Source organism: Danio rerio, chromosome 8 (genome assembly GCF_052040795.2).
Source record: "Danio rerio strain M-AB ecotype USA chromosome 8, GRCz13ab, whole genome shotgun sequence".
NCBI classification, from domain to species: domain Eukaryota; kingdom Metazoa; phylum Chordata; class Actinopteri; order Cypriniformes; family Danionidae; genus Danio; species Danio rerio.
Window position 1 is genome coordinate 54,995,001 of NC_141028.1, and position 110,794 is coordinate 55,105,794.

Sequence of the window (110,794 nt, forward strand, 5' to 3'; positions counted from 1 at the left end):
GATATAACTGTTGTGCTTTCTAATGGTAGCATATTTGATATAGCATCATTATATTATATTAGAACAGAACTTATTTAAAGTATATACAGTGGAAGTCAGAATTATTAGCCCCCCTTTGAATTTTTTCTTATTTTTTAAATATTTCCTAAATGATGTTTAACAGGGCAAGGGAATTTTCACAGTATGCCTGATAATATTTTTTTCTTCTGGAGAAAGTCTTGTTTGTTTTATTTCGGCTAGAGTAAAAGCAGCTTTACATTTTTTAAAAGCCATTTTAAGGTCAAAATTATTAGCCCCTTTAAGCTATATTTTTTTCGATAGTCTACAGAACAAACCATCGTTGTACAATAATTTGCCTAATTACCCTAACCTGCCTAGTTAACCTAATTAACCTAGTTAAGCCTTTAAATGTCACTTTAAGCTGTATAGAAGTGTCTTAAAAAGTATCTAGTCAAATATTATTTACAGTCATCATGGCAAAGATCAAATAAATCAGTTATTAGAAATGAGTTATTAAAACAATTATGTTTAGAAATGTGCTGAAAAAATAATCTCTCTAATAAACAGAAATTGGGGACAAAATAAACAGGGAGTATAATAACTCAGGGGGGCTAATAATTCTGACTTCAACTGTACATAGCCTGTGCAAAAGTCTTAGATTTGTTGTTTTAGTAGCGGTAAAATGACCACATATAGTTTTCTCAGTTCCCACCTAATCATTGAAATCATATTTGTAGACAGTAGACAGTATACTGTATACGGCAAATCACTGACAGTCATGTACTGGCCCCCACAGTGTCCAGACCTGAATATTATAGAGGCAGTATGCAGTTGTCTTTTAGTTTTTTTTTACTTTTTATTTGTATCTTTGTTCAATCTTATCTAAAACACCAGAGCTACTAGGGGTCTAAGACTTTTGCTGGATACTTTGTCATTGTTTAAATATTTAGTTGAAGTCAGAAATATTATCCCCTCACAATTTTTTCTTATGTTTTAAATATTACCCAAACGATGTTAAACAGATTCAGGAGATTTTTACAGTGTGTCTGATAATATTTGTTCTTCTGAAAAACATTTTTTTTGTTTTATTTCGGCTAGAATAAAAGCAGTTTTTAAATTTTTTTTTACCATTTTAAGGTCATTTTAAAGTCATCCCCTTTAAGCTATATTTTTTCTGATAGTCTACAGAACAAAAATCATTATACAATAACTTGTCTAATTATCCTAACTTGCCTAGCTAACCTAATTAACCTAGTTAAGCCTTTAAATGTCACTTTAAGCTGTATAGAAGTGTCTTGCAAAATATCTAGTCAAATATTATTTACTGTCATCATGACAAAGATGAAATAAATCAGTAATTAGAAATGAGTTATTAAAACTATTATGATTATAAATGTGTTGGAAAAAAAATATTTTCTCCGTTAAACAGAAATTGGGGGAAAATTAAACAGGGGGGCTAATAATTCTGACTTCAACTGTACATGTCAGTGGATAAATATTAACAAACTATCAAAATGATTCTTCAAATAAAACTGATAAATGTTGTCAGCAACTTTAATAATATAACGGGGGTATATTTTTGTTAACTAAACAGAAGGTATTAATGTTTTATTATTGTTTTTGCAATTTATTTATTTTAATTTAAAGGGTTAATTCACTCAAAAATGAAAATTATGTCATTAATTACCCTCATTTTGTTCTAAACCCCTGAGATCTTCATTCCTCTTCAGAATGCAAATTAAAATATATTAAAGAAAATCCAAGAGCTCTCTCATCCTACATAGACAGCAGTGCTTTCAAATAAATCCTAAGAAACATCCTCAAAGCAGACCATGTGCTTTCATGGGTTTAATCAGCATATTACTAAGCTACGAGAATGCTTTTGTTTGCAAATAAAAAATGATTTTATTTAAGAGTTGTTCTCCTCAGTGTCAGTATAGCGCGCACATTCACATATCATACACTGAAAATGATATGTGAACCCACCTGTGACTTATTACCTTGCATGTGCCTGTACCTTGCTTCAAACATTGGAAGTTGTATGCGGACATTCAGGGCATATACATTAGTGTACAGTGCTCACAAGCCCATGCCCTGTACCAAGGGTGCCCAAACTCTGTCCTGAGGGCCAGTGTCCTGGAGAGTTTAGCTCCAACCCTAATCAAACACATCTGAATCGGCTAACCAAACTCTTACTAGATGAACTTACTGGCAGGCAGGTCTGTTGAAGCAAGTTGGAGCTAAATTAAGGATAGCAGCCCTCCAGAACTGAGTTCGGGCACCCCTGTCCTATAAAGTAGTTATTAATTTTTATGTGTGCACAAAGGTATTAAATAGCTTGATAATATCCAGATTGAACTGGAAACACTTTTTGGTACCTTACTGGATTTTGAATGAGTCAAATCTTTTGCTGTCTTTGGAGGGTCAGAGAGCCCTCAGATTTCATCTAAAGTATCTTAATTTGTGTACTGAAAATGAACAAAGGTCTTAATAAGGTCTTTTATTAGGTAATTAATAACAGAACATTTATTTTTGGCTGAACTAACTTTTAATAACTTTGAAAAATACTCGTGAAGGGCATTGAGGAAGAGTAGCTTCCCAATCTCATGTAGGTGATCCTATTAGTCCTCTCATAGATTCATATTGCCTACCCTTCTTTCTGTTATCCGATTGCAGGCTCGAGCAGTCAGTGGTATAAAAGGACTCTTTCACAGAAACCCAAAGCAAGCATCTCTCGACAGCCATGCTGCTGCTCTGCTCAACCGTAAGAGTACCTTCGGTGCTCACCTCCTGCGCCGCACAGCCAGTGCCCCCACCAAGGGCCAACCCAAAGTCAAGAGGGGCTTCCCCGAGATCTCCATTGACACAAAAGATTGCAGCTCGGACGGCGCCAGCGAGGAGCGGGAATCTGAAGAGGGGCCTCTTGTCCACCACAATGGAGATACTGCGTCTGCAAAGTCATGGGGTCAAGGCACCAACGGGCAGCTTCACCCTGATGACAGAAAAGGTAAGAGTTCTTTCGTTCATCCTGAGCCCCATGCTCACCGAAACAGGGGCGTCATGAGTGAACCTCTGAAGCGAGCCAACAAGTTGCGTCTCCAGGATCCACTAGATGAAAAGCCAGGTGTGTTTGCACGTGTTGCTATAAACAGCACTGGGAAGATTGGGATGACTTCCAATTGCATAAAATGTGTAATTGGCACCAAGGAGAGTCCCATTTTAGATAGGAAGATTACCCAGACCTCTACTCCTCCTCTTAGACCTCAAAGGGTATCTCGGTCTCCAACAACTTCAAGACAAGTTCAACCAGAACCCATTCTCAAACCACAAGCCTTGGCCCAACCTGATTTAAAGTCCAAACCAGAGCCTCAGATTCTTCTAAAGCCCGTACCTTTACCAAGATCAAGAGCAAAGGCCAGACAAACATTGGCTGCCCAGCCTCTTCCACCCCCCGAGAACCTCAATACCAGAAATGCACGCTCATGTAGTGTTCCACGCAGACTCTTCCAGTCCCCATCCACCCCGCCTCCTCCAGTTCCAGACACTAAAACAAGCCTTTTCCAGCAATGCCCTGCTCCACCCAACTACGGCAGCAACTGCAACATGACCAGACCTGTAAACGAAGTCGCCAGATTATCTGACAGCGACTCCAGCAGTTGCGACAGTTTGGCCAGTCTCGATCTCCCCACCGTCTTCCCATCACGAGGAATGGAGAACCGGAAGAGGGCCGCGGGGACACTGCAGCGCGAGATGAACGCCCTGTTTGCCCAGAAAATGGAGGAGATCCGAAGTAAATCCCCCTTGTTTTTCGATGGTAAGGTGTTTGTAGTTAGACAAATCTTCACTTGTAGAAAGCCCCAGTGCTTCAGTAGGATAGATTCTAGTAGTCCGTGATGGAACCCAGTAAACACCTTGTGGATGATCTCATTGGGATCTTTGGGATGTCACGAAGAAGATCCTGATGTCGTAGAGAATCCTCAATATTATGTAACTGCTGATTTAGTTTGCTCACCATCTCACCTTACTTCCTGTTTCCTTCAGTTAATATTCTGAAACTTAAATTGCATTTAAATGGAGCTGCATGATGACTTTGAAGGTGTTTGTCAATGTTTCTTTGTGTTTTTGACTTTATTGACTTGCAAAATTATTGTAAATCTAAGTTTTGCAAACAACATATGAGCCATAAGTAGTGTTTACTGTAAAACATCTCAGCAATGTTTTAAATTGCTGTGCTCAGATTTGCCTAGATATAAAAGTGTAGGAATATTTAAATTACCTCTAGTAATATGCAAATTAAAATTGAGCTACGAAAATGTTCCATGGTTTTGAAAAATCTGAAAACATAAGGACATTTTAAAACTATAAAGTAAAATAATTTAAAGGTGCTGTATGTAAGTTTTTGCCTCTTCTAAAGCATAAAAATGCCATAATAAATTTGCAAATATTTAAAAAACATGCTCAGAGAACATACTTGTTTATCTGAAAAACAATGCTAAAGTCAGATATTCTGCTTTGAAAATGTGCGTTAAGTGCCAGAATGTCTGTCTTCGACTTGGTGCGTTCGACTTAAACCATGGCTGCAGCAGGTGATTCACTGCAAAAAATGCTTTTCTTACGTAGATTTTTTGTCTTGTTTCTAGCCTAAATATCTCACAATTATTAAATCAAGAAGAATTTTCTAGACAAGCAAAACATATTGTCTGGTTTTCAGCAATAATATGCCAAAATTAAGTGAGTTTTTCTTTTAAACAAGCAAAATAATCTGCCAATGGGGTAAGCTAAATAATCTCGTTTTTCCTTTTGACATAAGATTAATTTGCTTACCCCATTGGCAGATTATTTTTCTAGTTGATTCATTTCTAGCTTTCATTTCATGCCAAATAAGATTTTCTCCAGAAGAAAACGAAATGAAAATAAAGTAGTATAAAAAATCATTACAAAACTGTCACAGGAGGGCTAATAAATTCGCCATCAACTGTATAGATCAAATATGTTTTTAGTGTATGTGTAAAGAAGTAACTCAAATGTAATGTACACTAGGTTTTGAGAACATTACTGGTTCAATGTTTTGTTATATAAGTTGCCGTCACAAGACCAAGAGGGTCACAGGACTCTTATGTAAGTAGTTAGAATGTGTCCCAAGTGCTTTAGCGAGCAGACACAAACCAGATGTTCGACCACTGGAACATTCTGGAAATCATTGGTTGGGAACATTGACTAGCTGTTGTTCTACTGCTGTTTTTGGGAAGTGGGAATTCATCATATGACTTATGAACGAGAGCTGCATTTTTCTGTTCCTTAAGGTACCATAGATTCTCAGCTCCTTGTGTGCTAACCTTCTTAGTCCTCACCGTTTAGATCTTTAAACATTAACCTTCCTACGCTGACACGCTTTATTGTCTCTATAAATCCATATCAGATCAAAGCTGGAGTGATTTTCCTGATGTACTGCACCATCTCCTTCCTCTTTACACAAAGTCCTTCTGTTTCACTCTGCATTTCTCCTGTTAAAATGCTTGTTTGTTCCTTCCTTCTTGCATGCTTTCTGTCCTTAGTGCAAAACTGAGGGGCTGACCAATTACCAGGTAAAACGATTTATTAGCATTTTGCTTAAGCTTGTCTTTTCTTTTGCTTTAAATGTATTTCTTTTTTCATAATGATATGCTATATACACAAAAGTCTTGTCGCCTATTCAAGTTTTAGGATTATAACTTGACTTCTAGTTGATCATTTAGTATCAGAAGTGGCTTATATGATAGGCAAAGGCCTCTAGATTTCGCTTATTTTACCAGAATAAAATATGATCATGGATTTATTTTTAATTACTTAATGAGGACAGTAAGGTCTAACTTTGCTTAGACAGAAGTCTTGTCACTGAACAGAAATAATATACAGTATAGAATATAAAGTCATGGAAACTGAATTAATATTATATATGACTCTCATGAGCTTGGACGACTGCATCCATCCATCTATGCAATGACTCAAATAACTCATTAATAAAGTCATCTGGAATGGCAAAGAATGTGTTCATGCAGGACTCCCAGAGTTCATTAACATCCTTTGGATTCACCTTCTTCACCTTCCGCCTCCTCCTTCATCTAACACCAGACATGCTCAATAATGTTCATGTCTGGTGGCTGGGCTGGCCAGTCCTGGAGCACCTTAACCATTGCTTTTAGGAAATTTGATGTAATGTAATAGGCAGCACAAATGTATTGATTTCTCAGGCTGTTGATGTTGCCATCCACTCTGCAGATCTCTTGCACGCCCCACATACTGAATGTAACCCCAAACCATGACTTTTCCTTCACCAAACTTGACGGATTTCTATGAGAATGTTGGGTCCATGCAGGTTCCAGTAGGTCTTCTGCAGTATTTGTGAAGATTGGAATACAGTTCAACAGATGATTCATCGACTTTCTGCCACTTTTCCAAACGATCAACTAGAAAGCAAGTTATTATTTATTGCTCTTACAGCTGAGATCAACAACAAGACTTTTTTAACAGGCAGTGTATTCATTATACAATGATTTATAATATGAATTACATGGTAGTGTGCGTTCTTTATACCCGTTACACAGCTTCATATAAATTAAGTATCACTAAAACTTTACTAAACATGCGAGAGTAACAGTAGCAGTTTGAAGTTGGACGTGTCAGTATTATTTTGGTCATATTTACCAATGTGGTCTGTTCCAAAGTCCTAATGCTATTGAGTGCTACTTGAGGAAAGATTTTGGTTATTAATTATGCTCATTTTATCTGGCAGGTGACAAAATGAGCATTAAATACGCTAGAAAGACCTAAATTTGATCGTTTTGGTGTTACATGGTGATTTACTCAAGAACTCAAGTCAAGTATTAAAAGTAATGTTTTTTTTTTTTATTTATTTAATTTTTCTTGTATATTATTGTGTGTTTCATTTACATGAACTTTTGTGTTTACCATTCAGTTTGATAAGATTTTTTCAAACTATTCTAATATATTTTGTAATTAAATGCACGTCTTCCAATGCTAAAGTTTGGTAAGCATGTTACATACTTGCAGCCTATCTGTGTCATGTTTGGTTTTGATCAACTGTGCTTAAAGCTGAAGTGTGTGTTTCTATGATGAAAGTTCAATATTGAGAGAGCTTTAAGCCACTTAATAGTGTATATACTGTAGGTCTAGCAAAAAATATTCAGACACAACTAGTGTTGTATAAATACAATGGAAAGTTAGTCACTGTTCACTAACCCTCGAGTTGTTAAAAAGATGTATGAGTTTCTTTCTTCTGTTTAACACAAAAGATGACGTTTTGAAAACGTCGTAAATTCGACAGTTGTCAGTTTCCATTGTAGGAAAACCTACCATGAAAACCAATTGCTCTCATCAATTGTTGAGATTATAGCATGCTTCAGAAATCATTGTGTTTTGTGTAAGATAATCAGACTGGTTTGGAACAAGTGTAGAGGGAAGTAAATGATGACCGAATTTTCTGATTTTAGCTGAACAGTCTCATAATCTATGATCAATGTGGTAAATAACTAGCAATGAAGATAATGTGTTACTCTAATTACACACTTCACCTTTTTGTTTTGCGAAATGTGCTGTATGTCAAAATATATTATTTCATTCATGTGCAAAATGAACTTGCTGTATGTTGTTGGCTTTGTTCGGCATTTATGATACAGTTTATGTAGTCTTAAGCCACGTTCACTAAAATTTGCCATGCAAAATTCAAGATGATGCAACACTGATAAAACCATCCATATTTTAAATATCTATACAGAGATGTCATGTTTCTATTTGTCGCTCGTGATGCTAAATCGTTTGTCAGAGTTGACCAAACTTGGTGTTTGTAAAGCAGCGACATGTCGAAACTTATTGCATGAGCTTACGTTTCCAGTCTAACATAATAGTCTAGTCCAGTGTTTCCCAACACTAACCACTAACTAAGCACACTAACAGTACATATTTTGAATGTCTCCCTTAGCTGACACATTCATTTCAGGTTTTGGAGTCTCTTCCAATGTTCTGAGAGTTGATTTACATGTGTTTGAATAGGGAGAGGTTGAAAATGCGTATTGTTGGTGTGCCTTCAAGAACAGGGTTGGGAAACATTGGTGTAGTCAACGGGATGAAAAGTGCAGTGTGACCGTGGCAATTTTGTGTGTTTTAATTGTTACTAAACTATCCGAATGTAGCTGATTTTCCTGCTTGTCGTGTATTTTCAGAAAATTCTGAAGTGCAGAGTCCAACTCCATCTCTGAACGCCTCATGTCTGGAATCCATCACTGAGAACTTTCAGGAGAACAGCCCTTCGACCTCAACGCAAAGTCCTGTGGATACCTCACCGCATTGTCCCTTGTCCTCACCATCCACAGCAATAACGGCATCTTCCAACGGGGAAAATCTCAGCCCTGTGAAAAATAACGAGGACATCCTGAAATCATTTGCACTAACCCAATCTACGAGTGGTAAGGATTCTGGGAACAGTCCTGTAAACTCATCAATTTCCACTAATTACCTTGACATTGGATGCGACACGCCAACTTTTCCCACTTTCCATCGGGCGGATGGAGAGGTTGCACAAGAGACAGTCATCAATCAAACAGGACTGACTCTAGAGATAGATGCTGGGAAGGAACCAACTGCCATTCAGAGCTCTCAGAGGATTCAGGCATTGAAGGCAGTGTTTGACAGAGACATTGGACGAAGCATGCAAACAGGACTGAGGACCCCTGTGAGAAGGTCCAAAAGTGAAGGACAAATGAAAAAGGCAGACGGCCCTTCGGTGGTGCCAGAAGTTTGTACTGACGCAACTTTAAACGACAGGCTCTGGAGCAAACTTGACCCCAGCAGCCATCGGGATAGTGTGTCATCGTCTTCCAGCATTTCGTCCAATGACACTGTGATTGATCTGTCCTTGCCCAACCTTTCCAGGAAAAGCCTTACCTGTCTTAGCGCAGCCCGGGATTATTCAGACAAGCAGGCTTCGTTGACCAACAACCATCGGTCGGTCATTGCAGGATGTGGAGTCTCGCTTGTCAGCAAGAGCAAGTCCAACCCCAACCTGCGGGATGGCGAGATGTGCAATACAGATGACGATTTGCAACCCAGACCTCTGGTAGCCGATAAAGACCCCATCCGACCCATGCAAAGGCGACACACGTGGAGCAGGTTGTACGTTGAAGGCCTAAAGCAGTCATCGACACTTGCTGCTTCTGCAGCCTCCAAGAAGTCAACTACCCTTTCAGCAAAAGACATCGACTCAAAGTCCAAAAGTCTGGGAGATCTCACTTCAGACGATATCATCTGTAACTTCGAGAGCAAGTATCGCAGCATTAGCCGCAGTTTCATCGTGAGGCCAAGTCGCCAACATGGGAAAACTCTGAGGAAACCCCAAAATGATTTCACTGAGCAGCTGAAGAGGCTCACTGACGTGGAACCCCTTACCAGCAAGGACTTTGCTCAGTGCCGGGCTGACTCAGAAGCAGGACAGGAAGAAGAGGAGATGCCTCCTTTACGGAGGAGTTCATCACGGAGCCAGAGCCGCGTGAGATACATCGCTAACCGTGCCAGGCAGGCCCAGGAAAGGCAACGGCTACAAAGCATAACCCGGATGTCTGGGAGCCCCATCGAAGAGCGTGGGAACCCTGAAGGAGCTTGTAGTGTACCCCATAGTCCTTGCACTTGCCTGGATCTTTTAAGCCAGCTTCCACCAGGACCACCCCAACAAAGCCCACTGAGCCCGGACAATGAGGTCTTCTTTATGCTCAGGCTGTAAAAGGATGAGTGTGTTGAGCGAACAAAACAAAAGATGGCCTCCCTCCACCTATCACAAGGATACTTCAGTGGACATCTTTCGCTTACGTGCACCTACTGTATTACACCTTCCATTTTAGATTGATTTATTTTGTTTCGTACTTCGGATCGTGTTTAATGAGCTGTTAAAAGGGATGAAAAGCTAAGCTTTACATTTTAACTTGGATGCAACGGTTTGCTAGTTTGTACAAACTATTTGTAAATGTGCATGTGTTTGTTGAAAAAAAAAGCCAAAGGAGAACATCTTAAGATTTTTAGTGTATAAAACAGATACATGGTTGCGAATAGAAATTATTATGAAACTAAAACATTTTAAAACTACTGTAGATTATGCCTGTGGCATCTGTGATACTGGATTTTCGTTTTTAAGATGCAGCCTAGTGCAGCAATAGATTTAAATATAAATGAGTAAGCACTACTAATACACAAATATTCTCTTAATAAAATGTTTATTAGTCTGCAGCCAAATACAAATGCATTTTGTCTGTGTTGTTAATGATATGAGAGCACATTTTGTAACCAAGCATGACGTGTGTCACGTTAATTTATTGTCCCTTGAAACTATTTTTAAGTAGTAAGATTAATGACTGCGTTCTCTTTGTTTATAATTTAGTAAAATGACCTCTTTCAGTTTGTTCTTGAGATCAATTATTTACTACTGAAGTGTAGCTCTAAAATACAGTACATATAAATGAAATAAAAAATGCATATCTTCACTTTATGTACAGTAGCTTACCATTTGAAATGGTGTTATATGTTGGTTCTGTGCTCGGTCTACTGTATTTTATGTTTGAAAAGTTTGATTTAGAAATGTACAGTCTAGCTGTGATGTTGGGTAGATGTTGTTCAATGTTATTGTCCTAAGTACTAATACTACTACTTTTATTACTTTTTTAAAGAATGCTACTCAATTAAAGAAATAAATTTGTACCAATTAAAATATCTGCTTTCTTACTGTATTTTGGGATCTGAATTTAACAAATATTACTTTTACTTTCCATGCTGTGCAGATATGGGCCAAAATAAATTGTTGATTTGTTATTTTATTAATAGTAGTAAAACTTGATTTTCCCATACAATTTTTGTTTGTTAAAAGTAGACAAAATGAAAATGTTGCTGCATAAATTATTTGAAGTAACATTTTTTTTGTAATAGTAAAAGGTTTGTATATATATATATATATATATATATATATATATATATATATATATATATATATATATATATATATGTGTGTGTGTGTGTGTGTGTGTGTGTGTGTGTGTATATATGCATTGTGTGCATTGTGTCTGACATTGCATCGCTGAGTGATGCAATCTCAGCTTGTATCATAAAGACTTCATCCAGATACTATTCTGTTCTGATGTCAGCTGCAGATGTGAATGAATGGTGGAAGAAAGTAGTTCCTAATTCAAAAGGATTTTAGACTTTCTGTGTTTGATTTTCTTTTTTATGTACAAGATTGTGCCGCCGAACTGTTGTATAAACGCAAAATCACACAAGTAGCAGTGTGCTGTGGCTGTATATCAGCTCTGGTGGGGCACTATATATGTATGTATATATGTATGTATGTATGTATGTATGTGTGTGTATGTATATATATATATGTATGTATATATATATATATATATGTATGTATATATATATATGTATGTATATATATATATATATATATATATATATGTGTGTGTATATATATATATATGTATATATATATGTATATATATATATATATATATATATATATATATATATATATATATATATATATATATATATATATGTGTGTGTGTGTATATATATATATATGTATATATATATATATATGTGTGTATATATATATATATGTATATATATATATATGTGTGTATATATATATATATGTGTGTGTGTGTGTGTGTGTGTGTGTGTGTGTGTGTGTGTGTGTGTGTGTGTGTGTATATATGCATTGTGTGCATTGTGTCTGACATTGCATCGCTGAGTGATGCAATCTCAGCTTGTATCATAAAGACTTCATCCAGATACTATTCTGTTCTGATGTCAGCTGCAGATGTGAATGAATGGTGGAAGAAAGTAGTTCCTAATTCAAAAGGATTTTAGACTTTCTGTGTTTGATTTTCTTTTTTATGTACAAGATTGTGCCGCCGAACTGTTGTATAAACGCAAAATCACACAAGTAGCAGTGTGCTGTGGCTGTATATCAGCTCTGGTGGGGCACTATATATGTATGTATATATGTATGTATGTATGTATGTATGTGTGTGTATGTATATATATATATGTATGTATATATATATATATATATGTATGTATATATATATATGTATGTATATATATATATATATATATATATATATATATATATATGTGTGTGTATATATATATATATATGTGTGTGTATATATATATATATGTATATATATATGTATATATATATATATATATATATATATATATATATATATATATATATATATATATATGTGTGTGTGTGTATATATATATATATGTATATATATATATATGTGTGTATATATATATATGTATATATATATATATGTGTGTATATATATATATATGTGTGTGTGTGTGTGTGTGTGTGTGTGTGTGTGTGTGTGTGTGTGTGTGTGTGTGTATATATGCATTGTGTGCATTGTGTCTGACATTGCATCGCTGAGTGATGCAATCTCAGCTTGTATCATAAAGACTTCATCCAGATACTATTCTGTTCTGATGTCAGCTGCAGATGTGAATGAATGGTGGAAGAAAGTAGTTCCTAATTCAAAAGGATTTTAGACTTTCTGTGTTTGATTTTCTTTTTTATGTACAAGATTGTGCCGCCGAACTGTTGTATAAACGCAAAATCACACAAGTAGCAGTGTGCTGTGGCTGTATATCAGCTCTGGTGGGGCACTATATATGTATGTATATATGTATGTATGTATGTATGTATGTGTGTGTATGTATATATATATATGTATGTATATATATATATATATATGTATATATATATATATGTATGTATATATATATATATATATATATATATATATATATATATATATAATTTTTTGTTTTCTGGGGTCACCACAGCAGAATGAACCCCCAACTTATTCAGCATTTTTTATGCAGTGGATGGCCTTCCAGCTGCAACCCATCACTGGGAAACATCCATACACACTTATTCACACACATACATAATGGACAGTTTAGCTTAACCAATTCCCCTATAGCGCATGTCTTTGGATTGTGGGGGAAACCGGAGCACCAGGAGGAAACCCACGCAAACACGGGGAGGACATGCAAACTCCACACAGAAATGCCAACTGACCCAGCTGGAACTCCAACCAGCGACGTTCTTGCTATGAGGCGATCGTGCTATCCACTGCACCACCACACCGCCCTATATACAGTATGTATACCATATATCATATGGCTCTTTAAAAAAAATACATTTGCCAAAAAATATCTAAAATGGCTCTTTGCTGAAAAAAGGGGTTTTGAAATATGGATTTAACCAGAAATGTCCACATTTAAGTGTTATGCTACTGTTTCTAAAGTCTTTACCAATTCAGAAAGCATTTGGACAGAGTATTCAATTCAATTCAGCTTTATTGGTATAGCGCTTTTACAATGTAGATTGTGTCAAAGCAGCTTCACATAAATGGTCATAGTAACTGGAACAGTGTGGTTCAGGTTTTAGTGTTTAAGTTCAGTTCAGAGTAGCTCCTCCCCTTTTAAAAAAGAACAACCAATAGTATTTGATTTATATTACAGGTCTGCCAGTCAGAGTAGCCTGCTTTGCTAACATATAGGGCTCTATTTAAATGATCAAAGTGCAAAGTCTAAAGTGCATGGCGTAAAAAAAGCATTAAGAGTGTGTCTGAATCTACTTTTGCTATTTTAAGGATGGAAAAATACGGTTTGGATGCCAGTGCATGGTCTAACAGGGTTGAGTTTATTATTATAATTAATTATGGGTGTGTTTTGAGTATAATGTGCATTAAACCAATCAGAGTCTCATCTCACATTCCCTCTAAAGCTGCGGTCACATTAGAGTTTGAGCAAGCCTTATTCTGTCGTGTGGTACTGCGAAAAGGGGCGGGATTAAACAAGCTTATTAGACATTATTAAAAGCAAGCGATTGCTCCATGTTTTAAATTTCTGTTCAGAGAGGTCATGATTTGATCATAATTTGATCCTCGATTGTTCTCACGCAGTCAAGTGATGCAAATTCGCAGGTCAGAGTTCACCAAGCTTGAACTTTGCACCGCAGCAACCTGCAAAACTTGACGCATAACCCCATGTTTTCGGTCTGACGCATTCGTGTGCGTATGAATGGAAGTCTATAGAAGGAAAAGCCTAGTGTGACCGCAGCTTAAGGGTCAGTTGCGTAGTGCCATGGCGCATTTGCTATTTACATTGCAGACTTTGTAAGTGAAAAAACTTAACGCTTCACTATTGAGATAAACAGACCATCTGCAGCACAAGGATGAAGAATGAGCCTCCTCCATTTGGCCTCAACTTTCTCTTTACTTTTACTCTTTACTGTAATCCTTTACTTTCGTGGATAAGGAAATGCACTCCACTGAAGACATGCATCAGCCTACATAATTAATTCTGTTTGTTAAGCAAAAAGATTTGTTTTAAAACTATTTCTAAATTCAGTTCTCAGTGTGCTCAAAAACCAAAAAAGGGAGTTATATCCAAACACACGTCTCCTTCCTATGCCCCAGATGCTGATTCAAACTCCTCCAAAACCCGACAGGTGGACAAATCTAAACTTGTTTTTATTAAAACAAATATAAGTATGCCAATAATAAATTATAATGATAATAATAATATACAAATCTAAGTAGTAATAAATAAACTGGAAAAAGCCCCTGAGATGATGACATGAAGGCAGTGGTTTTTATAGTCATTCATGAATTTTTTTTTTCGGCTTAGTCCCTTTATTAATCTGGGGTCGCCATGTTTTTATATTTATGTAGAAAATGATCATTTTTTGTAACATTTTAATCCAAGATATTTGTGTATTGCTGTACATCCTGTGAGTATTGAGCAATGTGTAAGCGTGTAAGGCACACAACTAACGCACTCTGCGCTAGACTTTAGACCAGCGCTCAGCTAGTCTATTGTCTATTTTAGTTCCTCAAAATAGCAGCGCTCCAACAATGCGCCTTAACACACCTCCTTTCTAGACCAGAACACCCATGAGTCCACCAATCAGATCGGCACTTTTGTTCACGTGCACGGAGCTGCTGAAGTTACAGTGAACAGCACTTGGGGGCGCTCAAGCACAAAACTGTCAATGCGAGCGCACATTGAAGAAGATGCCCGGAGGCGATTTGAATGTAGAGCTGCTTATTGCTCTTGTGAACAATAATCATTTCTTCATTGCTAGAACTGGAGCTGCTGCTTGAACCATCCATGCTAGTTCGAGTCACCAGTAACTTTAACAACAAACGTGTGAACTTCCTCTACTCCTCTTCTTCTGCGTTATAAGCGGGTGTCAGAAGCTTAAACTTGTGTAGCGCCATCTAACGTCAAAAGAGTGATTTTGCATACTCTTCAGCTTGACGTTAGTAAAAAGCGCTTGGATTTGAATACTGAAAAACATCTCCTAAAACGCTGACGATAAACGCAAACGAAAAGCGTCCCGGTGTGTAGGAGCCTTTAAACTTTGTTTTGCTAATGTTTGATGCTCTTTTTGGAGGAGTGCTCTGATTGCGGTAGCAAGTATATAGCAATTACAGAACATGCTAACTGATTATGTAGTACTCATAACCTACCAAAACGAATATTGTGTTCATTTTTAAACACTGAAAAGAATGGGTTATGATCACTGATGCAAGTGAATACTATATACCCATACAAGACATGGAAGAAATAATTCCCATTGTTGAAACATACAAGATGTAGAATTTGCCATTCAAGGCTTACAAACTCATATTTATTGAAAGCGGAAGAAAATACTATTTTTAGTTTAATTTTTATTATACTGTATCTTGAGTATAAAACACATTTAAAAAGAATGTATATTTTTAAATGATATTAGGGAACATTTTATTATGAAAATGTTTTTAATAAAGGCATCCTCTGGAGGAACTTAAGAATGTTGATCAAATTGAATGATCTAATTTGACTTTTAATCCAGTGTTTAATCATTTGTATGTTTTTTTTTTCTGTACAATGCGTGATTATTAAGAAAAAGTTAATATTGTAATTTATAAATTGAAAACTTATTACAAGAGTTGCCATGAATGCTGCTGATATGGGATTAAAACAAACAAGCAAGCAAATGAATAAATAAACAAGTACACAAACAAATAAATACATATACAAGAACATGTTCTTATACAAATTGAAGAGCTTTAACACGTGCTTTAAAAAAGCTCCTTTGCATATCTGTAGATTCTTCAGAAGGATCCCAACATCAGCATCCTGAATCACGTAGAAGGATTATATATGTTTTAGCCCCCTGTTTATTTTTACCCCATTTTCTGTTCTGTACAGCTTAAAGTAACATTTAAAGGCTTAACTAGGTTAATTAGGCTAACTAGGCGGGTTAGGGTAAGTTATTGTATTATGATGGTATGTTCTGTAGACTATTGAAAAAATACATAGCGTAAAGGGGCTAATAATTTTGACCCTATATGTTTTTCAAAAAATTAAAAACTGCTTTTATTCTATCCGAAATAAAACAAATAAGACTTTCTCCAGAAGAAAAAATATTATCTGACAGACTGTTAAAATTCTCTTGCTCAGTTAAACATCATTTAGGAGATATTTTAAAAAGAATAAAGCATTCAAAGGAGGGCTAATAATTCAGACTTCAACTGTAAATGTGTATTCACATTTACTTTTGTAGATTTTTTGGCTGTTTTTACAGGCTCGCGTATTGCTTTCAAACCAACCATCTACTCCCCAAAACCCTTCTATAGTAGGGTTTGGCTTAACTGAAAGCATCTGGAGGAAACCCACACTAACACAGGAAGAACATGCAAATTCCATATAGAACGGTTCAGTTGGGGATTGAAAAGGGGCCTTCAAACGGGGCACACCATGGTTTTTGTTCTATTGACTTCCATTTATACTCCTGTGAAACGCAAGCTTGTGTGAAGCTGCTTTGCATTTCATTGCATTCCAAAGTTCATGTCTGATGAACTCTGCCCTGCGCGATTCATATCACGTAAAAGTGTGCGATTAATCAAAGGCTGATACATCACGATGTGACCTCTTGGCTGAATTAAAAGAACAAAACACTTCAGGTCTGATCTGCAGGATTACGTCATTGGAAAGATGTGAAGTAGACTGCTTTTTTGAAGTTGGTTTTACTCTTTGGATGTGGTATTTTGTTTAACTGTGATTCTTTAAAGATGCAGAGTGTGATGTCGTGCAACCAGCCTTCTTGAAATTTAAAGGAACACTACATTTTTAAAAAAGAGACTCCTTTTACAACCCTCCTTAACACATGAATTTGACAATTTTTTGATAAATTCAGTCAATCTCCAAGTCTAGCAGGAGCACTTTTAGCTAAAGTCACTTTAAGGCAAGTCATTTTACTCTGCAGCCGTCTTTGAAACACCTCTCGGGTAGTACCTTAGCTGGCAAAATTCATGTGACTTAAATCCTCATGGAATGATGGCACTTGGGCAATCCGCTCCTGTTTGCTAGATCTGGGCTACAATTAGGCCATAGTAATACCACTGTTGGAATATCTAGCCAATTCCATGCATGTTCAATAAGAAAAGGTCTGGAGATGGTTCTCTTCAATGCCAAAAATATTAGTAATTTATTAGATACAAATGAATAATTCGATGACAGAGCTCTGGGTTACGTTACCCCAATGCAATACAAAAATTACATTCAAGAGGTTCGCAACTAACATACATTTCCTGACTCCAGCATATATACACAACTGATCTTAACAGGTGGAATTTTGGTGTAACGTCACTTGTCAGTCATTGTTCAGTCCTCCATTGGCCGCACCTTCGACATACTTCCTCTTTTTCTACGAATTCTCTGCACAACAACAAAGCATACATCTTTCTGTGTTCTGTGTTCAGTTTTAACACCTCTCTTCAGACAGGAAGTTTCTGCTGAGCTGAATTTAATTTTGGACCCGCATCTATCTACTTCCGCAAAAATGCTAATTAGTATGCACAGCACTCACACACAACATTAGAAATTCAGTTAATATATGACCCTTACATGACCAATACAAATAATTGTTTGATTAAAAGAAAAAGAGACAAAAATAATAAAAAAAATTATTCTTATTATCCAACACCACATATCAGCCAGATTTCAACCACATAAACCAGAACTGACCCTATTCTGGTCCAGAGTTTGCTTTTATTTTGGCCCAGATCTGGCCCGCACCGTATACTTAAATCTGGCTCACATGCCGCATAGAATGATGGGACTTGGGCAGTCCACTCCTGTTTACCAGATCTGGGCCACAATTAAGCCATAGCAACACCATAAATCAGCCATAACTCAAAATAATAAACCAGAACTGACCCTATTCTGGGCCACAGTTTACTTTTTATTCTCGCCCAGATCTGGTCTATACCAGATACTTGCATCTGGCCCACATACTGCATAGAATGATGGCACTTGGGCGGTACACTCCTGTTTGCCAGATCTGGGCCACATTTGCCATATCTCCTCTGGGCTACTTTAAGCTCACAGCCACATCCGCGAAAGCTTACTATGACGAATATTTGCCAAAAGTGGCCCGCATATTTTTTTAAAGATAACTGGGCCACTTTTGGCAAATCTTCTCTGGGCCACTATAGACTCACATCAACATTAGCCAGAGCTTACTGTGCCTAATATTTGCCAATAGTGGCCCACATATGTTGTAAGATAACTGGGCCACATTTGCCCTATCTTCACTGGGCAACTTTAGGCTCAAAGCCACATTAGCCAGAGCTGACTGTGCCAAATATTTACCAAAAGTGGCCCATATATGTTTTAAAATAACTGGGCCACATTTGCCATATCTTCTCTGGGCCAATTCAAGCTCACAGCCATGTTAGCCAGAACTTACTACGCCGAATATTTACCAAAAGTGGCCTGTATATTTTTAAGGATAACTGGGCCACTTTTGGCAAATCTTCTCTGGACCACTATAGGCTCACAGCCACATTAGCCAGAGCTTACTGTGCCAAATATTTGCCAAAAGTGACCCACATATGTCTTAACATAACTGGGCCACATTTGCCATATCTTCTCCGGGAAACTTTAGGCTCAAAGCCACATTAGCCACAGCTTACTGTGTCAAATATTTGCTAAAAGTTGCCCATATATGTTTTAAAATAACTGAGCCACATTTGCCATATCTTCTCTGGGCCAATTCAAGCTCACAGCCATGTTAGCCAGAACTTACTACGCCGAATATTTACCATAAGTGGCCTGTATATTTTTTAGGATAACTGGGCCACTTTTGGCAAATCTTCTCTGGACCACTATAGGCTCACAGCCACATTAGCCAGAGCTTACTGTGCCAAATATTTGCCAAAAGTGACCCACATATGTCTTAACATAACTGGGCCACATTTGCCATATCTTCTCCGGGAAACTTTAGGCTCAAAGCCACATTAGCCGCAGCTTACTGTGTCAAATATTTGCTAAAAGTGGCCCATATGTGTTTTAAAATAACTGGGCCACATTTGCCATATCTTCTCTGGGCCACTTTAGGCTCACAGCCACATTAGCCATAGCTTACTGTGCCGTAAGTATATTTGACAAAAGTGTATTTGACAAAAGTGGCCCACATATGCACCTAAACATGTCAGACACATTGGGTTTAGACCCAGATTACTCTTAAATGACTATGCCAACTGTGGCCCACATTTGGCTGTCATTTGGGCCAAATTTACCCTTTTTCCACATGGGCCACATTAGGGTGACATACAGATCACATTTGGCCAAATCTTTCACTTTAATGGCCCATATATGGATTAGAATCTTTGGCCCCCTTTTTCCATTGTACAGGTAGGCCACTTCGGGCTCACATTAATTTTATCTGGTCTGGATGGATACCACCAGTGCCGCATAACTGCCTAAAGTGGCCCACATCTGTATGCTATATGGGTATGCTCGAGCATTCTGTCTGAATGGGAAAACATCATATTCTCCAAAACTGTTAGCCAAGCTTAAGATTACATTACATATTTGGAATTGCCAATCAAATTAAACAACATCTATGAGTTTTATAAGTATGTTTCGAATAAGTATGTTTTGAGCCAAGCAAAAGAGATTTTGAGATTAATATTTTTGAGATTAACATCTTGAACTGCATCTCAATCATCACAAATACTGCAGAAATCCTATTGGAACCCACATGGACCCAAGACTCTGGGAGTCCTGCAAGAGTGCTTTCTTTGCCATTCCAGATGACTTTATAAATAAGTGATTTGAGTCATTGCAGAGATGTATGGATGCAGTCATCCAAGCTCGAGGGAGTCATACACAATATTAATTATTTCTCCACTGCACCATGACTTTATATTCTATACTGTACATTATTTATATTAAGTGACAAGACTTTTGTCAAAGCAAAGTCAGACCTTACTGTCCTAATTAAAAATCAAGGCATGATCATATTTTATTTTGGTAAAATAAGCGTAATCTAGAGGCCTTTGCCTTTTGTAGAAGCCACTTCTGACACCAAATGATCAACTAGAAGTCAAATTCCTTAAATTAATGTTTATTAATGTTCCTTAAACCTGAATAGGCGACAAGACTTTTGTCAGGCCATGTATTGATAAGTTCAAGCCTAACCTTTTTATACATTTGACTTGCTCTGCTCATTAAAATTGAGTTCTTTACTTTCTGTTCATCGCACTGACACATCAGCAGTGTATTTGTTCATACATCACTTATATAATTCAACTAATTAGATTCCGTTTAGTGCGGGAACATGGATATGACATAAAGAAAACAAAAAAGAGCTCCGTCTAAAGACGCTGCCCTATGCTGTAATTCTGGCCTCTACCAACCTCTTTAGCCATGCACAAAGCCCTCCTGTTGAGGAAAAAAAAATGTCTCCGAAGAAAACAGTAGATGTCCAATTACTTTACAGACCAAAACACAATTAAAAGATCTTCAGTTCGTTGCATTCCTTTGTTAACTTCCAAGCTGCCGGTTTGTACTGGAAACGGTTATGAAGCAAGATGTTTTAACCCTTGATGAGTTCAAACACACTATAACCTATTCATCATCGCTGATGACTGACATGTGGGAAGAAGTTCAGTCATGCCGAGGGCCATGGTTACCACGGCTACGATGGCTGGGGAGAAGTACCATAGACGAATCCTTCAGAAAAAAAAAAAACGGCTTGGGATTTACATGACTCTTTGAGTGACAGAGACTGTAGCCTGTTGTCTCTCCAACAAAAGTTTACTTCATTAGGATTCCAGCAGCAAGGACATTCACTTTTTTTTGTCACGGCGGTTTAATTTCACTTCAGTTTTCAAGCGGCTTCATAGTGCCGATTTAGCCATGTCCGTAATGGAGCCATGCTGAAGAAAGTGTAAACCCCCCAATCCACCATGCCAGGGAGGTTATAAATTAGGTTGGAGCTATAAAGAAAGCCAAACAATAAAATCCAGCTCTCCATTGACTTTTCTCTTTGAGCATCTTGCAGATCATAACTTCTGCGTGCCCTTTGTACCCAACGGCTCTACGACTCATTCTTCGCTGGATCACATGCTTGTTATTCTTTGTGCAGATTTCAGTTCCCCTCATCTAGCTCTCGCCTATACCCATAAATCCTTGTAGATTTGTTGTGGTCAGACCAAAAGCCCCCCTCTTTAGCCCCCAAGAACATCCCCTGTTCTCTTATTGGCTGTTTTGAGAGTCTCTAGTGTATGTGTAAGCTTTATAAATTGAGGTGCCTCATGGGTTGAACAATAATAAGAGGGTGACTACAGTTTTCGGGTAAGCTTGGCTCGTGTTTATGCTCATTTTTATGAATAGAGCTTTTCCTTTTTGGGGTTATTATCTGTGGATTGTTTGTGTTGTACTATAAAAATTGTAATGTAAAACTCATCAATGTAAATAAATGTCATCATTCCTGTCCAGGTTACTGGCGGTAAAATGTCTCCATTAGGACTCATCTTGGTTTCCTCAGCACTTCTGGCTGGTCTCTGCACTGCAGGTAATGTAATTGCATACATATATCTGGTGAATGCGTGGTTATTAAAAAAATTAAGCTTTCTATCTGTTTTATGTTATGTAGTTATGGTATGAACCGCATTATGAGACTTCATTTCTGATCTGTTGGCTTTTGATGTTGGAAATTCAGTTGTAGGGTTCAAAAAGTGTAACTTTTATTGACATTTTATTAGTTTAAAACGATATATCTTATAATAAATTATGTAAAGAGAATTATCAGGAAAAGTAATGGCAGTTTATTACAGGATTTTGTATTATTGTACTGTGATTTACAAATACAAATACAGACAAAATATCACCTCAAGTGATCAAAAAATGTCAACAAAAGTCACTTTTTCAAACTTTTTAACATCAAAATTTCCTGGAGGTGTGATCAAGATCCCATAATGCAATTTAAAAGCATAAATAAATAGGAACAAAAAAACATGAATCACACAATACAGAAAACTGATCATTTACAGACATTTCATACAGCACAGATTTCTTTTTGCTGTTAATTTCTGATATTTTGCTACAAACTGAAAAATATGTAGCCATTTTGTTTTTCACATCTTGTTTTTGGCTCGCCAACTGTTTTTGTTTAGCTTAATTATGCTTATAAAAGCATAATCTGTACAATAGTAACCTATTATAATGAGTATTGCTTATTTTTCAAAGCCATGGTGTCATATGGCCATCTGCATCTATTATAACTATGACTAAATTCATTAAGCTCCATCTCCATAATCAGCATTAGTTCTTCAAAGCTGTAAAAGGCAGCTGAGAGGTTTATAAGTTGTTTTGACTTTAGAATAATAGCTGATTAGCATAGCATCATTAGCCCCTGCTGGTTGGTGTTGTAACTACACCCCTGGCTTTCTATGTGTACGCTATTCAATCTAGCTGTGAGTCCACATGAGGCAATATAGCATAATAGCATGTTTAGCTAACAATCTTTCATTTTAAATTTTTATACAGTATTTTTTCCTTCAAACATAAGACTTTAAAGACATCAGCGTCTGTTATCATCGTTCAGTAAAATTCACTAGATTTATATTTGTTGCTAGCATTTGCGAATTTGTGGCTAGCGCTCCCCAAATGTTCTAAAATGTATTTATTTATTGTCACAGAGTGATAATATGAGCAAAATTTATGGTTAGGGCGGCGTATAGACAGTTTGAAGACTTTTACATCTGAAATCGTGAATCTCAAAACTTTTACACATAATTAAATGAGAAAAACAAACATGAATCACACGATACAGAAAACTGATCATTTACAGACATTTTATACAGCACAGTTTTTGTTTTTGCTTTTATTTTTTTGATAATTTGCTGCAAACTGAAAAATATGTAGCCATTTTGTTTAGTCACATCTTGTTTTGGCTCGCCAAGTGTTTGTGTGTAGCTTAATAATGCTTTAAAAGCATAATCTGGACAATAGTAGCCTATTATGATGAGCATTGCTTATCTTTTAAAGCAGTTACCATGAGGTCATATGACCATCTGTATCTTCTATAACTGTGACTAAATTCATAGCTAATCTCCATCTCCAAACATAATCAGCATTAGTTTTTCAAAGCTGTAAAGGGCAGCTGAGAGGTTTATAAATTGCTTTGACTGTAGAATAATAGTTTGTTAGCATAGCATAATTAGCTCCTGCTGGTTGGTGTTGTAACTACACCCCTGGCTTTTTATATGTATGCTATTCAATCTAGCTGTGTATCCTCATGAAGCAGTATAGCATTATAGCATGTTTAGCTAACAAATTTAATCTTTCATTTTAAATTGTTATACAGTATTTTTTCCTTCAAATATAAGACTTAAAAACATCAGCGTCTGTTATCATCGTTTAGTAAAATTTACAAGACTTATATTTGCTGCTAGCATTTGCGTATTTGTGGCTAGCACTCCCCAATTTTCTAAAATGTATTTATTTATTGTCACAGAGTGTTAATACGAGCAAAATTTATGGTTAGGGCAGCGTAAAGACGGTTTAAAGAATTTTATGACACTTTATACAAATGAAATCGTGAATCTCAAAACTTTTACACCAAAATAAATGTGAAAAACAAACTAAATACAGAAAACGGATCATTTACAGACATTTCACACAGCGCAGTTTTGTTTTTGTTTATAATTTCTGATATTATGCTGCAAGCTGAAAAGTATGTAGTCAATTTGTTTTGTCACATCTTGTTTTGGCTCGCCAAGTGTTTGTGTGTCGCTTAATAAAGCTTATAAAAGCACAATCTGGACAATAGTAGCCTATTGTGTGTATTTAGAGTATTGCTTATAATCAGTTTCATTCAAAGCTGCTACCGTGAGGTCATTTGACCAGCTGTAACTTCTATAACTATGACTAAATTCATAGTTAATCTCCATCTCAGTCAATGACATCATATAATCAGCATTAGTTCTCCAAAGCTGTACAGGGCAGCTGGGATGTTTATAAGTTGTTTTGACTGTAGAATAGAAGTTAGAAGCAAATACTGCTAATATTACTTCATTTTATTCTGTTAATATAGTTTTTCTCTTCAAATATAAGACCTTTAAATAATAAGGGTCTGTTATCATCATTTAGTAAAATTAACAAGATTCATAATTGCTGCTAGCATTTAGGTATTAGTGGCTAGAACCCTCCAAATGCACTGAAATGTATTTATTTATTGTCATCGAGTGTTAATATGAGCAAAGTTTATGGTTATGGTGGTTTTGGGTCAGTCTGAGGGCTTTTCGCTGCTGAAAAAACAGCTTAATTCAGTGTGAGCAAATATAGCAGTGTTGCACTGCAAATATAGCAGTGTCGTTTCAACTCTAACAGAGTTCAAATCAAATCTGAATGTGTCCATATGTGAAATCATATTGTCCATATTTTATATATGAGTTAGGTCCATAAATGAGTTGTATTAACATGATAGAGTTACAAATAACTCTGGTCTACACTACTAGGAGTTGATGGTTTCCTGACTCCAGTGTTAAGAGTGAAAATGCAACTCTTTAACAGAGTTTTACTCCTGTCTACCTAACCTTGTAAACAATACAATAGCCGTGATTAATAGTCAAAATAACTTACATAAGTCAGGTCTCCAAGAATGACATTAAAATATCCCAATTGTAATTATATTATGAATCATTTTCTTAACAAAACATGTTCAGGCAGCATTACAAATTTACACTTTTTAAGATTTTAAAAGACTGTAAAAGTGGCCCGACTTTTGTGTTTCATTAAGCTTTTTGGTCAAATTAATTCCTGGATGCTGGAAATAACACCATCAAGTGTTGTTTACTTGTAACACCTTGATTCTACACTAGATCAGCACAGCTTCAAACTCTGATTGTGTTCATTTATCAAAATATAACTCTATAATGTCAACACTACTCTAAAATCCTTTAGCACTAAGAATTTAACACTGATAGATTTGCTGTGCCTGTTCACTGGTTTTAGTTGGTCAGCCAGGCTGGGGTGCGTTTCCCAAACAACCACATAACTCACAGCCAAACTATTATAGTACGGTGGAACATTTGGGACTAGAACAATGTAGTGACAAGCGTTTCCCAAAACCCTTCTGTTGCAGATCCATCGTTTGAACCACGTTAGTTATAATGTAAAACGTCTACAGTGGTGCTCTAAACGAGGTGGTAACAACTTCTTTAGAGAAGAACGCCATAATTTCTTTATGGAAATTCTATTGTTTTACACGCACACGTAAAAAATCCAATGCTAGTTTTGGTAAAAAAATTAACTTAATTTCTATATTGATTGAAATATGTAAATAGCGCATAAAGAGTCTGTGTTTCCTTTACAAATATTATTAAGAATATGACATATTCTATTGTAAAACATAAAATCACTTACAAAAGCTAAAGTGTATTCTAATATCATATATAAATCATATAAATAAATAAATAATGAGACGATTAATTAAAAAATGAAATTTAGTATTAGTTATTAGGAAATTTAAAAAACATACTTTAATGATAATATTAATGATGATGACGATTATTATTATTCATTCATTCATTCCTTTTCTTTTCGACTTAGTCCCCTTAAAAATCGGGGGTCGCAACAGCGGAATGAACCACCAACTTATCTAGCACATGTTTTATCCAGCGGATGCCCTTCCAGCTGCAACCCATCACTGGGAAAACTATTATTATTATTTTTATTTTTTTTATTTTTTTATCATTAAGTAGAATATTGCTTATTTTATTTTTATTTTTTTGAAAATTTGACTCATACAAACCACTGCAGAAATGTTTTAGCCAGCAGGCCCATGCCATATACAGTACATATATGTTCTAATTGAATAGGGCATAGGGGGGATAACTGGGAATAGAACACAGCCAGGAACTGTTTTTAGCTACAGATCCAGAGGTAGTTGCAAGCGTACAAGTTTGCGACGCAGTTTGCGAACGTTCGTTGGAACGATGGATTTGGGAAATACCAAATCAACAAACTGTTTGTAATGACTTAACTTGCAACCATGATTGGCTAACGATGGTTTTCGGAAATGCACCCCTGGTTTTAGAGGGGTTTTGGCCATTTCCAGTCTGATCTTAGTTGGTCAGGCTGGGAAATGGCCTGATAAAACCAACCTGACCAGTCTAGTTTAAGCTGAACAGCTGGTTTTGGTTTGTCTCCCAGTTTGGCTAGGCTGGTAAAGCTGCTTTTAGCTTGTCATTTCAGCTTTAATAGGAAAAAATTGTTAAAAACGAAACTCTATTTACCAGAATATAAACAATAGGTAGCAATAGAAATAAACGACTAGGCCAATAATTATTTTCAGAAAGCTTTTGCCCTTTTGCAATCTAAATTTTAGAATTTGGTAGTTACATTTCCTGTTTTTAGGCCATGTTTTGCTTAGAAATTACTTAAAAATGTATGTAAAAAATCTAATCGATTTTACTTTACGAATTTAGCTTTTATTTTTGAATAATTTAAAGAAGAGAAAATATTGGTTTAATCCAACTTGGTTAAAATTAGCATTTTAAAAATTCACAATCAGTTTCTGTTACAATATCAATAATTAAACCAATAATTTTGGTCAAAATTTGTTAATTATTTTAAGAGCAGTTCGCAGTTACTTATTTTAAATGGCTAATTTTAAATGATCCAATTTGATTAATTAATACTCAATCCATATTTGTTGAATTAAATAATAACATTGCTTGTAATCTGTTACCTCAATTTTATAAAGTAGATATAGGATATATATATATATATATAGGATATATATAGGATATATATTTTTACAGTGTACTTCAATTTGTAAAAACTAATAAGCAAACTTCCCAACACAAATCGATTAGTTAGCTTAATTTCTTTTACAAATGTAAGTGGATTGAACATTAAACAACTAATTTGTCCCAAAAAACTCTCAAGAATTGTGTTGATTCAGTTTATCTTAACGAAGTAGCTTAAACAAGCAGCAAAAATACATTTTTGATCTGTTACACAAGGACACAAATAATGGCCGAGTTGTTTGCCTGTTTTATTTACACTGTTACTAATTTTGTTAACATTTTTTTCCTCTACTGAAAGTGCTTTTGACTACAGTCATGTTTCTGTATATATATATTGGTGTTGAGTGTAATAATTTGAATCAGTTCATGTGATGTTTATGACCAGGATTTTTTAATGGAGTGAGACCGACAAAGCCTATGTAACTAGACCATCCATGGACGTGCTGTCTGATGCGTAAACAAAGCAGGATGTAGATAGAGCCAATATTAGTCTGACAGGGCATGTTTCAGTCTAAAGCATGGCACTGCGCTGGCACCGTCTCATGACATCCCGCCGCTCATGGAGCAGTCTGCATTTAAAGCGCAGAACACTGCTGCTATTCACTGTAATGACTGTGATTAATCAATTAGCCACTGCGAACCAAGCAGCCGCTAATGCGGGGCAGCCCATGACATGACTTCAGTTCTGATGGCATGTGCGGTTTTCATGGTCTGAATGGAAGGATGAGGAGTGTCAGTGATATGCGTTGACACTGATGGAGGCCTGCTGGGTGTCACACGGATGAAGGTTTCTCACAGTCTGGCCAAAAACTGGCAGGACTCAAGATTACTCAAACAGTTTAACACTAGAAAGCTTGTCCGGTCGTTATATTTAACCCTCTCAAGGCAGGCGTTGCTGATTTGCAACAGTTAAAAAGACTCAGAAGTACCACTGCAGGACTTGGTTGTCCATTGCCCTGCTGAAAAATCCAGCTTAAACCAGCCTTGGCTTGGTTTTCGAGGGGTTTTGGCCATTTGCAGGCTGTAGTCCAGCCATTTCCAGCCTGATCTTAGCTGGTCAGGCTGGAAAATGACCAGCTAAATCCAGCTAAAACCAGCTTGACCAGCCTGGTTTAAGCTGGACATAGCTGGTTTTGGCTGGGCTCCCAGTCTGGCTAGGCTGGTCAAGCTGGTTTTAGCTGGTCATCTCCCAGCCTGACCAGCTAAGACCAGGCTGGAAATGACTGGAAACCAGCCTGGAAATGGCCAAAACCCCTCTAAAACCAGCCTGGCTGACCAGCTAAAACCAGCCAACCAGCCTAGGCTGGTTTAAGCTGTTTTTTTTCAGTAGGGTAGCAACAAACAGTTACAAAAGACAAAAAAAAGCTATTTACAAAAGAGAAAAACTGTTATTTGGAGTACCACATGACAAAGTGACTTGGAAACAGACCTACTCAATGAGGATTTGAGATATTGGATTTGGATCCCAAATTGTTTTTGTTGTTGTTCTGCCACTGAAAAGCAATTTGTTACATTGCTTGAAAAGCTGTATTTAAAAAGTTATTGTTCATATCATATTCAGTCGTCAGTGTCTTATTTCCACACTGGGCCAATCTTGCAAATTTGCAACATCCCAGAACACCTTGCATGTGAAGGTCTCTCTAAAAGAAAAAGTCAGGATTCTATTGTACTACCCCATATGATAATTTTCCCCAAATATCCGATTTTTCCTGTTTCTAAAACTTAATTTGAGCCAACTCCTTTAGATCTGAATTAGGTTTTAAGTTCTAAAAGTCTATGTGAAATGGAGATTTCATTATAAAAGTTGAGGGCGGGGCTTTATTTTTGCTCGTTATTCCCTTGTAGCAAACTAACAGTAATAGGGGTGTGGTTAAGTATATATGGCTGAAGCTGTCAAACTGACGTCAACACAAAAGAACCGTCATGCCAGACATTGAAGCAAATCATCAGAATTTGATTGAAGATTATAAAAATTACTTTTTTCTCTGTGGATTAACTTAATTAATTGATTTCACATGATTCCCCCCTTTGACTTTTTTTCTTGTTTAAATATTTCCCAAATTATGTTTAACAGAGCATTTTCACAGTATGTCTGATAATATTTTTTCTTCTGGATAAAGTCTTATTTGCTTTATTTTGGCTAGAATAAAAGCATTTTTTTAAACACCGTTTTAAGGACAAAATAATTAGCCCCTTTAAGCTTTATGTTTTTCAGTAGTTCACAGAACAAACCATCATTATTACAATAACTTGCCTAATTACCCTAACCTGCCTAGTTAACCTAATAAACCTAGTTAAGCCTTTAAATGTCACTTTAAGCTGTGCAGAAGTGTCTTGAAAAGGATCTAATAAAATGTTATTTACTGTCATCATGGCAAAGATAAAATAAGTCAGTTATTAGAGATGAGTTATTAAAACTATTATGTCTAGAAATGTGTTGAAAAAATCTGCTCTCCGTTAAATAAAAATTGGGGGAAAAAATAAACAGGGGGGCTAATAATTGAGGGGAATTAATAATAGACTGATTTCATGTAGCTGACTTTTTTAAACGTGAAATCGAGGCAGCGGTGGGAAGAAACCCGGAAGTATCGCTGAGAGTCACGGAACGTTGTGTACCTGGCTGTATATCTTATCAGGGAAGAGAAAGTGACACACATTTATAATTTCACCTCCTCCCGAGTGACCCGAAGGTCCGTTCTGAATGAATGGTAAAAAAATAATAGAGTCATGTCAAAATAGGCATATCAAATCTGATTTTCAGCTAACTTAAGGGAAATTACACTAGTTAGCTAATGTTTCCTTTCCCAAACACATGTTTTAGATGCCATTCATCAAAATCGAGTCAATGAACTTATTCTTTCACTATATTAGACTTGTTACGATACTGAATTCAAAGAAAAACCGTCAATTTCCCGTTAACATTTAAGGCACTGTTGATGGCTTTCTTAAAACAACGCTGATTTGCCATTGGGTTCACATGCTCAACAGAAATGACTGTGATTGGCTGAGAAGATCATCAGTTCACCCTCCACAGTTTACCGAGTACAAACACTGACGAGCGATCTGCTTGATGACTCTTCACGGCTGCTTAGGGCTCCAGTGTCCATGTATCTGTGTTTGCACTTGGTAAACTGATGAGCACTGGTGAATACTATGGTAAACCAGCGCTGATTATGAACACGCTCAGCGGCGCTTGAATGTCAGCAGGAAATGGACATTTTTAAAACTTCAGTAGCGGGACAACACTATTACAGACGACACGAGGGTGTGCTACAGAGGACTGCAGTGTTTAATAACTCACCGGGTTACATAGGCTGAAGCAGGAAAGCGTCCCCATGATGTTCAGCTGCTGCCATGAACTGAAGCCTAGGAGGACACTTGAGCATATTACTCTTACAGATATTAAGATGTTGTATGGTGCTTAATTGCTTTTAATTGTTTAAATTAAACTGAACTGAATGATATTAAAGTGATGTTTACACCATTTCTGCATTTTGAAATCGCGGCAACAGCTGGAGGTTTGTAGTCCAGAGCATGTTACTGCAATGTTTACAGTGCTGATCCTATATTTCTGGGTTTCTGTCCACCGCAGCCTCGCTTTGGTTCTTCAAAATGGCGGCCGCATGAAATAAGCTTATTCTGACTTAACTGTATGCTGAGTTCAGACTGCACGATTTTCAAAGTAGTCACATCACAGATGTTTTGACATCGCATGGTACGGCTAGCAGCAAACCTCCTTCGATTACGCCAGAATGACAGTATAGACTTTTTGGCCTTGAAAACAGCAACTTTTAATTTTCTGTTCTTCTTAGTACGAAATGTAACAACAGAAGAGTTAAGCTTTAAATTAACTTATTTTTGAATACTTAAACCAAGATTCTAATGGTCTACTCTGATTCAGTGATTTATGCTAAGCTAAGCTAAGACGAACGTGCTCGCGCCAGATCCAGAGATCAGCTAATGGATTTTTAAAAATGCTAAAACTCAACTGATTAACTCTAGTTGACTTTTAAACTCTAGTTGAGCCTATTTCCAACAAAGTAGAGTGTTAATAAAGAACACGAAATAGCATGTACTATATTTTACAAATTCTTAAGAAACAGGGATGGATTATACTGTATTATGAAAGTAACCATGATTGGGGGTTATTTTTGATTCAAAAGCAACTCTTTGCTTCATGATTACAGACCAACATTCATGCATCTCAGCATGTCTGCTAGTTTATGTGACTGGTCTGCATTAAAAACAGGATCAAGTGAAGCAACTTCCAAGTGGACTCAGATGCGGCAGCCAGACAAGAGGGGCACTTTCCCATCATTTTGTAAGCGCTTTCTTTAGAGACTTACTGGAACGTTTTCAAACTCTCACCGCATCCGTTCCGCTGCAGGAGGCACTGCTCACTCAAAAAGCGAGCTTTTGTTTATTTCCAATGCTTTTCTTTTAAGTCTCGTTTGGTCAAAGTAAGATTAGTGGCCATGAGGCGGCCATTTCTCCATAGTGGTGTAGCACAAGTGGGATATTGTCCGCATCTTCTAAATTTGGGAATATTAGTGGTTGTTTGAAGAAGGGTGCAAAGTACATCCCAGCATGACAGAATGCTTCATTAGGAACCAGGAATGCTGTCCAAGTGTGCTGCCCTTGTCAAAAAAAAAAAAAAAAAAAGACAAGACGAGTGTTTTTTTTGGTCCTGCTTTTACTAACTTATTGGTAAATTGGATTACCTTGGAACTGCCAATTAGGGAATAATCATATTGCGTAATAAAAATCAGGAACAATTAGGGGTGTTTACTTAGTCATGCATCACTTTTACTACAGCACATACCAATACAAAACTTTTGAACATCTGAATATATTTATATATATATATCACACACATACACTACGGACTATATAGCCTATACCCAATTCACCTATACCACACATTTTTGGACTTGGACAAGGAGAACATGCAAGCTCCACACAGAAATGTCAACTGACCCAGCTGAGACTCGAACCAGTGACCTTGTTGCTCTGAGGCGAACATGCTTTTTTTAAAAACTTTTCTAAAAAGTGTAAAATAGTGGTTTCCTTATGAGATCAGGCTTGATTTACACTTAAAGGTGCAGTAAGTAGGATTGATTCCACCTAGTGGTGTAACTAGATATCGCAGTCCAAATTCAATAGGCCCCAACTCCTCCAACTTGATGCTCAAGCAGGTTGCCAGATTGAATATAAACGTTTGCTTTTTTAATATTTGCATTGTTTGCAAATTAAAAATGACCTCATGTGGATTTTTAAATAGCCCTGAATCTGTGTCTCATTTTGAAGCCTGCTACTGTTCTCCAGAGTTCGCACTTTCGGATACGACCACATTTACTGAAGTAGCCTTCAGCCCAAAAGAAAATAGGTCATATTTTCCACTAAGGCCAACTGGGGGGCCAAAATCAACTCAATCTTATGGCAATTCGTAACTTTTAGATTTAGTGGCTAATACGTAATTATTCGTACGATCTAATTCGTACAATTTAATACGATTTGCTCATCCCCCAACGACGGTTGGGTTAAGGGGTGGGGTTAGGTGCCACGCCTCCTTTTTAAAATCGTACAATTTCATACGACTGAACTTGTGAATTAGCCACTAAACTGGCAAAACGTAAAATACTTACGTTTTCTCGTGAGAACAGGCTGGCCAAAATATAACTGGACAAACTTGGAGTGAGTAGAGTTACACTGATCAAAACAAAGTCAGACATTCTACCATGGAAATCGCTTTTTTAAAAAGGAGAGTAAGTGACCGTTCTATAGTTTTTTCAGATAAATAACTATGTAGTATGTTACGCAAATATCTGCACACATATTATTGTTATGCTTTAAAAGAGTTGAAAGCATAGTTAAAGTCAGAATTATTAGCCCCCCCCCGTTTATTTTTCCCCCAGTTTCTGTTTAATAGAGAGATTTTTTTAACACATTTCTAAACATGATAGTTTTAATAACTAATTTCTAATAACTGATTTATTTTATCTTTGCCATTTCACTAGATATTTTTCAAGACACTTCTATACACCTTAAAGGGACATTTAAAGGCTTAACCAGGTTAATTAGGTTAACTAGGCAGGTTAGGGTAATTAGGCAAGTTATTGTATAGCGATGGTTTGTTCTGTAGACTATCGAAAAAAATAGCTTAAAGGGGCTAATAGTTTTGTCCTTAAAATGGTGTTTAAAAAATTTAAAACTGCTTTTATTCTAGCCGAAATAAAACAAATAAGACTTTCTCCAGAAGAAAAAATATTATCAGACATACTGTGAAAATTTCCTTGCTCTGTTAAACATCATTTGGGAAATATTTAGAAAAGAAAGAAAAAATTCAAGGGGGGGGCGCTAATAATTCTGACTTCAACTGTACACACAACACCTTTAATATTAGTATTAAACATAATGACTTCTCACGTCATGCGACATGTTGAGGGTTGGTGTGATATTTGTTTTTGTGTGTCATCAAATTAGGGATGTTCATGTGGTGATAAAATAGCCAAGAGAATTCCGATGTTTGAAGCAACCACCATGTGTACCTTAACAAGGCCTTAGTAAGCCTTAGATTCCCGCCAAACAGCATTTAACGATTAGTAACTAGATGTTGTTTTGTTTTTTAGGACCACAGCCATTGAAGGTTACAACCATCAAGGTGGGTAAACTATAACACAATTTGTACTAAAATCATATTAAAATAAGAAATAATGTTTTAATTTGACACTTATTCACAAATTCCTTGCAGGAGGAACCATATGCAATGTCTAAAGGCTCTGAGTTGGAGGGCTTCTGCATTGACATGCTGTCAGCTATTTCTAATAAATTAGGTTTTAAGTATGATGTTCATCTCGTGAAGGACGGCCGATATGGCAAAACAGACGACAGTGGCAACTGGAACGGAATGATTGGAGAAGTTGTCAGAGGAGTGAGTATCATAATTTGATTTGCAGAATTAAAAAAGGCAGTTGTTTGACATGAATAAGAATATTAAACAGTTGTGCAAATAAATTACAAATATGTATTATCTTGTTACTGTTGGAATTTCAAGCCAATTCCATGCGTGTTCAATAAGAAAAGGTCTGGAGAGGGTTTTCTTCAATGCCAAAAATATTAGTATTTTATTAGATACAAATGAATAATTCGATGACAGAGCTCTGGGTTACGTTACACCAACACAATACAAGAATTACATTCAAGAGGTTCGCAACTAACATACATTTCCAGACTCCAGCACATATACACAACTCATATTAATAGGTGGAGTCTTGGTTTAACGTCACTTATCAGTCATTCTGCAGTCTTTTGGCTCTTGTACCCCCAGACATACTTCCTCTTTCTGCAACCCTTCAGTGCATACCAGAACTGATCAATTACGTGCATCTTTAATATATTTCACAACTTCTACAAGCATCATGACAACTTGTGACATGTCTAGACTGCAGTTCTGGAACAAAGGCCCTCATCCTCAATTTATTCTTAGGCCGTACTCACACTAAGTACAGTTGCCTAGAACCGGGCCAAAGCATGCTTGTCCCCCCTCATGTCTCCCCCGACAGCCCGCACTCTCACCACAATCGGGCTTCGGCACGCTTACGTCATCGCTGCTGCGCTGTTCAGTGAGAAGCGCTGTCACTCAGCAGCACAGTAGAGATTGCTCTAGTTATATCGTTTCAGTCGTTTGATATGCATTGATATGATATTTTGGCGCTCATAAACAATCATAAAGCCCTCGTGCTGCAGGAATGAGGAGGTCTGCTGAAGGTGCGCAGCTATCGTGCAGTGAGGAGTTTGCGTATTTAATAAACTGCGGCAGTTTGCGTTTACTGTACAGCAGTGGTTTTCAAAGTCTAAGACAGTGGGCCTCCCTTTTGACACAACTTATCCATTGGCGCCCCCCTCCTCCCAAACATGCACACACACATACATATATATATATATATATATATATATATATATATATATATATATATATATATATATATATATATATATATATACACAGTATATATAAAGACACAGACAGATGTCAGACTGTTAACTCACTTTTATCATCATTTGCATGAAAGTGCAATTATTTACAGAGTAATAACAATTATTTTAATATAACGTTTTTAAAACTAGGATGATGGTTCAATATGAATAGAACAGATCCAAGAACTGTTCATCCCAGTCAAAACAGTCGAAGTTTAGCGGGTCTCGTGCTGTCATTAGCCAAAATATCTTGACAAACCACACTTAAAGGTCGTGGTTCATCAGCTGGTCCTGTCCACGTAAATCCTAAACTCAAATGCTGATCATCATATCGTCGTCTTTTGGGTTTAAGCCCTGAACTTGAAGGCTTTGAATCGGGGGGTCTCAGAAACCGATCCATTGTATTAGCAGGCATAATTAGCAGGCATATAGCTACCTGTATTGGCAGGCCAAACAGAAGCGAATTCACAGCTATGGCCTTCTGGGTAAAAAAAGGTTTTCTTATTTTTGACGTATTATTTTTTTTAGCTTTGTTTAATTAAAACGTTTAAATATAATAAAAAATACATATAATAATTAAACTTAATAATTATATTTTTATTATATAATATTTTTCCCGCGCCTCCCCTGACATGCTCTGGCGGCCCCCAGGGGAGGCACGCCTTACACTTTGAAAACCCCTACTGTACAGTAAGAATGAATAATAAATCCATATGAAACAGTGCCTTAAAAGTCACGTGTCGCTTTCCGTTTCGGGCTTTGGCGCGTTTTGCACTCACACTACAAGTGTACCGCGCCAAAGCCCAAGTGAACCGCGCTCAGCCCCACCTCTTCCAACTGGGCCAGGGCCGGCCAAGTGAACCGTGCTTGAGCCCGATTCAGCGGACTCACACTTCTTGAACGATCCGGGAAACGGGCCTGGGCATGGTATGGATGGCATAGTGTGAGTAGGCCCTTAATCTGCTTTTTCCACTTGTCAGCAGTTCTTCCAAAAAGTATGCAGCACAGTAAAAAAGAGGAAGTGTGTCTGGTCACTATTTGATCTCATACATAAGTGAAAGATTAATTAATCTGTTGTTAGTCTAAACATTTTTCTAATAACAAATAAAGACACAAAAGTAATACAAATAAATTCCTTTTTTCCCACATTACCCTGTGTTTTTTTTCTCCCTCTCTATCTGAATCTACCTATAACTCTCTCATGTTTGCCTTCTTCAGTTTACAACAATGTAGGTTATTAACATTTAGTTTTTCTACATTTAGTAGATGTTATATACACTGTAAACTAAGGTAACTCTAACTATTTGAGGTAACCGATTGTAGCAAACCATTTAGGTTCAAAAAGTAATCCTGATGCGCACTATGAATTTAATCCATTTGAGTAAATGATGCAATTTGAGCACAGTAAAACCCAATAAATGAAGAGAACTCAAACCAACTAAGTACTGTAAAACCTAATAAGTTAAGTCAACTAAAACCGTTTGAGAAAACCGATTGCAACAAAGCATTTGAGTTAAAAAAGAAATAAGACTTAGTCTGTATGAGTACTGTGAAATTACTCCATTTAAGTTGAAGGAATGGGGTATTTAATTAACTCATTACCTTCAACACTGAGTTCAAAACTCTTTTCAAATGAGTAGCATTAACTTTCAGTACATTTTGAGTTAACTACACTAATTTCATTTCATAAAGTTGACTGTTGAATTGGTTTCTACAGGAAGCAGATATCGCTGTGGCGCCGCTTACTCTTACAGCCCAGCGTGAGGCAGTTGTGGACATGTCCAAACCCTTTATGCAAACAGGCCTTAGTTTCATCATGAGGAAAGACTTGGGTTCTGATGACTCCCAGTTCCTGAGTCTTCTTAAACTGTTCTCCACTGAGATGTGGATGGGAGTTCTGGTTGCCTACCTGTTGACCTCCATTTGTATCTTCTTGGTGTCACGGTAAGTGTGAAAGAGAGTAGTGCCAGCCTGATCTCATGAGGAAACGTAACTATTTTACGTTTTGTCAGTTTAGTGGCTAACTCAGAAACGTACGACTGTCATTAAGGGATTAGCATTCATACTAAATTCTACAAATGAGATCGTTTGAATTCATACGAATTAGCCACTAACAAAAATTTACGAATTGCCGTAAGATGTCGGTTGAAGTGCAGGATTCCCCAATACTGTTCCTGGAGATCTACCTTCCTGCAGAGTTTAGCTGCAACCATGATCAAACACACCTTACAAAGTACACCTTTAGATCCTTTGTAGTTGGTTTAATACAGGGGTGTTCAAGCTCGGTTCTGGAGGGCCGATGTCCTGGAGAGTTTATCTCCAACTTGCTTCAACACACCTGACAGGACGTTTCTGGTATATCTAGTAAGTGCTTGATTAGCTGTTCAGGTGTGTTTAATTAGGGTTGGAGCTTAACACTCCTCGACACCGGCCCTCCAGGACCGAGTTTGGACACCCGTGATTTAATTGATCAGGGTTGAAGCTGAACAATGCATTAAGGTAGAGCTCCAGGAACAGGATGGGAAGCCTTCAGTTCCTGGAGGGCCGCAGCTCTGCACAGTTTAGTTCCAACCCTAATTAAACACACTTGACCAAACTAATTTAGGCTTGTTAGAAACCTACAGGTAAAGCAGTGGACACAATACTTTTTTCGGCCCATAGACTTTCATTTATACGCATGCGAATGTGGCAGACAGGAAACGCAAGCTCGTGCGAAGTTTAAAATTAAAAGACCTTTGAAACATGATTGTGTGAAATCCATAAAAGATCAAAACCTGACCTCTCTGTACAGAAATTTTAAATATGAAGCAATCGCTTGCTTTTTTTATGTCTAATTGTCTTGTTTAATCCCGCCCCTTTTTCGCAGTGCCGTACGACAACATTTTGCAAGCACAAACTCGAGCGTGACTGCGGCTTTAGTTGGTCTAGTTGTGTTTGATCAGGGCGGAACTCTGTAGGAAGGTAGAGCTCCAGGAACAGGATTAGGCACCTTCAGTTCCTGGAGGGTTGCAGCTCTGCACAGTTTAGTTCCAACTATAATTAAACACATTTGATCAAACTAATCGAGTCCTTCGGGCTTGTTTAAAAGCTACAGGTAAAGTCCCTGTTACACAACACTTTTCGCCCCCTAGACTTCCATTCATACGCATGCGAATGTGGCAGAACGGAAACGCAACTTGTGCAAAAAGTTTCACATGTCGTTGTGCTGCAAAGTTCAAGCTTGGTGAACTAACCTGCGAAATTGCATCACGTGATTGCGTGAAATCATAGAAGATCAAAACATGACCTCTCTGTATAGAAATTTTAAATATGGAACAATCACTTGCTTTTTTTTACATCTAATTATCTTGTTTAATTCCTTCCCTTTACGCAGTGCCATATGACAACATTTTGCAAGCACAAACTCTAGCAGGACTGCAGCTTTAGTTGGTTTAGTTGGGTTTGATCAGGGTTGGAGCTGAATTCTGCAGGAAGGTAGAGCTCCAGGAACAGGATTAGGCACCTTCAGTTCCTGGAGGGCCGCAGCTCTGTACAAATTAGTTTCAGCTCTAATTAAACACACTTGATCAAACTAATCGAGTCAGGCTTGTTTGAAAGCTACCGGCAAATACCCTGTCACACTACACTTTTCGCCCCACTAGACTTCTATTCACATGCATGCGAATGTTGCAGATTGAAAACGCGACTTGTGCAAAAAGTTTCACATGTGGTTGTGTTGCAAAGTTCAAGCTTGGTGAACTATGACCTGCAAAATAGCATCATGTAATTACGTGAGTTCAATAGAAGATAAAACGTGACCTCTCTGCACAGAAATTTCAAATATGGAACAATCGCTCACTTTTTTAATGTCTAACCATCGTGTTTAATCCTGCCCCTTTTCGCAGTGCCTTATGACAGAATTCCGCACGCACAAACTCTAGTGTGAGCTTTAGTTGTTTTTCATCAGGGTTGGAGCTGAACTCTGCAGTAAGGTGGATCTCCAGGAACACGACTGTGGACCCTCAGTTCCTGGAGGGCCGCAGCTCTGCACAGTTTACTTCCAACCCTAATTATTTGAAGTTTATTTATAAAGTAGGTTAATATGCCACAGTCATCTTCGTTTTGAAGAATCTCCCCTTCCACCCCTACTTCTCCTCCTTCCTAGATGGGTGGCACGATGGCCCAATGGTTAGCACTGCTGCCTCACAGTCCAAAAATATGCATCTTAAGTCAATTGACTAATCCAAATCAACACTATAGACGTGCACCTTGTAAGTAGTTATCTCTTAAGAGCAATCACAATCTGTTCATTAGCAACTACAGTAGGGGGGGTTCTCGAGTTCTACCTTAGCTCAAACTTCCCTCTTGCCTTGCAATGGGAGGGAGCCCCGGGCTCGATGATCTTTTGAGCTAAGGGCTCTCTCCTGGGACAACATGCTAAACAAGTTTCATAATCAATCATCAGCTAAGTGTGAACTCTTGAAACACACTTGATCATACTATTCGAGTCCTTCAGGCTTGTTTGAATCCTACGGGAAAGTGTGTTAAAGCAGGATTGGAACTAAACTGAGCTGCGGCCCTCCAGGAACTGAGTCTGAAACCCCTGAGCTATGGTTATTATTTAAAACAATTAAATACCCCAAAAATGGCAAAATCATGACTTAAGTTCTGTTTTCCAGGATCAGCCCCTGTGAGTGGGAGCAACCAGAGAAAGACAACAATTCCTTCACGCTCTCACACAGTTTTTGGTATACTGTTGGAGCACTGACACTTCAAGGTAGCGTAGCTTGGATAAGTATGGTTATACCATTATAACATCTCATTTTAGGTTGTTTTAAGCTGTGTTTTCTTGGATTTGTTTATCAAGTTATGTGTTTAAATGCCAGGCTATAGAAATTGCTGTTAAGTGAATTGGGTATCACTTCATTTTGATGGGCCATTTTAACACATTTAGTTGATTTTAAGTTACATTGCAACTACATGCCAACTCATTATAGTTCTCAATGTCTCATTCCCTACCAATCGACTTTGAAGTCGTTCAGTAAGAAAACAGAGTACTAGCAAGAGCAATATGCATACATGTAGGGTAAGATGGCGTCATGCATCAAATTATTTCGGCAGAGACAGTGGCCATAGAGTTGTGGCTATCAGGACACAACATGGTATCTGTTCCCTACATTAAGAAATGAGCAACCCGGGCTCATTGTGGAAACGTAGCCCCACGGACGTTTCTGCGGACCGCGAAATACGTCCCGGGAGGTACATATTCGAGCGGTTTTTGTTTTCGCAGATCCGCGAGAGACCGCTGTGCGCGCTTTTTCGCGTCTCGAGCTCCTCTCGGGAGCGCGCGCCTGCGCTGTTCTCGCGTGAAAAGCCGCCGGAGGCCGCTGTGGAACGACCATCCGTCCGACTGGCTGGCTGAACGACCGAACGATCGGCCGACCTGGCTGCCCTCCTCTTCCTCCTCCTCCTACTCCTTCCCTAAACCCAAGTGACGGTTTGCAAAAGCCGTCCAGGAAAAAAAAAAAGCAAAAGCCCTCGTCTTTGATTTCGGCCGCGTTTTCGTATCTCGCCGTCAGCCGTCGATTGCGAAGAGGAGGAGCGGAGTGGCGCCACACCGCCCCGCAGCGTTCGCTCGAGAGAAACTAAACCTCCGTGTACCTCTGGCCACGTAAATCGCGGTCTCCAGAAACGTCCGCGGGGCTACGTTTCCAGAATGAGCTTGGGTTGGAAATGAGAGTTACATTAGTAACCAAGACATTTCCTTTCTGTTGTCCACTATAACATTGTGTTTTATTGACATTAGGGGTTCCTTGTCCAGACAAATGCACAGACCAAAACATTACTATCCAAACCCTGACAAGTCTGTAATTTCAACTAAGGTATCAAGGAGTTTTTATTCTGGGGGTGATGGAAGCTGCAGATCACTTCTAATCAATAGGGAGGTAGATGTGGAGTTGCAAATAGAATGGCTCTACCAAGGATGCACTATATTAGAAAAGATAGACACTTCAAATGTGTTGTGTTACCCAGCTTGCAGGTCTGCAATAGTCTGCTTGAGAAACATGGTGCGCCAAAGCTAAAGGGAAGGAAACACTCTTAGTGGATTAGGTAGCACTCCATACCTGGGGAAAAAGAGCAAGATTTGTATGGTAAGGTGATGACACTAACTAGGCATGGTCATTGGTAAATGCACCACCATGATAAAAGTCCATCTCCATCTCGGGAAAACGGATGCTTTGCACAGGAGTGATCTTGCACTTTTCCCAGTCGACCCAATGTCCAAAATGGTTGAGGTGATGGAGCACTCATCTCTCTTTGCTTGCACAACTGATCATTTCCTTCAGTGCCTTCTGGTAGCCCTACAACTCGTATATTTTGGCACTTCGAGCTAGGTCCTTAATGTTGGTCTGGAAGGGCATCCGTGGCGTAAAACATACGCTGGATAAGTTGACCATTCATTCTGCTGTGTCGACCCCAGATTAATAAAGGGACTAAGGCGAAAAGAAAATAAATGAGTAAATGAAATTCCAAAAGTAAAAATCCTGCAATGAAAGACAGTGAGCTAATTAACAATTAACAATAATGTTGATTGATTCATAAATAATAAAGCCAATAATAAAAACAAATAATAAAAAGTATATATATATATATATATATATATATATATATATATATATATATATATATATATATATATATATATAAATTTAATAATATGCTTTTGTTTTAAATTTAATAAATAACATACTTTTATTTGCTCTAATTAAATTTATATTTGTGCTACCAAAACCTGAAGAGTGCCCATCCGAGGGCTGCCAGGGATTTAGAAATTTTGCAAGCTCTGGAGTGTCTAAGAGTTTCCCAGCACTGAGAGTTCAAAATTTAACGTACTCTCAGTGCTGTGTTGCTTCTAGAAGGGCATCCACTACATAAAAAACATTTGCCAGAGTAATTAGGGGTTAGTAATTAGCAACCCCTGATAAATCAGGGACTAAGGAAAGTGAGAGTGAGAATCAAGTCATGAAAGTATGCAATACATCCTTTACATAAAGTGCTGCCAACCGGTTTTCAAAAAAGACACTAGAGAATGAGTTTCTTCAGTGGAAGCAGGGACCTTGAGTACTATGAAGTATGGACTGTAGGGGATCAGCTTGATTGCGTCCTACACCAAAACGACTGCAAACCCCAATAATTCCATCACTACATAACACGATAATAGGCAACAGAAAGGAAACAATGTACTGCATACATCCCTGCCAATAACAAACAATACAAAACACAAGCTCTTCGGTTAAACATTTTCCAGTCAATCTTCCATTCCCACAAGACAACATTTTGTTCCATCAGTTGATATGATAGTCTTGTAGGCGAATGGGTAGTAATGTCAGTTAAAATCTCATTTGAAGTTTGCTATAAATTTTGCCATAGGTGCTGGACCCCACCCCAAGGCTCTTTCAGGACGTGTCATTACCTCCATCTGGTGGATTTTTTCACTGGTGCTGCTTGCGTGTTACTTCGCCAACCTCAGTTTATGGCTGCACTCAGACAACCAGCAGCTGTCAATCAAGACCTTTGAAGACCTTGCTAATCAAAATGTCATAGAGTACGGTACCATTAAAGACTCCTCATCTTTCAATTTCTTCAAGGTAAGACACAGTATTTATAAGTGGAATTAACAGAATATATTCTTGTAAATATGTTTTTAATGAATAGCACAATGCAGAAACACATTTAATTACCCTAATATTGTATAAGACCGCAATAATAAAGTGACGAAACGTTTAATATTCTCTCAGCCATTGGTTTTTAAAAATATCTAGTGAATTTTAAGCTTCAGATAGTACACTGTAAATTTAATCTAGGCTATATTAATTGAGTAGTTTAACTGGTCTCCTCCAGTGATGTGATTTGCTTTATATTAATATTTTAGGCGTGCATATACAGTACATATTTACACAAGGATCGTCACCTAAAGCACATTAACATCAACCGGCAGCTAGCTCTCTGCAAATCTCACATGGTTGCCCACTGAAGCTAAGCAGGGTTGTGCGCGGTCAGTACCTGGATGGGAGACCACATGGGAAAGCTAGGTTGGTGCCGGAAGTGGTGTTAGTGAGGCCAGCAGGGGGCACCCAACCTCCAGTCTGTGTGGGTGTGTGGGGACTCTATACTGCTCAGTGAGCGCTGTCTTTCGGATGAGGCATTAAACCGAGGTCCTGACTCTCTGTGGTCGTTAAAATTCCTAGGGTGTCCTTCGAAAAAGAGTAGGGGTGTTAACCCGGGCATCCTGGCCAAATTTGCCCACTGGCCTCTGTCTATCATGGCCCCTTAACCCTCCCCAAGTCATAATTGGCTTCATCACTTCATCCTTCTCTCCACCAATCAGCTGGTGTGTAGTGTGCGGTCTGGCGCAAAATGGCTGCCGTCGCGTGCTGCACAATGATGGTGGATGATGAGGTTCTCCCTATATGTAAAGCGCTCTGAGTGCCCAGAAAAGCGCTATATAAATGTAAGGAATTATTAATAATTATTAAATATGTTCTCCTCTCCAGAGTCTCTTCAGAAAACGTGCTTGATATATTTATTTGAAGAATTGGTCCCATTTTATATTGTGCCGCTTATACCTGTGAACTCACACAGTAAGATATGAAAGTAGTATGTAACTATAGTGTATGTAAACACTGGTACATAGCATTTACTTGTGTAATACTGGTGTAACTACACACATGTAACAACACACTGAATAATACGTGTAAGTTCAAATTGCAATGTCTCCACGACATTGGGGGACAACTTCAATCTGACGTCATGTTGGCGTCTTGTGTCTGCTGGGTGTTTAAGGCCATTTCGGTTACCATACAGTAAACATCCTTTATCTTCTCATCAGTGACATGCATCTAAACAGTCTCTGGGTCATTGTGTGTAAAGATTTTAGACATCATCTTGACACTTTTAATGCTTCCAAACAGCTTGCTGCATTTACAACCCTGTTCCTGGAGAGCCACCTTCCTGCAGATTTCAGTTGCTACCCATATCAAACACACCTGAACCAATTAATTCGGACCTGAACACCATGTGATAATTGCAGGCAGGTGTGTTTGATATGGGTAGCAACTGAAATCTGCTGGAAGGTGGCTCTCCAGGAACGGGGTTGGCCACCCCTGCTCTAGATAGTTCATTGTGATGCTATTTACCTCTTTACTTCTTTGTGCGATTTGATTGGACAGGAATCACAGGACTGGTTTTTCATATCTGCATAGACAAGAAAAAAAAAAGTAGTGGCTGCAGGTTGAAGGAAATTAGTGGAGTAAAAGTACCGATACAGCACTAAAAATGTACTCAAGGGAATGTAAAAGTGCACTTTTTACTACTTAGTAAACTACAATTCCTAAGAAAAACTACTCAATTACAGTAATTTGAGTATTAGTAAGTTGTTACTAATAATAATAAATGATACTTCTGTAATCTAAGCATGAATTTTGATTTATTCAATGTTCACCCTTACAACTTTACGCATTGTTTGAAGATCAATCGTTCAACCATGTGTTTCTATATTCTCTCTCTTTTGACCAGAACTCCAACAACCCCACATACCACAGAATCTACGAGCACATCAAGGAAGCCCAGAGTTATTCGCTCAATGCGGCTGAAGGTTTCCGCAGGGCTCAGAAAGGCAACTATGCTTTCATTGGCGAATCTGTGTCCCTGGACCTGGCAGTGGCGAGATACTGTAACCTCACACGTGCCCCTGAAATCATTGGCATGAGGGGGTACAGCATTGCTGCTCCATTAGGTATACTTTCTATTCCATTACAATTATAATTTTCATCCATGAAACATCAATCTCATTGGGCCTCATTCATTAAATATGTCATATAATGGCCAGTTTCTACTGAGTGGTACTGAGTGGCCAAAAGGGTACCAATGGTACAACAAAAGGTTTCAGTCAACGTAATTGTCACTCGAGAAACTGTCTACAGTAAAGCTGTACGGGTCGTTTACATATCATATGAAAAGCACTTCCCACAAAACAGATGCTTTATACACTTAAATACTTGTGTACAAATGTTCATTACTAAGCTTTTTATGAACAGTGATTGGATTATAACTGCAGATGAATGATGCAAAATAGCCTACTGTAACATCTGTGATTATATAAAATAAAGAAAGAAAGAAATGCAACATATATGAACACATACAGACCCTTACAGTCTCTGATATTTTACCAATTACAGATAATCTACACACAGCATACATTTAGTCCTTATTTGGGTTCAAAAACAACACAAAATATGGCACACAGTCAGTGAAAACCTCCTTCTCCTTAGTTTTTTCGCACCTTTACTCTCGCGTTTGTAAGAAGCACTTCAATAATCACTTTGCATGTTATTATCATGAGCTCAAAAAGTTTGGTCTTTCAAATATAGACTTGCACATGAGCGATCGCGAGCTCCCTGAAGAAAGTAAAACCACTCTCAGGCCTTGTAAAACAACAACAGGACACAGCAGATTTTGTTCTTCTTGGCTTTGTGTGTGTTCATCAAGACAACGACAAGGTCTGTTTGAGTTTAGGTTGACCATGGCTCGTTATTGTATGTATAGTTAAAGTCAGAATTATTAGACCCCCTGAATTATTAGAACCCCTGTTAATTTTTTTCCTCAATTTCTGTTCAACAGAGAGAAGATTTCTTCAACACATTTCTAAACATAATAGTTTTAAGAACTCACCACTAATAACTGATTTGTTTTATCTTTGTCATGATGACAGTAAATAATATTTTACTAGATGTTTTTCAAGGCACTTCTATGAAGCTTAAAGTGACTTTTAAAGGCTTAACTAGGTGTATTAGGTTAACTAGGCAAGTTATGATAATTAGGCAAGTTATTGTATAATGATGGTTTGCTCTTTAGACTATCGAAAAAAAGTTAGCTAAAAGGGGCTAATAATTTTGTCCTTAAAATGGTGTTTAAAAAAATAATAACTGCTTTTATTCTAGACGAAATAAAACTAATAAGACTTTCTCCAGAAGAAAAAACATTATCAGACATGCTGTGAAAATGTCCTTGCTCTGTTAAATATAATATGGGAAATATAAAAAAAGCAACAAAAATTCAAAGGGGGGCTAATAATTCTGACTTCAACTGTATATATTGTAACGTGTACTGTCCTGGCTGTGTGTTTAAAAATGGCGGTATCTTTGTTTTCATTCTTCTGCTTGTGTATGCGCGAGACCGCGAGTGATGTACAGGGCACAGGGCACAGGGCAGATTCTGCTCTTCTTCTTGGCTTTGTGGCTGTTCATGAAGACAACGACGTATATCTGTAAACCAATAGCGTTCAGCTGAGCGTCTAGTCCAAAAAGTAGTACCACTCAATGGAAACAGGCCACCTGGGTACTTTTTGCAATGCATACATTATGTACAGTTAAAGTCAGAATTATTTGCCCCCCTTTGATTTTTTTTTTGATTTTTTAAATATTTCCCAAACAATGTTTAACAGAGCAAGGAATTTTTCACAGTATGTCTGATAATATTTTTTCTTCTGGACAAATCTAATTTGTTTTATTTCGGCTAAAATAAAAGCAGTTTTTAATTTTTAAACACCATTTTAAGGTCAAAATTATTAACCCCTTTTAGCTATATTTGTCTGATAGTCTGCAGAGCAAACCATCATTACACAATAACTTGCCTAATTACCCTAACCTGCCTAGTTAACCTAATAAAGTAAAGCCTTTAAATGTCACTTTAAGCTGTATAGAATTGTCTTGAAGAATATCTAGTCAAATATTATTAACTGTCATCATGGCAAAGATATAATAAATCAGTGATTAGAGATGAGTTATTAAAACTATTATGTTAAGAAATGTAATAATAATGCTGACTTTTACTGTACATCTCGACTTGTGAAAGTCTTCCTTCTTGTTTATATCGAAGTTGTTCACAATACTTATCCATCCACAGAATTTGTAATGTAGTAAAACGTGTAAATATTTAGCTGTGGTTTGCGCTTCTGCCTTTGGATGTGTCTGGGATAAAGCAGCTGCACGAATGGTAAAGCTTTAGATAAAAGGGAAATCATCAACAAAGCCTGACCCCTTCTATCTTTACAAATACAAGCGCAGTCGCAGAGGTCATTGCTGATTAATGATGTCGGAATTTACCGGTATTTCGGAATGGATGTGTGAACGGTCTTTTCCTAAAAAATTCAGTGACGTCCTCGCCTGTGTGAACAGCGCTTTTTTTTTTAAGTCGTTCCGTAAATTTTTCGGATATTTACCAGTAACACTGTGTGAAAGGGGTTAAAAAGAACAGGTTTTAAAGGTTTTACAGGTTTTACACCACATTTATGCATAAGGTATACATTCTTTCATACAAATACTTTCGTGAATCCAACAGTTTACGTCAGAACTGCTACACATAAATTACAGAGCAATTTGTTCTGCTTGTGTCTCATGAATGAGGCCCATTGTTTAAACATAAGACCATGATTTAATCTCCCATCATAAATCCCTGTAGTATGTAAACAACCTAGTACATGAATATTTTACTATGCTCGTAGTTATTAAATGGGTGATGCTGTCAATCTGACCGTGTATGTGTGTGTGTGTGTGCGCCCTCAGGCTCCCCTTTGATAAAGAACCTAAGTGTTGCTATTCTCCGTCTGAGTGAGTCTGGCGAACTGGATTACTTTCGCAGTAAGTGGTGGGCTAGCAGCTGTGTGGCTAAAGACAGCAAAGGTGCTCCACTAAAGCCTGCAAGTCTCAAGGGAGTCTTCTTACTACTGGCATTCGGTCTGGGACTGGGAATTTTCCTGGCTTTGATGGAACTAGCTGCCAAATCACGCAAAGTCGCTAACAGTGAGCAGGTGAGTGCATTTTTTTTTTGGAGGTTTGTCATCTAGATGGATGACTGTCCATTTGTCATTGACACAAAATGATGCTTAATAGATTAAAAATAGAATCAAATATATTCCATTCTTTGTTTTCAACATTATCAAATGCAATCAACTGTGCAAGCCAGGACTTTGTTCAGTTTTACCCTTTATTGAAAATAGACTTTTTTTAGTAAAGCGCTAATGGTCTAATCCGATTGAATGATTTATGCTAAGCTAAGCTAAAATTTCGCCTGCCAGATCCAGAGATTGACTGAATGGATTAAAAAATGGTAAAACTCTACTTTTTTAACTTTTAGTGACTTGTAAAATAAGCCTATTTCCAAAAAACTGGAGTGTTTCTTTAAATAGTGTAAAATACTTTGCACTGATTTGTATCTTAAATAATAATATTAGTCATAAAAATAATAGACAACCTAAATATACATTTTGAACTCCCCTACAATGGTCCGTACCATTGTCAAAGCATGTCAAAATATATATTTTTTTGAAAACCTGTTGTTTGTATCTACATTTGGCCTAATATAAAGTAGAATTAATATGTATACAATGCATAATGTGACTTTTGTATATGCTTATCATTAAGGAATATAAATATGGGTCATTTTTGAGACTTTTGCTGCTAAAAATATCCTTTAAAGAGCCCCTATTTTGCATTATAAAAGGTCATATTTTGGTTTTGGGGGTTTTCCAACAACAGGCTGATATGCATACAAGATCAAAAAACACTTTCATTGTCTTATTATATGCATTTATATTTACCTAATTATACCAACGACTCCCATATGATTCGTTCAGCGATTCATTTGTTCCCAAATCCCTCCTTAGCGCAATGCTAATCTGCGCAGTTTGAACCGATGACATGTCTGTTGCGATTGGTCGGCTGTGTTCAGCACGAGATGGAGAGAAATGCCCACCATGGCTATGAAGTAGCACACAGAGTATGTGAGAGCCCAATGTAGGAATGCAATAAAGCAATGCAGTTAAACACCAGCATATTACTCTACTCCTAAACATAACCTCAAGCGATACCAACGACACACATTCAGTATGCCACACATACACAGGCAAAAGTTGAACTATTTTGAAAATTGACCTCGCAATTTGTGTATGAACAGCTGATGTCGAAGGCAAACAGCAGAGGATCACGAGTTCAGAAAGGCATTTAAATCTCTAATGGTAAAAGCACTCAATGTAGTTTTGGACGGTATATGTAAATAGCCCCATGAGAGATACAGTATAAGCCCTGATCTGTAATAGATAGGTGATTACAAGCTGCGCTGGGCGATTACAAATAATACACAATTAAACAAATATTGTGCAACTACACAAAACGAAAGCAACAACTTTAATTACACTTACATGTTATGATCCGGAGGAAGAAGAAACTGGTCCTGTAACAGTTACTGTCAAAGTGCCTGTCAAAGTCTGACAAAGTCCCATACACAATAATCTCTGCTGCTCCTTCCTTTAATAGCAAAAGGCTGGCTCACTCTTAAAGGGAAATGAGAGATGAGACACTTATTGATTTATTCTCAAAACACACAGATAACTCGTTAAGAAAATAAGCACAACCTTGTTAGACCAGGATCTAAACCTGTTGGCGCCCTACACTTTAGACTTTGCGCCTACGGTATAACGTTAAAATTGAGTCCTTTAAGTCTGTAAAATTAAAATAATGTTCAAAAAACACATTTAAAAGTAGCTGAATCAACGCAATTCTTGAGTTGTTTAGGGGGGACAACTCAACTGTGTTATGTTTAATCCACTTCAAGAGTTCCTACTCAAGCCGCCTTTCCACTGCACACGACATTTGGACACGACTGTCGGAATACGCCCCCTTGTGGCAGCCGCACAGTATTTTTAGTGTTGTCGTGCACCGTGGGGGAGAAACTGATTCACACGGTGTCCGAAATAAAGGAGTGTGTAGGAGCCATACATTGTATCTTGGCTATTGGCCACAAGGTGTCAGTAGGAGACTATATAACTGTGGCTTCACTGCATGGAGTAAGACAGTGTTGGTAGGAAGCACAAAAGCTGCGTCCCAAATGGCACACTATACACTATGCACTCATGCACTATGTACTTATGCACTTACACACTCAACAGGAAAGTATATGTATGTAGTGTTGTCCCAAATGGAGCACTAATGTTTTTTTACTAAGCGGAAATTCAAACCGTTTCCCTGATGACGTTTAACGGTTGCCAAATCATTGAAATAAATGACCAAACTATCAAATAAAACCTGCCGTGAGTATTGCCGCATTCACCATCGGGAGGCGCTATAATCACTCTCGTAGGAGAATTTTGCTTTCACCATCCAAAATAAATAAAGTTATTCAACATGTGCGTCCGATAGCTCCGCCCCTTCCGCTACGTAAGCAAACCTGCGGTCGTTGAGTGCGTGAAGTGTCCATCATTTCACTCTTTATTTTAGCGGCTGAATGAGTGCATCATCCGGGTAATTGAAGTGCTCTTATTATTTTTAGTGTTTTCAGTGTGAACGCACTACTTACACTATTTATACTACAAAATGGCGTAGAATAGTGCATAAGTATGCGATTTGGGACGCAGCTACAGTTTTTGACCGTATCGTCTTGACACGTAACTGAACGTATCGTCACGTCTCATCTCGTAATTGAGTGTAATTCAACGTAACTCAAGGTAACAGAGAAGTGTGCATATAGATTAAGGAAAGGGCCAAAGTAATTCTGTTGATTGGAAGTTGATTGGAAAATAAAGACGTTTTTATTTGCATCTATTTGCCTACGGATTCTAACTTTTACGCGTTAAAAACTTGCTCACTCTACCAAAAATAGCGGCATTGGAAAGCCGCTATAGAGTGCAAAAGCAAGAGCCTTTATTCTCTGTGCGTTTACATGGTTAAATGAATGAAAGAATACTAGAAACTCATAGACCGCTAAAATATTGGAGGGAATGTGGAGACAACATTAAAATATATATTTTTATTACTTTCTTACTTACATTTCTGAACAGAAAAGTTTTTTTTTTTTATATAGACTTTTTTAGATTCAAAAAATAACCAAATAAACTCCTATTTCTCATCTCGCGCGCAAGGATCTGCTTGGACAAAACTGGAATACATCATATCCGGTCGGCAGGTCGTGTACAGTCTATTCGCAGGAGTTCAAATATTTCAACGGATCCGCAGCTAAATTCGGATCCGAATTTTACGCATACGGAGATGATCGGAACTCCACGCAGCTCCCGGACTGCTCTCCATTGGAAATGAATGACTTCCGGTCTGTCGCTTGTCGTTTATCGTGTGCAGTGAAAAGGTGGCTTTAGATATGCTCAGCATTTATAGCAGGTTTGGCCTGCTGTCCCGGAAGTAAACCCTGAGCTCGGAGATATTTGAGCCCAGGGCTCCCGCCAGGTCAATAAGCATATCAGGGAATCCGAGATCAGGTAGGTCTCGATAGCTCCCCCTTAAGAAAAGGGAGGAAAAGGAGAAGATAGGGTGGAAGGAGGGATTCCTCCAAAACGAAGATTAAGCAATTAGGAGAAAGTGATCCATTTATGGGCGAGGCAGTGGCGCAGTAGGTAGTGCTGTCGCCTCACAGCAAGTGGGTCGCTGGTTCGAACCTCGGCTCAGTTGGCGTTTCTGTGTGGAGTTTGCATGTTCTCCCTGCCTTCGCAAGGGTTTCCTCCGGGTGCTCTGTTTTTTCCCCACAGTCCAAAGACAAGGTGAATTGGGAAGGCTAAATTGTCCGTAGTGTATGAGTGTCTGTGTGAATGTGTGTGTGGATGTTTCCCAGAGATGGGTTGCGGCTGGAAGGACATCCGCTGAGTAAAAAACTTGCTGGATAAGTAGGCGGTTCATTCCGCTGTGGCGACCCCAGATTAATAAAGGGACTAAGCCGACAAGAAAATGAATGAATGAATGATCCATTTATAGTAGGCTTGGATCAATCTGATTGGATTATTACTGATTACGGATGAGTGGCCAGCAGCGCTCGGTCATATCACGTGCTCCTCTTGAAATTAGTTTATGAAGCTTCACTTAAATTTGTCAAACCAAATTAGTTAACTTAATGGATTTGTGTTAAAACAACATGAAGGAATTGTGTGAAACCCAGCATTTCTTTACAGCCTATCTGCAATTTATTACTAGGCTTTTGTACCATGATTTACAACGCCAACCCAAGAAATATATCTCTTCAAACTATTAAACATCTTTTTTGAAGGTCTCATTATGCAATGTTTACTAGAAAATGGATCAGTAAAGTGAGCACTTGAGGCACTATTACTCAGGTTTTGATGCTGTAAATGACCTCCTCTCTCACAGAAATCCTGCTGTTCGGTGATGTCTGCTGAGCTCAGTCAGCGCTTCAGAGGTGGCGAAGTGGCAACACCAGAATCCTCTGAGAAAAACAAAGCCTAAACATCATTAAAGCACTGACACGTATGCATTTCATCGCTTAAAGTTCATCATGTCCAAATCCGTTTTATATGCTACTAACTCTACCGAGTGGGTGAGGGTCATGAAACCATTGCATTTGTTGTGTACACTTTGAAATTTAAGCATCGCTTAAAGAGGATTTAGTCAGGTTTTCTCAACAGATCTACTGTGCATTAGTCTTTACAGTGATGCATTTTATTGGCAGAATAGCCAAATGTATTTTTTTATTTTATTTATTTCGGTATTAATCATGACATATTTTTGGTTTGGTGGTTCACTCCGCTGTGGCGACTCCTGATAAATAAGGGATTAAGCCTAAGGAAAATAAATAAATGAATGAATATTTTTGGTTTCATGACACTCACCTTGATAATATTGTCATAGTTTATCTACAGAATGAATTTGTTTCTTTTATTGCGTCTTATTGCATTAAACAAGTCTAAGTTTTAGTTTTATTTTGGTTTACATAAAGAGATGGAGGACACCTCAGTTTAATAATGTCATGTTACACTCTTTTATTGCAATATTACTCACACTGCAGTTAAGTTTTTCCTTAACATTTTGACAATCCCCAAGATTCTGTCCATGTCCTAACATCCAACCTTTTTTAATGTGTGTATACAGTATGCATGTAAGAGAAAATTGCAGATAAGTTCAAATGTTTTCTTTTACTCCTATAATACAAAATGATGCATGATGTTTTCCATGAATATGTACACTGTGAAGAATCATTCCCGTTTTTTTATGTCATTGTTTTATTTTAGAGACTTTTTTTCTTAACGAAATAAAAAGATGAACTATGCTGTTTGCATATGTAATATATGCCTTATGTATTCATTTCTACACATTAATGATTGCATTTTTAATAACGCAGACCAAATCTTTGTGACTAAATATTTCTGCATGATATTTTTTTAACCCTTATTGCTCAAATTTGTTAGCCTTTTGTTATGTTCGGGGCTGTTTTTGCCCCATTGACTTCCAGTATAACAAGATTTTTTGATTGCAAAGCCTTGACATCATATTCCTTCACTATTGGTGGTTTTTCTTGTTGAGAATGTTGTGGAAAAAAGAGTTGTGGAAAAGTCAAACTTTTCAAAAAAGTTTCAAAAAAGTCTGAGATCTCCGAAGTCTTTAGACGAAGCAGTTTATTGTTACAGCATCAGTAACAACAGAGACGGGTCGTTCGAGTGTCTCCTGAACATAGGCTTGCACACAGTTTAAATACATTTCTGTGCCTTAATACTCCACCCAAATTTACCAGCCTGATCTCACGAGAAAACGTAAGTATTTTACGTTTTGCCAGTTTAGTGGCTAATTCGTACGAATTCGTACGAGTTCAGTCGTACGAAATAGTACGATTTTAAAGAGGAGGCGTGGCACCTGACCCCACCCCTAACCCCAACCGTCATTGGGGGATAAGCAAATCGTACTAAATTGTACGAATTAGATCGTACGAATTCATACGAATTAGCCACTAAATGAAAAAGTTACCAATTGCCGTGAGATTGTGTTGAAATTTACACATTACACACCTCCATCAGCTTCTCCGCTAATGGGATCTTAAATCTCTCAGGTGCCCGCCACCAATAGAATCTCAGGGTCTTTCAGGGGTCTTACCTATGTTCAGTTAAGGTCTTTCCTTCCTGCTTCAAAAGCAATGACTCAGCCAAAAAACAATGCTCAACAATATATCTTGTTCACTGTCCACTGAGCTGTCAACTGTAAGTTCAGCTGAAGTTCATAGGTACTCATAATTTTTTAGATGTCAGTACAAGTGAATGTGGGCGCACGTGCAGGTGTGCTTTATCATGTTACAGAACAGAACGCAGGTGTCCTTTTAGCCTTGCTTCCATAAATCAGCCCTCATTGTGACATTAATGCTGCTCTTCTAATTTATCTTCTCATCTCTGACTGCATTTACACAGAATGACTTTTTTATTTACCAAAGCACACATACCTGAAAATAATGCCACAGGTATGGGTAATAATATAATAGATAATAATACTGAAATCACTCAAATAAGCACATAAATGAGAGTAATACATTCATCAGAAATTCATCAAGACACAATAAATTCCCTAACAAGAAGAGGTTAAATTTCAGTTTTACCGTTGATGATACCATTGATTAACCTTTAACTCTTTAGACAGGCCTGTGCAAAAACATTTCGGGCTTTTCTATGGAGTTCAATGAAGGAAAACAGCAGATATTGTGTGTGTGTGTGTGTGTGTGTGTGTGTGTGTGTGTGTGTGTGTGTGTGTGTGTGTGTGTGTGTGTGTGTGTGTGTGTGTGTGTGTGTGTGTGTGTGTGTGCGCATAAATACACTTACTATGTTTATGTTATGAGAGCTGAGGTGCTATTTTTGATTTTTTCAGACATATAAAGGCAAGTACACAAAGATCTCACTCATACACACACACACAGGCACAAACACTATACTCCATATAAAGTTGGAAACTAAGCTTTTTTTGCACTGCAACTGATGATCAACAGCAAAAATGACTAATTGTATCTCTTTCTAACTGAGAAAACTGACAACATTTAAGAATGCATGATTATTCTGTGTTATGGCTTTGCAATCAAAATACAGTGCATTCGGAAAGTATTCATAGCACTTCACTTTTTCCACATTTTTTTTTATTTTATACCCTTACTCCAAAATTTCCTCAGAATTCTACACACAATACCCCATAATGACAATGTGAATAAAGCTTTTTTAAATTGTTGCAAATTTATTAAAAATAAAAAATTGAAAAATCACACGTACATAAGTGTTCACAGCCTTTGCTCAATACTTTGTTGATGCACCTTTGGCAGCAATTACAGCCTCAAGTCTTTTTGAATTTGATGCTTGGTACACCTGCCTTTGGGAATTTTTGCCCATTCCTCTTTGCAGTACCTTTCAAGTTCTATCGGGTTGGATGCGAAGTTATGGTGTACAGCCATTTTCAGATCTATCCAGAGATGTTCAATAGGATTTAGGTCTGGGCTCTGGCTGGGCCACTCAAGGACATTCAGCGAGTTGTTGTGAAGCCACTTAATTGATATTTTGGCGGTGTGCTTTGGGTCATTGTCCTGCTGGAAGATGAACCGTCGCCCCAGTCTGAGGTCGAGAGCACTCTGAAGCAGGTTTTCATTTAGGATGTGTCTGTGCATTGCTGCATTCATCTTTCCCTCTATCCTGACTAGTCTTCCAGCTCCTGAGTCTTTCAGGTAACGTGTCTTAGCTCACTGCTTCAACCTTTCGCTTTGAAGCGTGTACTTAGTAATTTTAGCAAAACTTCAGATACTGTTGGTTGGTTCTTGTTTGTTGTGCACCTTTTTTATAACAACACAGATCACTCTGCCTATTCATGCCAGTGTCCTGCGGAAAAAGTGATTGACAGGTGCTAATTTGTGTGTCTTTATTTATTTATGATTTGGTTATGGGTAAAACAAAAAACATGCTGGTCAAGTAATTGAAATGGTAGGCTACAAATAATTAATTTGTTTTGAACTAAATAATTATTCATAAATAATGAATTTACTGCTGCCTATGATGATGATGCCATCGTCCATCGCGATGTTTCACATTAGACATCGTACGATGCCAAATTGGTCGACATCACCCAACCCCACACTCCAACGAAATGGTAAGGTTTATAATCTGATTAATACATATTAAACCCCTTTAACATTATTAAATGCTGAATCACTGATATGTGTTGGCTTTCACAAAGTCACACTTCTGAAGTTCAATTTCAAACGGTTTATTTTCACGATCTGAGGTGAACTATCTGCTGCTGCTGTCAGTAGTTTGCCAATAAATGTCACTTAAAATGGCATTCAAACTCACAGTATTAGCATTTAACACTGAATAAAGTACATCAGGTGTAACTGTGGTGATTACCCTACCAAAAAAAAACTGCTTAAACCAGCCTAGGCTGGTTGGCTGGTTTTAGCTGGTCGACCAGGCTGGTTTTAGAGGGGTTTTGGCCACTTCCAGGCTGGTTTCCAGTCATTTCCAGCCTGGTCGTAGCTGGTCAGGCTGGGAGATGACCAGCTAAAACCAGCTTGACCAGCCTAGCCAGGATGGGAGCCCAGCCAAAACCAGCTATGTCCAACTTACACCAGGCTGGTCAAGCTGGTTTTAGCTGGATTTAGCTGGTCATTTTACAGCCAGACCAGCTAAAACCAGGCTAGAAATGGCTGGAAACCAGCCTGGAAATGGCCAAAACCCTCTAAAACCAGGCCGGTCAACCAGCTAAAACCAGCCAACCAGCCTAGGCTGGTTTAAGCTGGATGTTTCAGCAGGGTACTGTCAGTTTATCCTGTTGTTCAGCAGCAAGAAATAGAAGCCGTTTCTAAAAATTTCAGGTGTTTTTTACAACAAAAACTTTTTACAATATTCCTTCTATCGTGTATCGTTGTATTTATTTAGAGCATTACTCATATCAGCCTTGAATCAGCCTTTAGGCTCAATAGTCAGGCTCACTCCTGTTTTGCTGAGTTTAGACTGCATGATTTTAGCCCTGATTTTGACTCGCCGACAGGTTTCGAGAAATCGGCAACAAATGGCTGAAATCACGATCGAAACGGTGCTCGTTCACGTGAGTAACAGTCAATCACAGTATGAACTACCAAGGACGTGAAATGAGAGAATTGCTGATGAGTCACCGATGCCCGTGAGATATTTGGCATGCTAAATATCTGGAGCTGTCTGCGATTAAGATCATGCCGTGTGAAATGTTTTCTGATTGAAAATAACATTGCCGATTACCTACAGCCAACCAGAGGGCAGCATTCACTAGTACGGGTACCTGCAGGCCAGCGGGAGGCTGGGGGAGAAGTTAAAAGCGCTCACATTCAGTTTACTCAGATCCAAGAAATGGAGAAAAAACTATTGTAAATTTGGCAGGGTCACTGTGTCTGTTTGACATGTCATCTGCTCAATATCACAACCGGGTCCGAAAGTTAAAAAAAAAAGCAGAGGAGAGATTGTTAATTCTCTTTAAAAGCAACACAAGTTTCCAAAGCTAAAGCCTTCTTTTTTTATTATAGCGAAAGATATATTACTTGACCTTGCGTTGTTTGCATGTCACTTCTTGCGTTTGTTTGGTTGTGAGATGTAGTTTGGACAAAGTTGTCCGTGAATCTTCCAATTTTAATGTCATGCAGTGTGAACTCTCCTGTCGCCGATCCATCCTACAGTGTAAACACAGCAGCGACAGAACGCTTCCCCAGATAGTCATGCAGTGTGAAAACATCCATGACACGACTACTTTGAATATCATGCAGTCTGAACTCGCCATTAGTGTTGTCAATCTGGTAACCTGGGCTTGTGTGTGTTTTGAACCAGATGTGCAATACCTAGTTCAACCACTAGGTGTCAAAATTACATTTCATTTCATTTTCTTGTCGGCTTAGTCCCTTTATTAATCCGGGGTCGCCACAGCTGAATGAACCGCCAACCTATCCAGCAAGTTTTTACGCAGCGGATGCCCTTCCAGCCGCAACCCATCTCTGGGAAACATCTACACACGCATTCACACACACACTCATACACTACGGACAATTTAGCCTACCCAATTCACCTGTACCGCATGTCTTTGGACTGTGGGGGAAACCGGAGCACCCGGAGGAAACCCACGTAAACGCAGGGAAAACATGCAAACTCCACAGATAAATGCCAACTGAGCGGAGGCTCGACCCAGCGACCTTCTTGCTCTGAGGCGGCAGCACTATACTGTGCTACACAACACTATACTATACTGCTTCACCCGTCAAAATTACATACTGCACCTTTAAACTTTGAATTTGAGGAAATATTTGTATTGTTGTTATCTTACTAAGACACTTTCTGGCCAATAAAACACTGACAGTGCTACCTAGAAGTCTGTTTTGTTCTGATTCACCTATTTTTGTGTGGTCTTTTGCTTAAATTAGATTTATATAAAAAGGAAGACGCAATGGTGTTGATGGCTACGCTATGCCTTTCCATGTACTGAAATCTTTTATTCAACTATACCTAGGTATATCCAGATTTCTATTTTATGGCACCTTTATAAGGTTAGTGAGAGAACAATTCAGATCATGCACTAATATTCACCCGTTTGTTTTGTTTCGGTCCTATGTTCATTTTCATTTAGAGTCCTCTTTCTGCTTCAGTCTCTTGCAGCGTTTCTCAATATTTTGCATCATACATTCCTCCTGTTTTAAAAAGAGACAAAGTAAGTCATTAAAGAGTGGATGGAATGATGTTATCAGCACATTACAGCACAGCTTTATGGGCACAGGGCTGCAAGCGTGATTGCACACGCTTTGAATCTGAAGTAAAAGGATTTATCTTAGTCTCAACCATCCACAAAATCGTTTCCCACGCTGAAATAAATCACTGTTTTCTTGGGAAATTTGCATGCCACTTTTTGAGTAATGGCATGTTTGTGCCAGGCTCTCGTAGCGGGCTTTTTCACAGCTCTTCATTTGGTCGAGTGGGTCACCTTTCCTCTGCTCTTTGCTATTGAATTCTGCAGCTCTTTCACAGTGAACGTTGGCCTCTCTGTGGCTTCTCCCACAAATCTTCTTGTTCGAGCGCGAGAGAGCTGTGAGATGGTGTTTTCTAGGCCAGTGGTGCCATGACAAGGACATCTCAGCACTCTGGTATTGTTAAATTGATGAGGGATCCTATTTGAATGACCACTGGGTTTATTATTTATTCATTTACTATTTATTAATTTTATGGCAAATTACAGTAAAAATATATAAGAGACAATTATATTTATATATAAAGTATACACTGTTAACAATTTCATGTAGAATCTACAGTGACTTACGGTAAATGAATTACAGCAAAAGTGCTTTATTTACATTTACAGCACCATTTATCTTGCTGTACAGTGCACCTCAAAAGTATTCATAGGCAATGTATAGGAAGGCAATAGAATAAAAAAAGTGTCTTAGGTCTAGACTTAAAAAATAGTTTTTTTGTTTTTAAACAGAGCATTACAGTAATCCAGCCTAGAAGTCATAAAAGCATGAACTAGCTTTTCTGCATCTGAGATGGATAGCATACTTCGTAACTTAGCGATATCACTCAGATGAAAATAAGCTTTTTTTTGTAATTTGCATTTTGAAAACCTAATTATTAGATACTTTAATTATGATAATCTGAATAATGAAGTTTTGTTATTAATGTATTTATTTTGTCCATATATTATTTAGTCTTATGTCACAAAAAGCACCTTCTTTCATCTGAGAAATGTCGCTAAGTTATGAATTATGCTATCCATCTCAGATGCAGAAAAGCTAGTTCATGCTTTTATGACTTCTAGGCTGGATTACTGTAATGCTCTGTTTGCTGGCTGCCCAGCATCCTCTTAATAAACTTCATCTAGTACAAAATGCAGCTGCCAGTGTTCTTACCAGGTCTAGAAAATATGATCACATCACCCCAATTGTATCCTCCTTACACTGGCTGCATGTTAAGTTTCATATTGATTTTAAAATATTACTTCTCACCTATAAAGCTTTAAATAATCTAGCTCCTGTGTATCTAACCAACCTTCTGTCTCGCTATAGTCCAACCCGCTTTTTAAAATCTCAAAACTCAGGGCTTCTGGTAGTACCTCGAATAGCAAAGTCGAGTAAAAGAGGTCGAGCCTTCTCATTTATGGCTCCTAACCTCTGGAATAGCTATCCTAACCACCTGTAGGACACACTTGTGTTACACTCTAAGCCCGGATAAGCTGAGTTTACTTAAAATATAAGAGGAAACAGGTTGCCCTAAAAAATTAAGTAACGTATACTTAAAAGCTTGAGTAAGCGCTACTTAAAAGATAAGAGTTGTTCTGATATGCATTATGAGTTGAATAGACTTAATGCTTTTAATTAGTGTCAATTAACTCCATTTATCTTTTTAAATGCATTAAAATACACACAAAAGTAATACACAGGGTTGTTTTTATTCAAATTACCTTTCAAAATACAGCAAAACGATGCAAATGCTGTGCAATACAACTTAAAAATCAGTTCGCCTACTTCTCTCTTAAGCGCATCTTGTCAAACAAGAGAGTAACATTGACCGTATAGTTTTAAATGCTCACAAAATATGTTGTTAATACCCCAGAGAACATGAAAGCTTGTTTTGACATCTAGACTTGAGCGATAGTTCACCCAAAAAATGAAAAATTAACTCACCCTCAAGTTAAATGAGCACAAGTTAACTTGAGGGTTATCTGTTTTCTGGTATTTACAAACAGCCAAAAATATAAACTGGATAAAATGTTTACAGTCTACTCACCGGAAGTCTGAAATCACCTGCTACTGCAAACGCGAGAAAATGGCGTTGCCTGATTTGAACAATAAGTCAGGTTGGGGGCAGAGGGTGTGATCAATCAAAAACTTTTAAAACATTAGTCTTTTGTACTTAAAGTTATTCATACAATAAACTTTGTCTACAAAAAAGTAGAATTCACTTAAAATGTTATAGTAATGAACCAAATATTAAATTATTTAAGTACTTTGCACTTAAACTGTATAATTAGACGTGAAATCCGGGCTAACAGTGTAGAAACTCTCATTCTTTACATGTTTGTTTCTATGTTTGTTTATTTAACTGCTATGTTTATTTATAACTGCATTTTTGCATCTCATTTAAATACACTATGAACAGCAGATACGCTATTTTTTTTTCTCTATTTCCACCTGGGAATACTCATTCGAGGTCCCTAGATACTATGAAGTGCCATTGATGCAATCCAAGACCTGTGAAGAGATGATCTCAAGGTTTCCATAATCCTGGACCAGACCATATCCTGAGCAGATGCCAACCCAAGCTCATTCTGAAAACGTAATCCGCGGACGTTTCTGGAGACAGCGGAAAACGTCCCGGGAGGTATGTACGGCCGCGTTTATTTTTTTCAAGCGAACGCTGCGGGGGGCGGTGTAACGCCGTTCCCTTTCGCGTTTGCCGGCCGACCACTTACCTCCTTGTGGAGGGCTTCCCCGCTGCAACCCGTTTGTCCACTCAGCTCAGCGTGTACGTCGGCAGGCTCGAGATGCAGAGAGGAGTCGACCACGGCGACCGGTTTCGAGTCCGGGGAAGAGCGGTTCCAGCAATCAGGTAAGACAAAAACCGAATCCCAAAAATTAAGTGAACGAGTTTTGTAACAGGGTGAGAATGCGGTGATATCCGAAAACGCGGTAGGAAAAAAAAAAATCAGGGCTTTTATTTTTTGGACGCTTTTTTAAACTGTTGCTCGGGTTTAGGGAAGTGAGCGGGCGGGCGAGTCGATCGGTAAAATTGGTTGGGTTCAGGGAAGGAGGAGGGCGGGTCGGCCGATTGGCCGGTCGCGCAGTCAATCATCCGGTCAGTTGGACAGCGGCCTCTGGCGGGTTCACGCGAGAACAGCGCGGGCGCGAACCTCACTCGCGAGAGACGTCTGAGACGCGAAAAAGCACACAACAGCGGCCTCTTGCGGATTCGCAAAAACTGCAGCCGTACGTACCCGCCGGGACGTATTCCGCGGTCTCCAGAAACGTCTGCGGGACTACGTTTCCACAATGAGCCCGGGTTGGCAGATGCTGTGGCAGTCATGGAGGAATAAAGTGCATGAGATTGATTAAAGACCACGGTGACAAACGAGTCCCCGCATTGATCCTGTGGGCCAGCCTCATGACTTGCCAGTGACCTACTCACACCTCCAGCTTCTCCCGATTCTGGCACCTATAATGCAGCTCCACACATGAAGTTTGGCCTGAAGATTAATGGTCGTGCCCAGCAGACATCTCAAAGTTTTTTTTTCTTTCACTTTGTTAATTGGTGAAGTTTGTTTTCCTTACCACTGGCTTGTTCGGATTGGGACTTGTGGAGATGTTCTTTGTGGATTTTCTCTACAGTGCTTGAATTTTCAGCAGTGAAATTAAAACCACACTGAAGTAAACTAAACTGAACTTCAACTCTGAAATCTGTACTTTAGTAGAACTATGTTAAGCTGCTTTGACACAATCTATACTGTAAAAAGAGCTATAGAAATAAACATGAACTGAATTAAGTTTTATATTCATAAGCGTAAATTTTCCAACAAAAAACCCTGTTTTACTTGGTTTTTATAAGGAACTAAAAAATTACTGTTGTACTATTCATCATAGTGCTAATAAAAATGCCATTAAAACTTTTTATTTATGCTCTATTTCCAAACTTTTCGATTAATGTTAAGGTCCTGCTTGTTTGTAATTGTAAGAATTTTATTTAATGATTTATACTCCTCCTGTTTTTTGTGCTTGTTTTGTTTCTTAATTTTTTGTACTGTTATTATGATTTACCCTCTACCCCCCTGGCATTATATCGATTGTTCTGTTGTCATGCATCTGTTGTTCAAAGCGTAAAAAAGACAGAAGGGCTAATAATTTTGTAAATTCAGGAAATGGGATATAGTTTAAGAAGATTTCCCTCATTTTGCATCCACCCAGTTCTCAAACCAAAGTTAAACCCTTGATGGTAACATTATATTTTAGCATAATAACACAAGGCAGGAGATGATTTTCAGGAGTATAAGTAAACAATGCATTTTGTGGTTAGGGCGCTGTAATATAGGAAATTTGTGAGGATGACACACCACTAAACCTATTATTAGAATGAACTTAGAATGACCCTATAATTTGAGAAAAAAAACAATACTTTGTGTATTTATAAATCATATTTTATGAAAAATATTTTTATAAATAACCTGATGAATGACTAATTATGATAGAGACTTACTGCCACCTGTTGGCGTTTTTGTGTCCTAGTTTTTAAACCTATCCATGACAGTTTCCAGTTCAAAAAAGCTGTGGATACTCATCAATATAGCATAGTTTCTGTGACTCTGTACAACAATAATTATTATTTTTAAATTAGGCTTAGGGGAAAGTTTAGGGTTGGTGTAAGGAGAGGTGTTAATAAAATACAATTTAATAGGCAATTTAATAAATAATTTGAATAAAACTCAGTATACATGCAATTACTGCTTTTACATTACTATATGCGTTTAGAATTAAGGGATAACTTCTGGCCGCAGCTGTATCCATTCTAGCAACAACCCCCAAAAAGCTCAGTTGTTTTTTTCCAATGCAGCCCACAACCTGGTTTAAACCTCAATATTAAATATTAATATGTGTTTTATTTTACATAATAAATGTTTTTTTTAAGATCTGTCTATTTAAAATATGAGAAATGTGTTTTATAGAAATCTTTATTTTATTTATATATTATGCAGTTTATATATATTTTATTAATGTTATTGTAGGATTCATCTTAAAAATCTTCTCTCAAACAGAAATTGGGGGGAAAAAATAAACACGAGGTCTAATAATTCAAGGGGCTAATAATTCTGACTTTAACTGTCTCTCTCTCTCTCTCTCTCTCTTTATATATATATATATATATATATATATATATATATATATATATATATATATATATATATATATATATATATATATATATATATATATATATATATGTATCTGAAAAGTTCCGATGCAAAACCCTCTTAATCCATCAGACTACTTTTCTTGTAAATAAGAATTTTCTATTGTTTTAGAAGTTTTATTTTAAATGTAATGATAAGGTTATTAGCTGGTAAATAAAATAGCTTTTTTCATAAATGTCACTTAGGACAATTCTTTGTTTTTTTTTTTAACAAGGTAAATTTTTTTTGTATCAAAACCCGCTAAATCTAAATCTTGTGCTTTTTATGCAAAACCCTCTAAATACACTTATTGAGATAAGACAGTGCAAAATTGAAAGTCACTAAGATGCATTTAGAGATTATTTTACCAAACATTAAACACATTACACAAACCACCTGAAATGAGAAATACATCTGTCAAGTAAGTGGCGGTTCATTCCACTGTGGTAACCCCTGATAAACCAGGGACTAAGCAGAAGGAAAATGAACGAAAGAAATTTCTCTAGTGCATTAATCAATAACATTAAAAATTGACATAATTTAAATCCAAATCCCAAATATCAGAAATCATGTTTTAATTAAAGTAGAGCTATGTAAACAAGCTTGTTGGATTCAAATAATGTAGTGTAAAAACATTGTGAAACATCAATATCTGTGCATTGTCCATTACTAAAAAACATAAAATAATTTATTGAAGTAATTCAAATAATGTATAGTTTTTTACATTATATTTATCTTTTAAAACAAAGCTTGCATTAGCAAATAAAGCACAAGGCACTGTGCAAAAAAGAAAATGAATGAATGAATGAATGAATGAATGAATGAATGAATGAATGAATGAATGAAATACAGAGCGTCATGGTAGTCCGGTGCACTGTCGCTTCCCAGCAAGAAGGTCGCTGGTTTGAGCCTCGGCTGGGTCAGTTGGCATTTCTGTGTGGAGTTTGCATGTTCTCCCCGTGTTGGTGTGGGTTTCCTCTGGGTGCTCTGGTTTCCCCCACAGTTCAAAAACATGTGGTATAGGTGAATTGGGTAAGCTAAATTATAAATTGTGAGGCTCAAATAATATATTATTCAAAGTTTAGAGACCCTTCCTGGTCATAGGTTGCAGCTGGAAGGGCATTCGCTGCGTAAAACATGTGCTGGATAAGTTGGCGGTTCATTCCGCCGTGGAGACCCCTGATTAATAAAGGGACTAAGCTGAAAAGAAAATGAATGAATGTTTTATGTGATGAGATATTATAAGTTAATATGTTAACGTATAAATGAAATAATAGATGTTTTATTGAATGTTTAAAAAACAAAATGTCAACAAACAACAACAACATTCCGGGGGTTTGTCCTTGTTCTTATTGCTTTTAAGTTTGTTGACCACTCAATAGACTCAAAACACGTTTTCATTTCAACTTTAATTTCTGAATATGAAATATGTGAATATACAATTGACCCTACATTAAATAAAAGATAATACCTTCCTCTCATATGAGCGACTTGCAGCTAGACAGCGGAAGAAGGAAGTAGGAGTTAGTCCGCGCTTCCGGTGTGCCTGATGATGTTCGGTTGGTTTTCATCAGCACTCATGACTGTCGCTTTGTGCTGTTCTCGCGCTTATGGATACTGTTTTTACCAGCAAACACGTTTAAGAAACCAACAGGCCACAGATGAGAGTTTTCTTTGAGGGTCTACCTGTAAGTACCCGCGTGTGGTGTTGAGCGATCATGGGTTGAAGTGATGAATGTTCATAACAATGCGCTTTGCTGTGAGCGGCCCGTCAACAGAGGCCGAGCTGACCCGAAATCAGCTGATGATCTCTGACAATCATCCGCACACACTAATCAACATGTCAAATAATGTGATGATGAGCTGATCAGGGTGTCTCAGTGTTTGACATAATAAAGCTCTGCAGATGGGGCTGGAAAACGCAAGGAGATAATGTGCTAACATGATCACATCGCCACAGATTATTATTAGTATTGTTATTAATAATACTAACGTTACTGATCTCATGAGTCAATATGGTATATAGTATGTAGAAAGCATGGTCCTTAAGGGGTAATAGTTACGTTATATATAAAATACATAATTTTGTGATTGACTTTACTTCCCGTCATCTAGATTTGATAGCAGCTCGGCTAGCTGTTAGCATATACAAAGCACACACATCTAACCGGTCAAACGTCATTGGCTCATCAGCTGACTCTGACTGTGGTTACCTAAAAATATAAGATGATATCTTCTATAATTAACATACAAATCGGTTTAAAACACGTCAGTTCGTTTTCATTGTGTGTTAGCCGGTAATGACGGCTTTGCTAATGAAGCTAACGCATGAATGGGTGGGTGAGTGACCGTCGTTTTGGGTGTCAAAGGGGTGTCGTCGGTATTTTTGGCTGTCAAGGATACGTTCTGAATGCCTCTGCTAACGTATAGAAGTACTGTACCCAGTAACCAGCTAAAGTTGGTTTTATATTCAAATTAGGAGTTTCTCATTAATAATATATTTCCAGAAAAGTGTTTATTTATAATTCTAAATGGTGAGTATTAGCAGTCAATGACTTTCAACAATGTTCAGTCAAAAAATAGTGCTAATGTTGTGTTCAAGTTATATTTCCATGTGATTTCAGACCGAATATGCAAAGTACCATGGTAACCATTATAGGGAGCATGTCACAAGTTGTCACTGAACGAATGTGCTGATATTAAACAAATTTTACCTTAGTCAATTAGAATTGCATGTTCGGTACGTACACATTTTTTTCTAATGTTAATTAAAACCTTCATTAAAGTTAAGTTTATATCCAAATAGGCATGGGCCGGTATAAGATTCTGACGGTATGATAACCTTGGATAATAAATATCACAGTTTGACGGTATTGTGATTAACGTACTGTTCTAAATTCTTTGGTTTTTAACAAGGTAAATTTTCTTTTGCGTCAACCAGCTAAATCCACTTGTGCTTTTTATGCAGAAACCTCTAAATCCACCTACTGGGACAAGACAGTGTAATTCGTTGAAATTCACTAAAGATGCATTTAGAGATTATTTTACCAAACATAAAACACATAACGTAGACTAACCATATTCTGTACACAACGATGTTCCGTACAGATGACCTTTTAACGTTAATCTCTGAATAAATACGTATGAGTCGTAGGCAAGCTATATATCTGTGTAATCTTTAATTCTCACTCTTTCAGCCCCAACCACAACAGAGACATTCCTACTATATATTTCCGAGTAAAATCAGTAAGTTTGCTACGTCCACCTAATGCGCTTGAAAATAGAAAGTGGGCAAGCTTAAAGTGCGAGTGTCGCCTGGGAGGGGAGACATTTAAAGCCCCGACAATATGCTTTTGCATTTAATTTATGCATCACACGGTATTACAGTCTTTATGAAGTCAATATTATGTTATCACAAATTGTTAAATAAATTATCTTTTGTTGAATAAATGCTTTGAAATGGGGATGTTTAAACATCAATTGTGGGTAAATACCGCATGTCACAACTCTCCGCCTGAGAGACAGGCTGCAAAGGCTGTTTGGATCCTCCTTTTGCAGTAATGATGTTTATATTCATAAAAGGTCAGTCAAGTTAGCTTCAATGTGCATGAATTTAATGTTTTAATATTTTAAATTGTCATGCTGTAATAAAATAAACATGATATAAAAAGTAAATGATTTTAAAGCTATTTCATTTAAAACTTACATAAAAGAGTTATTTAATATATCTTTTAACTTCAAGTTAAACACAATAATAGTATATTCTGACATAAGATTTTAATAAGACTTCAAACAATGCCAATTTTTGCCGAAAATTAAAGTTATGCGCCCTGTACAGAACACTATTTTAGTCGTGTACGGAACACCGTTAATACCCATCATCTTCCGTACACATGCGAAGGCGGTACTTATCCCATCTTTTCTCAAAAACTACTGGTCCAAAAGACATCAATCAAGATTTGGATTGTGCAATAGGTATTCCCCCAGAGAATGAACACACAAGCATGCTTATCTGGCTTTCAATGACGTAGGAGTGGTCGTTTGAGTGCGCTGAATAGTGAAAAGTGTACGGAACATGGTTAGTCTACGTTACACAAACCACCTGAAGTTAAAAAATACATCTGTCAAGTAAGTGGTGGTTCATTCCACTGCGGTAACTCCTGATAAACCAATGACTAATCAGAAGGAAAATAAATGAATGAAATCTGTCAAGTGCATTAATCAGTAATAGTAAAACTGACATTAATTAAATCTTCATTTCTGATATTTGGGATATGGATTTTATGTAAGTAGAGCAATGTAAACAAGCTTGTTAGATTCAAATAATGTAATGTAAAAACATTGTGAAACATCAATATCTGTGCATTGTCCATACAAATCGGTTTTAAACACGTCAGTTCGTTTTCATTATGTGTTAGTCGGTAATGACAGCTTTGCTAATGAAGCTAACGCATAAATTAGTGTGTGAGTGATCGTCGTTTTGGGTGTCATAGGGGTGTCGTCGATATTTTTGGCTGTCAAAGATACGTTCCGAATGCCTTTGCTAACGTATAGAAGTTCAGTACCCTTATTAATTGATCTAAAGTTTGTTTTATATTCACAAATTAGGAATTTCTCATTAATAATATATTTTCAGAAAAGTGTTTATTGCTAATTCTAAATAGTGAATGTTAGCAGTCAATGACTTTCAATATTGTTCATTCAAATAAATAGTGCTAATGTTGTTTTGAAGTAATACTTTGATGAGATTTTAGACAGAATATGCAAAGTACCATTGTAAACAAAATAGGAAGCATGTCACAAGTTGTCACTGTACGAATGTGCGAATATAAAACCAATTTAACATTTTAAAATACATGAAGAGCTTTATTAGTGGATAGCTGCTGAGCGCAACGAAATATATGCTATATTTTATTACTTGCTTTTATGTGTTGAAACACTTAAGACTTTCCTTAAGATCACAGAATAATTTGCAACATCCTTAAATAAAGGAAAATCCCCTATGAAGTGTCATATAGCCCATAGGGAAAAATGAATATGTTTCAGGTCTCTCCAGAGCATTTAGCCTGAATGTTTGTTAGCGTCTATCTAAATGATGATGTTAAAAAATACATTTTCTACCAAGTTGTTAAAGGAGAACTTCTGTGGTTTTATATTATGGATGGGTGCGCTCACTGCCCTGGGTCCCTCCGTTAGATGCGATGGTGTGCTTTATCTGCCTGATTTCCACTGAAGTGGGCGGGTTGTGTGATGTTTGATTCGGGGGGCGTTCGGGGGTCGGGGTATGCATATCGCACTGCTAGCTATAGCCACGTTTGTGGAACCAGCTGCCACCGGACATTACGAGTGCTTCTACTATCTCTATTTTTAAATCTAGACACATTAAGATACATTTTTATTCTATTGCCTTCCCAGGCTTTTAATCTTTATTGTGCTTTGTTGCTGTAATATCATTCAGGGCTCGAAATCAACTTGGTAGCACCGGTGCTCCCAACTTCAAATATTTAGAAACACCAGAAAAAATTTAGGAGTACCCACCAAAAATGAATGAGCACCGTTGCAAATTGTATATTAAGGGATTTATTTTATTTGAAAACAACATCAATTAGGACTAACAAAAACCAGAAACAACTATCTAATGCTGAGATGACATTAATATTTGTGCAATAATTCCAAAATGAATGACTAATAATTATAAAATATTAATGATGACGATAATGTCAACAATACTAACAATGAATTATATTTCTCATTATCATGCTGCCTTGAATGTGAGTTACCTGCTATAAAAAGTCCTGTTACTTTATGAGAAATACATTTATTGTTTGCATCAACCAAAAATAAAGCTTTGCAGTAAGAAATATTTATTTTGTACAATTGATTTATATGCATGTCAGTTTAATAAATAATATTTCTTCTACAAAACAAACAAAAGATTATAATAAATAATTCAATTTAAGGCCGAAAGCTGCAAAGCAGTCATCAGTAATTAAATAGAAAAATGATATACTTCTCAAGAAAGAACAGACAAAAGAAAGGAAGATAAGTCTCACTTTTAAAAGTTTTGGTCTCGGTTTTTGTCATTTTAAATGCTCAGTCTCGTAATGCGCTGATTTACATTTTTCTGTGTTTGTGGAAAGCAGGCGAGTCAGCCGACCCAGTATATGAGCAGGCAGAGCAGGATTCTCCCGATGACCACTGGCGCAATACCGCTCTTTGTTATAAGCCGCATCAGTGTGAACTTAGTAAAGACGAGCTTCTTTGGCGATGTTGTGTACATTGTTAGATCTTACATTAGCGGACATTTGCGCTGAACACGCAGTGAATGCAACGCATCGATGCCCTTCCAAATATCAAAAGTGCCCCCGCGACGCGACACACCCTCCGTCCCGCCCTTCATTAGGCGCGCGACAACACCGCTCTTGAGTACGCGGGCTCAACCCCCTCCCCCGCTTTACAGTACGCGCGCGACAACAACAACAACAACCCCCACCACTCCCCGCTCTTCAAAAAATTTATCCTGCACATGCCCTTTGGACGGTCTCTGCACGGGCCTGGTGGCAGGGAAGACCAATTCAGCACGTTTTTAGAAAGAAAGAAAAAAGGTCACACCGTGTCATACCACTGTGTCATATTTCAAACATACCGTGTTTGATAATGAAAGGATGATCACGCGCACACGGTTAATATAGGCCTGTTAATAACTAAAATGAAAGCGTTGACCACTATGGAAAAAGGGGACCGATCGCAGCAGTTGCACTTCCTCTAGGCACGGTTGCTTCTTGCAAGTAAACGCGAGAGCGCGCGCTTTTTAACAGTCGTACGCATCACATCACCTATGCGCGAGGAGTGATCATCCTCTCGTTTGGTATTTACCTTCTTTTTTGCTCTTGCGAACACAGTTATTTTTGTCAGTCGTGCTGCTTCTCGAATCTAAGATGACATTTGCACGAATATTGAGTCATGCTTATTGTCGAACGCGGCTTTTAAGAAAACTACAATTTAAAAATGGTTTCCAACCAGCAAAAGTGGCAAGTGGAGGTGTCTGTCTAAAGCCTGATTTATACTTCTGCGTCAGGTGACCGGCGTAACCCACGGCGCATGCAACGCGCGTGGCTGTGCATTTATACTTCTGCGCGCTGTCTCTGTCGGTCTGCATTAACACTTTCGAAATGCTAGTTGGCAGTGAGGTGTAAATGTTCCTCTTTGTCGAGTTTCTTCGCTGCTTTTTTGCTTTTCCTGAACACTTCCGGGATGTACAAGTGACTCAAACTCGCTCATTTTGAGGCAGGAACTGGCGGACGTGCAACAACTTTAACTATGAGGTAAACACAAAACAAAAATTTTCATCCGGAGCTCCTTCACGGTACTCCACAATTGTAAACAATCGCTCGGGCCATTCGCGCGGCTCTCGGTCCCGCCCAGACTCGTCAGCGCTACCAAGCCGACCAATCACAGAGCTTACGCTACGCGTCGTTGCGACGTGTAGTTACATTTTTTGAGAGGTGCACGTCAGCAACGGCCACGGCGAAGGGCTATGCGTCAGCGCCGTAGCATACGCCGGCGTTTGACGCAGAAGTATAAATCAGCCTTAACCCGCCAGAGCTGAAATCTACCCGCATTTGGCGGGTTGACGCGTGTTGATTTAAAGCCCTGCTTGTATGTAAAAGACTGTTTTTTTCCCCTATTGTCTTGCAGGTTGCCAGATCTTGTTGAGGGTTGTGTGCTGGTTAATGTATAGAGGAAAAAGGGTGAAACTTGAAGACGAAACTGAAGGTAGTTGGAAAAGGTATGGGAATGTTTTCCTGATGCTATCAATTGTGTTATAAATCAATGTGTTTTCGACTAACGGCTGACTCCTGCGCTCAGTTTTGCAGCTGTCAGAATGACCGCAGTCGATGACATCTCAGACAGCACAGAGGTCGTGGAAATGGAAGACGTCCCATCTCAGTTTTTCGTGGAGAAGCACTCGTGGGATGGCTTGCGTGACATTATTCACAACAGCCGGATGTACTCTGGAATGGTTATAAACAAGGCGCCCCATGATTTCCAGTTCGTCCAGAAGCATGATGAGTCTGGCCCTCATTCACATCGACTCTACTATCTTGGTAAGTTGTTAAGCATTGTCAAAACTTATGGTAATGAGCTATGATGAGGTTTGGTGGCAAGCAATCAGAATGTAGAAGTCCACCGCTTGAGAGGAGTTTAGAGAACACAGTCCTGTGAACTTCCGACCACAGTTGTTCCCAAGTGTCTGATTTCCTCGGCCGTCGCATTTGCTATTATTTATGATGTTGTTTTTTTTACAGGGATATACTTTTAAAAAGTACAGGGCTCGAAATTGCGACCATTTTGGTCGCATATGCGCCCGAAATTTTATCTATGCGACCTTAAAATATATTTGGGAGCATTTCTGCGAGTGCTTAAAATTGTTATGTGAGACCAGTTTTTACTGTAAAATGTACACCACATTTACAGAATGCATCTCTGCACTTGCAACGCGAAACGCATCGCTCGGGAATGGTTTAAAACAGTTGTCATGTCAACTTGCTGCAGTAAACAAATCCAAGTCGTAATGCGTGCCCCGCCTTCACGCTCTTCTTATTGGCCCACTGCTCTAGCACTGAACGCGAATGATTGGTTAATATCAGCTGTCAATCACTCAGTCAGCGCTTCTGGCTTGGGATGACAAAGAGAGCTACTACTGCGAAAAAATGTAAAGCGCTGAAGAGGAGAATGAAGATAACACTCACAGATTTAGTTTTAGAAACCATGGCATCTAAAGTTATAAATACTGAAACATCTTAGTAGTGATCATTTGCTAAATGTTAATCCACTATCTACACTTTTCCAAGAGTAGAAGACTTCCATTGGCTTCAAGTCCGCTATAAAAAGTCTGTGGGAAGGAGTTTTCAGGTAACTGTTTGCCACATCTAGCACGAGAGCTTCTGTTTAATCCTTCATATAATCGCCAGATGCTGTCCGCCATGCAAGTGGCAGCTATATGTCAAATTGAACACCACGTACACCATCGCGAACGGGCTTGCATTGAGTAAACTAATATTGCTACTCATAAAAATAAACCGGTATTGCTATTAACATGAATGCATATAATAAGCTACAATATGTGTCAAAAGCATTAGTGCAATATCGGACAGCACTTGTGAGAACAGCACAGTTATATCGTTAACAGATTCATCAAAGCAGTGCGTGCAGGGCCGGTGAACGCTCCGTGTATCTTTTGCTCACTCAGTTATGTTATAAAAATCTATTTTCTTGTGATAACGGGATTTCGTTGAGACATATTTTCCTCATGCTTGCATGTATATATATATAATTTTTTTGCTTGTTAGTTTGATTAGTGTTGATTTCAAATACAATAAATATGTTTGTATAAAACTCGTAGTAACGGTGCTCAGAATTGGTGGATGCGACTAAATTTTGGCTGATGCGCCTAAATTTTTAAAGTTAGGAGCACCGGTGCTACCAAGAAAAAAGGTTAATTTCGAGCCCTGAAGTATATAAAATCATTTTTAAATTGTTGTATTTAAGAGTTTGTGGTTTTTAAGATCATTCAGAATGAGTTAGTAAACGATTAATAAACTATTCAAATCAGCATTGATATATCTTATTACTCTTATTATAGGCATATAATAATGGTTACTATGTATGTTAATAAATGCTTTATCAGCTCAACTTAATGCAGTTTTGTGACCTAATCTAAAGTGAGGACTATTTATGCTTTGTAAATCCCTTATAAATGACAATTAAAGGCTTGGCATCAAATAAACAATCTTTGCAATCTTATCTAAAAAGTAAAATTACTGTAAAGTTTAAACGTTGCCGAACAACAGGAGTTTCAAAATATGACAACAATATAATAATTTATCAAAATAATAAGATGCAACATTTCACTGTTATTTAATTATGTTCAAACTGCACAGTAATTTTATTTTAGATAAGGTTGCAAAGATTTACTTTTCATTTGAAGTAAAGCTTCATTTGTGTTTCTTCAAATGAATATAGCTGTTTATTTTTATTTTTCCTGTTTAGAATTTAGCGAAGCCTTTAATTGTCATTTATAAGAGATTTAAAAAAAGCATAAATAAACCTCACTTTAGATTAGGGGTCCGTTCTTCGTACGTGGATTACTCAGTTAGCTGGATTTGGATATTGACGATTTGACACAATCCAGGATCGTTTCGTTCTTCAAAGCTGATCCGAGAGTTGTTGTCATGGCAACAGATCTGCTAGGTCAAACCTGATCGGTAGCAGGTTTAATTCATATAAACAGGATTAGATGGGCTTAGTTCAAGCAAATATAATACAGAAAGTATGTTACGAATTCTGATATTTTCTTACAGTAGTAGTTATATACACTTGGGAAAATGGTACATATTTTTTTACAATATATATAAAGTTATAGTTATTAATAAAATAAATAAAGTTATACATAATAATAAAACTTATGCAATCTGCACCCTCGAAATGAAAGTACAAAGACTGCCACCTGGTGGTGCAAAGAGAAAACTTATTGATATGAACTTTTTAGATCGCTTTAGTACAAATTGTGTATAATAGAAATGCACAATATGTCACTTTTTTTAAAGCAATAATACATTTATGCAGTTATAAAAATGTTTTGACAGTTAATATGCTGGTGATTTGATGCTTCACAAAAGTTGCAGACGCCTTTACCAATATGAAAATGCTTTTGTAAACAACCAGTTATTCTTTACACCGATTAAAAAACGGCTTCTATAATAAAGAAAATATTTTCTAAATGTAGAACTAAATACATTGATTTGCATTGAAATACTTGATGAATACTCTTGACACATGAAAGTGTAAAGCGTGCAGCTCAAAACAAATGTGAAGTTACTGCGTGTCATATTTAACAAACAGTTTACTGCTAATGTGATGTAATTTTGCTCACATGGATAATTGAATATTAATCAGATGATGTCATTACGCTGCTGTGCCGTCAGCCAATCGTTGCATTGCTGATCATGATTTCGAGGATCGATAGATCTGTCCTTCATAACACACGCAGCGATCTCAGATCAGTTTATCCAGACATTCTAATCTGATTCGCGAACTTCTTTGAAGAACCAAATTAGCGAGAGATCAGTTATCAAGATTAAAAGATCCAGAATCTGCCAAATCATCTTAGATCATTTAAGCGAGGTACGAAGAACTGACCCTAGGTCACAAAACTGGATGAAGATCAGCTTTTATTTAACATAAGCATTTATTAACAAACAAATTAACTATTACTATATGCTTAAATAATAAGAATTAAAAATTTGAATTGTAATAGTTTATTAATCTTTTGCTTACTCATTCTGAATGATCTTAAAAAATAACCAACTATGCTTAAATAACTGGTTTGTAAATAATGCAATACTTAATTTAGTAATGAAAAAGAAATCATTGAAAGTACAGCTATTACGCACATTATAAATGTGGTTGTAAGTCAAGAATTCAGCATTTGTAGCTGCAGTTATAAACTGCTTGCTAACGTTTATTAATGTAGAGTTAATGCTTAACAGATAATGAATTCACCATTTGCTAATGCTTAATTGTAAAAGTTAATTGAAAAAAAAGTTAATTGTATCAAATGATTACAATTTCATTTTCCTGATGTTTTTGTCTTCTCTTAAAACAGGAATGCCATATGGAAGCAGAGAAAACTCATTATTGTACTCTGAAATTCCAAAGAAGATCCGGAAAGAAGCTCTCCTGGTGTTATCATGGAAGCAGATGTTAGATCACTTTCAGGTATCAGTGTTTTTTTGGCCAGCAGAACCACATTGGAGGAATGATAGAATTTTAATAAGAATAAAAGTTCCACTTATAACATTTTAAAATGGAACACATGCTTTCACTAATAACCAACTCTTAATTAGCTGTTTATTTATATTCAATAAGGATGTTGTAGAAGGTAACTTCAGAATAAATCGTTAATATGTGCTTTATAAGTTGTTATACCAATATGCAAGCTAATAGACGGCTATTTAAAAGAATTATGGTCCATATTTTTTTCAATTATGAAGTAGAAGCTCCATTTCCAATTTTTTTAACGTTGTTTGGGTGTTATAATGAGGAATCATGTGATATTGCTTATTTATATATATATAAATGTCAAGTACGCCTCCCACCAGTGCCGATATACTATAGTGTGATATACATGTATATAACAGCAGAAACAGTTTGCTTTAAACTTGAAGGAGAGAGAAGCAGATTTGGGTCATATGGTTTCTGAATAGCATAAAAGTAAGAAATGGTGGATTTCTTTCTCAACAGTCTTTTTTTAACTTTAACCCATTAAAAAAAGGAATAGTGTATAACAGTGTCATAATACATAAACCTCTTGTTAAAAATCAAATTATGTTTTGTTTGTCGCATATAGGTTACTCTTTATGCTTTTTATCTTTATTTATTTATTTATTTATTATTACCTATATAATATCTTGCATATATTTATTTCTACATTTATTTATCACAGCATATATTTATTTGTGTGTTATTTATTACTGTACATATTTATTTTTGTATTTAGTTTCATATTTTCTTATTTTTGGCTTTGATTTATTTTTACTTTTCAGTCTGTAACAAGGATTTGGGTGATTCGGTTCTTGCATATATTTGGCGCATTATTGACAACATATAAATTCTGACATTAATTTGTGTGCTTCCTGCAGGCCACTCCACATCATGGAGTGTATTCTCGGGAGGAGGAGCTTCTCCGCGAGCGGAAGCGTTTGGGGGTTTTCGGCATCACGTCCTATGACTATCACGCACAAAGCGGCCTTTTCCTCTTTCAAGCAAGCAACAGCCTTTTCTACTGCCGTGATGGCGGCCATAACGGCTTCATTGTGAGTCTAGTTTTTTGCTTTATTTTCCTGTGTCTCTTAGTTTTTACACTTTGTTGCATAACTGTGTCTCCCCATGCCTGAAAGTAATGTGATGTTTAGCAGGCTGCCCCAATGAAGCCTATGGAAATAAAGACTCAGTGCTCAGGGATACGAATGGACCCCAAGATCTCGCCCGGTGATCCCAGTTTCATTGCCTTCATAAATAATAACGACCTGTGGGTTACCAATATCGAAACGGCAGAGGAGCGAAGACTTACTTTCTGTCATAAAGGTTAGTTGATGGGCTTGTATACTGTAGCAGGTTGTGTTGTGTACCATTAAATAGGGGTGTGCCAGATCACGGTCGAGTTGTGATTTGTTTGGATCACAACCCATGATTCGGAACACACATGACCTACGGATTATTACATTTTATTTATTTTTTTGCTTGTGGATTAATCCTTAATTTGTAACTATCGCCTTGCAGAGAGCACCTTTTGTATAATTCAAATCACATGTATGAAAGCATCTAGGCTTTCCTGTAAAACATAATGATGACGGAAGAAGTTGTGGTAGGTTAGACGGATGTGGTGGGTATTTTAGTTTATTAAAGTTGTCTTCTTTCACTACTTGTTTAGTCTGCATTAATGCATTGAGTTTAAGCTGCACAATTTAATTATTAAAAGATCAGGATCTCAACACCCACGCAACATAAATTATAAATAATGGTGATTTGCATATGTTTATTAATCCTTCGAATCAATGCATTCAAATCTGTGTTTGAAAAACCCAAAACTCAAGAAAGAGATTCAGTCTTTAGTCTTTTGAATTAGTTATGAAGCTACAGATAAAAAAAACACAGAAGTACTGGGATAACAGTTTATAGTTTAGATATAACTATTGATGTTTATGGTTGATATTAAAATCACTGTTGTATGCGTTTAATTTGATGCTCAATATTAAAAGTTGTAGCCAGTAGGTGCAACCAGCCATCAAAAATATGTGACTAAATAATTCTTTAAAAATGACACATTTAGCAATGAAACTTGAAGATTTATGAGTGAATAACTGAATCATTTATTGAAAGTGAAACAAAAAATAAACATGAGTTGTACAAAATATAATGTTAGATTTCTACATTTAGCGTTATCAGTAACAGTAAATTTTTTACAGTACTGAATATTGTACAATTTATTTTTATTCTACTGATTATTTCTCCATTTTATTTTTAATGAAATGAACAGCTTTTAAGTTCTGTTTGTTAAAACCAAAAGTGTTCTTGCTGTGCTGTTTTAGTAATAATTGGACTAAAATTCATCACTAAAAAACCATAATGTGCTCCGAACCGTAAGATTTGTAATCCAATACATCACTACTATCAAAGGTATTATTTTTGGGTTATTTTCAACATAAAGCCTGTGGAACTAAGGTAGTAGTCCAAAAATTGTTATGCTGCGTTTGCACCAAACGTGGATGTAGTCAATGTTAAGTCAACGCAAAGGTGTGAATAGACATCCTGCGGTGCGATTCGCGCAAATAAACTGTCGCAAATTGAGCATTTTGCGCGATTGACGCACTTAATGCGCGTATGACATGTTTTTCGCAAATCGATCCAGTTGGAAAATCTAAACTGTAGCGGACATTTACACTACGTTAACCAATCAGGAGCTTTCTCTTGTAGGGCCGTGATTACAACATAGCGCCTGTTGTTGGTGTCCTGGGGGAAAATCTCCTGTGGACACCAAATGAGTTGATCAATCTGGGGTAGGCACCGATGTTAAAAGCACTGATGAAAGCTCCCATCATCCAGGTGTAGTTTCTGGAGGAGTTGATGAACTGACAGAGCTAGGTGCACTTCTGAATCGATCTAGTGGACTATTCTCTCAATAAAATCCATGTTAGCCATTTAGCAACGAAGCTAGAGTCAAACAGACAGAAGACCTGCCCATGATGTGAATCCGTATCTGTTGTGAATTTGACGCGCGAATAACGTGGATTTGACGAGCGAATGAAGCGAGTAAACTCAATGTTTACGCGTCTACTTACATGCAAAAGAAGTGGATTTGTCGAGCGAATAAATCAAGTAAACTCAATGTTCACGCATCTACGCGCAAATGAAGTGAATTTGATGCACGAAAGAAGCGAGTAAACTCAAAATGTTCATGTGTCTATTTACGTGCGAATGAAGCGGATTTGATTCACGAGTAAAGTGGATCTGACGCGCGAATGAAGCGAGCAAACTCAATGTTCACGCGTCTATTTATGTGTGAATGAAGCGGATTTGATTCATGAATAAAGTGGATTTGATGTGCAAATGAAGCGAGTAAACTCAATGTTCACGCGTCTATTTACGCGCAAATTAAGTGGATCTCAAGCGCGAATTAAACAGTGTAATTAATTAAAGTGTATTTGTCTCGTGAATGAATCAAGTTAACTCAAAATGTTCACGCATCTACTTACGCGCAAATGAAGCGGTTTTTACACGTGAATAAAGTGGATTTGTTGTGCAAATGAAGTGTGTAAACTCAAAATGTTCACGTGTCTATTTGCGCGGAAATAAAACGGTTTTGTCGCGCGAATAAAGTGTGTAAACTCAAAATGTTCGCGCGTCTATTTACGCACAAATGAAGTGGATCTCATGCGCGAATTAAACAAGTAAACTCAAAATGTTCACACGTCTATTTACGCGCGAATGAAGAGGTTTTGACACGTGAATAAAGTGGATTTGATGCGCAAATAAAGCGAGTAAACTCAAAATGTTCACACATCTATTTTTGTGCGAATGAAGCGGATTTAATCTACGAATAAAGTGGATTTACGCGCGAATGAAGTGAGCAAACTCAATGTTCATGCGTCTATTTACGTGCGAATGAAGCGGTTTTAACACGTGAATAAAGTGAATTTGACGTGTGAATGAAGCGAGTAAACTCAAAATGTTCACGCGTCTATTTACGCACAAATTAAGTGTATTTGTCTCATGAATGAATCAAGTAAACTCAAAATGTTCACGCATCTATTTACGCGCGAATGAAGCGGTTTTGACATGTGAATAAAGTGGATTTGACCCGCGAATGAAGTGAGTAAACTCAAAATGTACACACGTCTATTTACACACAAATTAAGTGGATTTGTCGCGCAAATGAAGCGAGTAAACTCAAAATGTTCACGCGTCTATTTGCGCGCAAATGAAGCGGTTTTGTCGAGCGAATACAGTGTAAACTCAAAATGTTCGTGCGTCTATTTACGCACAAATGAAGTGGATTTCTTGCGCGAATGAAACGAGTAAACTCAAAATGTTCACACGTCTATTTACGCGTGAATGAAGAGGTTTTGACACGCGAATAAAGTGGATTTGATGCGCGAATAGGTCGAGTAAACTCAATGTTCACACATCTATTTACATGCGAATGAAGCGGATTTAATTTACGAATAAAGGGGATTTGCATGATACACATTTTACTATCAGAACTTTCAGGAAATTATTTGAGCAATAAATTGACTAATTACAATTAAAGACATTTACTAAATTATCATGCAGTATAACAATAAACTCTAGTCTTTTGACTGGATTTTTATACTACGTATTGGTAAATATTTAAACATTCCTCCCTATTGGCAGTATGTCAGATTACATTGAAAATGTTAAAGGTTTCTGCACACTGTAATGTGCCTCCTCCTACCTCTGTTCAGGATTGAATAATGTCAAAGAAGACCCAAAATCTGCTGGTGTTGCAACCTTTGTGATTCAGGAGGAGTTTGATCGCTTCACTGGATACTGGTGGTCTCCGGCTGCTACTGAAGGTTTGTTGAACGCCTAAACAGTCCATGTTGTCAGCATTTGAAGGTGGGTGGATGTATAGATAGTACAATCAAAATCTATAATCGTTGTATCCCCAGTGCTGTTTTTATATGGAGATTCCAGTGTAGCTGCTATAAAGGCCCATTGCTTGTTTTGCCTGCGAGCCTCCATGAGGTCATGTGACTGAAAACTGTCAAATCTAAACCACCCCCTAATCATGGTGTTTGTGTTTGCATGCAGACGCAGATGGAGGCAAAACACTTCAACTGCTCTATGAGGAGGTGGACGAATCGGAAGTAGAGATTATTCATGTGCCATCACCGGCTTTGGAGGAGCGGAAGGCCGATGTGTACAGATACCCCCGCACTGGTAATAACAATCACACACACACTAGACAAATTCTACTATTAGTCTGCTGTTCTGCTATTAACTTTAGTCATTAGCAAAGTCAAGTTTTGTCGAAACCAGAATTTGTGTTGTAAGAATGCGGCTCTTCTTTTTGTGTGCGTTTTATCAACAGACCTATGTTTGTTTTAGCTGTTAATGCTAATACTCCCCTCTCTATGTTTTCAGGAAGTAAAAACCCTCAAATTAGCCTGAAACTAGCAGAGATTCGAACAGATCAGCAGGGCAAGGTGAGTCTCCATGCTAGCTTGTTTTTTTTTTTCTTTACGCCTGGTCAAAAACAAACATATAATGGTGTCTTATTCTTTTTGTAGATGATTAGTGCACAAAACAAGGAGCTTGTTCTCCCGTTCACAACACTTTTTCCCGGGGTGGAGTACATCGCAAGAGCTGGGTGGACAAAGGATGGTAAATTGTAAGTAGCAATAAATAATATAGCTATGAATCTATTTACTCTCATGTCCTTTCGTTTTTTTAAAAGTCGCATTTTAAAAGGAATAACACAAAACAAAAACGGTATATCCAACATCGCGTACTACTCCAGTTGATACTACATTTAAATTTGCTTCACAACCCTTGATAAAGTACTTTCTATAAATCAGGGGTTCTTTATACCAGTACTAGGTAGTGAAAGAGTTGCGTCTAGGCATGGGGCGATAACCAGGTTTATCGCGGTTATGAAAAGTCAGGGTTATACCGAAGGAATTTGTAAGTTTTTTTTATTTATTTTTTATTTTATAGAGTTTTTTAGGACTCTCTATGTCACAAGCTGCTGGTCAGTCCATGTATTGCTGTATGATTAATTGTATTATTATCACAATAAGATATTGTGGGCCATGATCAAAAATTAAATATCGCCGCGATTTTACAGTATGAAGACCACAACTAATTGTACCACATCACAACCATTAAGGCTCGTGCACATCGAGACGTTTTTTGCTTGCATTTTCCATCGACGTTTAACGCCTCGCAACTAAATAACTGCCGTCAATGTGAACATGCACACCATTGCGCAAAATGCCAGGCGCAAAATCGTAATAAAAAAAAATCGAGCTTGAGGCGTCAAAAACCTTCTCCACCAATCAAATCGGCACGTTTGTTCATGTGCACGGAGCTGCTGAAGTTACAGTAAACAGCACTTGGAGGCACTCAATCACAAAACTATCAATGCGAGCGCACATTGAAGAAGATGCCCGGAGGCGATATGACTTTTTAGCTGCTTATTGCTCTTAAGAACAATAATCATTTCTTCATCGCTAGAGCTGGAGCTGCTGCTTGAACCATCCATGCTTGTTCGAGTCACCAGTAACTTTAACAACAAGCGTGAACTTCCTCTCCTCCTCTTCTTCTGTGTTATAAGCGGGTGTCAGAAGCTTGTTGAAGTTGTGTAGCGCCATCTAACGTCAAGGAGTGATTTTGCATACTCGTCTGCTTGACGCCAGTGAAAATCGCTTGGGTTTGATTACGGAAAAATGTCTCGTAAAATGCTGACGTTAACCGCAAACGAAAATCGTCCCGTTGTGTAGGAGCCTTTAGGTGACTATGTCTAGATTGCAAGTGTTTTTTTCAAGGAATGCTATGTTGATCAGGTAGCCTTTGCTCCTGTTCAGTCCAAACATCCCAAGGTAACACAGACCTCATTAACCAACTTAAAAGCCATCACAAAGTGGCTGTCGTCAGTGGGTTAATGAGCTCAGGAGAATTCTGCTTTGCGTTTTTCTATGCATTACTAACATCACTAAACTGTTTTATTAATTAACCAAATATTCGCGGAGATTCAGCATTTTTTTTCTGACGCCTTTGCCAGTCATGTAGACAGAAGACAATATCATTTTGTTTAAATGTAAAAAAAAGTAATTGTGGCCCTGTTCACGCAGGTATTGAGATTCGTTTTCATCAATCTGACGCAACTTTTATTATTTACAAGAAATGAAAATGTAATTAAAAGTTTCAGATCATTTAAACTCATTTTATAAAAATTAATAATTATTTTATGCATTAATTAATGAAATCTATAACTAATTCCCTTTATTTCTGTTTTACAGTTCTAATATGTATATATTCTTTTAGAAAAGTAACATTTGTTTAACAAATATTTTAGCACATCGAAAGTAATCAAATTTCCTGTCTTTTCATTAAAAGCTTTGTGCAAAGGATCAGGAATTGATCACGCATGAAAAAAAAAACTATCATACAACACATGCAGCCCTCTCTTGGCACGTTTTCGAGGATAAATTTGCATCCGAGTGCTGCTTTAAATAGAATAAAATGACTAAAAACACATTAAAGACTGTACACATAAAATAAAACATTCACAAAGGTGTATCTTAAGGAAAAACACCAATTAACGGGCTCTGCCTTCGGTTTTAAAAGAATCAAGCAGATTTAAAAAAATTCGAATTTGCAGGAGAGAAATGACAATAGTTTTACAAAAGAAAAAGATTAAACATATCAGGACTGTTAAAAGAACATTCTACTTTATTTATTTTTTCGACTCCATTACAACAACTCAGATTATGAATGGCCGAGTGTAAAGCCGTCTTTCCTCAGTGCTGAGGAGGCAGAAAGAATGCACTGTTTAGTTTCATCTCAAGGTATTTAAATAAAACTAACACTGAACTGCTCATCACTCTCAAAGTTAAACTAAAATGCGCAACTCTTGTTGGTTGCACCCGTGTGATGCACAATGAACCTAACACTCCATTCTTTTAATTCGGTATTCGTGAAGTATGAACCAACCGCAGATGCTTCGTCAGGTTGGTCGCAACACTATGTTTTATAACTTATTAGTTTATTACAGTAATCATACTTAGCTTTGCCATCATTCTTCACCACATGTATAGTTTTATTACAAGTTGTGTTTTTTATATTCGTGGCTGTAAAGTTTAATAAGAATATATATATATATATATATATATATATATATATATATATATATATATATATATATATATATATATATATATATATATATATATATATATATATAATATTATACACACACACAAAGGAATATTCGTCATTATTATTCGTGATGAACATTGAGCAAAATAGTCCGTGATTGTTATTTTTCCTGTTATCTTGCAGCCCTAAGTCCATGACTTAGGGAACATCTGAAAAACAAATCTCTTTTAAACCAACATATAGCATGCTGTAGAGCTGAACAGTGCAGTGACCTACTTTATATCCAAAGAAAGAAAGATATCCAATGATGCCTTTTCAAGTTGAAAATAAATCTGTGTTTTTGAAATTAATTAACACAGCAGAAGTGAATGATTTCTTAAATTATTTTGCCTGACATTTATTGTTTTTAAAATATTTTAAATGTTAAAAATGAAATGCCATGTTCAATAGGGAAAAGGTTGTTGTTTTTTACCCAGACATTTAAAAAGAACATATTTTAGAGCAGTAATTACAATATACAAGAAAACGTGGAACTGTGGTATCTTTACCCAAGGTTATTATACTGTCAGAATTTTATACCGGCCCATGCCTAATTGCGACCAGGCCACAAGACTGCAGAATTACTCTATATGCAATCCTAGTTTATTATTAGTTTACCCTTTAAGAAACAAAATCAATATCTGAGCACACCACACAATGGACTCAATTCAATATATTTATTAAATCAAATATATATATACATATGTTATCGGCTGATAAATGCTAGTTTTAAGATTATCGTTATCGATCCAATGTCTAAATTAGGCCGATATCTTTAAGCCAATAAACTACGTAATTGTACATCCCATATATATATATATATATATATATATATATATATATATATATATATATATATATATATATATATATTAGATAGTATTACATAGATACAAAATCTAGGAATCAATTAATGTATGTTATCTATATAAATATATATGAACTACGACTGCACAATATTGGTAATATCTAAGATTGCAATATTTTGTTTTTCTGAGATATATATTGCGATATGAACATAATTGTAAAATTTTCTCTCCTCACAGTGCTTGGGCAGTTTTACTAGACCGCAGTCAACAGAAGCTCCAGTTAGTGCTGTTACCACCGGCGCTCTTCATACCTGTGAGTGTGGATGATCCGCAGTGGGAGGAGCATGTGGAGGCCATGCCTGAAGGAGTCCAGCCTTTCATCATCTACGAGGAGATCACTGACATCTGGATCAACGTAAGATGCATCAATAAATCTCAAGAGATTTTATCGGGCCTAATCAGGACCTAAATTAATTTAGTAGTTATTTAAAAAAAAAAAAAGAAACCAAAAGCACGTGTCACGTGTATGAAATATGTACCATGTAGAATGCCATAAAATTTCAGATTTGAGTTTATAAATAAGAAATACAAGATTGAAATACTTTTATGAAGGATGCATAAAACTTATCAAAAGTGACATCTTTTATATAAATGTTTCCAAATCATTTCTGTTTGTTTTATACATCAAGGACGTACCACAAAACAGCTTTCCACATGTTAATCACATATTGAGCATGTTTGATTTAACAGTCATGGCTGGAAAGATCAGCTTTGTCATAAAATTAGTTTATTTTTAAAAACTTGTCAATAAAAACAACACTTTTATAAAGAAATATATAAATGGGTTAAATTCATTTTAAGCTTTTAACTGAATAAGATGAATGAAGCGTAAATGGATTTGTAGTTTTATGTCATTGTAATTTTTACGATTATAGTGCTTCCAGAAAGCATTGATAACGCTTCACTTTTTCCACTTTTTTTTATGTTACAGCTTTATTCCAAAATGGAGTTACATTTATTTATTTCCTCAACATTTTACACACAATACTCCATAATGATAATATGAAAAAAGAGCTTTTGAAATTGTTGCCAATTTATTAAAAATAAAACCTGAAAAATCACATGTACATCAGTATTGACAGCCTTTGCCGTGAAGCTCTAAATTGAGCTGAGGTACATTGTGTTTCACTGACCATTCTTGAGATGTTTCAGCAGCTTCATTTGAGTTCACCTGTGGTAAATTCATTTGATTGGACTTGATTTGAAAAGGCATACACCTGTCTATATGAGGTCCCAGGGTGAAGACAAAAGAAATTATCTGTAGACCTCCGAGACAGGATTTTTTGGAGGCACAAGGCTAGGGAAGACTAGGGAAAATACCTGCTGCTCTGAAAGTTCCAGTGAGCACAGTGGCCTCCATCATCTGTAAGTGCAAGATGTTTGGAACCACCAGGACTCTTCTTAGAGCTGGCTGGCCATCTAAGCTGAGTGATCGGGGGAAAGGGCCTTAGTCAGGGAGGTGATCAATAAACCGATGATCACTCTGTCTGAGCTCGAGCATTCTTCTGTGGAGAGAGGAGAACCTTACAGAAGGACAACTATCTGTGCAGCAATCCACCAGTCATTCCTGTATGGTAGAGTGGCCAGACGGAAGCCACTTCCGCCTGGAATTTGCTAAAAGGCATCTGAAGGACTCTCAGACCATAAGAAACAAAATTCTCTGGTTTGATGAGACTAAAATTGAACTCTTTGGAGTGAATGCCAGGCGTTACGTTTGGAGAAAACCAGGCACATCATCACCAGGCTAATACCATCCCTATAGTGAAGCATGGTGGTGGCAGCATCATGCTGTGGGAATGTTTTTCAGCAGCAGGAACTGGAAGACTGGTCAGGATAGAAGGAAAGATGAATGCAGCAATGTACAGAGACATCCTGAATGAAGACCTGCTGGGACCTGCTGCAGACTCGGGCTACAGTTCATTTTTCAGCAGGGCAATGACCTGAAGCACACCTCCAAAATATCCATGGAGTGGCTTCACAACAACTCGCTGAATGTCCTTGAGTGGCCCAGCCAGAGCCCAGACCCAAATCCTATTGAACATCTCTGGAGAGATCTGAAAATGGCTCGACACCATCGCTTCCCATCTAACCTGACAGAGCTTGAGGGGTACTGCAAAGAGGAATGGGTGAAAATTCCCAAAGACAGGTGTGCCAAGCTTGTGGCATCATTCAAAAAGACTTGAGGCTGTAATTGCTGCCAAAGGTGCATCAACAAAGTATTGAGCAAAGGCTTTGGATACTCATGTACATGTAATTTTTCAGGTTTTTTTTATTTTTAATAAATTTGCATCAATTACAAAAAATCTTTTTTTCACATTGTCATTATGAGGTGTTGTGTGTAGAATTTTAAATAAATAAATACATTTTAAAAATTTTTGGAATAAGGCTGTAACATAAAAAATGTGGAAAAGTGAAGCGCTACGAATACTTTCCCGATCCACTGTTTAGACGTAATTGTAATATCTGAAATACTTTGTATTTACAGTATTATTGCACTGATGAAAATAAATAATTAATAACAGCAGAATATTTGTGGAAGCTGTGGAAAGTAGTATTATTGTACCATATTACTGTGAAATTTTTAGTTGGTTTAATAAAAGTCTTGGAAGCCAAAAATCATTTATGATATTATCTTGATCCCATTTGTCATGCTTGAAAGTGTTGATCTGATAAATGACCAATTTTTTTTCCAAAGCCAAAGGTTAGTTTGCAGAACATTGTATTGCATTGCATTGCATTGTATTGTATTGTATTGTATTGTATTGTATTGTATTGTATTGTATTGTATTGTGCCCTTTCAAACAATCCTGGTTTATTTCCGTTGTAATCTCTTGCTTCGTTTCCAACAGGTCCATGATATCTTCTATCCCTTCATTCAAACATCTAACGACAAGATCAGCTTCCTGTGGGTGAACGAGTCACAAACAGGCTTCTGCCATTTGTACAGAATAACGAGTCTCTTGAAGCCAGGCTGCCATCAGTGGTCCAGAGAATACAGTCCTTCAGAAGGTCAGACACTTGAGCTGTTGCTAACGTGTAGAGAACTGATCATAGAAAGAATATTAAAGGCTCTGATATACTTAAAGGGATTGGTTACCCCAACATGAAAATTTCTGGTCCCACTTTATATTAAGTGTCCTTAACTACTATGTACTTGCATCAAAACATAAATACAATGTACTTACTGTGTTCATAATGTATTTGAGAACACTTGTGGTGCTCTTGAGTTGGGATACGAGTTGGGTTATGGACAGGTTTGGTGGAATGGGTAGGTTTAAGGGTGGGTTAAGGTGTAGGGAATGGTCAGCAGTGTATTTACAAATGTAAGTACAGAATTTAATGACAGATGTAATTACATACAGGTATTTTAATCATGCATAAGTACACAGTAAATACATGTATTTACACAATAAGTACATTGTAACAAACTATTAATTCTTGTGTAAGTACTTATTAGTTAAGGCCACTTAATATAAAGTGGGACCAAATTTCTTTTTGTTTTTGCATTTTTATGAGCTTTTTGGATATGCACATAAGAAACGGTAGATGGAAATGCAATGATGCCCATACATTTGGAAAATGTGTGTGACTAGCAAAACCAGCAGGCCGAGCACATTGTAAAACATCTAAAGTGTTGTTTTGGTCATTCTCAAATGCCCTAACCATTTCAGTATTAGTGTTATTATATTATTAATGACCTCCAGAATTGTCAGAAGCATCTGCACTCCGTGTCTCGCACCTTCAAACGCCACCGTGCGTTCACTGCGTGTCAGGATTGCCTTCTGAGGCGCAAGTCATTTTTTAAATGAAGATAATGTATTCGCGCAGCTTCTCCTACCGCAGCAAATTCTGTTTTTACTTAGGCCCTGTTTACACTAGTGCGTTTTAGTTTGAAAACGCATAAGTTTTGCTACGGTTACGCCATCCGTCCACACTACGCCGGAGTTCTCGAGCGCCGAAAACGGAGCGTTTCGAAAACGATGGAGAGGCCGTTTTCATTCTGAAACGCTGCTGCTCCGTCTCAGTGTGGATGGGGAAAGACGGAGACATCTGAAAACGGAGGCGGGGCTGCAGACATTCGCCTCTCTGATTGGGGCTTTTCCTCAATATTAAGTAGCCTAACACACAGTTCAGTCCTGAATCTTCTCCGTGTAAGTTCAGACTTCGCAAGTTTGATCAAGGCTGCAGTCTCTTCTTCTCAGTTTGATATGGAAAACATACCGAGGACACGGGTAAATCTTCACAGGGAACAGTGTACTTTATAACTTCATTCACATCACCCTGGCTACGTTGTTTCACTTTCTCAACAATAAAATGTAAACATGATATAAGGAACTGCCTATTTTCATTTTAATATTAACAACTAAACAGACAGCAGAAATGTTGAGGCGTCGTGCTGCATATATGAGCGTCATCTTCACAGTGTGGATATTTATAACAAAACGGAGCCGATAACAACTGCCTCCTTTCAATTTCAGTGAAAATACGAAACATACCCTCTCTTTTGCTGAATATCAGTTTTAATAATCGATAATGGCCATTATAAAAGTATAACATACAATAGGTTTATACATTATAGGAAATAAAGGCAAGCGATCAGTCAATATACAGAATGTAGGCTACGTGGTTTCATTAATCATTAACTTATCTTTGCGCTTAGCCAAAACACCTGAGAACAAGTAATAGATTCCTATGACCAAAGTCAGTGAATATGTTGTTAGATAAAGGCAACAAGATGAATGAAATATCACGTTTAATAAATATAGTGAGATTAGATCCAGCGGGAGATGCTTGATGAGAAGTCCGACTAGCAGAGCTCTCATCTGGGTAGATGGGCTCCAGCGATTGCCAAAGTGTGTGTGGTCACGTGATGTGCGTTTTCAGCGTTTTGGTGTGGACGGAGAGCAGTTCAGAAACGCTGGGTAAAACGCGAGTGTGGACGCGGATCGTTTTCATTCTAAAACGCCGTTTTAAAACTAAAACGCACTGGTGTAAACAGGGCCTTAATCTGGAAGAGGCGATTTTGTTCTCTTTGACTTGTTGGATGGAAACGCTGCTTTATTCGTACGTCGTCTATGGGATTAATCCAGTTTTGAGCATAAATTTAATTAGCATTTTTAGATGATAACATAGGTATTCACACTGCATCAGCACAGCTGTCCCCTTTCTTTAAAAAAATTTCTGATTTAAAAAATGTTTCTTTCTTTTCTGATTTAAACCTCAGCTAGATGTTTTCATTCATAGAGTTCTGTTACACATTGCATAGAAGGTCATTTAAAAAAAAAACAAGATAGTGGCTCTTTAACTGAAATGGCATCATTTCAAACTAAATCCATCTAAAGCAAAGTTAGTTTCATCAGTTAATGACACAGCTTTTTGTGGGAGTTTCTTTTCACTCAAAGGGGTTCAGCCCTTTCTCAAATATATTTTTATTAAACGTTTTTAGTGCAAAAACATGTCAGAAATTTACATTGAGTAATAAGATAATATCCATCATTCATTTGATTTGAGTCCTGACTCCCACATGAATAAAATAAATTAAATTGGAATTAAATAAACAAAACAAATACATAAAATAAGGACATAATATACAAAATAAATTTACAAAAAGGCAGATTACATTTCTTTTGCCCAGACTGAGTCTAACGGCCCATTTACACGGGGCTTCAGCGTCAAAGACTTGACTGAAGGCGTGTCTGAAGCTGGGGCTGCCGCGATCATCATAGCAGTGTCAGCCAATGTAATTCAGTCAGCCATAGGACACTGTCTAGCTGGTGTATTTGCATACAGCGATCTGATTGGCTGACGCTTCCGTCAGCGCTTGAAAAGTTGAATTAGTCCCAACTTCTGCAGCGAGCAACGCCTCTGAAGCGGCGCCGACGGATCTACAATGCAGTTCGGCAACGCCTGACGTCATCCATTCAAAGTAAATGGGAAGCGCTGACGCTGAAGCCCCGTGTGAAAAGGGCATAACAGACAAGCTTTTAGTCTTAGAGACTCGGAGGTTCCCAGATAATCAAAGAAGGGATCCCAGGACCGATAAAATAGGAAAGGCTTTGCTTCAAAACTGTGGAGAATGCCTCAAGTGGGATTATGTTGCCGAATGCCAGCAGACATTGATTTAAACTGGGGGGTTCTTCATTAATCCACTTTACAAGAATACATTTCAGAGCAAAGTAAATCAAAATATGAAGTTCTCCGTTTCGACAGGGGTCACACCTTTACAACACCACCCACTACAGCGCTGGGGAGTGTTTGAACACACTACAAAGTCACTTTTTTGTGACCTTTTTGCCCTCAAATGACAAATGAAAAAGATCTTAGCTTAAAGTATATTCTGCCTTGTGTTTCTAAACCGAGAGGTAATATATATGTGAGTAAAGAATGTTTTTTGTTTGTTTAGATGATTTCAAATGCTCGACAGAAGAGGAAGTGGCTTTAACGAGTGGAGAGTGGGAAGTCTTAGCCAGACACGGCTCAAAGGTTTGATGTTCAATGTTTTTAACGAATTGGGAACCGTTAATGTATGAATCATATATTCTTTAGTTGTAGGTGTTGAAAACAAGTACATGTGTACACCATTTCCTACTGTTTACCATTTGGCGTTGTCTTCATTTGCAGATCTGGGTCAATGAAGAAACCAAACTGGTGTACTTCCAGGGCACGAAAGATACTCCACTTGAGCACCACCTTTATGTTGTGAGCTACGAATCTCCTGGAGAAATTGTCCGACTCACCAAGCCGGGCTTCTCTCACAGCTGCTCTGTTAGCCAGGTTGGTTTGTTAATTTGTGTGCATGCGTATGTGTGTGTGTGTGTGTGCGTGGTTGTTTTTGTTGTTGTGGCAGGAGACACTAAGGCTACGTTCATACTGCAGCCAAAATGTGGCCCGAATTTCAGGTCAGATCTGGGCCACTTTCATATGTGTCTTAAATCAGACACAGATCTGATGTTTTGCAATGCGACCGCAGTGTAAACAGTTATGTCGGATTTCATGTGACTTTTACATAATATTCGAGCGACATGCGTCATCATTCTGTGCTGCAAACATCCTCTACTCGTCAGCAGCATAGTAGAATAGCCCACAGGGCAATTACTTCACTACAAAAAACTTGGTTGTTCATTTTGAAAAAGATTTTGGAGGCAAAACTAGTGCTTGTTAACGATTGGGACACGGGTTGATCGCGAAGCTGAATAGTGTTACGTGTGTTGGGCATAGGGGATCCGTGTGCTAAAGAGGGAGAACTTTCGCCGAGAGGAAAAAAAGGCAGCCGCTCCAGCACCCAACCCCTCCTTCTGCACGTGTCTGCTGTTTATAACGAAGTAAAATAAAATAACTCTGCAAACGGAGATAAAACAACTCCGCCTTGATGATATATATATACATATTTATATGTGTGTGTGTGTGTGTGTGTGTGTGTGTGTGTGTGTGTGTGTGTGTGTGTGTGTGTGTGTGTGTGTGTGTGTGTGTGTGTGTGTGTGTGTGTGTGTGTGTGTGTGTGTGTGTGTGTGTGTGTGTGTGTGTGTGTGTGTCTATATATACGTGTGTGTGTGTGTGTATATGTCTATATATATATATATATATATATATATATATATATATATATATAAGCGCTGTCAAAATTAGTGCGTTAACGCATTCGATTAATTTTAATTAATTAACACGTTAAAAAAATTTAACTCTGAAGAGAAGGTGGACACTCATATTTTTCTGAAAAAAAACAACTTAAAAATAGATTGAAATTCCATAAAAAACTAAATTGTTCTTTTATTTTTTATTTGTTTAACTACTATATTATTACATTTATTTTTAATAGGAAGCTTTTTGGTTTTGAGTATAAAAAAGCATTTGTTTTATTTGCTGCTAAGCAGAAACCCCGAAAGTATAGCTCTTTCACTGATTAAAGTAAAAGAAAAAAAAAACAAGATAAAACTTTTGTTATGTTAGTTTTAATACAATAGAAAAAAGCCAGAGGATTTCTCTGATTTAATTTTTTTTATTTTTTTCTGTATCGAAAAATAGATTGAAGTTCCATATAAAAACTAAATTGTTCTTTTATTTTTTATTTGTTTAGCTACTACATTATTACATTTATTTTAATTAGGAAGCTTTTTGGTTTTGAGTATAAAGAAGGATTTGTTTTATTTGCTGCTAAGCAAAATGTACCGAACCGTGACACCACTGTGTTGTATCCAACCGAACCATGATTTTTGTGAACCGTTACACCCCTAGTGTGTATGCTTGTATGCATGTAGGTTTGTTTGTTTGTATGTTTTACAAATTCAAGCCAAACAGACTTTCATAACATGCTGCCACTATGTGTGTCTTTTTTGTTTTAATATAGAACTTTGACATGTTCATTAGCCACTACAGTAACGTGAGCACCCCTCCATGCGTTCACGTCTACAAGCTAACGGGTGCCGACAGTGACCCGCTGCATAAAGAGCCAGAGTTTTGGGCCAGCATGATGGAGGCCACAGGTGAGACTTCAATTTTAATTTAGATTTGATTTGATTTTTTTATAATTTCACTTTTTTTCTCATTAATCAACTGTAAATAAGCCAGAGTTAGCCACAAGAGCTAATTTTCATCTGTTGCCCCCTGCCAGATTTAAAAAGACAATCTAAAATCAAAACCCATTACTACACATAAAATATCACTAAAATTACACACAAAAAATCAATAACAATTTCATACAAAAACAAGAGAGAAGATTAACACATGATTACAAACTTGATTCGCTGTTAGCCATTTCTTTAACTTGTATTTAAATGTTGAATAATTTGTGATCAGTGCAGGGCAGGATGAAGTCATGATGATGTCACAGCAGTGGGAACGAATAACAGATGAAGCAACACCGTGTTTGATTTTGGTGTGTGTTTGTGTGTGTTTTGCAGGTTGCCGGCCTGATTATATCCCTCCTGAGATTTTTAGCTTTCCCGCCAGTTCCGGTTTTCGTCTTTATGGAATGCTGTACAAACCACACAACCTGAAACCAGGCAAAAAACACCCCACCATCCTCTTTGTGTATGGCGGCCCACAGGTTGGTTTTGGGCAAAGAGTGTAACTGTAGATATTTAGTAAAATGCACAGTACAACGGATCCGTTTTACAAGATAGGTGTAATAGTTGTAGATGCATATCAAATCCTTGAAAGTTTTTAATATTATTTATTATTTGACCAAAACTGTCCATACATTTATAAAGCTATAATTTGTTTTATAATCTTTGCATCAAATTGCAAAAAAATGTAAACAATCTTTTATGCAATTTGTTTGTAATGCAGCGCTTAGGGCAGGGTGGTAAATTTGGTATTGTTCTTGTTATTATAGTGTATTGGTGTGAACCTAAACTGGTTCTATTCATTTACATTTATCATGTCATTGATTTGGTTCAACTTGATAGCATTGACGATGCTTTCCAAACACAATTTTATCTTTGACTTCACAACATAAGAATACAGTTTAGTCTTTTAATTTAACAGGGTTTCCGCGAGGTCTTAAAAAGTCTAAAATTTAAATAAAATTTCAGGCCTAAAGTCTTAAATGCGCTGTTCTAGGTCTTAAATATTTTAGCACAGGTCTTATTTTTACGATGTCCATGTAACGCTACATCTAATGCTCATTTAAATTCTTTTTTTTGTTGCTGTTGCTTGGTTGTCATGGTGTTGTGAGTTCTCAATTTACAAGTTACAAACTAATATTAAGTAACATATTATGTCGTTGATACAGTTAAAGTCAGAATTAATAGCCCGCTTTGAAATTTTCTTCCTTTTTAACTTGCCCAATTACCCTGACCTGTCTAGTTAACCTACATAATTAACCTAGTTAAGCCTTTAAATGTCACTTTAAGCTGTATAGAAGCGTCTTGAAAAATATCTAGTTAAATATTATTTACTGTCATCATGGCAAAGATAAAATAAATCAGTTATTAGAAATGAGTTATTAAAACTATTATGATTAGAAATGTGCTGAAAAAAAATCTTGTTTCTGTTAAACAAAAATTGGGGGAAAAAATATTGGGGCTAATAATTCTGACTTCAACAGTATATATAAAATGCACAGACATATATGTCAAAACAAACTTTTATTTTGGATGTGATAAACCGCAATACCAGCCCTAGATTTATCTCTTTCAGATGAAAATTCGGTGCATTCCTATGTTACCTACATGTTACCTAAACTAAAAACATGACCTCTAACCTTATAACAGAGAGTTACAGTATTAACATTCATTTGACTGATCTTGTCAGTAACTGGAAACTTAATTGATCTAGTTCCCAAGTATATTTAACTAATTCAGATATATGGATTCAGCAGGTCACGGGCCATTGAAAGAAAACCATTGAATACCTTTCTTGCTTTTATATTGTGTTGTCTGTAATATGTTGCTTTTGTTTTTTTTCTTTGTTTTTTTTTTGTAAGCTTTAAACATACATTTTTCGGTGTGATATTGAATATGTGATATAACTATTCATTTAGTTAAATCCATTTAACGGTTGCATCCCAAGTCCTGTATGTCTTCTAACATTTTTCCATTGTTTTTTTTTTGCTTTGTTATTTAAAATATAGGTGCAGTTAGTAAACAACTCTTACAAGGGTGTGAAGTATCTGCGTCTGAACACGTTAGCATCTCTGGGTTATGCAGTGGTGGTCATTGACGGAAGAGGATCCTGCCAAAGAGGCCTCAAGTTTGAGGGGGCTCTTAAAAACAAAATGGTAAATACAGTTCACTGTCTAATCTCTGACTTTATGCATAAAAATCTAAATTTTTAACAAAGAACTGCCGATATCAGGCATACCCAGGCCCGGATTGGCTAATTGGGAGAACCGGGAGAATTCCCGGTGGGCCGGTCCGTTTTTTTGGCCGTGAGGGCTGGTGTACATATCTGCATGCACTCTCAGCAGTCACATTTTTTTTCATTTATTTATTTATTTGACCATAGCCTCACTTTTTTTTTCATTATTTTGCCGCAGCTCTGCTTTTTTTATATATTTTTTTTTCTCGCAGCCCCGTGAGCTTGCAGCCTGCAGGTTAACTAACGTTAATGATGATGTAACTATAATTATTCGACCCCAAACAGCGGCACCTTAGTGATTATAAGAATTTGAATAATTAATATTATTGAATAACACACCTGCTCAATGAAAATCAGATGATTCACTACATTAAATCTGACATAACTTGATCAGAAATCTAAAAAGGGGAGAAAATGATTAAGCCATCAAAGGAAAGTAATACTGTGTCTTGCCGTTCACAGTTGAATATTTTTTAATCGTGCTAAAATAACGCCATTGTGGTCCAGTGGAAAGCACGTTGCGCTGCGCTGCCACTGACCTGTGTTCGAATCCCACCTATGAAATTAATTCTTTAATTAATATATATATATATTTTTTTAAGACATACAATACTGTTAGGGTTGTTGGACATTTGAATTTCTAAAGCAGCTGTTTTCTTGAAAAAGACGTTAAAGTGTCATTATGAACTGAATTAGAATTGACCTTATTTTAATATAAATTGTCGTGAACTGAGGTGGGCCGGTCTGGCTTGAAACTCCAGGGCTGAAAATGAGTCCCACTCCATCCCTGGGCATACCTAAAGGGGCTTTTGTGCCAGAGGAAAGTTTCTAGAACGTTTCTAGAAGGGCGTACTCACACTATGTATAGCGGGTCGAAGCATGCTTGTCCCCCCTCCCGTCTCCTCCGACGGCCCGCACTCACATTTGGGCCTGGGCACGCTTACGTCATCGATGATGAGCTGTTCAGTAAGCTCTCTCGCTCAGCACAGTGGAGATTGCTTTAGTTATATTGTTTTAGTCGTTTAATATGCAGTGACACGCAGTCAAATATTTCGCAGAACAGATCAGCTACTTTTGGCACTCATAAACAATCATAAAGTCCTCGTGCTGCAGGTATTAGAGGGTTTGCTGAAGGTGCAGCTGTCGTGCAGTAAGGGGTTTGCGTCTTTAATAAAATACGACAGATTGTTTTCATTAAACAGTAAGAGTGATTAATTAATCAATATGAAACAATCCCGTAAAAGTCACGTCTCGCTGTCAGTTTCAGGCTCAAGCATGTTTTGCGAACACAAGCGTATCGTGCCAAAGCCCAAGTGAACCAAGCTTTGGCACAGCTCGTCCAACCGGGCTAGGGCCAGCCAAGTGAACCATGCCTGAGCCTGATTCAGAGCACACTTCAGAACACTTTTCAAACGATCCGGGAAAAGGGCCTGGGCAGGGTTCGGATAGCATAGTTTGGATACGCCATAATAGTGCATATTAATTATTCTATCTCCACCCACTGTTGAAAAATCAGCTGACGATCTTTAATCGAATTTGAACCAATGAATTTATGGGAGTGAATATTTGAACTGAACTGAAAATTGCCTTATTGAATATTATACATTGCATTTTTAAAGAGTATTGAATATTTTGTAAGTGAAATCTGGAAAATTAATATGAATTATTGAATTTATAAGTTTGGAAACGTGTGTGAAAGAATTTCAGATGAACTATTTACAGCTTAAATAAACAGCTTTGTTAAATTTCAGGACCTAAAAAAACAAACCCTGGAATTCAAGTCATTAAAATGCAAGCACTTGTTGGTTCGGTCTATTATTTTTTAATTTGTGCTATTTAACAAGCTTTTAACAACAAGCAATTAAATACTTTTGTCATTGATTTTGTTCCATAGCCAACGCAATAAAAAAAAAGAACAAAAATGTTCCTCCAGCACAAAAGCCACTACAGTTGTCGCTGCTATGTAAAATTTTTTGTACATAGCATGTACAATTGTACAATTTTTTTTTTACATTTTCTACCGAATCGACATAATCGATGCAGTAAAAGGACCTTATGAAACTGAAAATAATCGCATCAATCTTTCACCGGGAGATTTCAGTGGCTGAACAACACGTCTGTGCATATAATCCATTCATTACATTCATTCAACACAATCTAACAAGCTTAGCCTGACTAAAATAGTTTTAAAACAGAACATTACCTGTCTAACAGTAATACTTCAGCCATGGTGTCGTCCTTCCTCCAGTTTGCAAAAGTAACTCCAATATTAATTCAGGATTTTCAAAAGTTTCAATTCAGCATTTGATTTCACCGCGTCTGTGATTGTCTCTTGAACGCACTGCGCTCATGCAGGCGGGCACGCGTGAATGGCGGATCAGCGTTAATAGATGCGCAGATGTCCGAATCTACATTTGCTGACAGACTGTTTGGGCTACTTATCGGAATTATGGGAGTTGTCTACCTGACAATATTTAATTGGATGAATGTTTTTTTAGTTTTATGCCTTACACCAAATATAAAAATACGTATTAACACATTTAGAGCATTTACTGTAATCAGTACTATTGGACTGTGGAGAGACTTTCAACCAGCACAACAAAAAATGTTTCTGAAGACAATCACCTACTGCACGTTTATGTTTAATGAAAAGTTTTTTGTACATTTCTAAACATAATAGTTTTAATAACTCATTTCTAATAACTGATTTATTAAAATCACTTTTAGGGTGCTTTCACACCTGTGAATCGATTCATTTGTTCCGAAACAGGAATTAAAATAGTTACAGTGTTGCTCTTTATTCTTGGTGTGGTTCGCTTTCACACGGCAAAGTGTCTAAACGGACCAAAAGAGCTAAGTCACGTGTAAGTTAACTATCCTTACATTGGTCAGAGTTTCACGGTTTATTTTGCAGAGTCCCGCTCAGCTGTCATGCGTTCTTATTTTAATTTATGCCGATGGGCATAAAGACATTATAAGCGGAAAGTTTCATTTTAAATGGAGACGCCCACAGACATCATCACCAAATATAAATCAGAGGTAAGACTCTCTTACATAGAGTCCTTGGCTAGACTGCAGTTCGGTCAATGTTCCTAACGGATAAACAGCTCTCTTTAATAGTTTAGCATGCTTTCACTTTCGTATTTGACATGAAACGCACATTTACCGATAGGAATGACATCCCGCCCTACTCATCATTCTCTCTTCATATAACCGTATGCCTATTACATATCCATAATATACTGTGATATAGCCAGGCACAGATCGGATCGCTTTCTCACAACAATCAATCCACTTCAGGGTTCGTTTCAATTCCGAGACCACCTCATTCAGGCGAATCCAGACCTGTCGATTTGGCGCGGATCTGAGCGCGATTGCTGGATTCACATATGCCAAACGAACCGCACTAACTGGGCAAACGAGACAGGTTCCGAAACAAAAGTCTACGTGTGAAAGCATCTTTAATCTTTCATCTAAATACTCAGCTTAAAGTGACATTTAAAGGCTAAACTAGGTTAAATAGGCAATTTAGGGTAATTAGGCAAACCATTGTACAACAGTGGTTTGTTCTGTAGACAATCAAAAAAATATTGCTTGAGGGGGCTCATAATATTGACCGTATAATGTTTTTAAAAAAAATTAAAAATACTTTTATTCTAGCCGAAATAAAAAAAACAAGACTTTCTTCAGAAGAAAAAATATTTTAGGAAATACTGTAAAAAGTCATATCATCATTTGGGGAAATGTCACCTAAAACAATCTCTATAAAGACAAATAAAAGCCCTTTTGGTAGCACGCGTACCAATATTAATTGTGTAAAGCCAGCCAAAACCAAGTGCAACTAGTAATCAGTATTTATCAGATGAGCTGTGATCTGTTGTCCTGTGGTTGCTGTCTGAACTTGAGATGATAAACAGTCTCACATTCAACGGATTATCACCCTCTTTTAAAAGGTCAGACAGCATGTGCTGAAAACAGCTTGCCTAAATGCTTTATATAGACGCAAATATGATCATGCTGCGATTTAAGTTGCCTGAATGATTGGTTATGAAAGGCGTTAAAATGATTACCGAGTGACAGCTCACACCGACTCAGCCACATGATCCCAGATGTAACTCACGGTCAGAGACTGAATTAGCCTAACTCATATTTCTATCACTGCTTAATGGAGGTCACTTATATGTCTTGTTAAGTTTGTAAATGAATTAGCATTGGAATTTGAATAATGCTTTGATTAATTATTGGTTGATATTAAAGCATAGACTGTAAAAAAATATGAAGGTAGTAAACGTGACATCACCCATAGGTTTATGAAGAGCGCAAATGAAGCTACAAGTTATTTGAAAAACTCTTTAATGCAAATTAAAAACAAAAATAACGATTTGATGTTTTTCATGGGGGATTTTTTTTCTGGTACTGATCCCCCGCTGTAATCGATGATTGTATCCTGGGTTATTATTTTTATTTGTGTGTGTGTGCGTGGATGTGTATGTATATATACATGGTGGGCCATTTATATGGATACACCTTGATAAAATGGGAATGGTTGGCGATATTAATGTTCTGTTTGTGGCACATTAGTTTATGTGAGGGGGCAAACTTTTCAAGATGAGTGGTGACCATGGTGGCCATTTTGAAGTCGGCCATCTTGGATCCAACTTTTGTTTTTTCAATAGGAAGAGGGTCGTTTGACACATCAAACTTATTGGGAGTTTCACAAGAAAAACAATGGTGTGCTTGCAGCACCTGAAACTACGGATACTGGAAGTCCGTGCTGGCATTTCTCCTGCGGTGTGGCTATCAGTGTGTGAAGAGTGGGAGAAGAGGATTGCATTGACAAACTAACACAAAGGGCAGCACATTGAACACATTTATGAGTGGTCAGAAACTTGTAAATAACTCAGGAAATATTAAAATTAGGTTAAAGCCAAGCACACCATTGTTTTCTTGTGAAATTGCCAATTCGCTTGTTAAGTGTGACGTCAAGTGAAGTGGCTTCCGGGTCCAAGCCCTCTATTCAACTGAATGGGGAGACTCATGAAATGGTAATTATAAACGTTTACAAAGCTATTAAAGATAGTATTAAATATTTAATACTTACGAAAATCACGATCGCAATATATATGTCCATGCCTAATATCCAATGGCCAGAAAGTGATTCATTTTTTTATAAATAGTTAAAATGTTGGTGTTTAATATGCAGCAAACCCAGAGATTGTTGTGTATACTATGACTTTATATAAAATTAACTTTAATGTGTGTTATGAATAAAAAGTGATCATAAACTAATGATTTCTCAACTCAAATGAGTGGCGGCTTGGACCCGGAAACAGTATTACATACGTCACCAACACATCACCACTTAACAAGCGGATACATTTCATGTGTCAAATGACTCTCTTCCTATTGAAAAAACAAAAGTTGGATTCAAGATGGCCGACTTAAAAATGGCCACCATGGCCACCACCCATCTTGAAAAGCTTGCCTCCTCACATATACTAATGTGCCACAAACAGGACCTTTATATCACCAACCATTCCCGTTTTATTAAGGTGTATCCATATAAATGGCCCACCCTGTATATATGTATATACTTGTATATGTATACCATTAAAAAAATATTTTAAACCCGGAAGAAGAAATTAGCTGACAAAAGCTCAAAATTATCCAGTTTTACCCGCAATAGGGTATATGCCGAGCTAGTGCTGTTCCCATGCTGATACACTTCCGGTGACCTGTTATTGAGAACTTTTTTCCATTTTATACGGTTACTTATACAGCATCGATGTTGTAATGTCATTAAAATACATTCAGTTAAATAAACTTTAGCTTTTATTTAGTTGCTCAAGCGTAAAACAAGACAAAAAGCTGTTTACTCGCACGCGCCCATCAGAATCGGCAGGCTAACGCAGAAGCTCCATTGAATATACTGGGGTAAAATAAATGCTCATATTATAAAGATATGGCGGGGGAAATGTAATTTAATGCAGTGTTTCTTGTACAATCTGAGAACCACTTTAAATCGGATATCACTCAGCCAGTGGAGATCGCTGATTTTTAAAGAAAACAGACCTTAAACGCACCGGATTTTGCATTGGCATTCAATTCGCCGGAAGCGCTTAACCCAGGTTACTGGCAAATTAAAAGTCCTATTAGCATGCTTCGGCATATACCCCGTTAAAGCTGACGAGTGCTAACATTGTCTTAAGTCAGGGGTGTCAAATCCAAACTTGGTAAGGGCCGCACTGAGTGTTGTGAGTAAAGTCAAGGGCCGTACATATACATTTTTTTTTTTATTGGAGAAAATAAAAGTGTATTAACTGTATAACATCTCTATAACACTTCATAAACCACATTTATCAAAATAGTCAGGTTTTACATTTAATTTGTGTCACAGCAGGCTTTATCTCTCTCACAACATGAAATAAGGTCTCAGTAGTCTACTTTTAAAACAATTTCATATTCAGAAAAAAAACTGATGATAAAACAAAATGCCAACAACTGATATACCACACTAAAACACAACATATGCTGGTGACCAGCATGGTATGCTGGTGTTAGTATGCTGGTCACCAGCATAGCACCAGCATCCCATGCTGGTCTCCAGCATAACACCAGCATTCCATGCTGGTCACCAGCAAACCAGCACCAAAACACAACATATGCTGGTCTTGCTGGTGACCAGCAGTGCTGGTCTTTTTAGCAGGGCAGATGGTTTCTGATATTGTATTATTAAACTTATTCTTTTAGCTTTAAAAAGGCAACCTAATCATGAAATGATCCATGCCAACTGTCGATGCCTACAACTCTGAACTATTTCAGACCCAATATGGTGGTCTGTGAGGCAGTTTTTAGACTTTGTGCTAGTCCCAGAAATATTTGACCTTGTTTTCATTTAGTGTAACGTTATGCTAACGTCAAAATTAGTGAGCATGGAACAGCGCAACAGCACCACCTGTGTCTCATTATTGTAATTGTCACAGACCTAATATTGAAAGTGAGCACGGGCCACTTGGACTTCATTACCAAAACATGTTGTCGGGCCTGATTGAATGTTTTTGACGGGCCGCATTTGGTCCGCGGGCCTTGTAATTGACACATGTGTCTTAAGTGATGCTCAACCCACACACACAAATCTATTAAAACCTCAATAAAGTACTCGAGGGTTTCTTAAACTTTTAAACAGAAAATGGAAAAAATAAATAATAATAATAAATGAAAAAAAAAATATATATATATATATATATATACAGGGGGTTAATATTTTTGACTTCAACTGTATATTTTATTAGTATTTCATATGGTTGTAGGTAAAAAAAACATTAAATAGGCTTTAAGTGAGGTTTAAAATATTAATATTATAATATTAAAATATTATTAAAAATAATAATAGAAGTATTGTTATGTTCTTCTCAACCCTCAGGGGCAGGTGGAGATCGAAGATCAAGTGGAGGGGCTTCAGTTTGTGGCTGAGAAGTACAAGTTCATAGATTTGAGTCGAGTTGCGATCCATGGTTGGTCTTACGGTGGATTCCTCTCTCTCATGGGCCTCATTCACCGACCAAACATCTTCAAGGTGAGATTTGCACTACTTGTCTATTAGCTTGCATGTTGACTGCTAATAGTAAAACGCATATTAATGGAGCATTCCACTATTTTGTCCCCTACAGGTAATTAAACTTAGGTTTGACCTTTTTTTAATCCATTTAGCTGATCTCCATGTGTGGTGGGAGGACTTTTAGCTTAGCTTAGCATAAAACATTGAATGAAATTAGACCATTATCTTCTTACTCAAAAAAAAAAGTAGTTTCTTGCCAAATCTGCCCTGAAATAGCAACTTTTTTGTCGGTCTTTGTGCCTGATGTAACTACAGAAGAGTCCAGCTTTAAATAGGAAAATTATCAAAGCTTTTTTTTTTTATCAGTCTTTTTTTTAGCAAGATGCTAATGGTCTAGTCTGGTGTAATGATCTATGCTAAGCTAAAAGAGGATTTTAAAATGAATCTCAATTATCTCAAATCTCAACTGTTTAATTTTAGGTCAGTGTGGAGTGTTTCTTTACCCTCTTAAGGCCTAAGGTGTATTTACATGCATTTTTGTATTTCTCTTTGCTATTTGGGCTTATTAGAACCTAATTAGTATAAAACCTAAGTATAATCTTTTTATATGATGTATTTTTAGAGAAAAAAATATGTCCATATATGTGGACTCGTGGTTCTAAATTTACATAAAACACTTTTTCCTGACTGTTATTAATGCATATATAACATATAAACAATTTTTAACATGTTTTGACTATCAGAGATTTTTTGGTGGGTGTGGGGTGGAGGACGACAACGCGGGGAAGCGATCACAAATTAAGGAGCGGGGAAGGGAGGCGGGGTGGAGCGACAACGCAGGGAAGCCTTCACAAACTGAGGAGCGATCACTAACCGAAAGCGATTCGGTGGCAAGCAATCAGAATGAAGTAGTCCAATGAAGTTGAGAGGTGTTTAGAGAGCACAGACCTGTGAACTTTTGTTCCGACCACAGTTGTTCCCAAGAGTTTGATTATTGCGGTTGCTGGATTTTCCAATTATTGAGAATTGCGACGACGCGGGGCCCCCTAATCACGCGGGGCCCCACCGCGGTGCGTGCCCTGCGGGCCTGTCCGCTACGCCACTGCTAAGAGCAGATACAAGCTTGCTGAATCAGGGCGATATCTTAAAAATAATAGGTCTCCATTCTAAATTTATGACTTTCAATTTTAGTGTTAGAACTAGCTCCTAAATCAGTTAGGAGTATTGAAATGTACTCGTAAGTCACCAAGACCAAAGCACAAGGTCTTGAAGCCACCAGAGCTAAACATTTAGATGTTAGGGTTAGGTTTCGTTAGGTTAGGGTTATGACTGGTTGTTGACACTGATTTTAAAGTCGCCATAAAACGGAAGTTAAGATTAAGAGTTAAGATTGTCCTTTTTCCTCTATCGTGACATAAACTCACCAGAAATATTATTAGGTATATCTTACCAGTACTTGGTTGAACGCCTTTTTAACCCCAGAACTTCATTAATCCTTCTTGGCACAGATCCAACAAGGTACTGGAAGTATTCCTTAGAGATTTTGGTCCATTTCGACATGATAGCATCATGCAGTTTTCATCACATCCCAAAGGTGCTCTATTAGATTGAGGTCTGGTGACTGTGGAGGCCATTTGAGCACGTTGTCATGTTCAAGAAACCAGTCTGAGATTATTTGCGTTTTATCACATGTACACAGTACACTCAGGTAGGCTGTGGCGTTGACACGATGCTCAATTGGTACTAATGGGCCCAAAGTGAATAATCAAAAAATATCTCCCACGCTATAACACCACCACCAGCAGCCTGAACTGTTGATACAAGACAGGATGTATCTATACTTTCATGTTGTTGATGCCAAATTTTGACCTTATCATCTGAATGTCGGAGCAGAAATTGAGACTCATCAGACCAGGCAACGTTTGTCCACTCTTCTATGGTCCAATTTTGGTGAGCCTGTGTGAATTGTAGCCTCAGTTTCCTGTTCTTAGCTGACAGGAGTGTCACCCGCTGTGGTCTTCTGCTGCTGTAGCCCATCTGCCTCAAGGTTGAATGTTTTGTGCGTTCAGAGATGCTCTTCTGCAGACCTCGGTTGTAAGGATTGGTTATTTGTGTTACTGTTGTCTTTCTATCGGCTGGCCATTCTTCTCCGACCTCCGGCATCAACAAGGCATTTGCTTCCACAGAACTGCCGCTCACTGGATATTCTCTCTTTTTCAAACCATTCTCCGTACACCCTAGAGATGGTTGTGCGTGAAAATCCCAGTAGATCAGCAGTTTCTGAAATACTCAGATCAGCCCGTCTGGCATCAAAAACAATGCCACATTTAAAGTCACTTAAATCAGCTTTCTTCTCCATTCTGATGCTCGATTTGAACCGCTGCAGATCATCTTGACCATGTCTACATGCCTAAATGCATTTAGCTGCTCCCATGTGATTGGCTGATTAGAAATTTGCGTCAGCAAGCAGTTGGACAGGTGTACCTAATAAAGTGGCCGGTGAGTGTATATCCACTTGAAACAGTCCTGAAATTAGAAAAACAAATGTAGGCAATGCATGATTTTCTTTGGGAACCGTTTGGATTGTTGGAAGATGGGTGTTGCTAACCTAATTAAATAAACAGTGACAAATGGATGAAGTAGTTTTGTCAGAAGTATCAAATTCGGTGTAAATCAATACTGAAATGTTAAAAACCTCAATTTCCCGCTAATATTTGAGCACGTTCTTAATCACAACTGATTGGCCTTTTTGATCACATGCTCAACAGAAATGACCGTGATTGGCTGTGATGGTCATCAGATTGATGGACCTATTGATAGATTAATAACAGGCACTGAACACCTGAGCACAGGTCCTGAGATGTTCAATGTCAAGAAATGGAACCAAAAACTATTCCATGCGACTTCAGTGGTTCAGCTGTAAACAAACACAGCTCCAAAAACACTATTTGTGCCTTAAAACCCTGTAAAAACTATTTTGTTTGCCAATATCTTCAGCATCAGGTCAGGGTAGGCGTTTACAATGGGCAATACAACGTTTATGTCACGACGATTGTTAACGTGCATCTTAACCTGATGCACCCTAATCTAATGTCGAAGACATCGACGAACAAAGTCATTTGGGCTGTGGGTGAGATGGGAAATTTTCAGTCTCATTTAATGGCGTAAATATCTGCACACTGATAGTGGCCTGATAGTTGTGCACACACAAATATTCTTTTAATAATGCCTTAAATATTCAGGTTTGACGTTTATTAACATTTTAGATTAGCAACAAAATTATCAAGAGCTCCAGAGCACTGTAGTTCATTCAAATGAATCCTTATCAATACAACTTGTCTAACGATTCTGCACAGAAATGTAGTAGCTGTGGATTGGATACCTGCAAATAATCAGTAGCTGATTTATTTTTATGATGTGTTAAGCAAGACACGTCTTCTGTATTCCAGGTGGCCATAGCAGGAGCTCCTGTGACGGTGTGGATGGCATATGATACTGGCTACACAGAACGCTACATGGACGTGCCTGAAAATAACCAGCAGGGATATGAGGCAGGCTCTGTCGCCCTGCACGTCGACAAACTTCCCAATGAGTGAGTTACTGCCATTCAGGCCAGAGGACAGGACATGTTTTTTCACCCTGCTTATGTGTTCTTGATGTAACAACATTAGCATCTTGAATTGCTTGAAGATTTTCAATGCTTCAGTGCTGTAATTCAGTAATTTATATATATATACTGTTATATATATATATACATACATACATACAATTGAAACCATAAGTTTACCTACACTCCAAAAAAAAGAAACTTACCCATTTTTACCTAAATGATTTACATTTGCTAAATGCCAGAATAATGAGAGAAGTTTTTTTTTTTTGAGATTTTTTTTATTAATTTCTAGACAGTCAAATGTTTACAAACATATTATTGGTATTTTTTTAGCTTTGCTTTTAAACTTTATAACTTTGGTCAAATGTTTTGGGTATCGTGCCACAAGCTTCTCACAATAGTTTGAAGGAATTTCGCCCATTCCTAACAGAATTGGGTGTAACTGAGTCACAAGCGTTTTCAACTCTGCCCTCAAATTTTCTATAGAATTGAGTTCAGGGCTTTGTGATGGCCACTCCAAAACATTCACTCTGTTGTCCTTAAAACACATTTTACCTAATTTGGCAGTATGCTTAGGGTCATGGTCAGGGCCAGATGGAATCTGCGGACGTTTTTTGCTATTTCTGCTGAGAATTTTGGTAAAAATCTGCGGATTTCTGCGGAATTATTTTGGGAGTATCCAACAGAGTATCATAACTTACACCTTAATATATGAAATAAAAAGTAATAAATTACTGAATAAAAACTGAATAAATTCAAATTTACACATTTACTCAAGTAAATAAACAGAATTAATAATGGGCTAAAAATCTGCAGAAATCTACGGAATTCTGCGGAAAATCTGCAGAATTCTGCGCCCGCAGATTCCGTATGGGCCTAGTCATGGTCTGTTTGGAAGACCCATTTGTGGCCAAGTCTTAATTTCCTGGATGATGTCTTGAGATGTTGCTTCAGTATTTCTACATAATGCTCTTTCTTCATGATGCTATCTATGTTGTGAAGTGGACCAGTCCCTCCTGCAACAAAACAGCCCCACAACATGATGCTGCCACCTCCATACTTCACAGTTGGGATGGTGTTCCTATTTTCCCCCCCAGAATTCAGCAAATTGTAATCTGGCTTTTTTTTTTTGTTGGTTCTGGCTTGTTGATTTTCCCATGTTGTCACACAAGGAAGCAGTGTGTTTGAGGTTTCCCTTAAATACTTTTCTACAGTTGTGCCTCCAATAAACTCAAATGCTGTCAATAAGCTAATCAGAAACTTCCAAAACCTTGACACCATCACCTGAACTTTTTTTAGAGGCATAATACTCTTATTGTATGCAAACTTGACTTTCAAGAAAAGTTATAACAGTTTCTCAATAAAATCTCTCTCTCTCTCATTATTCTGCTATTAAGCATAACAGAAACAAATGTGATTTGCCTAACTTACCTAAAAGAGGAAAAGTTCAGTCACGTTAACATCTGACTTTTTTTAACATGGTTATATGTCTTTTTATACAGTGTATGTAACATACATATATACACACACACATAGTCGAATAGTTGGTGCAACCTATAATGCAGGGGTTCTCAAACTTTTTCACTTGGAGGCCCACCTCCATCTCTGAAATTTTTTTGAAGGCCCAAACTGATTGTCTCGAGAAAATGCATTTTAAAGCTTTATTTATTGTCAAAACATTTCTTTTGCGTTCTATTAATCTCTTTTTTAAAATCATTAAAAATAAGAAACATTATAAATATATATTTAAATATAATATAAAATATAATAATATATATTTTAATATTTAAAAGAAACAGACAGGTTTAAAGGTCCTGAATTCTTCACTTCAGTTATTCTTTAGAACTGCTGAGTATTTGGGCCTTTTCTTCAATAAATGAACCTGACTGGACAACAGGACATGGCAAAGCAACAGTTTCTGCTTTGAGTTAGACTGACTACTAATCATCTATTGATCTACTATTCATATCCATTAAAAATAAAAAAAGAAATGTAAAACACAGTAAAAACATACAAATCTGTTGAAACGCATCAATCTGAACATGGTTTGGTTTGTAGACGGACATTATTGGAGTTTGCTGACAGGAATGGTGAACAAGCTGTTCACTACTGAAACACCACCAAGTCTCGCTAGATCCTCTGAGCATGTCCACTATAAAACACTTGTTGGACATTACTTTAGACAACTATGCAGATATTTTAAAGTGTTCACACACAGAGAGAGCACTGTGACTTGTGTGATACAGTACGGGTCGCGGATGTGAGGCACGCTCGAGCTGGTTATTTAAACTTTTATCAAATGGTTATTTTACTTTTACATTTGCGTGACGGTTTAATTTACACAACTGAGAACGTAGTTCTAGACGCACATCGGTTGGAAGTTTAAGCCACATGTCTGTAATAGTGAGGCTGTTTTTGCACCAAATTAGCCTTTTCAGTCACAGAAAACAGGAAATGCCATTACTTTGATCATTTTATTATGACATTTAATAATGAATTCAAATAAGTATAGTATAATATTTAAGTTTATCTTGAGAATCCCTGTCCTAATACACACTGAAATGTCTAAACAATTAATCAGACATAGTAGAAAACATGCAAAAGGTTATTCAGAAAATGTATTTTCACTGTTCTAACTAGTGTTTTGCTTTTTTTTTTTCTCCTGAAGGCCAAACCGATTATTGATTTTACATGGGTTCCTTGATGAAAACGTGCACTTTTTCCACACCAACTTCCTGGTGTCTCAACTCATCCGTGCAGGAAAGCCATATCAGCTACAGGTTTGAAAACGGAGCATTAAATAATTGTTTTTGTATTATTATCCTCAACCACATAAACAATTACATGTCTTCTCCGCAGATCTACCCCAACGAAAGACACAGCATCCGCTGTCCCGAGTCCGGAGAGCACTACGAGATAATGCTACTGTACTTCCTTCAGCAGCACCTCTGATGCGGGCCTTCTCTATTTTTTCCCTTCATCCTCCACTTCCCTCAGCAGCAATGATGAAAAACAGCACTCGCTGTCCCCCTCCCCCCTGACTCATCTTTTGCTTTCTCGCACTCTTTCTGGAAGGAGTGTCTCTGCAGCAGCCACAAACAGACTCGTCCCCTAAACGTCGTGTAATTGTGCGCATGTCGGCACACTTTTAATAGAAAGGACACATCCGAGTACGGAGAAGAACCCAGTAGCTCATTAACCTCATTTCTTTTGGATTATGTGCCACATCTAGGTAATATTTCAAGCTCCCTTTGAAACACTGATTATGTTGCCAAATGTGTCTTTATTTTTTAAATTTGTAGTTAGCGGCTTATCACAACACAGAGACTGGATTTCTACGCGTACATACAGAAATGCTCTTACCCCTCCCTCAATCCTCCCCCCCCATCCTGTTAATTGCTCATCTAACTTAAGCTTTTTCAGTTCTATGAATGCAGTCGTGTTTCAGTCCAACATGAATTTCCAGCGTCACCGTTAGTCGCGCTCATGCGGCTCTCACGTAAGGACACCTCACACTACTACCTGCAGTTCATATTTTAAGTGTGTATTATTAAAGGAACTTATTTTTTATGACATCGTAGTCTTTGTGTCTTGTTCGCTGCTGTGAGGTCCGCAGGAAATCAGAATTTGCAATGTTTATTTTGCTAGCACGCAGAGACCTATTTTAACAAGATGTAAAATAAGTGTGTGATGTCCTAGAGTGTGTATGCGTAGGGGATCAACCTACGTTAAAAGATCGATCAGAGATTTATTAGCTCATTTCAAGGAATCGGATCTTGAAGATTTAAATCACTTGATTTGACTCAATTGAGGCCCCGGTTACATTAGTGTATTTTAGTTTTAAAACGGCGTTTTAGATCAAAAACGATCCGCGTCCACACTAGAGTTTCACCTAGCGTTTCTGAACATATCTCCGTCCACACTACGCCACCAAAAACGTGTATCATGTGACCATTCGCGCACTCTAGGCATGCGCGTTCTAGCATAGACAGGAAGCATGTGTCTCGCTGAGCATTTGGTTATTG

General features: G+C 37.4%; 3 protein-coding genes and 1 long non-coding RNA gene across 36 annotated transcripts in view; 3 read left to right on the forward strand and 1 right to left on the reverse strand.

Moving 5' to 3' along the window:
* The window catches only part of plch2a (phospholipase C, eta 2a), a 297,015-nt gene extending 286,188 nt beyond the window's left edge, over window positions 1-10,827 (forward strand). For 10 of the 27 annotated variants that reach the window (XR_015496795.1, XR_015496792.1, XR_015496794.1 and 7 more), the window contains 3 exons: window positions 2,677-3,007; window positions 5,556-5,585; window positions 8,220-10,750. Coding sequence is in view for 17 of the 27 variants with exons in the window: in XM_087262673.1 (XP_087118799.1) it covers window positions 2,677-3,007; window positions 5,556-5,566 (342 nt within the window). In the remaining 10 variants the exon portion in view is untranslated. Of the gene's footprint in view, window positions 1-2,676; window positions 3,815-5,555; window positions 5,586-8,219 lie in introns of all 27 variants that reach the window. The other 17 variants (XR_015496793.1, XR_015496791.1, XM_087262664.1 and 14 more) reach the window with 4 other exon arrangements.
* Window positions 10,828-21,729: 10,902 nt separating this feature from the next.
* si:ch211-251b21.1 lies at window positions 21,730-61,686 on the forward strand. 4 transcript variants are annotated; one of them, XR_015497248.1, is made up of 11 exons: window positions 21,734-21,762; window positions 21,907-21,982; window positions 33,854-33,885; window positions 33,976-34,155; window positions 36,919-37,145; window positions 39,860-39,957; window positions 42,612-42,829; window positions 44,757-44,976; window positions 47,804-50,111; window positions 50,656-51,076; window positions 51,248-53,316. XR_015497248.1 is itself a non-coding variant. In NM_001144802.1 (10 exons), exons 2-10 carry the CDS (start codon window positions 21,922-21,924, stop codon window positions 52,478-52,480), a joined length of 1,377 nt encoding a protein of 458 aa, NP_001138274.1. In that variant the 5' UTR covers window positions 21,730-21,762; window positions 21,907-21,921; the 3' UTR covers window positions 52,481-53,316. The 4 variants fall into 4 exon arrangements, 1 of the variants encoding a protein (NP_001138274.1); NM_001144802.1 differs by lacking the exon at window positions 50,656-51,076 and having other exon boundaries at window positions 21,730-21,762; window positions 47,804-48,048; window positions 52,385-53,316; XR_015497249.1 differs by lacking the exon at window positions 50,656-51,076 and having other exon boundaries at window positions 44,757-46,024; window positions 46,895-48,048; window positions 52,385-53,316.
* Window positions 61,687-65,457: 3,771 nt separating this feature from the next.
* dpp9 (dipeptidyl-peptidase 9) lies at window positions 65,458-110,342 on the forward strand. Of its 4 annotated transcripts, none has more exons than XM_087263897.1 (21): window positions 65,458-65,619; window positions 71,630-71,720; window positions 71,801-72,039; window positions 75,600-75,712; window positions 76,636-76,809; window positions 76,912-77,080; window positions 80,479-80,589; window positions 80,828-80,956; window positions 81,161-81,222; window positions 81,307-81,407; window positions 84,982-85,159; window positions 87,654-87,813; window positions 91,208-91,287; window positions 91,426-91,578; window positions 93,149-93,284; window positions 93,702-93,847; window positions 95,375-95,521; window positions 103,025-103,177; window positions 106,609-106,751; window positions 109,438-109,549; window positions 109,629-110,342. In XM_087263897.1, the coding sequence occupies exons 2-21, from the start codon at window positions 71,665-71,667 to the stop codon at window positions 109,719-109,721; spliced, it is 2,655 nt and encodes an 884-aa protein (XP_087120023.1). In that variant the 5' UTR covers window positions 65,458-65,619; window positions 71,630-71,664; the 3' UTR covers window positions 109,722-110,342. The 4 variants fall into 4 exon arrangements, 2 of the variants coding, with proteins under 2 accessions (XP_087120023.1, NP_001070781.2); NM_001077313.2 differs by having other exon boundaries at window positions 65,486-65,619; window positions 76,909-77,080; XR_015497270.1 differs by lacking the exons at window positions 103,025-103,177; window positions 106,609-106,751; window positions 109,438-109,549; window positions 109,629-110,342 and having other exon boundaries at window positions 76,909-77,080; window positions 91,426-91,830; window positions 92,431-93,284; window positions 95,375-95,519.
* LOC141375931 (uncharacterized) lies at window positions 79,964-83,829 on the reverse strand. The gene is made up of 3 exons (XR_015498530.1): window positions 82,623-83,829; window positions 82,103-82,568; window positions 79,964-82,045 (listed from the first exon to the last, which is right to left on the reverse strand). It is a non-coding gene; the product is annotated as an uncharacterized LOC141375931 (long non-coding RNA).
* Window positions 110,343-110,794: the final 452 nt, after the last annotated feature.

What these genes read in the sequence shown, in the direction of transcription:
- si:ch211-251b21.1 (NM_001144802.1), top strand. Translation starts at nt 21,922, where the DNA reads ATGTCTCCATTAGGACTCATCTTGGTTTCCTCAGCACTTCTGGCTGGT. An exon ending in GGCTGGTCTCTGCACTGCAG is followed by an intron (nt 21,983 to 33,853) that starts GTAATGTAATTG and finishes TTTGTTTTTTAG; the next exon opens with GACCACAGCCATTGAAGGTT. An exon ending in TGTATCTTCTTGGTGTCACG is followed by an intron (nt 37,146 to 39,859) that starts GTAAGTGTGAAA and finishes TCTGTTTTCCAG; the next exon opens with GATCAGCCCCTGTGAGTGGG.
- dpp9 (NM_001077313.2), top strand. Translation starts at nt 71,665, where the DNA reads ATGTATAGAGGAAAAAGGGTGAAACTTGAAGACGAAACTGAAGGTAGT. An exon ending in GTACAGATACCCCCGCACTG is followed by an intron (nt 80,957 to 81,160) that starts GTAATAACAATC and finishes CTATGTTTTCAG; the next exon opens with GAAGTAAAAACCCTCAAATT. An exon ending in GAAAGCCATATCAGCTACAG is followed by an intron (nt 109,550 to 109,628) that starts GTTTGAAAACGG and finishes TCTTCTCCGCAG; the next exon opens with ATCTACCCCAACGAAAGACA.